Source organism: Molossus molossus, unplaced genomic scaffold, assembly GCF_014108415.1.
Source record: "Molossus molossus isolate mMolMol1 unplaced genomic scaffold, mMolMol1.p scaffold_m16_p_14, whole genome shotgun sequence".
Taxonomy (NCBI): domain Eukaryota; kingdom Metazoa; phylum Chordata; class Mammalia; order Chiroptera; family Molossidae; genus Molossus; species Molossus molossus.
The window spans coordinates 57109112-57231007 of record NW_023425349.1 but is presented as its reverse complement, the minus strand read 5'-3'; the positions used below and the strand labels follow the sequence as shown (position 1 = coordinate 57231007).

Below are 121896 nucleotides of genomic sequence, written 5' to 3'. Positions count from 1 at the left end.
TTTGGAAGTCTTCCTTCTTCTTGAATTTTTTGAAATAGTTTGAGGAGAATGGGTATTAGTTCTTCTTTCAATGTTCAGTAAAATTCCCCCATGAAGCCATCTGGGCCTGGGCTTTTGTTTGCTGGGAGAGTCTTGATTATATCTTCAATGTCTTTTGTTGTTATTGGTGTATGGGAGAGCATAATTGCCAATGATATATCACATAAGGGGTTAATTTCCAAAATATATAGAGTGCTCATACAACTCAACAAAAAGAAGACAAAGAACCCGATTGAAAAATGGGCAGAGTAACTAAATAGACCCTTCTCCAAACAGGACATACAAATGGCTAAAAGACATATAAAGAAATGCTCAACATCACTAATCATCAGAGAGATGCAAATTAAAACAACAATGAGGTATCACCTCACACCTGTCAGAATGGCCACCATCAACAAATCATCAAACAAGTATTGGCAAGGGTGAGGAGAAAAGGGGACTCTCGAATACTGCTGGTGGGAATGCAGACTGGTGCAACTACTATGGAAAACAATATGGTGTTACCTCAAAAAATTAAAAATTGAACTTCCATTTGACCCAGTGTTCCCACTTCTAGGAATATACCCTAAGAAGCCTGAAACACCAATCAGAAAGAATATATGTACCCCCATGTTCATAGCAGCACTATTTACAATAGCTAAGATCTGGAAACAGCCCAAATGCACATCAGTAGATGAATGGATAAAAAAGCAGTGGTACATATACACAATGGAGTATTATGCAGCTGTAAGAGAGAAAGATCTCTTGTTCGTTGAGACGACATGGAGGGACCTGGAAAGTATCATCCTAGGCAAAACAAGCCAAACAGAAAGACAAGTATCATATGATCTCACTTATTTGTAGAATATAATGAACATAATAGTCTAAGGAATGGGGTAGTCCCAGAGACATGGAAGTGGGGTACAGACTGACAACCCCCAGAAGAGGAGGTGGTGGGGGAGAGATAAACCACAGAACTTATATGCCTGTATGCATGAACAGTGGACATGGACAACAAAGCTGGGGACAGGGCGGAGAGGAAGAGGTAGGGGGAATCAGTGGTGTAAAAAGGAGAAACATCTGTAACAAAAATAAATTAATTAATTTTAAGAAAAAAGAAAATAAAATCGATAAAGAAAAAAATTTTAAAAAAAGAAATTACAGATATCCATATTCCCAATAACACTTATATTGCCAGGAGTACCATTGCTATAGTTCACATCACAGGGTTTTATTGATCCATAAGCTTTACAAAACTCTAGTTTCCACATATCAACATATTGTATATACTTCTAATATGGACTGGTTCATGAATTCACATTTCATCCTTGCACAGGGCCCATGCTAATCTCTGTATCGTTTCGATTTTAGTATATGCACTGCCAAAGCAAACACTTGAAATATTTTGCAAAAGAACTGTACATTACAAAAATTCTTATGAAATAGAAAAAAGGGGGAAGTTACACAAACCCACCACTTTAACAAAGTTATTAATATTTTAGTACAGTTCTTTCCAGGCTTTTGTCCCATTCTCACTTTTTTCTTATTTACTCACTTACTTATTTGGGCTTAACATTTCAATTGAAAGCAAACAATTATTATAAGACCACCCACATCATTGCCCAACTCTGATTCATTCTCTCTCTCTCTCTCTCTCTCTCTCTCATTCTTTCTATCTCCCCCCTTTGCTAATTATCCTCAGGGGTCTAGAACTTTTACAGCATGTTGGATACAGAGAAATAGCTTTGATACCAGTTAGCTTAGGTTTGTATCCTGGCTCTACTGTGTGGACTTAAGAAAATTACTAGGCAACTTTGTCTCAGTTTTCTCACCTGTACAGTTTTCTCATCCCTATCTGTTGGGTTCTATGAGCATGAAAAGAGATAATTTATGTAAATTGAGTGATACAGCAATAAGCTCAGAGTAAGTGCTCAATATATAGAAACTTTTTTTCCCACTTAAATCATAAAAATTATTTCATATTTATTTTATTTGTTTTTAATTTTTTTCTTTATTGATTTTAGAGAGATAAGAAAGGAGAAGAGAGAAAGAGAAAAAAGAAACATCGTATTGGAGATTTCGCCCACAACCTGGGCATGTGCCCTGACCTGGAATCGAACCGGCAATCTCTTGGTGCAAGGGTCGACACTCAACCACTGAGCCACACTGGCTGGGCTATTTCATATTTCTATTTAATCTTCCTGTCATTTTAATGGCCAGATAGTAGTGTAATGCAAATACAAATCATTAAGACTAATTCACTCTCATTTTGTTTGACAGGTTATTTCCAGTTTGGGGCCATCTAGATAATACTGTAATTAATGTATTATTTTTCATATAATACATGTTTCACCTTAGTCTATAAATTTTCTTTAGAAAATTCCTTGGAATTATAATTTGGGGTAAAAGTATGAACCTTGACATGGTCTTGTTACATACCCAACCATATTTTTTTGAACTCATTCTTTTTTAACTTAAAAAGTAATCTAAGTGAATATAGAATTTTATACCTTGTTTTTTTCATTCACTATTATAGCAAAGATTTTTTTTTTTTTTTATTCTCACCCAAGGACATTTTTCTATATTTTTTTCAGATAGAGTGGGAGGGAGAGAGAGAGAGAGAAACATCGACGTGAAAGGGAACCGAGGTACGTGCCCTTAGCGGGAACCGAACCTGGGTCTTTCTGGACCACACGTTGACACTCTAACTGCTGAACCAAATTGTCCAGGGCACTTTTTTTTTTAATCATATATTTATATTTACAATGGACTGCTCCATGTCTTTAGCTTTTTCTGTATTCTTGGATTATTTCCTTAGAGTAGAGATACACAGTATAATTACTTGAACAAATGGTATGACAAATCATATGGCCTCTTATCTATAAACACATTGCCCTCCAAAATAATTGTATATACTGATTTATGTGACTACTGATAATATATAAGTCTATCAGTGTAACAACACATTCTGGAGCATTGTGTGTTATAATTTTCTTTTAATTTAATTTCATTTTTTCATCCTCACCCGAGGACATTTTTTTAGAAACATCGACACAAAAGGGCCACATCAAGTGGCTGCCACCCACACAACCCAGTCAGGGCCGGGGACAAACTGCAACCGAGGTACGTGCCCTTATCGGAAACCGAACTCAGGTCTCTCCAGACTGCAGGCCAATGCTCTAACTGCTGAGCCAAAGCGGCCAGGGCTGTGTGTTATAATTTTAAAAGCTTTGTAAATGTAATGATTGAAAAGACCTATTTAAGTATGGGAGACTTTTTGCATGGCATGCATTTTGTTACAATCTGCTCTGCCATCTCCTGCCCCAAGGCAGGGTCTCTCTGCATACAATGTCTCTGCATTCCTCTAGATAATCATGTACTCTGCTAGCCATTCTTTGCTTATCATTTGTTCCACCTGGGGTATTTACCTGAATTTGCTTCAGGTGGGATACTCATTAACTGTTTCACCTGCTTTTTGCCCTATATATTGTGTGAACTCCCCCTGAATAAATGAGACTTGATCAGAACCCTGTCTTGTCTCCATTTCTCATGTCTCTTGTCCCTCCTCATCCTCACTCCCCCTCTAGAGTCCTCGTTGCTCGACCTGCTGGACGGGTCACTTAAGTTTGGTTTGATTTAAATGTTAAATCACCTATAATTTCAGCATTTCCCTTTTTGAAATTTAAAGCAAGGGTGGAACTGAAACAGTGGGAAGCTGCTTGATTTGACTAGTAGCCTGATTATATTTCTCCTCAATCTGTACTACTCAAAATTTCAGGCATTAGCTGCTTCCTCTGTACTTCTCACAGCTGTTCTGTTTTAACATGGAATTCTGCTTTTATAGAACAAACAGAACTAAGCAAAAAACATACTACTCTCTTTGAGTTTACTTTTCCTAAGAGGAGCCTGCTGTTGAGAATACAGTTATAGACAAGATGTTACAGGATTATAGGAGGCAGCTGATGACCACCATAAGCACCCATATAAGAAAACAGTTTTTTGTTGGCATCATCAAGGTCTTATCTTAAAAGTTTAGAAAATTGATTCTGTATACTCAGAATTAGACTTTAAAACTGGATTGTGCTAACCAGACCCCTAAAAGACTTCTTTATAATTAAAAAAAAAAAAAAAAAAAAAAAAAAGCCTTTAACATGTAGATCAGAACTTGCTTCAGAACATTCTATTCCCATATAAAAGTCTATATGAGAAATAATAATAATCAAGGTGGTATGTGTAGTGGGGACTGTGGCTGGAATGATTTCAATGAATGTTGTTATCATCCTATGTGAATTTGATGCATTCATCACCACTGGAGGGATACACCTGACAGGTAATAAGAATGCATGGGCCAGGGGCCACTCTCCATTGGACAGGCTGGGATTCACTAACACATTTTTCCATGTTGACCTCTTTCCCTAGACTTTATGCACACTGTTTTTAATTCAATTCCACATTTGTTAAGCATCTTCTATGTGCCAATCCTTGTGTTGGATGCTAATACTACATAAATAAATAAAAACCCAGTTCCTGCCCTGGCTGGTTTGGCTCAGCGGTTAGAGCATGGGCCTGCGGTCTAGAGAGACCCAGGTTCGGTTCCTGCTAAGGGCACGTACCTCGGTTGCAGTTTGTCCCTGGCCCTGGTTGGGCCCTGCGGGATGCAGCCACTTGATGTATCCCTTTCCATAGATGTTTCTCTCTCTCTCTCCTTCCCACTCCATCTGAAGAAAAAATGGAAAAATGTCCTCAGGTGAGGATAAAAAAAAAAAATTAAAAAAAATAAAAACCCAGTTCCTGCTTCCGGGTACCTCAGAGGCTTTTGGAGAAAACTGAGCATGTATATAACTTTAAAATACTGTATGATTGGCCCGGCCAGTGTGGCTCACTGTTTGAGCATTGACCCATTCACCCAGAGATCACTGATTCGATTCCCGGTAAGGGCACATGCCCAGGTTGTGGACCAAATTCCCAGTGGGGGGTATGCAGGAAGTGGCCAGTCAATGTTTTCTCTCATCCATGTTTCTTTCTCTCTCTCTCTCTCCTTTCTTCTCTCTCTAAAAATCAATAAAAAATATTAAAATACTATATGTAAGGTAGCCAGGCGCCGCCGGTGGGAGGTGGGAAGAAACCGAAGAGCCAAACAGCCGAATAAGCAGAAATCGGGCTTTATTGGGTACACTCCGGGCGGGTTCACAGACTCGGGGGGTCGAGTCCGAGAAGCCGCGCCGATGCTGGGGTTTGTGATTTTTATATCTGCGCCTGTGGCAGCGGGAACTTGTTGTTAGGGTTAGATCATGAGGGGCTATGCATGGGGGCCCCTGGAATGTGAGTCTATTGTCCCGGAGCAAACAGTTCCTGGACTAGGACAGGAGAATGGGACAGGAGTTGATCTATGAGTTCGGGGCAAACAGTTCCTGAAACAGGGAGGGAGTTTAGGTTGGGTAAGCGAGGTAAAGGCTGAGCAGTTTGCCTGGCGCCAGTTCCCAGGCTCTCGGACACTATATGAGCCCTGGCCAGTTTTGCTCAGTGGTTAGAGTGTCGGCCTGTGGTCCAGAGAGACCCGGGTTCGGTTCCCGCTAAGGGCACGTACCTCGGTTGCAGTTTGTCCCCAGCCCTGGTTGGGTCGTGTGGGTGGTAACCACTTGATGTCTCCCTTTCATGTCAATGTTTCTCTCTCTCTCTCTCTTTCTCTCCCCCTTCCACTCTATCTGAACAGTGTCAAAAAATGTCCTCGGGTGAGGATAAAAAACAAAACAAGCCCTGGCCAGTTTGGCTCAGTGGTTAGAGCGTCAGCCTGCGGTCCAGAGAGACCCGGGTTCGGTTCCCGCTGAGGGCATGTACCTCGGTTGCAGTTTGTCCCCGGCCCTGGTTGGTCGTGCAGGTGGCAGCCACTCGATGTGTCCCTTTCACATCGCTGTTTCTCTCTCTCTCTCTCTCTCTCCCTCCCTCCCACTCTATCTGAACCAAAAATGGAAAAATGTCCTCGGGTGAGGATTAAAAAAACAAAACAAAACTATATGACTGTGTTACAGATCTAGGATCTGATTTCTTGTCACATGGCTGGATTGCAGAAACTTAAATTTAGCTTTGCTATGTGACATGAGCAATTTCACTGGGTCTTAGTTTGCTTGTATGTAAAATGGAGACAATATTAACTCCTATTTCAGTGAATTGTGAAGTTTAAATTAAATAATACATGTAAAGTGATCAGAACAATGTCTGGCATGTGGTGTGAAAGTTAGCTATAATGTTAACCTTAATTAGCCTCATGATGGATACTGGCAATATGACATGGGCAATCTAATATTTCAAGCTCAACACAAGGAGGAACGTATAGTCTAAACCCTTCCCAGCACTTTGGCACATATATATGCCATGATAGTGGAAGTATATTATCAGGAAAGGTGGGATGATTAACTTCTTAAAATGGGGTATTTATCTCAAATTTGGAAGTATTTTTCCTTGGGGGTTTTGCACAATAGTGATATATATATCAATATGTTCCTGACATGTTGTGCTCTACATTCCAGGAAAGGTCCACAGTTACATTTGGGCACTTTCAACACCTCAACCCAAAGGATATCACTTTGATTCTTATTCATCTGTCCCAACCTCCAGCACACACCAGGGTTACATTCATTTTTGGTTTCCAAGGCTAGTTATGAACTCCTTGAAGATAAAGACCATGATGGGTCAATCTTGAATTCCTACCCTCAGACATAGAGCCTGTAAGTAGTAAAAGCTCATCAATTGTTGACTGATTAAATACATGACTTTGGTAGTGGACATTTGTGTCTGACTCTCCAGCATCCATTCCTACTTTGGGAACCTATTGGATATCCCACTTTAAGTTCAAATGTTCTGAATGGAGCTCCAGACTTAAGACTTTACTCACACATTTCTTCTTTTTGTTTCAGTGATTGTTTTAGGAGAGGGCACACGACATAACATTGTCCAGAGTTCATCTCTGGATTTTTTTGGAAAATGCTGGAAAAAATACTCAGAGATTTTTTATTTTTGGTGAATTTGAACATAGAGGGCTTCTTTATTTTTTAAACTTTTTTTTTCTTTATTGGTTTTAGAGAAAAGGGAATGGAAAAGGAGAGAGAGAGAGAAACATCGATGAGAGAGAACATCGACTGGCCATCTCCTGCATGCCCCTCACTGGGGATCGGACCCACAACCTGGGCATGTGCCCTGATGGGGAATTGAATTCATGACCTCTTGGTGCCTGGGTCGACACTCAACCACTGGGCCACACCGGCTGGGCAATGGAGGGTTTCTTAACTACTAATAGCTACCGTGTTATCATGAAGGCAGACATCATTTGAAAACAGTCAACAAAAAGGAAGCAGAGTGAAGAGCTGGTAGAGAGACCCTGGATCTTGAAGATACTGTTAGACCCCTGCACCAATCTGCATCTTTGATTGCTCAGTTACATACACCAATACAATCTCTCATTTTCTTTTTTTAAAATGGATTTTAATGATTGACAGAGTCTTTAATGGTGGGGCTAACATGAAAAATTGAATTTTGAAATTCAGCTTCTTTTTGAAGTTAAATTAGGTCAACCAACCAAAGAATGAGTGTGCACACGTGTGCTCTGTGACACTAGGAAACCAATTTACAAGCTGTTCAAGAGTCAGTCAAATATTTTGTACATTAAAGAAAACATGAAACAGAGAGTTACAGAAAATGATAAGACATGAATTTATCAAAATTGTCAATAAGAAGATGGCAGCAGGCAGGACTGGAAGGAGGGTGAGTGTGTGAGAGAGTGAGCGAGTGTGTGAGAGAGTGTGACTGGACGTGAAGGTGGACGACCAACCCCGAGCAGTGCAGAGCCTTGGAGCAGAAAGTTCCTGTGCTGTGGACGGGAGCAGCCAGCTACTGCAGTAAGTGGCCCTTCAGGGCGCTTCTCCCTGCGCCACCGAGAGGTCCTACCATTTTGGAAGATCCCAGGTCTTTCCTGGGAGGAGGGAGTGGGAGCAGCTAGGGCCCAGCAACCTGAGCCCACCAGCACACCTGGCACCATCGGATCAGTGTGTCAACACAGACCAGTGCACAGTAGTGGAGCTCCCAAGGTGTTGGTCACGGAAGCCACAGACAGCCTGGAGCCCAGCACCATCCCCCATAGTAGCAGCCCGATTAGAGTCCAGATATACCCCCAGCAACAGAGGCTGGGGAGCAGACATCCTTCCCCAAGCAACAGAAGCACAGACCAGAAGCTGAGACCCTTCCCCAAAAACTACAGCAAAAGCTGAGCAGGAGCTGAGCCCCACAGGGCAGCAGCACTCCCCAGCCGCCAGCGGCAGGACCTGGGGCTCCACAGAGGCCTGTGCGGTTCAGTAGCCCACAAGAGCAGTGGGAAACCAGAGCTCCAGAGAGACTGCTGCGATACAGCTGCCCGCCTGCAGGAACTACAGGGTGTGGGGGCAACATAGAGGCCCACGCGACCCAGCAGGGTTTACGCGATCCTGTTACCTGTGGGACCTGCGAGGTGCTGAAACACCAGAGAGGACTGTGCCACCCAGCAGGGACTGTGTGATCTAGTTACCCAAAGGGCCTGTGGGGTGCTGAAGCACCAGAGAGGCCTGTGCAACCCAGCAGCCCATAATATAGGCATAGAGCCGGGTCCCCAAAGGATCAGTGCGATCCAGTTACCCGCGGGACCTGCAGGGTATGGGGGCACAAGAAAGGCCTGTGTGACACAGCTGCACACAAGATAGGCTTAAGAGAATGTGAAAATGGAGGCGGAGTGAATAGAAGCTATGCAGACGATCTCCCAGGATCAGACGGGAATTACAACTAAAATAAAGACAAATGCTCAGAAAAAAGCAATAGAAAAGCAGCAAAACAGGACCATATAACCTGGGACACTGGTAGGATTGGCGAAGGTGCGAGAGGATGGTGGGCTGGGAGCCCATGGACAGCAGCGGTCTTAGCTGTGAGCAGTGTCCTTAGGGAATAAAGACCAAACCCACTCCACAGCCAAGAGAGCCAGAACAGAGTGCTAAAATAGCCACAGCCACTCACCTGGGGGCTACAGCAGAGGGAGGGCAGACAGGGCTGGAACTCTGTGGAGACACCCGGGATTTGGAGGGCACTCAGAGTTTTTGCTGAGCTGCTGCCACAAAAGACGGTGGACAGTGTGCTCCCTCTCCGAGATGTGGGGAAAAACAGCAGCCCCCCACCCCTCGAAGATTCAGTCTTTCCCAGGGGAGGCAAAGAAATGCAAATAGAGGCTCATTAACAACCAGCATTTATCCCACCGTCTGGAAATCCTCTTATGCAGAACACCAGGGCTACATTCCAAGGCACTGAAAAACTGAGACTACTAGCCACCAGGAAAAAACTAGAGGTTAACTGAATGTTTCCTGGGCTTGCAACTCTACCCAGGAAAGTAAGACTTGACAGTTGTGTTTAACGTGGGCCCACCCAGGCTAATCCAAACCCAGTAGAGGGAGCCACAAACAGCAGAACATCAACACCCACAGGGAAAATTTGGCAGGCTCCAAAACCCACTGAGATAGGCAAAATGGTGAAACAAAGAAACAAATCCCAAATGAAAGAACAAGAGAACTCTATCGAAGATGAGATCGATGAAATGCAGCTAACCAAATTATCAGAGGTAGAGTTGAGAGCCATGATCTTGAGAAAACTCAACATCATGAGTAAGGACATCAGCACCATGAGTAAAGATATAAAAACATTGAAAACCAACCAAGTGGAAACGAAGAATGACATAGCAGAAATTAAGAACACATTGGAAGGACTAACCTGCAGAGTAGAGGAAGCTGAGGACCAGATCAATGAATTAGAAGACAGGGTTGAAAAAATCAATTAATCAGAAAAAACAAAAGGAAAAAACAATTAAAAAACAGGAAGACAGCTTAAGAAAACTGTGGGACAACTGGAAACGTAATAACATTTGCATCATAGAACTCCCTGAAGAGGAAGAAAATGGGCAAGGGTTAGAGAATATATTTGAAGAAATAGTGACAAAAAACTTTCCTACCTTGGTGAAGGAAGAAGGCATTCAAGTTTAAGAAGCACAGGAAGCCCCAAGTAAGAAGAACCCAAACAGGCCCACACCAAGACACATAGTAATTAAAATGCCAAAAATTAAAGACAAAGAGAGAATCCTAAAGGCAGCAAGAGATAAGCAACAGGTTACCTACAAAGGAAACCACATAAGGCTCTCAGCTGACTTCTCAACAAAAACACTACAGGCCAGAAGGGAGTGGCATGAAGTAATCAAGGTCATGAAAAACAATGATCTGAATCCAAGACTACTCTATTCAGCAAGGCTATCATACAAAATAGAAGGTCAAATAAAGAGTTTTCCAGACATAAAAAGGTTAAGGGAATATATTAACACCAAACCAGCACTACAAGATATGCTAAAAGGACTGCTGTAATTAGTAGAAGAAATAGGAAGAAAAATAGAACTACACTAAACAAAAATGGCAATAAATAAGTAAATATCAATTATCATCTTAAATGTGAATGGTTTGAATGTTCCAAGAAAAAGACACAGAGTAGCAGACTGGATAAGAAAGCATGACTCATATATATGTTCTTTACAAGAGACCACCTCCCAACAAAAGACTCACGTAGGTTGAAAGTGAAGGGATGGAAAAAAATCTTTCAAGCAAACAGAAAGGAAAAAACAGCTTGGGTAGCAATACTCATATCTAATAAAATAGATTTCAAAATGAAGGCCGTACCTAGAGACAAAGAAGGTCACTACATAATATTGAAAGGATCTATCCAACAGGAAGATATAACCTTGGTAAACATATATGCACCCAGTTTAGGAGCACCAACATATATATATATATATTTTATCCTCACCCGAGGACATTTTTCCATTTTTTGTTCAGATAGTGTGGGAGGGAGAGAGAGGAACAGAGAGAGAGAGAGAAACATCGATGTGAAAGGAACACATCGAGTGGCTGCCACCCGCACAACCGACCAGGGCCGGGGACAAACTGCAGCCAAGTACGCGCCCTTAGCAGGAACCGAACCCGGGTCTCTCAGGAACGCAGGCCGACGCTCTAAACGCTGAGCCAAACCGGCCAGGGCAAGAGCACTAACATATATTAAAAATCTTCTGGAGGACTTCAAAGGAGAAATCAACAGCAATACAATCATAGCAGGGGACTTCAATATCCCAGTCACATCACTGGATACATCTTCTAGACAAAAAATTAACAAGAAAACACAGACTCTAAATGAAGCGCTAGATTAAATGGATTTCATAGATATCTACAGAGAATTACACCCCAAAACTTCAGAATTCACATTCTTCTCAAGTGCACATGGGACATTCTCAAAGATAGACCACATGTTAGGACACAAACTAAGTCTCTACAAGTTCAAAAAGATTGAAATCATATCAAGCATCTTCTCAGATCACAATGGCATGCAAATAGAAATCAATTGCAACAAGAACACGAAAGACATTTGAAAATATGGTGGCTAAATAGCATGTTATTGAACAATGAATGGGTTACCATGGAGATCAAGGAAGAAATTAAAAACTTCCTGGAAACCAATGAAAATGAACATACAACAGCACAAAATCTATGGGATGCATCGAAAGCAGTTCTGAGAGGGAAGTTCATAGCACTACAGGCCTACCTCAAGAAACAAGAAAAATTTCTAATAGACTATCTAACCTCACAACTTGAAGAACTAGAAAGCAAACAGAAAGAAAACCCCAGAGCAAGTAGAAGGAAGAAAATAATAAAGATAAGAGCAGAAATAAATGACATGGAGACCAAAAATACAATTTAGAGGAGCAATGAAACAAAGAGCTGGTTCTTTGAAAAGGTAAACAAGATTGATGGACCCTTAGCTAGACTCACCAAGAAACAAAGAGAGAGAACCCAAATACACAAAATCAGACATGAAAGAGGAGAAATAATAACTGACACCACAGAAAGGAATGTTAACAGATAATATGAACAATTATATGGCAACAAATTTGACAATCTAAGTGAAAAGGACAATTTTCTAGAAACACATAGTCTTCCAAAACTGGACCGGGAAGAGATAGGAAACTTGAACAGACCAATAACAACAGAAGAAATTGACGATGTAATCAAGACTCTCCCAGCAAACAAAAGCCCAGGCCCGGACGGCTTCTGGGGTAATTTTGTTGAACATTCAAAGAAGAACTAATACCCATTCTCCTCAAAGTATTTTAAAAAACTTAAGAAGGAAGACTTCCAAACTCATTTTACGAGGCCAGCATAATTGTAATTCCAAAACCAGAAAAAGACACTACAAAGAAAAAAAACTACAGGCCAATATCCCTGATGAACATAGAAGCCAAAATCCTGAACAAAATACTAGCAAATCGAATCCAGCAATACATCAAAAAAATTATTTACTATAACCAAGTGGGTTCATTCCAGGGATGCAAGGCTGGTACAATATTTGCAAATCAATAAATGTGATACACCACATAAACAAAATGAAAGATAAAAATCATATGATCATATCAATAGACGCTGAAAAGGCATTCAACAAAATCCAGCACCCATTTCTGATAAAAACATTCAGGAAACTGGGAATAGAGGGATCATATCTCGACATAATAAAGGCCATATATGAAAGACCTACAGCTAACATCATATCAATGGGTAAAAATTAAAAGCATTTCCCTTAAGAACAGGAACAAGACAGGGATGCCCACTTTCGCCACTCTTATTTAACATAGTCCTGGAAGTCTTAGCCACAGCAATCAGACAGAAAGAAAAAATAAAAGGGATCCAAATCGGAAAGGAGGAAGTGAAACTGTCATTATTCACACATCTGTATCACATGATACTATACGTAGAAAACCCCAAAGACCCCATCAAAACGACTTAGTAAATGAATTTGGCAAAGTAGCAGGATACACAATTAATATCAAGAAATTGATGGCATTCTTATACACCAGTGTTAAACTCACAGAAAGAGAAACTAAAAAAAAAATCCCATTTACCAATGTGCCAAAAAAATTAAGATACCTAGGAGTAAACTTAACCCAAGAAATAAAGAACCTATACCCAGCCCTGGCCGGTTTGGCTCAGCGGTTACAGCATCAGCCTGTGGTCCCAGAGACCTGGGTTCGGTTCCCGCTAAGGGCTGTACCTTGGTTGCGGTTGGTCCCCGGCCCTGGTCGGTCGTGTGGGTGGCAGCCACTCGATGTGTCCCTTTCACGTCGATGTCTCTCTCTCTCTCTCTCTCCCTCCCACTCTACCTGAACAAAAAATGTCCTCGGGTGAGGATAAAAAAAAAAAAAAAAAAAAAAAAGAACCTATACCCAAAAAAGTACAGGTCATTGAAAAAAGAAATGGAGGAAGATATAAAAAGTGGAAGAACATACCTTGTTCATGGATTGGAAGAATTAACATCATTAAAATGTCCATACTACAAAAAGCAATCTATAGATTCAATGCAATTCCCATCAAAATACCAATGACATACTTCACAGAACTAGAACAAATACTGCAAAAGTTCATATGAAACCAAAAAAGACCTTGAATAGCCACAGCAATCTTGAAAAAGAAGAACAAAGTAGGAGGGATCACATTACCAGATTTCAGGTTATACTACAAAACCACTGTAATCAAAACAGTCTGGTACTGGCACAAGAACAAGCATATAGACCAGTGGAACAGAGAACTTGGAAATGGACCCATGGCAATATGCTCAATTAATATTTGACAAAGGTGGCAAGAGCATACAGTGGAGTAAAGATAGCCTCTTTAATAAGTGGTTTTGGGAAAATTGGATAGCTACATGCAAAAAAATGAAACTAGACCATCAACTTACACCATACACAAGAATAAACTCAAAATGGATAAAAGACTTATGTTACTCATGAATCCATAAAAATTGTAGAAGAAAATATAGGCAACAAAATTTCAGACATCCTACTCAGCGAAATTTTCATTGATACATCACCTAAGGCAACAGAAACAAAGGAGAAAATGAACACATGGGGCTACATCAAACTCAAAAGCTTCTGCACAGCAAAAGATACAATCATCAAAATGAAAAGGCAACCCACTATATGGGAGAGCATCATTGCCAATGATACATCAGATAAGGGGTTAATTTTCAATATATATAGAGGCTCATACAATTCAACAAAAGGAAGACAAAGAACCCAATTAAAAAATGGGCAGAGGAACTAAATAGACACCTCTCCAAACAGGACATACAAATGGCTAAAAGACATATGAAGAAATACTCAATATCACTAATCATGAGAGAGCTGCAAATTAAAACAACAATGAGGTATCACCTCACACCTGTCAGAATGGCCGCCATCAACAAATCACCAAACAACAAGTGTTGGCGAGGGTGGGGAGAAAAGGAGACTCTAGTATACTGCTGGTGGGAATGCAGACTGGTGCAACCACTATGGAAAACAATATGGTGCTACCTCAAAAAATTAAAAATTGAACTTCCATTTGACCCAGTGATCCCACTTCTAGGAATATACCCTAAGAAGCCTGAAACACCAATCAGAAACAATATGCATACTCCCATGTTTGTAGCAGCACTATTTATAATAGCTAAGATCTGGAATCAGCCCAAATGTCCAGCAATAGATGAATGGATAAAAAAGCAGTGGTACATATACACAATGGAGTACTATGCAGCTGTAAGAAAGAAATATCTCTTATTCCTTGAGACGACATGGAGGGACCTGGAAAGTATTATCCTAAGTGAACCAAGCCAAATAGAGAAAGACAAGTATCATATGATCTCACTTATTTGCGGAATATAATGAACATAACAGTCAGAGGAATGGGGTGGTCTCAGAAACATGGAAGTGGGGTACAGACTGACAATCTGTAGAAGAGGGGATGGTGGGGGAGAGATAAACCACAGAATTTATATGCATGTATGCATGAACAGTGGACATGGACAACAAAGCTGGGGACAGGGCAGGGAGGGAAGGGGAGGGTGGAATTAGTGGTGTAAAAAGGAGAAACATCTGTAACAAAAATAAATAAATTAATAAATAAAAAAATAAAATAAGAGTAACCCTTATTTTACTTAATAATGGCCCCAAAGCATAAAGAGTAGTGATATTGGAAATTTGGATGTACCAAACAGAAGTTGTAAAATGCTTTCTTCAAGTGAAAAGTAGAGGCCAATGAGACATTTTGAAAGAGTTGTATAAATTTTATTAACATATATTGTTATAATTGTTCTATTATTGGTTGTAAATCTCCCTACCATGCCTACTTTATAAATTAAACTTTATTATAGTATGTATGTATGTAAAGGGAAAAAAAAACGTAGTATGGTATATATCGGCACTATCTGCAGTTTCAGGAGTGCACTGGGCATCTTGGAACATATCTCCCACAGATCAGACTGTAGTAATAGAGAGTGGCCAGGTGATAAGTAGAGTCTGGGCCCAATTCCATCTCATCATCATGGATGTGTACGTTCATTAGAGATGATAATTAGGAAGACCAGTTGCAACACAGGTATGTGCTTATGAGGAATAACAAATTAGAAAAAAAGGATAGAAAATTACATGTTGCAATTATCGCTGAAACCATGTACATGCCCGGATGAAGAGAAAATGGGGACAGCAAAACCGAAAATACTTTTACTTGGATGATGAGATCATAGGTGGTTTTTGTTTGTTTGTTCTTTCTCAATTCCTCAAACTCTCCCAAATGCCATTTTTGCTTCCTTTGTAAAAGGTACTTAAAAAAAAAAAAAAAGACTTAGAACTCATCTAACTCTTTTGTTTTAAAGATGGCCATTTATATCCTTTCAACCAATCATATTAAGGTCATAAAAAGTAAGAAGGTCAAGGGTAGCCATTCTCCTCAGTGTTATGATGAGTCTCATAGCCAATCACGCATGAGGTATCTATCACATACAAGGTGCTTCAGGAATGACAAAAATCCCACAATCTTCCTGCCCTCCAGGAACTTACAGTCCAAGGGGGAAGTACAACATGCTTAAATCCATATGATTCAAAACTAGAAAGACAGCTGCTTCAGAGAGGAACAAAGAAAATATTGCTGTGCCCAAAATAAGAGCTTATTCATTTGGAGAAAATCAGAAAATATCCACTGGCAGAACTGGCATCTGAAGGACGGATAGAATTTTGCCTGGGAGAAATGAAGTTTCAGAAAGGAACTGGGTGTTCTGGGTGGAGGAGAGCCTGTACATGGGATGCGAAACCCATGCCGATCTACCTGGGCTGGAAATTCCTTTAAAGTAGGATTTAGGAGAAATGTCCTGCAACTCTAATAGTGTCCGGGCACTGCCTGTTTAGCAAGGGGAAGTGGTTGATACATGGGGGGTTGCCAATGTACTTGATATTTATCAGGTATTTACTGCCTGTGACACCTTTCTTATACTATTCATTTTTTTTAAAAAATAAGGAATATGATGCTTAGAGAGATCAACTGATATATCCAAGTTGTATAACTCACACATAGTCGAGCTGGGGTTGGAATCTCTGATGACAGGGCCCGCAGTCCACCCATCCTCCCCTCTGGATAGTAAGAGTGAGATTTATTCTTGACCAGTAAAAGAGACCACAGGGCAAGTGTAATCAGTAGAGTTCCACATGGTAGAAAATCAGGGCACATTATGGAGTATAACAAATATGATTTTATTCCCCTCGCTCTATCCCTTCCAAACTAAACAGGCAGCCTTAATCACATTCCTTAACCTCTCTGTGCCTTAGTTTCCTTATCTTTAAAATGGAGACATAAGTAGTGTTTTTTTCAGAGGGTTTTGAGAGAATTCATTTCAATACATATAAAATGCTAAATAATATCGGGTATATAGTAAGTACTTGATAAATGTCAGGCAGTTTGATAGTATGCTGTAGTATAGAACATTTCTCATATTATGACCCACTGCCTTATGCTCTTCTTCCCTGAAGAAGCCTGAATTTTGGGATACTGGAGCTGGGGATCCCTCTCACTATTTGATATTCTAGAGAATAGCCCCAATCTAGGACCAAAGATGGTGGTATTTTGACCATTATGCCACTGGGTTCCTAGGTTAAACACCACCAGCCAAGGATTTAGCATGCTAACCACATATCTGAAGGCAGGTGAGGGTTCAGAATTGATGGGCTTGCTTCCCGGGGAGGCGGCCTTGACTGCCCGCCCTGATCTCCACAGCATTAGGATGTGCTACTCCTCAAGGAGGGAACGCAGATCAACACAGGGGAGCTGGGAAACAGCCCTGGGACCCACCCTTCTGAAGAGGGCATCCAAGTGAAAGGCTTTCAAACCTATGGGAGCCAACTGGCCGGATGGAATATGAAACTTACTGACCTGGATGGGCCCTGGATGGTCACTTAGCCAAAATTATAATATATAGAACAAACAATCCCTCTTTTGATTGTTTGTTGTTGTTTTTCATCTTCAAGGACATTGTTTGATTTGTAAAAACAGGGAATGGATGAATTGAGGTGTTATATGGTTTGTCTGTTACTCACTTTCATACCCCTTCATTCTCATTAACTCCAAATTCTCTTCAGTCTAAGCACCAGTTCAAGAGCCTGCTCTAGGCCCACTGACCTAAGACTGTTGATAATGTGTACATATACTTGCTAATATACACATTTGAATAGTTCATGGGTCAACTAATGCCCTGCGTTTCATGGCCCCAAATTTAACCCAGTGAAACTGTTGTTGGTGTGCTCAGTTAGCCTAGCCCTTAACATACACATAATAGGATCCACCAGGATTTCTTAGTGCCAACAATCAAAGGCCCTGACTAGTGGGTATCACCATATCTCAGATGTAGAAACTGAGCCACTGAAAGGTACATCAAAGCCATATAGAGGGCCAGCAAAAGTGCCTTAGTCTGGGGCTTTGACCACTGTGGCTACTCATCTGAAATCTTTGCAGGCACAGCGTATTAGCATGCCCAAACTTTTAAATGTATATCATTGGTTTCCAAGGTTAAAAAAAAATCCAACAGAATTTTTGGAAGGAAAGATGTAGTTAAAACAACGACGACAAAACTATCGTTCAACATGGTGTCATTACCGGGAAAATAAATGCTTTGTGATTTAGATGACACAAAAATACTTGCTTGCTTTTCTCCACAATTTGTGGTTGGCCACTCTGTGTACTTAAATGCTTCCTGTTAATTAGAACAACTCAAACGATTTCAAGATTTCAGTAAGTCATATTCCATGTCGGCTATGGCTTGACTTTGTAGAACAAAGTGAGCTGATAGTTTCAATAGGCTTTTCTTAAAGGCGAAAATAACTTCTGTTGGCAACCTGTCCATTTCTGTAACCAAAAATTCCCACTTATCTCTGCTCTGGAAATTACTTTGGAAACTTAAAAGGAAATAATTCCCTTTGTTTTCAGTCCTGAGGCAAGGAGCCTCAGGACAGTCGCTGGGGTCCAGGAACCAATATGGTGATTTCCTAAAGTGCAGCAGTGCTTTCTCCATCACAGGCTGCAGACCTGGGAGCCGGTAGATAGTGGAGGGGTGGGCTGCCCGCCCGCCTCCAGCACACCGTGACCAGGGGCTGCCTAGTCTCGCTGCCGTCTCCAGGTTAAAGTGCTGGGTCATACAAGGGAATTTGCAAAGTACACACACACTCTGGGCCCAGGGATTCTCTTTCAGAGTCCAGAAGCTTCTTGAAGATGTCCTGTCAAGTCACCTCAGCTCCAGAGACCACACGTTCAAATCTGAGGAGAAAAGTCCACAAACAGGAAAATCACTTTTATGATATAGAACTTCTCAAAAACAGATTAGGGTAAAAAACTACTTGAGGAAAAAAAGCTCATCTACCTGGAGGCAGCATGGTTCAAAACCTCTTCCCCCTCTAGCACTGCCCTAGTCCAAGTCTTCAGCCGCTCTCTCCAGACCTACTGCAAGGGCCTTCTCCCTCCATTCTCCGGGCTGCGGACAGCTCAGTACTACGAGAGCACAGTCCATAGGGCTCCCCTATTCAGAATCCTTTAGAGTTCCCCACTGTGCCAGATACTTGTTTGTTCCCAGGGCCTCAGTCTCCAGTCAGCTCTCTCCTGCTCGTGCCCCAGGGAGGAGGGCATAGTGGAACGTGTCACTGGGTTTTCTTCCCCCTGGCTTCCATACCATTCTTTCTCTCAGCCTAGGAGAGAAAGGAGACTGCAGTGGTTAGGAGAGTGAGGATGGGGTATGGATTCCTCAGCAACCCCCGAGACAGGCTGTAGGCGAACTTCATCCCTTTGTTAAAGGCCATAGCTCCCGTGGGTGGCCCTCTCCTCTTGCTGTCCTCACCAGGGCTCCAGTGACTGCTCCTTCCCTTTCCCCTTCAGGCCCAGGGATGGTTAACTGTTCCCTGCTTTTGCTCATTCCAGGTGCTCAGTATCCCTTGCAGATCTCCCCTAATCTTGCTCATGTCTTTGTAAATAGTAAAAACTTGTAAAATTGCTATCACCCCTTCAGCCATTTCCTGCTGAGACCTGAAGGAGGCACCTATGCCCAGTGAGTAAAGTCTGATCCCCTTTGCCTGGAACTTGTGGCTCGTAATATGGCCGCCAACAGTCTTCCCTCTTATCTCACACTGGGCTCTCTTCAACTAGCATCACATCCCTTTTCCTGCCGATGCCCCATGTCTCCCTGTCTCTCTGCTTTATCTCCTGTGTCCCCTCTGTATAGACAAGAAACTCATGCACAAATACGAAACAACATAGAGATTGGATCAATTTCGGGGAGGTATACAGAAAGCTGATCTCCTTTGTTTTAAGTTTAGCTTAAGCCAATAAGCAGTTTTCTGGTCCGGCTGGTGTAGCTCAGTGGTTGAGCATCCACCCATGCATTAATTCATTCATTCACTCACTAACTCACTCACTCACTCACTCACTCACTCACTCACTCAACACACTCACTCTCAAACATGTATTAAGTGTCTGCTGTTTTCAAGATCTTATGTCAGGTAGACTATGTGGGAATTGTGAAGTAAGTACAAGAGGTTGCTGGTTCAATTCCCAGTCAGGACACATGCCCAGGTTGTGAGCCAAATCCCTAGTGGAAATCATGCAGGAGGCAGCCAACTGATGATCTCTCTCATTGATGTTTCTATCTCTCTCTCTCTCTCTCACTTCCTCTCTCTCTAAAATCAATAAAGGAAAAAATTTTAAAAAAAAGAACAGTTTTCTGTTTATACTCTATTGTAAGAACCTTGGATAACTAATATTGTACTTACTTCACAATTCCCACATAGTCTACCTGACATAAGATCTTGAAAACAGCAGACACTTAATACATGTTTGAGAGTGAGCGTGTTGAGTGAGTGAGTGAGTGAGTGAGTTAGTGAGTGAATGAATGAATGAATGAATAGCACTATACTGGGAATAACAAGACGTTGTGTTTTTCTGTTATTATTTCATTCAAAGAAGTCACTTATTATCCCTTAGCCTCAATCTCACTACCTGTAAAATGAGAAAGTCAGGTCTGTAAGCTCTAACAAACCACAGCTTAATGACTAGAATAACATTTTTTTAAAGGAGGCTTGATATATACCTATAATATCAGAATCCACTATTACAGTTTACTGGTTGACAACTTGGTTGTTTGTAGAATAGCAAGAAGCTTTGGACCCAAATAGCAGCACAAGTGAGTAAGAGTAGCTGCAAGAAGAATTTACACAAATGGAAAGAACAGTGTGCCACAGATAAGGACTCAGCTGGCCTGGATTCTAGCTCCAGTTGTACCACTAATTTATAAAATAACCTTGTACAGTCACTTCATCTTTTACATCCTTGCAGTGTGTATCCATCCCTTTCAGGTTAACTGGGCTAGTAATCTCTGAAAGCAACGAAGACATTGGTAGATGTCATTGAAAGGGCATATAGAGTTTCCCCCCCTATGTAATGCATCTAACTACTGGGATATAGAGAAGTGGGGGTAGGGGGATAGATAAAAGGGCTTCAGAAAGTTTGTTCTTCATCTAGCAAGCGTCCCTGGGTAATTAAAAGTGATATATTGGGACAGTTAAAAATGTATAAAAGTAGAGAAAATTCAGGAAACACAGAAGAAGAAAACAATACAAGTTTCCATAACATAAAGATAATAATTATGGGCATTTTTATTTCATATTTTGGGAGAAAGGAGATGTGGTGGATTTATTAAAACCCAGTTTTTATTTTATTTTTATTTATTTATTTATTTATTTATTTATTTATTTATTTATTTATTTTTGGTACGTGCCCCTAGCAGCAACAGAACCCGGGACTCTCTGGTTTGCAGGCCGATGTTCCAGCTGCTGAGCCAAACAGGCCAGGGCAAAACCCAGTTTTTAAATAGAGTATTAATGGCATGGTAAGTACATTTTCATATCTTACTTTTTTCTTTTTCTTTTGTAGAAAGCATCTCCCCATATTATTATTCCTCAGAAACAGAATTTTAAATAGTAACATATGATCTATTGAGTAGAGGTTCCAGTTTTTCCCTGTTATATCAGTCAGGGTAGACTAGACTATGCTGCAAACAACTTCGATATAATAAACAAAGGTATGTTCTTGCTCATATTCCATGTCCATTGCAGGTCAGCAGGGGGCTCTGTTATTTGTAGTTACTCAGAGACCCAGGCTGATGTAGCAATCACTAGCTCAAATGTTGCTGGTTACCATGCCAGCTGCAAAAAGAAAATATGGCAAAGCACACACTTGCTTTTAGGTCTCCTACCCAGAAGTAATACCCATCACTTATGCTTACATTTACTTGACCAAAGCAAGTCACATGACCACACCTAGCTACCAAGTTAATTGCAGAGAAGTGCAAACCTATCATATACACAAAAACAAGACATCCAGGAAATATGTAAAATAACACTAATGCCTACCCCATCCATGACAGAAAAAGGTGGTTTGATTTGAGTCTTTTTATTTTGTATTATCAAAGTTAAGGTCTTGAAGGTCCATCTGGAAATATTGAGAAGTCTGGATTTCCACAAGAATAAGAACAGGTAACACCTTTCTCAGAGTTGCCCAGGAAGTTATGGACAGAGCTATGGAGTGGAAAACCAAGCCCTGAGCAGCTGTTGCTTGAGCTTCTGAGCCCTACTGGGCACTCCCACAACAATCACTTCTCACTTCAGTCTCTGGTCAGTGAAGCAAAACCAGAAAACCCTTCCCTGCTTAAGTAGAAAGGAAGAATATTTATCTCAATAAAGTCTTGTTAGTGGTGCAATGGACATGCTCAGGGAAAGTCCCAAGATTCCATCTCCCAAAGTGATGCTAAGAACCTGAGAGCCCAGGATGGCTCTTGAACAGTTGGAGCTCAACACCGTCTCAACATAGTGGTTTGGGGTGAGACAGAACTGTGATGGCAGAGGATAAGTATGGAAAGGTGAGAGCCCTGAGCTGTCTGGGCCCAAGTACTTCCTAGTGGGGCTTTGTCCTCAGATTTCATGAAGCTGAGGTAGGAGTGGGGGTGGCATTAGGTTATTCAGTACAAGTACATCGACTATAAGAGAAGGTACAAAGGCAGGGAGAACCTCTAGGTCAGGGGTCAACAAATGTTCTCTGTACAGGGCCAGACTACAAAAAATTTAGACTTTGTAGGCTATATATATATAGTCTCTATTGGAATTAATAAACTCTGCCATCAAAGGTAGGGGAAAAGGTGTAAATGCTGGGGGGTTGGTGTGGGGAGACAATATAGAGACAATAAGCATGGGTTTATTTCAGTAAGATTTTGTTTACAAAACTATTGGTCCCCTGGTCAGTTTGCCTAAACCTCTTTGGGTGATACGCATCAATGAATAGTAGAATGTTAACTCTGATTGATTCTCATTTAATAGATGTCTAATGAAAGCACAACACTTCCTAAGACGTATTGCGTTTTCAAAGGAAGAGGACAACTCTCACCTGCTTTCTAGAAATTTATAACTTAGTTCGTTGGGAACTGCTAATGTTACTCATCTAACCTTTTACCCAGCATAAATGCTATAGTTAATATACTTATTTTCTTTGAATAAATATGTAGCATACAGGACATTAATGTTCATAACCTGGTCTGTGAACCCAATTTTACTAAATTCAATACTTGTTTTTTCAGGATAAGAAAAAAAAAAAAATGACAGCCCTGGCCAGTGTGGCTCAGTTGGTCGGAGTGGTATCCTGTACACCAAAAGGTGTTGGGTTTGATTCCTGGCCAGGGCATATACCCAAGTTGTGGGTTTGATCCCCACTCAGGTTGCATGCAGGAGGCAACCAATCAATGTTTCTCTCTCACATTGATGTTTCTCTCTCTCCCTCTCTCAAACATTAGTCTAGATGTTGCTATGAAGGTATTTTGTAGATGTAATTAATATTTACCATCAGTTAACTTTCAATAAAACAGATTACCTTTTATAATGTGCATGGGCCTTGTTCAATCAGTTGAAGACTGTAAGAGCAACAACTGAGGTTTTCCAGAAAAGAAGAAATTCTGGTTGAAGACTGTAATATAGAGTTCCCAGACTGCTGGCCCACCCTACAGATTTTGGACACCAAATTGCACCTTCACCTTTTACCTGAATTGCCAGCCAGCCAGCCTGCCCTATAGATTTCATACTTGCCAGTCTCCTAGTGTTTGTTTCCCTGGAGAAGCCTGAGGTGCCTTTTACCCCCAACAGCAGGTGCCAGGTTTTCTTGGCTGTCTAAACACGGGGCCCCAGACCTATTCTCTTTCCATTCCCAAAGTCAATATCTCCATGTCCTGATCCCTCTTGTTCCCAGGGGATATAATACAAAATATTAAAGTAGTTCTCGATAAAGAGTTAATTGTTGGTTAACAGCTTTATAGAGCAGGAACTTAAAAAGCATCTACTGAGTGTCGGCCTGTGGTCCGGAGAGACCCGGGTTCGGTTCCCGCTGAGGGCACGTACTTCGGTTGCAGTTTGTCCCCGGCCCTGGATGGTCGTGCGGGTGGCAGCCACTCGATGTGTCCCTTCACGTCGATGTTTCTCTCTCTCTCCCTTCCTCTCTCTCCCTCCCACTCTATCTGTACAAAAAATGGAAAAATATCCTCGGGTGAGGATTAAAAAAAAAAAAGCATCTACTGAAATCTAGCGCATTGGTATTTGTCTTGGCAAAATTATAAAATATTATGCTAAGTAAAAAAGAACAATTTTTCCTTTAATACTCCATTGCCATTAATTATTAGTCAGTTTCTACATTTACAAAGCTTTAATCATGATTACAAAGACTTGGATCAATACAGAAATAATTTTGAATGCAACTAAAATATGTAGAACAAAAAATAATGTGTCAACATTGTGTAAGTGTTAAAATGTGTACGTACAAGACAAAGATGAATGGAAACAGATAAAGACATAACGTTTTTTGTTAAAGAGCATCTGTTTCACAAATGGCAAATATATGGCCAAGGTCCATGATTTCTCTCTATCTTGCACTCAAGTTAGACATTCTTCACCAATCAACACACTTCCCACCTAGACATGGTCTCCCAAACCATTCTCATGAGGCCTGTTTGTTCTTCTGGACTGGGTCCACCCTTCTTAATTTACAGATGACAAAACTGAAGCCCTGAGAGGAGGCGGAGCTTACTTATGGTGGTGTATCCAGCACACAGGAAAACTTGAATCTAAATCTCTTGAATTTTAGTTATGACCTCTTTTTTATAAAAATAAATATTTCAGGCCATGGTTGGGTGGCTTAGTTGGTTGGAGCATCATTCCATACACCACAAAAAAAGGTTGTGCTTGATCCCCAGTTGGGGCAAGTACAGGAGGCAACCGATTGATGTTTATCACATTGGTGTTTCTCTCCCTCTCCCTCCCTCCCTCCCTCCCTCCCTCCCTCCCCTTCTCTCTCTCTAAAATCAATAAAAATGTATCCTCAGGTGAGGATAAAAATATTAAAAAGTATACATTTCAGGGATAAAACAAAGTATAGGGAATAATACAATGGAACATCTGTATATCCACCATCTATTTTAAGGAGTTAAATGTGGTGTTTATAATTTTTATTTTATTTTTGTATTTTTATTTCACATAACTGTTTCCATAAACTCTGCTTAGAGGTTGTTTGCAAGTGTTTAAGCATCTCTATAATAGGTCATATGTTGGGTATATCTTTCTGTAATCTGTCTTTCCTCCCCAAATTATATTGTTCAGATTTTCCATCTCAAAATATATCTCATTTTGGTGCTTTCATTTTAATTATTGTATAGTCTTCTTATTCATCTATTTTCCTATTGATTCATATTTGATTATTTCTAATTTGTTGCTATTAAACATAACAGTACCAGGAATATTCCTATGTGTGATTTATATCTATATAAGTGCTCCTGACCTCTTGCCACACATTCTCAGGGAAGTGCCAGGGAGGGGTGAGGAAGAGAGGAGGAGCATCACTCTCTCACCTCCCGGACTCTCCCTTCTCCCTGTTAGAAGGTAGAGACGGTGACTGTAATTGGTTGGGGAGGTGGTGAGGGGAGAATTACTCCCATTTCTTTAATTTGACTTTTGACTACGATAGTTACTTTATTTTGAATTTTATTTTATTTATTTATTTTTATCCTCATCTGAGGACATTTTTCCATTTTTTGTTCAGATAGAGTGGGAGGGAAGGAGAGAGAGAGAAACACTGACGTGAAAGGGACACATTGAGTGGCTGCCACCCGCACCACCCAACCAGGGCTGGGGACAAACTGCAACCGAGGTACGTGCCCTTAGCGGGAACCGAACCCGGGTCTCTCTGGACCGCAGGCTGACGCTCTAACCGCTGAGCCAAACCTGCCAGGGCTATTTTGAATTTTAGTTACCATTAAAAGAGGGAGATTTTTCTGTTTATAAGGAGATGTACTGGTTAAAATGGTTATGCTACCCTGTTAATCCAAAGAAGCAATTCTATAATGGTGCAATATTCAGACCGTGTGGCAGGCCGCGGGGAGAAACGTTTAGCATGGCAGCAAGCCTTCGAGCACGTCTCAGTTCCCCAGACAGATGTTTCGCCTTCATTACTCAAATCCTGAGCTCTTTCCTGACGATATTTTCTCTCTAGGAAAGAGGTTGCAAACTGGTCATTGGCAGGCTCAATTAGTCCATGGGCATATTTTATTCGGTGTGTTGGTATTTGAAATACTTCCAGGCAGCATTTAACTACTAGGACATTTTATATAAAAATCTGGATAATCTGTCTTCTTCAGCCATGTAAGGCTAGTGCTAAACTGACAGGGAATATGCTCTCCAGTTTGTCGCATTCTCCACCACTCCCTATTTTATTATACTAGGCTTGTTCTACTCATTTCACCACTTGCCTGGCCTGGTGCACAACTGAGTTTACTGCCTGTGCTCTCAGCCTTCTCATTATTTTATTCTTATGCTGAGCAGCTGTAGAAGTCACTTTTATAAACACCCCAAACTCATGAAATTCAAACACTGGGCCCTCTCCCATGGAAACTCACTGTAGGTCAAGCAGACCAATTTACAGGAATGAAGGGTTTTTGTTTCTCAGGAAACGGATGTTTCAGTCAGCACTGCCCTTGTCGAAACTTCTCTGAGTCAAGAAAATCTTGTTGCTGATTCAGAGAAGCTCAGTGTAACAACCTCAAGTACAGGCCGTGCACAAGAAAGAGTGTACAGGGGCAGGATGGATTTTCGCAGACGGTGTTCAGGAAAGTGGTGAGACATAGAGAGGGTGCAGGGGCCAACTTCATTCCTTTGAGTCACAGTCTGTGCTTTTGTGCTGCCATAGCTTATGTATAAGCCAGACACAGATGCTGTTAGGGTTTTCTAGGGTTGTTTTCACAACTGGTTTCTCTGGAATTTGGTGAATATATTCAGCAGAATTTTAAAATGAACAGTTCTGAATATTCTGAGTAGTTGATACCAAGTTAATTAGAAATTTCTATGATTCGCCTATCATCATTTTGGTGAACTCATGTGTCACAACATGTGATTTTTAGATTACAAAAGGAAAGGCAACTTTCCCAAGAAATCTAAAAATACCCATTTTATAGCATGATCCAGGCCTGTCAGTTCCCAACGCACTGCTTTCCCAGGTCTAAGCTTTTCATCCAGACAGCCTGAATGATTTCAGCAACCTTATTTCTCCTGACCTCCAGATCACATTCTTTCTCTTCTATAAATTCCAGGTCCAAGCCTGTCAACCTCATGAAAAGACTTCTATTCCCCCAGTGTTATCCTCAGCCCACAGCTCTTGCCAAGTACTTAACAATTGTTGCAAAAACAACAGCTCTTGATTGCATCACAGCTGAATATCTTCCCCCTTGGTGTTAAATTTTAACTCTGTTTCTAAGTATGTGACCTCGCATGTCCTGTGCAGTGTTCCCTACATGTGCTTAGCCTTGTAGACAGACCAACGGCTACATCATTGTTCTGTAGCTGCACAGAACATACCATCTTTGTTCTCCAAGAAAGATAAGGAACAACACAAGTTTGGGAGAACAGCTAGCTGGAATGCCACTGAACAGGAAGATTCTGTACAGGCCTGAACTGTTCAGTTACCCTTTGTACATTAGAACAGTGGCTATTTCTTAACTCAAGCTAGGAGAGAAAAAGAGGAGAAAAAAGAAAATCATGACTACTCATAGCTCTGTTTGCTTCTCTCCTGTTTGTGGTGACGCATCGTTTTGCTGTGGCTGAAAAAGGAAAATCCCAGTGATGGAATAAAATCAATGAGAAAATTGTTCTCTTTGCAGGCTAAAAGACAGCAGAATGAAAAGTAAATTAAAAACAGACCAGTGGTCAATACGGTGGTGCAGGTAAATGTGGTATACTCACATCCTCCCACAGCCACATCAAAATTATAACTAAACTACAGAAAAACCATCACAGAGAACCACCTGAAATCTAACTGAATAGAAGTCCTATAACTAAGGATATAAAGAAGCCATGTCGACAATGGTGGGAGAGACAGAGATTCTGAATGAGCTGGTCCCATACTCATGTGTGGCGGATAAAAATCGGGAGGGATAGCTTGCTGCCAAGGTCCTCCCTGAGGAGTGAGGGGTCCTAGCCCCACATCAGGCCCCCCAGCCAAGGGTTCCAGTACTGGAAAGAGAAGTCCCCATAACTTCGGGCTGGAAAAACCAGCAGGGATTGAGGCTGAGGGGGATGGAGGTCCTCTGGAGTCCCAGGCAGTTCCTCTTAAAGGTCTGTGCACAGACTTCCTCGGACTCACTCGCTCTGAGCTCCAGCGCTGTGGCAGCAGCTCCAAAGGCACAGCAGGAACATACTGGGAAGAACTGAATTGTCTGCTTATCAGGGCGAGGGCTGGAGGGGCAGCTTCCTCCCAGAGAGAAGTGCTGGAAGAGGCCACTGTTTCTTTGCTAAGCCCTCCTCCCACAGAGCTGTCAGATGGGTACCATATCTGAGTCTCCATCAGCCTGGCTCATACTGTTCACCCTGCCCTGGTGATTCCCTGAGACCCCACCGCACCCAACTTGCAGGTCCACTGAAGCCATTTCCAGTGGCTTTTCCATACAAACAGCCTGTCTTGGCTCAGGCTTTGGACTTTCCTAAAATATCTCAAACAAGCAGCATCTGGCTTTGGCATGCCCTCTTCCTTTAAGTGGCCCTCGTCTCAGCACCAGCAATAGCCAGACTTGGTTCGCAGCTTGGCCTCTCCTGGGCACCTCTGAGCCCAGCATGAGTACTAACCATCTGCAGATTTCTCCATAGTTCATGGTAGGTGGCCCTGGGAAAGACACAAGTGGCGGCTGACCTTGGCCTGCACCTCCCAGGAGCCTCCAGAGCCAGCACACCTGATGGACAGCTTCAAGCCACACCCAAGCACCTCCATGAGTGACACACTCAAGAGGTAGACTCAGCCAGCACCAGAGCCCCGCTGAGGTAAGTCCCACTTGTGGGGTGGGCCTCTACACAGCAGATTCTCCACAATGGTCACGGCCAATCCTCGTAGCCAATTAGTCTAGGAGTAAATCCTAGGCCAATAGCAATCAAGGTTCAATTGCAATAGGAAGGTGCACACAGCCCACCCAGGGGGTGCACTTGGAGTTCTCAGCTTGGGTAATCAGGGAGGCTATACCACTGGGCCCCATAGGACACCTACTACATAAAGCCACTCTGCCCAAACTGGGAGACATAGCAGCTCTACCTAATACATAGAAACAAACACAGGGAGGCTTCCAAAGTGAGGAGACAAAAAATATGTCTCAGTGAAAGAATAGGACAAAACTCTATGAAAAGAACTAAACAAAATGGAGACAAGCAATCTACTAGCTGAAGAGTTCAAAACACTGATTATAAGGATGCTCAATGAATTTAGAGGAACAGTAGATAAATTCAGTGAGAACTTCAACAGACAGATGGGAAACATAAAATTTGAGATAGAAAACATAAAAAAAAGTCAGAAATGAAGAAAACACTAACTGAAATGAAGAATTTACAGGGAATCAACAGTAGAGTAGATAAAGAAGAAGAAGATCAATCAGTGATTTGGAAGATAAGGAAGTAGAAAACACCCAGTCAGAACAACAAAAAAGAAAAAAGAATAAAATAAGGATAGTGTAAGAAGCCTCTGGGACAACTTCAAGCATCATTGGGGTGCCAGAGAAGAAGAGAGAGAGCAAGAAATTGAAACCTGTTTGAAATAATAATGATGGAAAACTTCCCTAACCTGGAGAAGGAAACAGACATACAAGTCCAGGAAGCACAGAATGTCCCAAACAAGATAAACCCAAAGGGGCCTACCAGAATTAAAATGTCAAAATTTAAAGACAAAAAGAGATTCTTAAAAGTAGCAAGAGAAAAATCAGTTAGCTCCCTACAAGAAAGCTCCCATAAGACTGTCAGTTGATTTCTCAACAGAAACTTTGCAGGCCAGAGAATGTGGCACAAAATATTCAGAGTATGAAAAGCAAGGACTTATAGCCAAGTTCACTCCACCCAACAAAGCTATCATTTAGAGCCAAAGGACAGATAAAGAGCTTTCCAGACAAGAAAAAGCTAATGAAGTTTATTACCACTAAACCAGTATTACAAGAAATGTTAAAGGGTCTTTTTTAAGAAAAGAAGAAAAAAATATATAGAAATATGAATAATAAAATGGCAATAAATACATATCTAGCAACAATTACTTTAAATACAAATGGATTAAATACTTTAGTCAAAGGCCTGGTGGCTGAATGTATAACCAAACAAGACTCTTACATATGCTATCTACAAGAGACTGACTTCAGATCAAAAGATACACAGACTGAACGTAAAGGGACAGAAAAAGATATTTCATGAAAATGGAAATGAAAAAGAAAAGCTGGGATAGCAATGTTATATCAGAAAAAACAGATTTTAAAACAAAGGCTATAATGAGACAAAAAAGGACAGCAATTCCACTTCTGGGTATTTATCAGAAGAAACCCAAAATAGTAAATTGAAAAGACATACGCATCCATATGTTCATTGCAGTATTATTTACAATAGCCAAGATATGGAGACAACCTAAGTGTCCATCAATAGGTAAATGTGTAAAGAAGTGGTGTATGTATACAATAAAATATGACCCACACATTAAAAAAAGAAAAAAAAAAAAGAAATCTTGCCATCTGCAACAACATGAATAGACCTAGAGGATATTGTGCTGAGTGACATAAATCAGAGAGAGAAAGACAAATGCCATATAATTTTACTTATATGTGGAATCTAAAGAACAAAAGAAAGAATGAAACATACCAGAAACAGACTCATACACAGAGAACATTTTGACAGTTGCTAGATGGGAGGGGGGTTGGAGGATGGGTAAAAACAGAAAATGGATTAAGAAGCACAAATTGGCTGTTACATAGAATAATCATGGGGATGTAAAGTATAGCGTAGGGAATATAATCAATAATATTGTAATAACTATGTATGGTGTCAGATAGGTACTAGATTTGTCAGGGTGATCATTTCATAAATTATATAAATGTCTCATCACTGGGTTGTATACTTGAAACTAATATAATATTGCATGTCAACTATAATTGAAAAATAAAAAATTATTTTAAAAAGTAAATCCACATGTAAAGTCTAATGTTTGCCATGTCTTGAGACCTCAGCCTGAATAATGTATAATGTAAAAATCATACCCTTAGGCACAATTGTGACCTTTGTCTGTCCCTGACCCCCAGGCACTCAGAGGTTGAGGAACTGCTAATTTGGAATTCAGTTCAAGAAATGTCTGGCTCCTGAATTATCTCTTCCTCTTCTGCTTTAGTGTTTACCACCATTTCCTTCTCTCTGAAACAGTAGCAGCTTAAAACCGGGACCCACTGGTGAACTGACCTAGCTCCCCAATAGCCTTCTTGACCCGTGGGTTGTGTAAGCCTCCACACAGTTTGTAGGAGTTGGGTAAGTACATGCTGTAAGAGGGAGACACTGGACTTCTTGCTAAGATGGGCAGGTGAATTCTTGAGGAATTAATTGGAAAATTAAAAAAGATGCAATTGCTGCTCTGGCCGGTTTGTCTCAGCGGTTAGAGCATCGGCCTGTGGACCAGAGAGTCCCGGGTTTGATTCTTGCTAAGGGCATATACCTTGGTTACGGTTCGTGGCAACCAATCAATGTATCTCTCTCACACCGATGTTTCTCTCTCTCTTTTCTTCCCTCTCTCCCTCCCCATCTATCTGAAGGTAAATGCAAAAATGTCCTTGGGTGAGGATTAAAAAATAAAAAAGAGATGCAATTGCATTTTTAGCTCAAGCTATTAAAACAGGTCCTATGTAATTGTGCGCTGAGTATATTGAAAGGAGAAGTAGAGCTAGGCGAGCACCTGACAAGGGGATTTAATGCAATGGTTGTGGTGAGGGGGTAGATTCAGAGGAGGCTTGATGAAGTGACAGCTTAGCTGAGATTTAATAGATGACACCAACTCAGGTAGACAAGGAAAAAGAAAGTATTATTAAGAAGAGAAAATTCTATATGAGAAAACTCAGATTTGAAAGAGGGGGATGTCTCTGAAGACTAGAAAATCCTGTGTGGCTAAAGCTGGCGTACAAAGGTGACAGAGATGCAGTATACAGCTGGAGACATGAGTACACCTCCCAGTGAGCAATAGGAAGCCATGGAGGACATCTGAACTGAGGAGACATCATAGAGTTGAGAATTTAAAAGCCCATGCTAGCTAAAAGTGAAAATCGATCCTATTGGAAATGGGAGGAGTGGATGCAGGGAGAAGAGTTAGGAGGTAGTAGCAGTGAGATTGGGTTCATCAGCTGTAAAACGTTCATTCCCACGTCGCTTCCCATCTTACAGAGAGAAAAACCATATCAAAGAAGTAAGGTGATTTGTGCAAGACCACAGAACCAATAAATGACAGCACCAGGTGTGCACCTAACCTTCTGACCCTGGTTTGAAGCTCTATGCACAGTGCCAGCTGCTCTCAAACTTTTTCCGTGACGTGAGTTTGTGCGCATGGCCATCGTGTTTCCACATTTGTATCTGTTTCTCCTGTGTAGGAAAAGCAGATCCGAGTGCACGTGAGCTAGAGGGGGTTAGTGTACAGGCAACCATGCTGTCACTCTGCTTCATTCAAAACCAAAAAGGAATCGTTTGCAAATGTATTCCAGCTTTTATTAGTGACAAATCTCTCCACTGCAGTTGGTACCTGAGCCTTGCACCCAGGAGCTACTGACATCCTCACTGACCCTTGAGATGAGGAATGAGGGGAGAATTTTTTTTCTGCTCTACCTTTGAGTATAACTCCATTTATTCTTCCAAATGGAGTAGGGACAGAAGGCCCTGCAATTCTTTTCTAAGGTGACAAAAGGGTTCTTAGGCCCAAGGCCTGGAAATTTGGTGTAAAGCTGTTTCTGATAGGTATGCATGAGGGAGGTTAAAAAAAAGAACAGCAGCCCTGGCCGGTTTGGCTCAGCGGTTAGAGCGTCGGCCTGTGGTCCAGAGAGACCCGGGTTCGATTCCCGCTAAGGGCATGTACCTCGGTTGCAGTTTGTCCCCGGCCCTGGTCAGTCATGCGGGTGGCAGCCACTCGATGTGTTCCTTTCACGTCGATGTTTCTCTCTCTCTCTCTGTTCCTCTCTCTCCCTCCCACTCTACCTGAACAAAAAATGGAAAAAAAAAAAGAACAGCAGAAGATAAGATTCTAGTGGGTTGCATCTGCTGCAACTCTCTGAGGTCACAGGTTTGTGGAAGTGGTTCTGTTGAGCCCAAGCTCTGTCCGACAAAACCTTATGAGTCCTCCTTCATGGTGAGGTGTCTTCCCCTCCACTTCTATCAGCCTTATCTCTTTCTTTTTTCTTTCTCTCTTCTTCCTCCTTTCCTCCCTCCCTTTCCCCCTGCCTCTTTTGACAATAAATGTAGTTGCTTGGATTCTACAGTGGAGGCTTTTGTGGATATTACCCACGCTATTGCATACATTGGGCAATGGGCAAATACAGGGTATGAGAGTATTTTCTGGCAGATGAGAATATAGAAGTTAGACTGTAAATGCAGGAAAACAACTACCTCAAAGCCCTCCACTCCTCAAATAGTGACCACCCCAAATTCCTATTGAGTACTCCAAGATATTATTTCTTTTTCTTTTTGTTTAATTTTCCCCCTTTATTGATTTTAGAGAGAGAGAGATGACATCGATGAAAGAGAACATCTATTGGCTGCCTCCTGCATGCCCTTTACTGGGGATTTGGCCCATAACCCAGGCATGTGTGAACTGGCAACCACTTGGTGCGTGGGATGATGCTCAGCCACTGAGCCACACTGGCCGGGCTCATTTCTTTTTCTACAGACAGGCCGTGTGTAGATCTTGGGAGGAGCTCACTGGGTGCAGACAAAGGGTCAGTTTAGAAAAGCACCAGATGGGTCTGCAGATATATAGGCCAAGGCTCAAAGGCTGCAGGTGTGTTCTGTCCCAGCGGGCACAATAGGAGCGGAGAGCTGCTGAAAGACCTCGGGGCACCACCAAACAGGTGCTTTCCCCACTCCCAAATGGCCTCACACACTTTTCTCCTTTTCTTACCCAACCAGGAGATTCAGATGCCTGGGTGGAGGGGTAGGGCTCAGCCCAGCTCCTATCCAGAATGAGGAAAACAGAGATGAGAACTGAAGGAATCGTCAGAAAGGATCCTGGCAGCCTCCCACCAGTGAACTCTGACCACAAGCTGTCCACCGTTGCCAAAATAACACCAACTTCACAGGGCTGATGACACTTCTTGGCACAAAGAACAAAGCAAACAATCTCAGCCCCAGGAACAAAACATTCTGTAAAAATACTCAGTATAAGGGTTTTAGCTCACTCAAGACTAGAACCATTTTCTTTGGGGGGAAAAAATTATCAGGATGAACCCAATGCAATTCATAAGCCTTGAGTGGGTTTAGTGGGAAGCCAGGAAGTGGTTGGCCAGCCATGCAAAGCAGAGCCTCACATGGAGACACCCGTTCACATGGTTACTGTGAATAAAAGTCACTTACCTTTCCTTGAGTAAAGCTTTTGGCAGAATTGTTTTCTGAGGCTTATCATCACAACCATGACTAGTAAAGCAATGATGAAGAAAGGGATGATAATATGCAGCAGCAATGTTGGCGGGACCTTGGGTTCCATCTCACCTGGTGAAAGAAAAGCACCAGAATCGATCACATGGTAGCTTAGAGATAAACCAGCAAGCTGGCCTTCTGAGTGGGTATCGCCAACGTGGCCAACTTGCACTGAGCATTTACTTCATGCTGGGTTCTGTTCTATGTGTGCTGAGTGGATTAGCTCAATTACTGCTTCCAACCACCCTATGAGGCAGGCTCTACTATGACCCCCATTTTACTGGTAAAGAAAGTGAGGCCTAGGAAACTTTCTCCAAGTTATACTATAAGTAACAGAGTTGAGATATAATCCAGATTGCCTGGTTCCAGATTCCATGTTTTGCATCATTCTGACACATCTATCATTTCCTTCCTTCCTTCCTTCCTCCCTTCCTTCCTTCCTTCCTTCCTTCCTTCCTTCCTTCCTTCCTTCCTTCCTTCCTCCCTCCCTCCCTCTCTCTACCTACATATCATCATCATCATCTCTCTTTTTCTTTCCAATAGGGTAGTCTCTCTGCCCAAAACTGTCTCCCCACTCCTCTGTCAAGCACTCACAGTGCTTAGAATCTATATCATTAGTTATTCAATTTCAATGAGTCACAGGATCCTTTTGAAAAATAAAATATTGTAGGTGGTGTGAATATAAAAAATGCGGTCATTGTGAATTACAATAACTAGCCCTTTTCCTTGTCACAGCTAATCAAAGTCCTGGCACTGAGGAAAAGATGAGTTTAGTAGAGCAGTCGATAAGAAGAGTAATTTGGGAGGCTGGGGAAAACCTTGGAAAGGAGAGCTCTGGCTATGCCAAAGTCAGAGTGAAGGCCCAGACTGACACGGGGAGGTGGCAGGGGAGGCAGAGTAGGCCGTGCCTTTTCTATAAGCCTGAATTTTGCCTCATGGAGTAACTTATACAGAACCAATATAACAGGCTGGCCCTAGAAAAACCTGGCAAAACTGCTCGGGAGGAAAGGTTTAGTCCTGCCTGCCAACTGCCTTCCTTTGCCCCCAACCTAGTGTCTTCTGAGAACCACAGACCGTTTTAGCTGAGGAGGGAGTGGGCATCATTTAATCTGAGCCCTTCATTTTAAAGTCGAAAAAGTAGCTCAAGGTGCTAAATAATCTAAGGCCATCACTACTGCTAAGTAAGTGGCAAAACTAGGATTGCAAACCCAGATTTGTCTGATCCAGAGCTCAGGCCCAACAGAGATTTGTCTCTACCCAAAAGAGTGTGGTGAACACTAAGAGAAAAAGGAGTAAGAAGTCTGGCTCACCTACACATTGGATAAGCCATACTTTAAAAATTTGTTTTAAATTAAGGTATAATTGACATACAATATTATATTCATTTCAGGTGTACAACATAATGATTTGATATGTGTCTATATTGTGAAATGATCACCTCAGTAAGTCTAGTTACCATCCCTCAATGCAAAAGCCATATCAATTACAGTCTGCTCCTTCACTCCTAAAAGTGCTATGTAAGCATTTGCTGTATATAGTATCATGAGTCAAGGAGTCCTGGGAACTTCACTGTCTCCAAAATAGAAAAGTTCCCTATCTCAGTGACTTTATGCAAAACTTGTTCTGTCTAGGTTCCTCAGAGTCCTTTCCACATACAAGATTTTACTCATCCCTGAAGACGTTCTAATGTTGGACATCCAACAGGACAGCAGTCTGCTTAGATTGTAAGTATTTGAAGTGCAAAGACTTTAAGTCACATCTGAATCCCGTATAAAGCCAAGCATCAGCTACACAAATGGTGTCAGTAAGGATTTATTGGACTGAATTGACCATCTACCCACTCCACCTAACCCAAGTTTTCTTGGCATTAGTTACCTTGTGGCAGACTACATTTCTAAATCCCCCCTGTAGTTAGGTGTGGTCAGACAGGTAAATTAGCTTGAGGACAAGAGACTGGGTTTTCTGAGTTTGCACCTTAAAACGTTGAATATGGCCCTGGCCGGTTTGGCCCACAGACCAATGAGTCTCGGGTTCAATTCTGGTCAAGGGCACGTACCTCGGTTGCAGTTAGTTGCTGGCCCTGGTCAGAGTCGTGCAGGAGGCAACCAGTCAATGTGTCTCTTTCACATCGATGTGTCTGTCTGTCTCTTTCTCTCCCTCTCTCTCTCTCTCTCTCTCTCTGTTTCTCCCTCTCTTCTTCCCTCCCACTCTATCTGAAGATAAATAGAAAAATATCCTTGGTAAGGATTGATTGATTGATTGATTGATTTTTTTATCCTTACCTGAGGACTTTTATTTTTATTTTTATTTTTTTGCATTTATCTTCAGATAGAGGAGGAGGGAGAGAGGGAAAGAGAGAGAGAGAAACATTGACGTGAGAGAGACACATCGAGTGGCTGCCACCCACTCGACCCCAACCGGGACTGGGGACAAACTGCAACCGAGGTACATGTCCATACGGGAACCAAACCTGGGACTCTCTGGTTCGTAGGCCAATGCTCTAACCACTGATCCACGCCAGCCAGGGCTCCTTGGATAAGGATTTAAAAAAATATATTGAATATGGCCTGGCTGGTGTGGTTCAGTGGTTAAACATCAACCCATGTACCAAGAGGTTGCAGGTTCAATCCTGGTCAGGACACTTACCCAGGTTGTGGGCCAAATTCCCACTGGGGGGCATGCAGGAGGCAGCCAGTTGATGTTCTCTCTTATTGATGTTTCTATCTCTCTCTCCCTCTCTCTCTAAAATCAACAAAGAAAAAAAAAATAAAACAACATTCAATAAATATGTCTCTTTTTCCTTTCTGAAGGTTGAAACATGGATGTGGAGTGACCCAGCTTTGACAGTTCAACAGAGATAACACCCTGGAGAATGGCAGAACAAGATGGAAAGGACATGGATCACTGAATGACTTTACAGAATAAACTACTTACTTGCTCTGAACCACCTTCTATCTCAGAATATTATATGAGGGAGAAATACACTTTTGTCTTACTTGAGTTGCTATATTTTGAAGTCTCTTTGGCTAAATCCTAATACATATTCTTCTAAATTGTTTTCTAATATTTGTATGCTACTTAACAATAATATGATGCTGTATGGGAAAACTATTTGTTTTATCCTTACCCACAGTCCTATCCACTCGCAAGGAAGCCGTGCCTCTTGTTAAAGGTCCCATATTATTATTATTTTTTCTGTTTCCATCCTTTCTGAGTGCCAAGGACTTTACAAGTATATTTAATTTAATCTTCACAATAACCGTATAGGTAGCTACCATTATTTACCCTCATTGTACAAATGAGACAAGAGACAGTTCTAGGGTGGCTCAAGTTCTCAAAGCGAGTAGGTTGCAGATAGAATTTGAAACTCAAGTCCATCTGACTTCAGAGCCCATGCACTTGACCACTGCCAAAGTCACTGCCAGGCCTCCTAGAAGGGCTTCTCTGCCAGCCCTGTAAGAATCTGGGCTCTAGTCCCACTGTGTTTCCTAATAAAAATACAACTGACTGAGCAGAAGGAACTATTTCAAAAGGAAAATCGTCTCATTGTTCCTTAATTTCTGTCCATTCTAGAGTTGTGGGAGCACCTCCCACACCCAGAATTTCATTGCTGTGTTTGTTTGATTCACTGACTTCTGGATAAGCTTGTGGTAGGTCACAGACATCAGCAGTGAACAATTCAACTTATGAGTATTTCTACAGTCATATGACAACTTAAATGCCTTGAAGAAACAGATGCTAGGAACATGGGAGGATGTGTGACCAGTTATTTTGTTCCTAGTATTTGTACCACAAGCCAGGGCATCTTTTGACTGCTCTGATCTGACTGTCCACATGTCTGGAGGCTGGGGTGATAGGTCTAGGATCATAAAAGACTAAGCCTTCAACTCATTAATCTGACATTTATCTAACAAAGGACAGTTGAGTAAAAAACTGCAGAAAAAAATAAATTCCCCTGGGATTATTTATATTTAAGCCTCTAAAGCTCTAGTGTGAATTGGTTCTAACTCAATTTTCATGAGGTGACATCTGGTGGTCTTAACTGTAATGAAAACCAAGATAAGGATTGAGCACTTATAAGAGAGGAGCACTTTGCTTTTGCTTTATGAGAGCAATTAAAATGCATGGAAAATAAAATAACAATGGAAGAGAAAAAGATAAGTACAGGCACAGGCAAAGAAATGGTACAATTGGTCTCAGAAGGCAAGATGAAAGAAGGTTGCTTGTGTTCTGGAGTTATGAGCTCCCTGGAGAGAGGATGGGCTTGGAGCTGGTGAATAATGATATTGATATTTTATGTGGAAGAAAGTGTCTGAGCAAAGAGGTCATGGAGGTGGGAGAGGGTCAAGCAAGCTCAGAGAGTACGTGGTGAAGAAGGGGAGCTGACTGGACCTGGAGCAGAGGATAGTAGGGTGCATATAAAGCTAGGAAGGATGGGTAAAGCTAGGTTGAGAATTTCTAATTGCACAAAGATTTCTCCATCTCCCTGCTGGTTGCATTCACAACTGATATCCCAGGCTTTGATGCAGACCTATAGGCCCCTCCCACAACTGTTGACTATTCAGTCAGCTCTGTTAGCTCCTAGGGAGAGAGGGGCCACCTTACTTCATTCTTAACTTCTCAAAGCCTCAAAGCTTCCAGAGAAATGATCAGTCTGCCCTTCCACTTCTCTACTAGGAATAAAAAACACTGATGTAATCAATGGTGCAAAGGGCAGATTCCAGTTATTTCCAAATTCATCTTACCCAGGCCTGTATTTCTCTGTGGACATCCTTATATAAGTGTTCTTGTAGAAAAATCACATTTCACCTAAAGTCCTGGCCTACACTTAACCAAGCAGAAAGTCCCACATAACAAAGGACAGTTGAGTAAAAAACTGCAGAAAAAATAAATTCCCCCTGGGATTATTTATATTTAGGCCTCTAAAGCTCTGGTGTGAATTGGTTCTAACTCAATTTTCATGAGGTGACATCTGGTGGTCTTAACTGTAATGAAAACCAAGATAAACATTCTTGAAAAACCAGCTTGCCGAATTCACTATTCTCATCCAAAGTTGACCCTAAAAGTGATGTTTCTGAAGTCTTTATTTCTATCAAGATCCTTAGCATGACTCCTCTCTTTACTTCACTTTACCATAATAATTAGAGAGAAGCTGGGCTATCATTAGTGTTGGAATTGTGCAGTGAAGTGCAGACAGGTGGGGCAGTGGGGAGCTGGGGGCTTGCAAATAATCATGCAGCTGGCTGCCTCTAAGAACAACAGCAGGGAGTTTTGTTTTTCCCCAGAAAAAGAAGCTAGAAAATAATGTGCATCGAGTCACTTCAAAATTCTCAGTCTGGTCTGTTGATTGGTGCCAGTCCATGGTAAAATTTACTTTATTTGAGATGGAGCAGATAATTCTGATGCCCCAAGTCATATTCTCTCTGTCCCACCCGATATCAGCCATGGCTGAATGTGGCGAAATGATGGGTGGTTCTGTGCAGGTCCGGACTCTCTTCCCTCTGACCATCTCGTTTCAAGCATGTGCTGCTTCTGGGCCAGGGCTTTCCCAGTGCTGAAGGCAGGTCCCTTTCACCATTACTTCCAGCGACCCCTTGTAGAATTTTTGCTTCTCGTCTCCACAAATTTTGGGTTTACTGGATTAAAGGTCCAGCTCCCTAGTGGCAAATGCTTCTACCAAGGGATGTTGTACCAAGAAAAATGTTCTACTGTATCTAAAGTTATAGCTACTGCTGCATCAGCTTGAGCTCTACTCGACAATGGACCACAAGCAAAGAAAAGAATTATTATGTTGGTGGAGTAATCAATCTTAATTACCCTGAAGAACTTGAATGCTATTACATAATGGAGGCGAGGAAGACGATGTCTAGAACTCAGGGATCCACCTATTCTGATTCTTGTTACTCCCATGCCCAGTAATAACAATGAAAAGGCAACTGTAACAACCTCAGTCAGCTCAAGGTGAAGCAACTAAGGTTTGGAAGTCTCAATCCCCAGGCAAACAAACTATGGCATGTGAAGTGCTAAGTGATGGAAATGTAGACTGTATGGCGGATGAGATAGATGATAAAGATCAACTGGGATCAATTGCAACAGCAGGAACTGTAGTTTGTTCCACCAACGTTTGCATATGGTATCTTTTGCAGAGTAGCTGCTTCCTTGCTTGAAGTCTCAGAGACAGTGGACTTAATGTAGGGCATGAGTAGACTTGAGCCATGCAAATGTTCGACTGTTGTAGTCCTGCCTCACTTCCTCTCAGCTTCATGACTGATTTTGGACAGACTGGGTATAATCCTGGTTGGGCTTTGACTCATTTCATGGTCAGTGATTTGTGTCAAGTGGATGTTTGCCTTCTGTCCTGGAATGACTCTGCTGCAGATGCTGGGGGAGCTCACTCAGTTCACATGCATGTGTGCTCACAGAGGAAAGCAGTTTATACTCCTGGGACAACTGTCAACCACTGGGAGTAAATGCAGCCCTGAAGTCCTTGGAGTAAACATCTTAGGAGGCCCTCTGTATACTGCTCAGAGAGTCCTTGCATATTTGAGCTCCTGTTGCCCACGTCAACTTTGATAACGTATCCTTATACCTGCTTTTCCTTCTTTCTTCCCAAACCTCTCATTTCTACTCCCTGGGATCACCACCTAAATATTTGCATGCCAACAAGTCCTTATTATAGGTTCTGTTTTGTCTAACAAAGACAAAGTTCAAAAAGTGAAAGATAATGACAACATAGTGAATTTTCTGTAAAGTCAAATTAACCAGAACTAGGGACTGTCTTTTCTTCTGAGACAATATTCTTTATTTGTATGATAGCAGAATAATGGCTCCCCTCAAAGATGTCCATGTTCTGATCCCTAAAACCTTTGAATATGTTGTCCTGCATCGCAAAAGGGTTTTTGCAGATGTAATTATATTAAGGAACTTGAAATGGGAAAGATCCTGAATTACTGAGTTAAGGTAGGAGGGCAGCATCTACTGCAGTCACAAGGGTCCCTAGAAGGTAGAAAAGGGAGGCAAGAGAGTTAAAGAAAGATGTGATGGCAGAAGCAGAGGTCTAGAGAATGCAATTGCTGGCTTTGAAAGTAGAGGATGGGTCCTGCGCCAGGGAATGCAGGTGGCCACTAGGAGCCGGAAAACCCAAGAAAATGAATTCTCCCGTAGAGCCTCTGGTCTCCTCTTGACACTTTGATTCAAGCTTAGTGAAGCCTGTTTCAGACTTCTGACTCCCAGAAGTGTAAACTAATAGATTTGTGTTGTCCTAAGCCCACAACGTGTGTGGTAATTTGTTACAAGAACAACAGGAAACTTAGGCACTTGGTGATAAAATGACCTGTCTCTTATGAAATGATTGTGATACTAGATATTAGTTGCTCTTATTTGGCAAATAAATGTTCTTACTGGGCACATAAAAATGGTCAGGCTTCCAAAATCATTTGAAATTTTGCTAGTGTATGAAGTTCTAAAGTATGAGATTTGGCATAGCCAGCAAAAGCTCTGCGAGATTTTTCAAGGGGCCAGTTTTCCTGTAAAACCTCAAAACCATTTAATTGGTGGCAAAGCCGGCAAAGTGATGATATTCAGCCTACTGGATACTGTCTGTTTCCTTTTCGGATCCATTATCTACACTTCAACACTCTGTTCTGAGCTCTGAGAGGTTGATCTTCATGGACCAAATCAGTGGGCTGTCTCCTTTATTCTCTGACTTCCAGCTGGGTTCAGCCAATGGGAGGAGACCAGAGGTTGCGGTATTTATTCACCCTCTTCCACCCTTTGGCGTTGCTGCAGGTGGCAGCATCCTTCTACTGGAGGCCACGGCGCCCCTTTCCAGGTTTTAGTCACTGCTCCAGTAGTGCTCATTGCTCCCCCATTACTGAAGCCCCAGAGTCTTTCACTATCCTTAGTAGTCTCTCTAAATCCTGATCGCAACTTCATATATAGTCCCTTTGTTACACTCTCCTCAAACTACTCGTTCTGAGTGTGTCATCTATTTCTCGCCTGAAGGTGGGCAGCTCTTACCTTGAAGGTCGAAGATGGCTGAAGTAAGTTCCTTCTCATTAGCATTCCAGAACTCACAGCTGAAGTTTCTGCCAGGGAGTGGTTTTAGGCGCAGAACACTAGTGACCTGGAAGAGGCCGTCAGAGGTCTCCATGTGGCTTGTGTTGGCAGAAACATTGGTGTGTGGCCAGGATACTTCTGCCAGGGGGTAACCTTCAGCCTGGCAGGTGAGCTCTACTTCATCTGTCCCTGGAACCTGAAGGACGCGAGTGTTTATTTTCTTGTAGGGAGCTGGACAACAGAAGGAAAAAAATATATAAGTCTTTCTTTTCTGATTCCCATAGAGCTCTGTACTCAGTGCCATGTGAAGTAAATAAAACCACCAGTATCAGTATTAAATAATAATGGCTTTACTTTAAAAAATAGTTTCCTTTGTCCCAGATATGCTATTTTACACACATTGAATTATTTGGTTCTTACAACAAAAATGGCGTTATAGATATTCCCTGTTTTTGCTGGAGGTAACTAAAGCCAGAGAGGTTGAGTTATTTTGTCGAGAGTCACAGGGCTAATGACTGGTGGAGCCAAAGTTTGCAGGTTGGAAATTTGATTCCAAATCTCAACAGGACTTGATGCCACCATATTCTGTGGATTGCTGTATTACTGTAAATTATTTCACAATTGAGGACTTGAGAAGAGGATGCATGAATAAAATTTCTAGCTAAACCCATATCTTACTTTAGAGTGTTTTTCTAGCATCTTCAGGAGAAACATTTATTTTCACTTCCCCCTTTCTTCTGTTCTGATTAGGAGGAGGAGAAATAAAGACCTAGACTCTGTATAAATAGTAAAAACATGGGTGTATTTATTATTTACTTCTCTCCAACACACACACACACACTTCTGTGCAGTGTATGTTGAGTGAATTACTCAGATATGGCGTCCTGGCCTCTAGACAGGCACAGTGACACCAAGAGCAAGGTCACAGGACAATTGTCCAGTCATCCTGCAGTGGTTCTCAACCTTTCTAATGCCACGACCCTTTAATACAGTTCCTCATGTTGTGGTGACCTCCAACCATAAAATTATTTTTGTTGCTACTTCATAACTGCAATTTTGCTACTCTTATGTCTTAGGCGACCCCTGTGATAGGGTCGTTCGACCCCCAGGGGGAGAACCGCTGTAAGGATAGCTAAAGATAAATAGTGATTAACAACATATGCAGATACCAGGGAGTGTGGAAAGTAACATGCTGAGTTTTGGAGAAGGGAAGAGGAAATGAGCACTAGCTTTTATTAAGTAAAACATATTTCCTAAAGAAATAGAATTTCAATACAATCTTAGAAGTAAACATAGATATATGGCACAAGTGTGATGAAACGGGTTTTTTTCCTTAAAATTTGGGAGGAGTGTCAATGGGCACAGACTTTGAGAAGCAACAGCCATGTGGAAAAAATCAAATATGTATAATTTACTAAGTGTTTCCTAGGTGCTGAGCTTGATGCCCTGTGCTTTCACGTACCATGGAGGAGGGGGAAATGTTCTTGTCCCTCCCCAGTTTCTGTGCCTTGAGCACCTCCCATGTGTCCCTATATTATGAGTTGCTAATTTGACTCATTATAGCCAGACATTCACTGGGTCATGCACAGTTCACTGGAGAGCAGGGTGACTGCACCTTCAAGTGCTGTTGAAAACCTGTGGCCTCTGTTGAAGTTCTGGTGTCCACGCGGTGAAGCATGTTCCGCTGGGCCTGCCGGCCGGCCTGCTTAGCTCAATAAGCTCTGACCTCTTCCCAGTTCACAGTATCCAGCTCTGCTTGTGGCTGGGAAGGTGGGGCAGATTTTCTTATCCATAAGGCTGGATGGATGAGTGACCTTAGGGTCTGATCTGCAAACCTGGACTCTTAGGTTAAGCTCAAGGAACAAGATATAAAAGGTCCCTATTCTAAGTCATGCTCTCCAGTGTAAATTACCAGAGAAGCCCCAGAATTGGGAGAGGGGAACGGGAAAAGTATGTGCTAATTCAGTTATTAATTTGAACAATGGAGTTCATTTCCCATTTGGTGTTGATTCTTGTGTATATAGCTCATTTAGTCCAGAACTTGGAGAGGAGCAGGGGTGTGTGGTTCTAAAAGCTGGCTCCCTCCCCTTAACATACATCGTGCCATTTAAACGACATGAGAACCCTATGCAGAGTTAAAATGCCTATTCCTATTGTGTAAATAAGGAAAGAGCTGGAATCCGGGGTGGATGTGGGGGCTTGAGCTCATGCCCTTCATGGCTCCAGTGTTCTCAGTTCTGCATTGAAATCATCCTCAGAGGATGATTTTCTATGTAATTGCAACTGTCTGGGGATAGAATATAGAAGGGTACGTTTTCCAGGGGAATTTAGGACTACCCAGAGCTAGTACACGAGGAGAATCAGGTTCTGAACCAGTCTACTGGAGGACTTGAACCTGTTAGACTCAACAGTCTCCATGGAGTCAAATACCAGCAATCAGCCATGCATTCTGAATACTCACTTTAACTATCATTGTATGTTATCTACACATTTTTCCCCCTTGGTGGACTGTCCTCTTTTAATCATTTCATCCTACTATATTGTAGGTTATTATTTTTTAAAATCTTTATTGTTGAATGTATTACAGATGTTCCTCATTTTTCCCCCATTAACCCCTTCCTCCCCACTCCCGCCCTCCTCCTGCCTTTTCCCACACTATTGTCCGTGTCCATTGGTTATGCATAAAAGTTCTTTGGTTTATTTCTTCCCACCCCCCAACCCCTTTCCCTTTGAGGTTTGTCAGTCTAGCAATAAATCTGTACTTCTTAATCCCTTCACCTTTTTCACCCATTCCCCCAACCCCCCTCCCATCTGGCAACTAACAAAATGTTCTCTGTATCTATGGAATGTTTCTGTCCTGCCTGTTCATTTTGTTTGTACATTCCATTGTCGATAGATATGTATTCATTTCTGACTGGTCCTTTTTTATGCTCTTGAGGCCCTCACTAAGTTCACTGAGGTTCTCACTAAGTTCACTGAGCATCCTTATAAGCAATGTTTTGAACTCAGCATCTGTTAGGTTGCTTATCTCCATTTCGCTTAGTTCTTTTCTTGGAGTTTTGTTCTGTTCTTTCATTTGGAACCTGTTTCTTTGTCTCTTCATTTTGGCTGCCTCCCTGTGTTTGTTTCTGTGTAGTACTTAACCAGAGGTATGGGGCTATCTGAGACCAGATGCTGCTTGTTGGAAAGAATTTAAGAAAACCTGAAGCAGGATCCAAGACAGGCCAATCCTATGGTTAAACAACTGGCAACAGCTTGGGTGGGCCTGAAAGTTGGGTGGGGCGGGGCCTCAGGAAATCACCAGGGCGGGGCTACCAGTGTGAGCCAGGTTGCTGGAGTCCCAGATATGGCCACTCTCTGCTGCCCCAGGGAAGGGCTCACCAAAGGAACAAAGGCCTCTGACAGCACGTTTGTCCCAGAGAAAGCCCCCTTAGTGCCAATCAGCTCAGTTCTTTCCTGTATGTCTCTGGTGCCCCTCGAGCTGCCTCCCCTCCAAGCTCAGAGGGAGCGAGTCGAATAAGTCCATGCGCGGGCCCTTTAAGGAGCTGCCTGGGGCTCCAGCCACCTCAGCCTCCCTGAGCCTCAGTTCCCGCTGGTTTTTCCAGCCAGAAGTTATGGGGACTTCTCTTCCTGGCCCTGGAACCCTGAGTGGGGTGTCTGGTGTGGGATGGGGACCCCTCAGTCCTCAGGGAGGACCTTCCCATTCGAGGTATCCTCCTGATTTTTATCCGCCACACGTGGGTGTGGGATCAGCCCTCTGCCCCTCCGCCCCTCCTACCAGTCTCCATGTGGCTACTGCTTTAATTCCGTAGTTGTAGGACTTTCATTCAACTTGATTTCAGGTGGTTTTGAATGATGGTTATTCTGTAGTTTAGTTGTAACTTTGATGTGGTTGTGGGAGGACGCAATACCACATTTACCTATGCTGCCATCTTGACCGGAAGTCATATTGTAGGTTATTTCTGAAGTTCTGGGGTCTTCAGGGGAGATGGAGAATAAATAGATTCATAGGAGTAGTGTGTTGTAGGTGAAGGTCTGGCCTGCTCCCATAGGACAGCTTGGGATAAGAAGCTGACCTTCGCCCTGGCCAGTTTGGCTTAGCAGTTAGAATGTCAGTCCGCAGATCAGAGAGTCCCATGTTTGGTTCCCACTAAGGGCACATACCTTGGTTGCAGTTTGTCCCTGTCCCCGGCCCTGGTCGAGGTCGTGTGGGTGGTGGCCACTCGATGTCTGTCTCTCACATCGATGTTTCTCTCTCTCTCTTCCCCCCTCTTTCCCTCCTACTCTACCTGAAGATAAATGCAAAAATGTCCTCAAGTGAGGATATAAAAAAAAAAAAAAAAAAAGCTGAACTTCACGGCCAAGTTGAGATATGATTTCAGAGATAGGAGGGTGAGGAATTGGGAGCTGGGCTGTTAAAGACGTCTCCATAGCCTCTTCTATATTTGGGAAGTGGCAACACACAATGAGGAAGCTGGATTGAGGGCATTGTTCTTAGGAAAAGATGACTAAATTTTAGAATTTTGGAGTGGGAGTGGGCTTAAAATTCAACTATCCCAACTTCCTGCTCAATGAGAAATATCTTCTTTAGCAAATTTGCTAAATAAATACCTTGATGAATGTTTCACATGCACTTGTAAATAATGTATATTCTGTAGTCATCGGGTATAAGTTTTATGTATGTCAGTTAGGTCAAGGTGGCTGTGTTGTTCAACTCTTCTATTTTCTTTTTTGTTTGTTCTATCAGTTATAATAGAAATGAGTTGAAGTCTCCAAATATAATTGTGGATACTTTTATTTCCTTTTTTTTTTTGGTGCATGCCCCTAGTGGGAACTGAAGCCGGGACTCTCTGGTCCACAGGCCAATGCTCCAACCACTGAGCCAAACTGGTCAGGGCTGTGTATTTCTTTTTTAAGCCTGTCAACTTTTTTTATATATATTTTGAAGCTATGTTGTTATATGTACCCACATTTAGGATTGTTATGTCTTCCTGTCAAATTGACTTTTTAAATCATTATGAATTGTCCCTTTTTATTTTCAATAATACTTCTTTTCTAATATTAGTAACTTGCTACATAAATGACTTTTCATTAAGTCCATCTGTGAATGGACGCTCCTACTTCCAGAAGTAGTTATTGCCATAATAAATGATAAAAAGTTAAACTTTCATTGAATAAAATCATCCTTATGCCAAGTCAAATTTTGCCTTATGGTGGCTTCCACCACTAGTTTTTGTCTGGTTTAGTATAACAACACGTATTATAAGCATAGTAGTTAAGAACATAGGCTTTAGAGTCTGAAAGGTTTGACTAGGCTTGAGCCAAGGGCTGGTTACATGACCCATTGAGTCTTCAGGTTGTTCACTTATAAAATAGGTATGATAGCCTGGCCAGTGTGGCTCAGTGGTTGAGCATTGAACCATGAACCAATAGGTCACTGGTTCAATTCCCAGTCAGGGCACATGCCCAGGTTGTGGGCCTGATCCCCAGTGGAGGGCATGCAGGAGGCGGCCAATTGATGTTCTCTTTCATCAATGTTTCTATCTCTCTCTCTCTCTCTCCCTTCCTCTCTCTCTAAAATCAACAAAGAAAAAAAATAAAAAATAAAATAAAATAGGTACGATAATACTTATCCTTAACAGGAGTGTTAGAATGATTAAATGAGCTATGTGCCTAAAACATAATAAATACTCAATTAGTGTTAGTGACTATCATTAGCTCTTCCACGTGAGAAGGCAACCCTTCAGGTATTTGAAGACAATTGGTGAGACTCCTTATGGTCTTTTCACCTGTAGATAAAACATGTCTTCTTCTTTCAACCATTTCTCATAGGACACGGTTGTCAGACCCAGTTCTAGACACCAGTCTTTGGATTCACTTTATTTTTGCTAATGTAACATGAGTTATACCCCAGATATTATCAAACAGTACAAAGTACAGTATGACTAATTGTCTTCTATGTGCTGAGCATATTTAGGCCCAACGGCCCTAGGTCATAAGATCAATTTTGTTAAATGAATGAATGACTGCCCAGCATGGTTGGCTATAACAGATGCCTTGACACTTGAAGACTATCTCCAGGTTACCCAAGGGCATCAATCACCCTTTGCTAGACCTGACTCAACAACTACTAGTTGTTCAGCCTGTTATAGATAGATAGGTTACTATTATTTAACCCACATTTTACTATTTTATGCACACGGTGTGTGCTGTGTGGGTCTTGGGACTGTTTTTCCTCAGATTCATCCCTCAAATTTTCTTCTGTTTTTTGGTACAGGAAGACTGACTCCTGCAGTCTGTGTATTCCAGGTGCTTGACAGCCAACAGGAACATGGTGGGAAGATTGGCGGGCGCGAGAGAGGAAAAGTTAAGGTATTTCTCCCCCATGCTCCATGCTATAATGGCCTCTCTGGCAACAGCCACACCTCTTCCCTGGCTCCAGCTGCCACTGGACAGGCCCACTGGGCTGCATTACCCCTGCTTTCCTGTTTCCCTCCTGCCCACTGTGGATAGCAGCTTCTTGCTCTCGCTAATTGCTTATTTTGCCTCCGTTCCCAGGTTGGCTTCTCAGTCTGTTGCAGCAAAAAGAAAAATACGTGTGTGTGTGTGTGTGTGTGTGTGTGTGTGTGTGTGATTTCCTGACTTAAATTTCCACTGGTTTAAACATTTTCTGTTTTCTCTGACTATATGATTCATAAATTACTGGGAACTCTTGCATTTCTGAAATAAAGATAAGCTCTACATAGTATTATCTGCTTTATCATCATAATGACAGTAACTAAGGTTTTTAAAAATGTAGTTTTACATTCCCTTGCCTTACAGAATCCAGGCAGGCTTCTAATAATCACTGAAAAAAATATTTTAGGATTGCTCTCAATTTGTCTGTTAAAAGGCCTAGAGAGGAACATCAGGTTAAATAGGTTATAATTCCCAGAAGCATTCCCTCCCTTAGAAATTCATTGTGTTTTTAACTTCAACTTTCCTTATTTCCTTCTGTTTCCCTAGTGGAGAAAAGACACCAAGAGTGGAGCCCTATCAGTAAGTTATTTTAACAAATGCTTTCCCTGGGCTTGGAGTCTGAACGCACAGTCATCTCTCCACTTACCACATGGCTTCTCTTGGGCTCTTTCCTCCTTATGCCCTTGGTCTTCCCTTCTTAGGGTGAAGAGCATTTCTCTTGCAAGAAAGAATGGAAGCCATGCTGTAAGCCTCAGTTCATTCCAGATGTTGGCTCTCTACCATCCTCAACTTCATGCTTTGCCCGGGCCTGTAGGCTGGTTTGGCCCTTCTATTCTTAGTACTTGCTCTGTGTTTGTGGGGGATTCTTTGCACAGGCTAGTTCTCATCCTCCTATTACTGTCTCTTCCGGACTCTCCAGCCATTCTACCTACTATTTTTTCCACTATGCTTTTGAAATCAGTCAATCAGTTCTATTTTCACTATTTTTAAGATGAACTGTTGCCTAGACATTAAAGAAGGGGAAACACACACACACACACACACACACACACACACACACACACACAAACCACCTCTTTTCAAGGTTTATACCACAGAATAGGCATTTTAAGAAAAACACTCATTCTTCCTCTGGTCCTATTTCATTTAAGCAGATCCTAACTGGGGCCCCAAATCTCCCCTGCTTCCTTGAGAGATCCCTGATCAAGGTAAAATACTCTTAGGTGATGATCCTCAACTTTGTTTTGCCTTGCATGCCTCCTGAAAGAATTGTGATGCAGTGTGTACCCTCTCACATGTTAAGTTGAATCTTAAAGTTTTTCATATTTCTAGGTTGAAAAAATTTTGATGTTGAGCAGTTTAGAAACATTGCTATTTTTAGTAAAACAACTGTTTTACACATGTATCCAATGTCATCTAGATATCAAAGAAGGTGTCTTTCATACACACTACCATCTGTTGAAAAATACAAAAATTCTTCGCTAATGGCCAGAGCTTTGTTTCTTTTTATTCCTTGAACCTCAGTTCTCATTTCACTTTTTCTTCAGGATTTTATCCTAATGCAACATGTTTAAAAGCTCTTTTATTGATTATCCCATGTATGGCTAAACGATGTATTGCTATTGAAATTAAGTTTTTTTTCTTGTGACCATAAGGGTTTATGTTCAAAGCTTTCTTTTGCATTGAAATCTAAACTCCATTATTATTAGCACATGTAAAATCAAAGCATAAAATATGAATATTGATAATTATTAAAGATAAAAGATAAAGGTTTATTGAAAATGTATTTCTTAATGAGATGGATGGGTTTTTTCCCCCCATTTGTTCATGAATCTTAAGATGCATATAATTTATGGTTGAACTGAGACAGGATTCAGCATCAATTCTATTTCTACTTTTCATTTTCCGTAGCTATAAGGGCTAAGGAATTTTTCTCATAAGAATAAGTTGGTGGGTATGGAAGTTATGCATTTTATTCTTTGAAAGCCTTATGATTTATATGGCAAAAATGACTTCATCTTTTATTATCGGCTGCTCATCTGTTAGGGCTTCCTTCAGTTTTGTTGAAAACAGAGAATTTGATACCTCCTCATCTGCAAAAGGATTTGTTAGTTATTATATCTGGATAAGTTATCAATATTTCTAATTATTCTTTTGTTTAGGGTTATGGCGATTTTTACACAATGGGGCAATGCATTGTATTCGTGATGGGTACAGGTAGGCTTGCTATGAAGTGGGAGAAAGCAATAATAAAAGAGGAAGTATTCTAGGGGAACCCCAAGAACCTTGCCTGGAAGGCATGTTCTCAGGCACACTCAATTTGGGGAAGGAGTACTGGGGGAAGATGCAGATTGAGAAACTCGTTTCCTAAAACTGCCTGTGCCTATGTGTTCCTTAGAAAGTCTCTGTGAATCCCACATACCCTAGCTTGGAGACCCTTAACAAGTTAATTAATTAATTAATTAATTAACTAATATTTAAGGAATAAATCTGTTCCACACCCAAACCATCCTTGGTCTCAGTGAGGATGCAGGCAGAGTGCCTTCCTAAGAATGAGGACTAGCCTTTGTCCACAGAGAGAACATGGGGTGACTGCCCCCAAACTTCCCAAAGACACTAGATGCATTACAGCATTCAAATGGAGATCAACAAATGGGGGGGGGTGTGATTTAGAGGTGCATATACCAGAGTTCATTAGGGAATCATAAACTTGTACTGCCTTCTCTCTTCCTGTTAATTGAACTCAGACTAACTTCAGTGTTCTGTGAGTTCCTCCCAATTTAAGCCTGGATGTAGGAAATGCAATAAAGACAGAAGGCAGTTTCATCCAGGCTAAAGACTTTCCTGATGACTTATGGATAGTTGAGTATGAGGGGGTCACGGTCCCTGCAATAATGGAGGGCGTTTGAATTAAATCTCTGGGCACTCACCATATCACATGCTAGGTGCCATGCTTAGTTCTTTATGTCCATTATCTTTTAATTTTTACAATAATCCTATGTGGTAGATGCTACTGTTGTTATCCTTTTACAAATAAGAAAAATGCAAGATTATGAAATGTGAAATAACCTGCCCTAAATCACAGGTGAAAACGACATTCACCCTCATGTTTAATCCTTTTAGTTTGTCCTTCTTTGTACCAGATTATAAGATCATACCATTGCTGCCAAGGACACGGACTAGTGTTTAGGGACCAGAATCCACAGACACTTGCGAAGACAAAACAGAGGTCTAGTGGGAGAGCTGGAGGAAAGAGAGAACAATTGGCAATAGATGAACTCAGAACAGTCAGTGAAGGCTGAAAAACTACAAGCCAACGAACAGAGCCAAATCTATGCTTCTATAGTTGTAGGTCTTTCCCAAAATGACCTTTCCTAGAACAAACAAGAACTTGAAGATTCTTTTCAGATTTAGGTTCTTGGCTCATATTGTGATGGAGAGAGCCATGAACCCAGAGGGATGGGGACCTCACATGGCTCCCTCAGGTCACCTGCTTCACTTCTGTGAATTTCTGCTTCATCTGCAATTAATGAGTAGTGCTTTCCAAACTTTTTAGACTGAACCAGAGTGAGAAAAATATTTTATACCATGAGCCACCATACTCACACCTTCTGAAACAAGAGTTTCACAAAACAACACAGCCCTACTGTGCGATACCGTCTGATGTATTCTATTCTATTCATTTTGTTCATACATTCATTTTATTGGGGGTGGGGGGATCCACCTGGTTACTACTCACTAAACTGATATTTTAATCTATAAGTGGATGGCAAACCATGGTTTATATAATCCTGGACTAGAGGAATAAGCTGTTCTCAAAGAGTAGCTTAATAATCAAAAGTAGTGTTATTTCTAAAAAAAAAAAAAAAAAAAGCTGAATTAGGCACAGCCAATCTTTGGCACCCTCCTACCTTTCAAGGATTCGTGTCCTGGCTTCCTCTAGCCCCATTTATTCCTGCAACCCCTGCCCCTATTTACCTTTATCTTTATACTCGTATGCCAAAAATTAGTTTTGAACAGGTGCTTTTCTTTTCTTTGAGATAGCTCTATCCTCTGATGACCATCCTCCCAGCTTTAGCTTGAGCTCGCGTTAGGTGCTTGTTGGAGAGAGGCGTCCATGGATTCCAGTTCCTGAAACTACTCACCTTTGACTTTTAGAGTCAGGTACTTGTAGTCCCAGGCGCTCGAATAGATGACCACGCAGCGGTACTTCCCTGCATCGCTCACTCGGACTCGGGGGAAGTGGAATAAGGCCTTCCCCTGGGTCAGCTGCTCCTTCAGCAGAGTGGCAACATGTGACGATGTGTTGTGTTCCACCTTCTGCAAATTGGCTTCTACATTTTCAGCTTCCAGATAATATCCAGAGTAAAAATCACACTCCAGGGTCACATTGCTGCCGTGTTCTACTGTGTACAGTTCTTTAGGGACCGTCACTCTGAATAAAGCTAAACAGAAAACAAGACGTTCTCCCATTGTCTGCCTTCACATTTCAGTTCCGTACAGAGTGGGAGAGGAGAAGACTCGGGCCACCCCCCTCGTCGAGGAAATACCTGTCATTATCTGGGCACTGCTCGGGCCCTTTCCTCTCCTTTCCCCAGCCAGTCTGGGCAAGAGCGGAACTCTCAACCCACCGCTCTGAGGCGGTTCTCTCCTCCCCACCTGTATAGCTGATGGCCCTCCTACCACCTAGTATCCAGGCTCATGTTTTTCAGGTGAATCGAATTACATCATTCCCTGGAAAACATTACCCACCTTTCACCAATGATAGTAATAACAACGACCACATGTTGAGTTACTATATGTTAGCTGTCTGCTAACACGCAGTCTCAGTTAGCTTCCCAGGAAACCAGCGAGTTAGAACCCCTCTTCTCAGTTTCAGAAAAGGAAACTGAGACACAGAAGGGTTAGGCAATTTGCCTAAAATTGCACAGCTAAGATCAGACCCAGGTATTCCTAAATCCCAATCGCTCTTAACCACCATCACACAAGCCCACCAGAGAAGCTTATTTTCTATCAACAAGGAGAAAGAATGGAACTAACATGAAGTTATATTAAGGCACTATGCTAAGCTCTTTATAACTATACCATTTAATCCTGAAAATACAAGCATGAAATACGTATTTATAGTTGAGGAAACTGGCTCATGAGGTGTGCTCCAGGACACAGTTAGTCAAGCTAAAAGTCAGAGGTGTTTGACTTCTCAATCTGTAGTTTCCAATGAAGCAGTATTTCCCAAAGTGTGAGCACACACCACCAGAAGATTGCAAAATGATTTTAGATGGGGCAGAATTGGGGCCTGAAAGGAGCTGGATTATTCAGAGAGGATTTTGTTTCCTCTTCAATTTTATTTCAATCCTTCAAATTACATATAACTTGCAACCAGAGTCCCATATCTCTAACAATGGATATTTTTCTTTTTAATAAAACAGGAGCCCTGGCCGGTTTGGCTCAGCGGTTAGAGTGTCAGCCTGCAGACCAGATAGTCATGGGTTCGGTTACCAGCAGTGGTTCTCAACCTTCCTAATGCTGCGATCCTTTAATACAGTTCCTCATGTTGTACATGGGTGTATCTGCATGTGGGCGGACCGGCCTGGAGTCGAATAGAGGAGCGGTGTCTCAGTTCCTAAAACCATCGGAAATATGTGTTTTCCAATGGTCTTAGGCGACCCCTGTGAAAGGGTTGTTCGACCCCCCAAAGGGGTCGCGAACCACAGGTTGAGAACCACTAGGTGCACGTACCTCAGTTGCAGTTTGTCCCTGGCCCTGATTGGGGTTGTGTGGGTGGCAGCCACTCAATGTGTCTCTCTCACATTGATGTTTCTTTCTCTCTTCCTCCCTCTCTCCTTCCCACTCTATCTAAAGATAAATGCAAAAGTGTCCTTGGGTGGGGATGAAAACAAAAAAACAGGAAGCTCCCAGACAGATAGCAGTATCTGGTAGATTGGAACAACCCCACCTTATTTTCACTGCACTTATATTTGCTCTAATCCTCTGTTTACTAGCACCAGTGATGCTGGTTTTCCACTTGCCATTTTGTTCAAAAAATAAAAGTTGGGTTGATTTAAAGAATTTTACAAGAACAGTAACATAAAGCGTAGTCAAACATGGTAAAATAATGAGAGCAGTGCATGCACAGATAAAGTGTGAGAAACTACAAAATCCTCCTGCTTCCATCATGAATGAATGGATATTCATTAGGACTGCGGTGGAGCAAGGTCCCGAAGTAGCTTCTGAATCATGACCGAAGATTAGATCGTTACGTTCAGTAGAGCTTGCTTCATTCATTCCTTAATTTAATCAGTCAAACCAAACTCACAATAAATACTGGGGGAGGCTTCTGAGCATATGCTATTTGAGGAGTTGTTTCCATATAAAAAGTCGTTGGATTAGGGCATTTGATTTAGTAACAGACAAATCTGGGTTCAAATTCCAACTGTATTGAGATTATGAGCTCCTTGATCTTGATCATGTCATTTAACCTGTGTGAGTCTCAGCTTATTTATCTGTAAAGGTACAAGGTTAATATCTACCTCCCAGTATTGTAAAAACTAAGAGAAATGGCACATGTGAAGTACCTTATAGTAGGTGGTCAGCAAACATTGGTCCTGTTCTTGGGAAAGTGACAATCCATATATGGAATGCTTGGCCGTTTTTTATTAACCACAATATTTTATTAACCAGGAAAGCTCATTCCCTGACCATCCTAGGCAACAGATTTCACAGTGTAAGTCATTTTGGTTTTTTTTATAAGTTGCTTAAATGATTCACACTGCAATTCTCTGTTTACTCATGATTTTCTTCCTACTATCTTGCAAGTCCTTGAAGGCAATAGCCAGGTTGAGTTTGTTTTGATATCTCCAGCGCCTAGCACATACTAAATTCCAATTAAAGTTCGGCAAATAAAAGACAGAAAGAGGGAGAAGGAGAAAGACTGAACCTAACCATATTCACTTCTGTTTTCCTCTCATGAAAATGCAACTTGCATAAGATCACACAAATTGACATTCTTTTTTTTCCCGTTAATCCTCATCTGAGAAAATTTTTTCCATTGATTTTCAGAGAAAGTAGAAAGAAAGGAGGGGAAGAGAGAGAGAGAAACATCAACGTGAGAGACACATCACTTGGTTGCCTCCCAAATGACCCTGACCTGGCCAAGGATCAAACCTGCAACCCAGGTAAGTGCCCTTGACCGGAATCAGACTCTGAGACCCGTTGGTTCTGGAGCCAACGCTCTAACTGCTGAGCCAAACCAGCCAGGGTGCAAATCGTCATTCTTAATGATCACACAGCATATTGGATTGTAAGCGCTGCACACAAACTTGAGATTTATGAAAAATGACTGACAAATTTACATCTTACCTCTAACCCCTGTCTCAATCATGACTAGAACATTCATGTGCCTTTGTAACAGAGACCTATTACAGAAACTTACATCCGCCCAGCACTCCTTTGTGCAGGGTGGGGTGGGGGCAGAGCCGTATATCACGAGTGCTTCTGTGAAAAACAATGCTAATCACACCTGCACTTGCTTTGCCAGGTTGAGAACACTCTGGGACGATGTATGTGAACATAGATGTTGTGCTTCCAAATTTCTTACGTGGTTCTGTTTTCTGGGTTCCACTGAACACTTGTTACAATTCTTACCTGGTTCTCCCAAATAGAACCCTCTTTTTTAAAAAATTATTTTTATTAATTTGTTTTTGTTATAGATGTTTCCCCCATTGACACCCTCCTCCCCATCCCCCCCACCCCATCCCCAGTTTTGTTGTCTATGTCCACTGGTTATGCATACATGCATATAAGTTCTGTGGTTTATCTCTTTCCCCCCAACACCCCCTCTTCTGAGGTTTGTCAGTCTGTGCCCTACCTCTATGTTTCTGGGTCAACTTTGTTCATCAGTTTGTTTAGTTCGTTATATTCCACAAATAAGTTATATCATGTGATATTTGTCTTTCTCTGCTTGGCTTGTTTCACTTAGCATAATACTATCCAGGTCACTCCATGTCATCTCTACTGTGTATATGTACCACTGCTTTTTTATCCACTCATCTACTGATGGACACTTGGACTGTTTCCAGATCTTAGCTATTGTAAATAGTGCTGCTATGAACATAGGGATACATATATTCTTTCTGATTAGTGTTTCAGGCTTCTTAGGGTGTATTACTAGAAGTGGGATCATTGGGTTAAATGGCAGTTTAATTTTTAACTTTTTGAGGTAACACCATAGTGTTTTCCGTAGTAGCTACACCAGTCTGCATTCCCACCAGCAGTGTACTAGAGTCCTCTTTTCTCCACACCCTCGCCAGTACTTGTTTGATGATTTGTTGATGGCAGCTATTCTGACAGGTGTGAAGTGATACCTCAGAGCTGTTTTAATTTGCATCTTTCTGATAATTAGTGGCTTTGAGCATTTTTTATATATATCTCTTGGCCATTTGTATGTCCTATTTGGTGGGGTGTCTATTTAGGTCCTCTGCCCATTTTTTAACTGGGTTCTTTGTCTTCCTTCTGTTGAGTTGTATGAGTACTCTATATATTATGGAAATTAATTCCTTATCTGATGCATCATTGGCAGTTATGGTCTCCCATATAGTGGGTTCCCTTTACATTTTGATGATTGTTTCTTTTCATGTTCAGAAGCTTCTTCGTTTGATGTAGTCCCATGTGTTTATTTTTTCCTTTGACTCTCTTGCCTTAGGTGTTCTACCAGTGAAAATTCTACCATGTGTGTGATGTCTGAAATTTTGTTGCCTACATTTTCTTCTAGAATCTTTATGGATTCATGAGTTACATTTAAGTCTTTTATCCATTTTGAGTTTATTCTTGTGCATGGTATAAGTTGGTGGTTTAGCTTCATTTTTTTGCAAGTAGCTGTCCAATTTTCCCAACATCATTTATTGAAGAGACTGTCTTGACTTCACTGTATGCTCTTGTCACCTTTGTCAAATATTTTTTTTTTTTTTTTAATCCTCACCAGAGGATATTTTTCCATTTTTTGTACAGATAGAGTGGGAGGGAGAGAGAGGAAGGGAGAGAGAGAGAGAAACATCGACGTGAAGGGACACATCGAGTGGCTGCCACCCGCACGACCAACCAGGGCCGGGGACAAACTGCAACCGAAGTACGTGCCCTTAGCGGGAACCGAACCCGGGTCTCTCCGGACCGCAGGCCGATGCTCTAACCGCTGAGCCAAACTGGCCAGGGCAGCCTTTGTCAAATATTAATTGAACATATTGTCTTGGGTCCATTTCTGGGGTCTCTGTTCTGTTTCATTGATCTATCTGCCTGTTCTTGTGCCAATACCAGGCTGTTTTGATTACAGTGGCTTTGTAGTATAACCTGAAATCTGGTAATGTGATTTCCTCCTACTTTGTTCTTTTTTTTCAAGATTGCTGTTCGAGGTCCTTTTTGGTTCCATATAAACTTTTGTAGTGTTTGTCCTACTTCTTTGAAATATGTCATTGCTATTTTGATGGAGATTGTATTGAATCTATAGATTGATGTGGGTAATATGGACATTTTAATGATATTAATTCTTCCAATCCATAAACAAGGTATGTGTTTTCACTTTTTTTATCTTCCTCTTTTTTTTTTTTTCAATGACCTGTAGTTTTCTGTGAAGAGGTCCTTTACTTCTTTGGTTTAGTTTGTTCCTAGGTATCTTAATTTTTTTGCTGCGAGTATAAATGGGATTGTTTTTTCAGTTTCTATTTCTGTGAGTTCATCATTGGTGTATAAGAATGCTGTCGGGGCCCTGGCCAGTTTGGCTCAGCGGTTAGAGCGTCGGACTGCGGTCCGGAGAGACCCGGGTTCGGTTCCCGCTAAGGGCACATACTTCGGTTGCAGTTTGTCCACGGCCCTGGTTGGTCGTGCGGGTGGCAGCCACTCGATGTGTCCCTTCACGTCGATGTTTCTCACTCTCTCTCCCTTCCTCTCTCTCCCTCCCATTCTATCTGTACAAAAAATGGAAAAATATCCTCGGGTGAGGATAAAATAAATAAATAAATAAAAGAATGCTGTCGGGGAACCGAAAAATGGCGGCGGAGTGAACGGAGCTACACCGGCTCCCAGAACCAAATTGGAATTACAACGATAACACAGACAAATCGACGGAAAAAAAACAACAGAAAAGCAGCTTGCGAGGACCATACAACGAGGGACACTGACTCCATCCCGGTAGGCTTGCGAAGGGGCGAGACGGGGGCTGGGAGCCCACGGTCGGCAGCTCAGCAGCAGCCTCAGCTGTAAGCGGCGCCCGCGGGTTACACTCCCAGGCGGCTCCACAGCGCAGCCGGGACAGAGGCTGAAACAGCCACAGCCACTCACCTTGGGCTCCGGCAGAGGGAGGGCAGACTGGACTGGAACTGTGTCGGGACACTCGGGGTTTGGAGGGCGCTCAGAGCTTTGGCTGAGTGCAGCCACGCAGGACGGTGGCCACATTGCTCCTTCCCAGGGCTCTGAGGAGAGGCAGCAGCCCCTCCCTTGGAGATCCAACCCCACCCTGTGGGCCATTGAAGTGCTAATTGAGGCTCACTAACAACCAGCATCTGCCACACCCTCCTGAAAGCCCCTTCACTGAACACCAGAGGGAGTTTTTCAATCAACTGACAACCCAAAACTCATCAAGTAACCTAGACTGCTAGCCTCCAGGCAAAAAGCTAGAGGATAACAGTACCTTTCCTGGGCTGGCAACTTTAACCAGGAAAGTAAGACTTGAGAGTGGTGTTCAACGTGGGTCCTCCCTCGCTCATCTAAACCCAGGAGAGGGAGCCACAAACAGCAGAACACCAACACCCACAGAGAGAACTTGACAGGCTCCAAAGCCCACAGTGATAGCCAAAATGGTGAAACACAGAAACAGAAGCCAAATGAAAGAGCAAGAGACCTCCACCGAAGATGAGATCAATGTGGAGCAATTAGGCATGTTAACAGAGCTAGAATTCAGAGCCATGATCTTGAGGAAGCTGAACAGCACGAGTAAGGACATAGAGACACTGAAAATAAGCCAATTGGAAATTAAAAACCAACAAGAAGAGATAAAAAATGACATATCAGAAATGAAAAACACATTGGAAGGTTTAAAAAGCAGAGTCGAGGAAGCTGAGGACCGGATCAGTGAATTAGAAGACAGAGTAGAAAAAATCAACCAATCAGAAAAACAAAATGAAAAAACTATTAAAAAACAGGAAGACAGCTTAAGAGAACTATGGGACAACTGGAAACGTAATAATATTCGCATCATAGGAGTCCCCGAAGAAGAAGAAAATGAGCAAGGGATAGAGAATATATTCAAAAAAATAGTGACAGAAAACTTCCCTAATTTGGTGAAGGAAGAAGGCATTCAAGTTCAAGAAGCACATATAGAGAGTCCCAAGTAAGAAGAACCCAAACAGGCCCACACCAAGACACATAGTAATTAAAATGCCACAAATTAAACACAAAGAGAGAATCCTAAAAGCAGCAAGAGATAAGCAACAGGTTACCTACAAAGGGAACCCCATAAGGCTCTCAGCTGACTTCTCCCAAGAAATACTACAGGCCAGAAGAGAATGGCATGAAGTAATCAAAGTCATGAAAAACAAGAATCTGAATCCAAGACTACTCTACCCAGCAAGGCTATCATTCAAAATAGAAGATCAAATAAAGAGCTTCCCAGACAAAAAAAAAAAAAAAAGCTAAGGGAATACATTAGCACCAAACCAGCACTGCAAGAAATGTTAAAAGGACTGCTGTAATTAGCAGTAGAAATGGGAAGAAAAATAGAACCACACTAAACAAAAATGGCAATAAATAAGTACATATCAATAATCACCTTAAATGTAAATGGATTGAATGCTCCCATAAAAAGACACAGAGTAGCAGATTGGATAAGAAAGCAAGACTCATCTATATGTTGTTTACAAGAGACCCACCTCTCAACAAAAGACTCACATAGGTTGAAAGTGAAGGGATGGAACAAAATTTACCAAGCAAATGGAAAGCAAAAAAAAAACTGGGGTAGCAATTCTCATATCTGATAAAATAGATTTCAAAATGAAGACCATAACTAGAGACAAAGACGGCCACTACATAATATTGAAAGGATCTATCCAACAGGAAGATATAACCTTGATAAACATATAAGCACCCAATATAGGAGCACCAAAATATATTAAAAATCTTCTGGAGGACTTCCAAGGAGAAATCGACAGCAATACAATCATAGCAGGGGACTTCAACACCCCATTGACAGCACTGGATAGATCCTCTAGGCAAAAAATTAGCAAGGAAACAGAGACTCTAAATGAAGCACTAGACCAAATGGATTTAATAAATATTTACAGAGAATTACACCCCAAGGCTACAGAATACACATTCTTCTCAAGTGCACATAGGACATTCTCAAAGATAGACCACATGATAGGTCACAAACTAAATCTCTACAAGTTCAAGAAGATTGAAATCATATCAAGCATCTTCTCAGATCACAATGGCTTTAAACTAGAAATCAATTGCAACAAGAACATGCAAAGACATTTCAACACATGGAGGCTAAATAGCATGTTATTAAACAATGAATGGGTCACCGAGGAGATCAAGGAAGAAATTAAAAACTTCCTGGAAACCAATGAAAATGAACACACAACAACACAAAATCTATGGGATGCAGCGAAAGCAGTTCTGAGAGGGAAGTTCATAGCACTACAGGCCTACCTCAAAAAACAAGAAAAATTTCTAATTGACTGTCTATCTTCACAACTTAAAGAATTAGAAAGCAAACAAAAAGAAAACCCCAGAGCAAGTAGAAGGAAGGAAATAGTAAAGATCAGAGCAGAAATAAATGACATAGAGACCAAAAAAACAATTCAAAGGATCAATGAAACAAAGAGCTGGTTTTTCGAAAAGATAAACAAGATTGATGGACCCTTAGCTAGACTCACCAAGAAACAAAGAGAGAGAACCCAAATACACAAAATCAGAAATGAAAGAGGAGAAGTAACAACCAACACCACGGAAATACAAAAGATCGTTAACAACTACTACGAACAACTATATGGCAACAAATTCGACAATCTAAGCGAAATGGACAAATTTCTAGAAACACACAGTCTCCCAAAACTATTTCTGGAAGAGATAGAAAACTTGAACAGACCAATAACAACTAAGGAAATTGAAGAGGTAATCAAGACTCTCCCAGCAAACAAAAGCCCAGGTCCAGATGGCTTCACGGGGGAGTTTTACCGAACATTCAAAAAAGAACTAACACCCATTCTCCTCAAACTATTTCAAAAAATTCAAGAAGAAGGAAGGCTTCCAAACACGTTCTATGAGGCCAGCATTATTCTAATTCCAAAACCAGAAAAAGACACTACGAAAAAAGAAAACTACAGGCCAATATCCCTGATGAACAGAGACGCCAAAATCCTGAACAAAATATTAGCAAATCGGATCCAGAAATACATCAAAAAAATTATTCACCATGACCAAGTGGGATTCATTCCAGGGATGCAAGGCTGGTACAACATTCGTAAATCAATAAACGTGATACACCACATAAACAATATGAAAGATAAAAACCACATGATCATATCAATAGATGCTGAAAAAGCATTCGACAAAATCCAGCATCCATTTCTGATAAAAATGCTCAGCAATGTAGGAATAGAGGGATCATATCTCGACATAATAAAGGCCATATATGAAAGACCTACAGCCAACATCATACTCAATGGACAGAAACTAAAAACATTTCCATTAAGAACAGGAACAAGACAGGGATATCCACTTTCGCCACTCTTATTTAACATTGTACTGGAAGTCTTAGCCACAGCAATCAGACATGAAGAAAAAATAAAAGGGATCCAAATTGGAAAGGAGGAAGTGAAACTGTCATTATTTGCAGATGACATGATATTGTACATAGAAAACCCTAAAGACTCCATCAAAAATGTACTAGACTTAATAAATGAATTTGGCAAAGTAGCAGGATACAAAATTAACGTCAAGAAATCGACGGCATTCTTGTACACCAATGATGAACTCACAGAAAGAGAAACTGAAAAAACAATCCCATTTACCATCGCGCCAAAAAAATTACGATACCTAGGAATAAACTTAACCAATGAAGTAAAGGACCTATTTGCAGAAAACTACAGGTCATTGAAAAAAGAAATAGAGGAAGATATAAAAAAGTTGAAGCACATACCCTGCTCATGGATTGGAAGAATTAACATCATTAAAATGTCCATACTACCCAAAGCAATCTATAAATTCAATGCAATCCCCATCAAAATACCAACGACATATTTCATAGAACTAGAACAAATTCTTCAAAAGTTCATATGGAACCAAAAAAGACCCCGAATAGCCACAGCAATCTTGAAAAAGAAGAACAAAGTAGGTGGGATCACAATACCAGATATCAGGTTATACTACAAAGCGACTGTAACCAAAATAGCCTGGTACTGGCACAAGAACAGGCATATAGACCAGTGGAACAGAACTGAAAACCCAGAAATGGACCCAAGGCAATACGCTCAATTAATATTTGACAAAGGTGGCAAGAGCATACAGTGGAGTAAAGACAGCCTCTTTAATAAATGGTGTTGGGAAAATTGGACAGCTACATGCAAAAAATGAAACTAGACCATCAACTTACACCATACACAAAAATAAACTCAAAATGGATAAAAGACTTAAATGTGACCCGTGAATCCATAAAAATTCTAGAAGAAAATGTAGGCAACAAAATTTCGGACATCATACGGAGCAGAATTTTCACTGATACATCACCTAAGGCAACAGAAATAAAGGAGAAAATGAACACATGGGACTACATCAATCTAAAAGGCTTCTGCACAGCAAAAGAAACAATCATCAAAATGCAAAGGCAACCCACTGTATGGGAGAACATCATTGCCAATGATGTATCAGATAAGGGGTTAATTTCCAATATATATAGAGTGCTCATACAACTCCACAAAAGGAAGACAAAGAACCCAATTAAAAAATGGGCAGAGGAGCTGAATAGACACCTCTCCAAACAGGACATACAAATGGCCAAAAGACATATGAAGAAATGCTCAACATCACTAATCATCAGAGAGATGCAAATTAAAACAACAATGAGGTATCACCTCACACCTGTCAGAATGGCCGCCATCAACAAATCATCAAACAACAAGTGTTGGCGAGGGTGTGGAGAAAAGGGGACTCTAATACACTGCTGGTGGGAATGCAGACTGGTGCAGCCACCATGGAAAACAATACGGTGTTACCTCAAAAAATTAAAAATTGAACTTCCATTTGACCCAGTGATCCCACTGCTGGGAATATACCCTAAGAAGCCTGAAACACCAACCAGGAAGAATATATATACCCCCATGTTCATAGCAGCACTATTTACAATAGCTAAGATCTGGAAACAGCCCAAGTGTCCACCAGTAGACGAATGGATCAAAAAGCTGTGGTACATATACACAATGGAGTACTATGCAGCGGTAAGAAAGAAAGATCTCTTATCTTTTCAGATGACATGGAGGGACCTGGAAAGTATTATCCTAAGTGGAAGAAGCCAAGCAGAAAAAGATAAATACCACATGATCTCACTTATATACGGAATATAATGAACATAACAGTCTGAGGAATACAGTAGACCCAGACACATGGAAGTAGGGCACAGACTGACATCCCTCAGAAGAGGGGATGGGGGTTGGGGGGGTGGGAAGAGATAAACCACAGAATTTATATGCATGTATGCATGACCAATGGACATGGACAAGTAAGCCGGGGACAGGGTGGGGGTGGGGTGGGGTGGGGGGTGCCAATGGGGTAAAAAGGTAAAATATCTGTAACAAAAAAATAAATAAAAATTTATTTAAAAAAAAAAAAAAAAGAATGCTGTCAATTTCTTGTCATTAATTTTGTATCCTGCTACTTTGCCAAATTTATTTATTAAGTCTAGTAGATATTTGATGGAGTCTTAGGGTTTTCTGTGTACAATATCATGTCATCTGCAAATAATGACAGTTTCACTTCCTCCTTTCCAATTTTGATCCCTTTTATTTTTTCTTCATGTCTAATTGCTGTGGCTAAAATATCCAGTACTATGTTGAATAAGAGTGGCAAAAGTGGGCATCCCTGTCTTGTTCATGTTCCTAAGTGGAATGCTTTTAGTTTTTGCCCATTCAGTATGATGTTGGCTGTAGGTTTTTCATATATGGCTTTTATTATGTTGAGATATGAATCATCTATTCCCACATTGCTGAGCAATTTTATCAGAAATGGTTCTGGATTTTGTCAAATGCTTTTTTCAGCATCTATTGATATGATCATATGGTTTTTATCTTTCATTTTGTTTATGTGGTGTATCACATTTATTGATTTGCGAATATTGTACCAGCCTTGCATCCCTGGATGAATACCACTTGGTCATGGAGAATAATTTTTTTGATGTATTGCTGGATTCAATTTGCTTGTATTTTGTTCAGGATTTTGGCATCTGTGTTCATCAGGGATATTGGCCTGTAGTTTTCTTTCTTTGTAGTATCTGTTTCTGGTTTTGGAATTAGGATTATGCTGGCCTCATAAAATGAGTTTGGAAGTGTTTCATCTTCTTGGATTTTTTTGGAATAGTTTGAGGGGAATTGTTATTAGATCTTTGAATGTTCGGTAAAACTCCCCCGTGAAGCCATCCGGGCCTGGGCTTTTGTTTGCTGGGAGTTTATTAATTACATCCTCAATTTCCTTTGCTGTTATTGGTCTGTTCAAGTTTTCTATCTCTTCCAGGTTCAGTTTTGGGAGGCTGTGTGTTTCTAGAAATTTGTCCATTTCTCCTAGATTGTTCAATCGGTTGGCGTATAATTGTTCATAGTATGTTTCAATGATCCTTTGTATTTCTGTGGTGTCAGTTGTTACTTCTCCTCTTTTGTTTCTGATTTTGTTTATTTGGTTTTCTCTTTTTGTTTCTTGGTGAGTCTGGCTGAATGTCCATCAGTCTTGTTTATCTTTTCAAAGAACCAGCTTTTTGTTTCATTGATCTTTTGGATTGTTTTTGTTTGGGTTTCTGTGTTCTTTATTTCTGCTCTGACCTTTACTATTTCCTTCCTCCTACTAGCTCTGGGTTTTTCTTTTTGCTGACTTTCCAGTTCTTTAAGTTGTAGGGTTAGAAAGTCAATTAGAAATTTTTTTTGTTTGTTTCTTAAGGTAGGTCTATAGTGCTTTGAACTTCCCTCTCAGGAATGCTTTCACTGTGTCCCATAGATTTTGTGTTGTTGTGTGTTCATTTTCATTGGTTTCCAGGAAGTTTTTAATTTCTTCCTTGAAATTGTTAGTAATCCATTTGTTGTTTAATAACATGCTATTTAGCCTCCAAGTGTTTGAATATTTGTGTGTTTTTATTGTAATTGAGTTCTAGTTTCATGCCACTATGACCTGAGAAGATGCTTGATATGATCTCAATCTTCTTGAATTTGTAGACTTTCTTTGTGTCCTAACATGTGGTCTATCTTTGAGAATGTCCCATGTGCACTTGAGAAGAATGTATATTCTGCAGCTTTGGGGTGAAATGTTCTGTAAATATCAATGAAATATCAATTGAATCAGTTGAAATATCAACTGATCTAGTTTATCTTGTAAGGACTGCATGTCCTTGTTAATTTTTTGTCTAGAAGATCTATCCAATGGTGTCAGTGGTGTGTTAAAGTCACCCACTATGATTGTATTGCTATTGATCTCTCCCTTGAAGTCCTCCAGAAGTTTTTAATATATGTCAGTGCTCCCCGTATTTGGTGCGTATATGTTTACCAGGGTTATATCCTCTTGTTGGATTGATCCTTTTAACATTATGTAGTGACCTTCTCTGTCTCTTATTATGGCCTTCATTTTGAAGTCTATTTTGTCAAATATGAGTATTGCTACACCAGCTGATTTTTCATTCCCATTTGCTTGGAAAGTTTTTTTCCATTCTTTCACTTTCATTCCGTGTGAGTCTTTTGTTGAGAGGTGGGTCTCTTGTAGACAGCATATATATGGATCATGTTTTCTTATCCAATCAGCTACCCTATGTCTTTTGATTGGAGCATTTAAGCCATTTACATTTAAGGTAATTATTGATAGATAGTTATTAGTTGCCATTTTAATTTTATGCCTGTGTTCCCCCTCCCCCCATTCCTTCTGGCCTGCAGCATTTCTATTGAGAAATCAGCTGACGCCCTGGCCGGTTTGGCTCAGCAGTTAGAGCATCGGCCTGCGGTCCGGAGAGACCCGGGTTCAGTTCCCGCTAAAAGCACGTACCTCGTTTGCAGTTTGTCCCCGGCCCTGGTTGGGTTGTGCGGGTGGCAGCCACTCGATGTGTCCCTTTCAAGTTGATGTTTATCTCTCTCTCTCTCTCCCTCCCACTCTATCTGAACAAAAAAATGGAAGAGTGTCCCCTCGGGTGAGGATTTAAAAAAAAAAAAAAAAAAAAAAGGAAATCAGCTGACAGTCTAATGGGAGCTCCCTTGTAGGTAACTTTCTGTCTCTCTCTTGCTTTCTTTAAGATTCTTTCTTTGTCTTTAATGTTTGCCATTTTTATTATGATGTGTCTAGCTGTGGGTCTTCTGGGGTTCATCTTGCTTGAAACTCTGTGTTTCCTAGACTTATGTGACTTTTTCCTTCACCAGTTTAGGGAAGTTTTCTGTCATTATTTCTTCAAACAGGTTCTCTGTTCCTTTCTCTGATTCTTCTTCTTCTGGTACCCCTATAATGTGGATGTTGTTACATTTTGTATTATTCTGCAGTTCCCTTAAATTCTCCTGCTTTTTAAAACTTTTTTCCATTTGCTGCTCTATTTGGGTGTTTTTCTCTACTTTGTCTTTTAATTTGCTGATTCGGTCTTCAGCGTCTTCTAATCTGCTATTGAACCCTTCTAAGGTATTTTTCATAATAGCTGTGTCATTCTTTATTTCCTCTTGATTTTTATGCATAGCTTCTACCTCTTTTTTTAAGCTGAAGTAGTTCCCAGTGAACTCTTCATAATTCTTATTAAGTTGCTTGTAGTTCTCACCAAATTGTTTGAGCACCCTTAAAATCATTGCTTTGAATTATTTATCTGACAAGTTGATTTCTTCCATTTCCTGTAGTTCCTTTTCTAGTGATTCCTCTTTTTCTTTCCTTTGGGTGTTGCTTCTTTGTCTTTCTATTTTAGCTGTCTGGTGGTTCTAGACCTGGTGAGGAATGTTTGGATTTGTAGGCAGCTAACTGCATATCAAATAAGGGTACTGTGCCTCCCAGACTGTTCTGTTGTGTGTTGCCTCTTGCCTGCTGTGGATCCTGAAGGGTTGACTACTGGGGGCTTGTATTGGTGTTTCCTCCGGACCGCATGCGGACGCTCTAACCGCTGAGCCAAACCAGCCAGGGCTGGTGTTTCCTGATAGGTGCTGCTGCTGGATTGTGTGGACCCCTCTGAAGCTGTGCTCCCAGCTGGTTGCTGGCAACACCTGTAGCTGTATTGCTCAGGCCCTGCTGGAGCCACACTCCCTGCCCGCACCTTGGGCGGCTGGGTCACACAGGCCCCTCTTGAGCCCCAGCTCCCAGCTGGACCAATTGGCAGCTGTTTTGCATAGGTCTTACTGGAGCCCCTGCTTCCCGCTCATCCTGTGGGGAGCTGTATCGCACAGGCCCCTCTCAAGCCCCGGCTCCACACCGCTCTTGTGGGTTGTTGGGTCGCACAGGTCCCTCTGGATCCCTGGATTCCCACCGCTCTTGTGAGAAGCTGTGTTGCACAGGCCCCTGTAGAGCCCCAGGTCTTGCCACTGGTGGCTGGAGAGTGCTGCTGACCAATGGGGCTCAGCTCCTGCTCAGCCTTTGCTGTAGTTTTTTGGGGGTAGTTCTCTGCTGCTGGTCTGTGCTTCTGTTGCCTGGGGATGGATGTCTGCTCCCTAGCCTCTGTTCCTGGGGGTATATCTTGACTCTGATTGGACTGTTACTGCAGGGGGATGGTATTGGGATCCAGCCGTTTGTGGTTTCCACAACTGGCTCCTTGACAGCTCCACTACTGTGCACTGGTCTGTGTTGACACAGGGTGTCCACTGGTCTGATGGTGTCAGGTGCACTGGTGGGCTCAGGTTGCTGGGCCCTAGCCGTTCCCACTGCCTCCTCCCAGGGAAGACCTGGGATCTTCCAAAACGGTGGGACCTCCCCACAGCGCAGGGAGAAGCGCCCTGTAGAGCCACTTACTGCAGTAGCCGGCTGCTCCCGTCCACAGCACAGGAACCTTCTGCTCTGCGTCTCTGCACTGCTCGGGTTTGGTCGTCCACCCTCACGTCCACTCACATCCTCTCACACACTAGTTCACTCTCACACACTCACCCTTCCTCTGGTCCTGCCCACAGCCATCTTCATCCAAATAGGACCCTCTTAAAGATCCCTTTATGATGAGAATCCTCTTCAATTACTTGCATTATAAAGTCCCCTTATAACTAAGACAGAGCCTCTTGAAATCAAATCTGCTCTGCTCTGAAGAATAACATGTATTTAATCACTTGTCAAATATGCATGAACCATCTTCAATGCACCAGGCTCCGGAATTTCTACTACTTTCACTCTCCTCATAGTGCTTCCTTCTTTTATTTTATTACACATGATAAAATAGGAAACAGGGAAGAAAAATGGGGCTTGCAAGGAAGATTAGTTGCTGAGTCTGAAATACGACAAGAATTAAAGGACTTTGGGTGTAGTCTCTATTGAATTTATTTAACAAATTTATTTATCACACTTATGCTTTCTTTTCGTGAGAGGAAGGCCTGTAACTTCCTCTGGAATTCCCCACAGCATACAGCAGAACTCCCCTCTTTACTGTCTGGGCCTTTGACAAAAATCCATTTTCTGCTTGCTTTCCCCCTCTGCCTTGTACACGGGTTATAGGCATAAAGTATTACCTCTCAGACAGGTGACACTGTCCAGCTTATGTCCACAGGGGAAAAGAGCAATTAGCAAGCATGAATCATGTATCTGTGTAGCTCAGAATAACTAGATTAATTGTTCTTTGGGGAAGCTTTTAAAACATACTAATGCCCTGGCCCCACTTAGGATCTTTTAAAATTAAATTCTAATTCTTTTGTGAGGTCAGCATCAATTTTTTTTTTTTTTAATTTCCCTGGAAGCTTCTAATTTGCAAAGAACATTGAGAACCATTGGTTAGACAGATAAAACACCTGCACTTGCAAATGACTTTATCATCCTGCCATTCAAAGTGTTGTCCTCAGTTTTACCTGGGAGCCAGTTAGGCATGCAAAATGTCAGGCCCTGCCCTAGACCTAGAGAAGCAGAATTTGTATGTTAACATCTTTGGCACGATTCATGTACATGTTAACATCTGAGAAGCGGAGTTATAACACTGGTCTGCATTGGGACTTGTAACGGGAAACAGAGTAATAGTTAACATTTATTAAATACAATGAGCCAGACACTGGAGTAACCTTTACATTATCATTTCATTTGATGTTTCCTAAATCCTGCAAGGTAAGTTACTATCCCCATTTTACAGATGGGGGAACTGAGGCTTAAAGAAGTGGTACACTTGTCTGAGGTCAAAGAGTGTAGCTCATGGGGTTGGAATTCAAATTTGTAGCTCTGTGCCTTGAAAACCTATACTGCTAACAACTTTACAGAGATGATTATATATCCACTGGCATGTATATACTACATCCATGAATGAGATAGATATACTTTTCATCTTTATGCTAAGAAAAAGACTTTGTTTTCTATTTTATATGCCTCGTGGTTATTAAATTAAGCTTCAGCCTAGCACTGAACTCTTGAAGTTAACAAAGGAGAAAATTGGAAAGTTTCCATGACTACAAAATAAAGCAGACAAAATAGGTTTTCCTCATTCATCTGGGTCCCCTGACTAAATTAAAGGGTAAATTTATACATGCAGGTTCTTTAGACAATTTATTTTATTTTACTAGTATTATTTTTTTGTTAATTCTCACCCGAGGATATTTTTCCCATTGATTTCTAGAGAGACTGACAGGAAGGGAGGCAGACAAAGAGAAAGGGAGAGAGAAACTCAATGTGAGAGAGACACATCGATTGGTTGCCTCCCACACAGGGCCAAGAATTGATCCTGCAACCCAGGTACGTGCCCTTGACCAGAAATCAAACCTAAGACCTTTTGGTCCACAGCTGACGCTCTAACTGCTGAGCCAAACCGACCAGGGCAGGTTCTTTAGACAAATTAAAGCAACTACCTTGAGTAATGCTAGAGCCTTTAAAAATTTTATATAAGCCCTGGCCGGTTTGGCTCAGCAGCTGGAGTGTTGGCCCACAGAACAGGGTCTCGGGTTCATTTCCAGTCAAGGGCATGTACCTCAGTTGCGGTTCAGTCCCTGGCCCTGGTTGGAGTCGTGCGAGAGGCAACATAGTCTCACATCAATGTTTCTCTCTCTCTTTCCCTCCCTCCCTTCCACTCTATCTGAAGATAAATGGAAAAATATCCTCGGGTGAGAATTTAAAAATAAATAAATAAAAATGAAAGAGTCAAAAGATTTCCTGGTTAAAGAAAACTAAAAAAAAATTATTTAAAAAAATTTATGTGACATAAACATACTTTAATATTATAATGATCCACTGAATCTACATATTTCAACAAAAGATAAAAATCTATGTAATCCAGTTAAACATACATAAGATTAGGGTACACTTATAATGCTGGAGCCTTTTTGAAAGTTCTTAGGGTAACTTTGCATTTAATTTGCAATCAGGCATCATTGGGAGTCAGCACCTGTCACATCTCCAGGAAACACAAAATAAATCATTTGCATTGCCTCCCAAGATAACTTCTTCTTTAAACTAATTTTATACTTTTTTTTTCCATTTCACAACAGAGCCATAGGCTTGTTCACAGTTCCTACCTAACGTACTTGAGAGGTGGGGAACTGCTCTACACAGCCACCGTCTTCAGAGAACTCTAGTTTCTGGCTTAAGATTGAAGCCTGCTCTGGGCAGCTGACTCATGCACTCCTCTTTGCAGGAATTCTGCATGGAGACATCCTCTCCCCAACCCGATTCTTCTGCTTTGTACACCTCAGGGGTCAGCAGAAGCAGTTCTGGAGGCTGAAGATAAGGTATGTGGAGTGACCCAGGGTATAGGCAATGCCTTGGAGTGACCTCAAGCATCATGTGGTCATGTGACCCCCTGGTTTTTATCCATCATAGGAGGGTGGAGAAAGAAGGAAACACCAACGAAAGGAGTAAATTTGGGTTACTTTTTCCTCCAAGACATGACAAAGTGCAAAAATAAATATCTTCCCTTAAATGTATTACAGGATGGATTACAAGATGCTGTTAGGTTTTGAAATAAAACTATGAGAAACTACAAGAAAAAAAAAAAGAACCATAATGTTGTAATAATAAGAGTGTGATAAGGATAAAAGAGATGAGGAAGGATATACACATAGATCAGTAGAACAGATGGGGAGTCCAGAAATAGACAAACACAAATATGGCCCATTGATTTCTGACAAATGTACAGACAATTCAATGGAAAAAGGATAGTGTTGTCAACAAACAGGACTGGGCAACTCGAAGTCCATATGCAATAAATAAACAGCCTCAACCTCTACTTCACACCTTATATAAAGATTAACTCAAGATAGATTGTAAACCTAAATGTAAAATGTACCACTATAACATGTTTAGAAGAAAGTCTTTTGGACTTTCAGTAAAAAAAAAAAAAGTTCTTAGGTATGACACCAAAAGCACAATTCATAAAAAAAAAAAAAAAGATAAGCTTAACTACATCAAATTAAAATCTTTGCTCTGCAAAAGACATTGTGAAAAGGTGAAAAAAAATGAGCCACAAATTGGGGAAAATATTTGCATATCACATTGTTGACAAAGGACTTATATTCAAAATTATAAAGAACTTTCAAAGCTTAACAATAAGAAAATAAACAGCCCAGTTAAAAATGGTCAAATAATTTGAATACACACTTCACCAAAGATATATGAATGACCAATAAGCATGTAAAATATGCTTATCATCACTAGATATGAGGGAAATGCAAATTAAAACCAAGTGAGGTATTTCTTTTAGATTTACTTTAAAAAAGAAGACAACAATGTCAATACCAAGTGCTAACAAGGATGTGGAACAATTGAAACTCTCATAGTTTGCTGGTGGGAATGCAAAAATGGTATAAACACTATAGAAATGTTTGATGGTTTCCTATAAAGTAAACATATACTTACCATATAACCCACTCCTAGGTATTTACCAAGTGAAAGGAAAATCTATATTCCCATAAACACTTATATACAAATGTTTATATTGACAAAAATAGGAAACAACCCAAAAGTCCCTCAACTAGGGAATGAATAAACAAAATGTGGTACATACATACAGTGAAATGCTGCTCAACAACAAAAAGGAATGAACTATTAATACATATAATAATATGGGTAAATCTCAAGAGTATGATGCTAAGTGAAAGAAGCCAGACAAAAAGAATATCTAATGAATGATCCCATTTATATGACATTCTGGAAAAGTTAAAATTATAGAACAGAGAAGAGTCAGTGCCTGGGCTTAAGAGCTGGGGGAGGTTTTTCGTTTGTTTGTCAAGTAATGGAAATGTTCTGGTTCTTGATTGTGGTGGTGGTTATGTGATTATGCATTTGTCAAAACTCATAGACATTTTTATGAAAAAGAATAAACTTTACTGATTATTAAATCTTTTTTAAATTTTTTTATTTTTTTAGATTTTTAAATGTATTTTTAGAGGGAGAAGAGGGAGAGGGAGAGAGAAACATCAATGTGAGAGCCAAAGATCGATCAGCTGCCTCCTACACGCACTGGGATGGAGCCGGAAACCTGGGCATGTGGCCTGACCAGGAATCAAACCAGCAACTTTTCAGTGCACAAGACAACACTCAACCAACTGAGCCACGCCAGCCAGGGTTGTATATTAGTTTAAAAATAAATATTTAAAAGATAAAATGAAAATGTTTTCCACTAATTTTTACTTCAAACTTCAAGCTGTTTTATAGAAACCCCAATAAAACATCCTCAGAGCATAAAAGTAAAGACAGAGTTCATGATTAATGGTTAACTTGAGTTATACTGAGAATCAACTTCATCACAATTTTTAGGCGATATAAATTTCTTTCAAGAATTAATCCAACCCTGGCCAGTTTGGCTTAGTGGTTGGAGCACTGTCCCTCAGACCAAAGATTCTTGGGTTCAATTTCAGTCAAGGGCACATACTTCAGTTGTGGTTCAATCCCTGGCCCTTGTTGGGGTCATGCAGGAGGCAATCAGTCTGTGTGTGTCTCTCTCTCTCTCCCTCCCTCCCACACTATCTGAAAAACAATGGAAAAATGTCCTTGGGTGAGGATTAAAAAAAAAAGAAAAAAATAATTAATCCAGAGAAAAACTAAAATAACTGTAATGTCCAACAATAGCAGACTGGTTAAATAAATAATGGCATGTCCAGTGAAATATATAGAGCTCCTTAAAAATGAGGGATGTCTAGCCCTGGCCAGTTTGGCTCAGCGGTTAGAGCATCAGCCTGTGGTCCAGACAGACCCGGGTTTGGCTCCTGCTAAGGGCACGTACCTCGGTTGCAGTTTGTTCCCGGCCCTGGTTGGTCGTGCGGGTGGCAGCCACTCGATGTGTCCTGTTCACGTCGATGTTTCTCTCTCTCTCTCTCTCTCTCTCTCTCTCTCTCTCTCTCTCTCTCCCCCTCCCCCCCTCCCTCCCACTCTATCTGAACAAAAAATGGAAAAATGTCCTCGGGTGAGGATAAAAAATAAAAATAAAAAAATGAGGGATGTCTAGCCCTGGCCTGTTTGGATCAGTGGTTGGAGTGTTGGCCTGTAGACCAGAGAGTCCTGGGTTCGGTTCCCGCTAGGGGCACATACCAAAAAAAAAAAAAAAAATGAGGGATGTCTATATTTGCTTATATGAAAACCATAAGAAACATATACTTACCAACTGCTTACTAAAATTTTTTAAAATAATTTTTAGCAACTTATTTTTATGGGCTTAGAAGGGGGACAGATAGGATAGAGCTCTGGGGAGTTCCTTGGGGTTATGTTGAGGTGGGGCAGGTGAAGAATTTCTGGGGAGGCTGGCATAGTTCTATTTCTTAACCTAGGTAGTTACAAAAGTGTTTACCTTACAGTAACATGATGCTTTAACATTTGTTTTTATGTGGTTTTCTGTATGTGTAGCATAAAGGGTTAAATGAAAAATAATTTAAGACATTGAATTCAGTAAAATAAATATATATTTACCAGTGCTTACTAAAACCCAAGATATATAGTATTAATGACATATATCTACAGCCTCCACCAAAGGTAATCACCATTTTAAATACTGTGTTTATAATTCTCTTGCTTATTTTTTTTAGTCTTATCTTATATATATGTATGCCTAAGCAATATTTTGTTTATAAAAAGGACACTGTGATGATGTTATCTTCTGTACATATTTTTTTTGTTTTTCACTCAACATTATGCTACTAAAATTCTTAGATGCAGTTGCATATTTTCGTAATTAATTTATCTGTATGCTTTGTAATACTCCATTCTGCTAATACACTATAATGTATGCATTCTCCTATTAATGGGCATTTGGTTTTTTTATTTCTTTTTTAATGACTAGCAATGCTGCTATAAGTATTATTTTTAAAGTTTAAAAATAGAAATGTAAACAGAGAGGATAATAAGAAATTATTTTGATCCAATTCATACATCTGTTTTTTTCCTTTTCAGTGAAGAGTGCAGGTCTAGGGATGCACAAGGGCACTGAGGGAGGAGAGGTGTCGACCTGGCCACCTTGACAGCCATGGCTCTCCCTGGGCCCTGGTGCTGGGGCCTGATGTTCTCGCATGCTTTTTAAGGGATTCTTATATTTTATAAATTATATTTTAGTTCTACAAGTAATTCTCTTGTAGATTTCTTTTAATATGCAAGTAAATGCATACTTCTCATTAAAAAGCAACAACCACCACCTAGTAAACATACTAAATAAAATTTTCCTTTACCTTCATTCAAGACCTCATCTGCACTCCAGAAGTAAAGACTCTAATTGGTCCTCAGATCCTTTAGGGTCCCCCCCCCCTTTCTTTTCATGTAGTCATTATAAGAAACTCTTTAATTAGGAAGACATGCAATGTCAAGACTTAACAAAAAAACAAACAAAAAAACCATGAGGAGCAGGCATTCTAATTTAGTCAGTATTTCATGTTTGATTGACTTTACCCACTTCTGTCTTCCTCTCTTACCTCTGGGTGCTCACCCAAAATAATGTACTCCTGCTCCTGCCTGCACACAGAAATGGCCTGAACTACCTGGCCTAGGAGAGCAACAAACTCTGAAACTGCGTTCCTCCCTGCCCATCCACACCTGCTGGTAGAACTCTTCCCTTCAATATCCAGAGGCATCGACTTCAAGTTCACTATTCATTTAGACATTTGGAAGACTGATTTTCCATTCAAGTAACCCACCATTAGTGTGTGAATGACCAGCGGCTACTACAGTTACTTTTTAAAAGAGAAACTCAAATAAATATTTAATAATCACCAGAATGTCAGCAGAGACTTTTGAGAGTGACAGAGACCTTTGAGTGTCTCCTGACCTTGGCGTCCTCACTCATTCTCCCTGTCAGAAGAGAAGGGCGCAGCTGTTTGGCACCTCACCTATCAGGACAAACCAATGCCCTCTTGTATCAGTTCAAAAGCGCGTGGTCTGAGAGGTTCTGTCTTCTTGTCACCACCTTTATTGGAGAGTGAGACTACAAGGACCCATATTCTCAGTCCCTGTTTTTGTCAGACAGGAACATGGGCGTGCATGAGCCACCATTCTTTTTGCTGAGCTTGTAACAGCCAGTAATCATACTTCCCCTCAAGGAAAGCCAGCAGCCTGAGGACCGCATGCTCATGCGTTGGCTTCAGCTAGGGACCACAGGCTGCTCCTCTTTCTCAGGACCCTCCCTTTGTCCGTTCTTACCTGTTGTCTGAAGAAGCTGTATTCCCAGGCTCAAAAGTAGCAGGAAGAACATGTTCTATACCGGATCTGAAACAGACAATTGAAAGTCTGAGGGAACTTCTGAAGTTTTGCTGTTTTCATGACTTGGTGATTTGCTCACTCCTGAAAACAAGGGAATGACTTGTAAATGAAGCTTTAAAAAAAAAAAGATATAGATAGATATATATATTTTGTTGACTAGAGAGAGAGGAGGGGAGGGAGAAAAAAAACATTGATGTGAGAGTGAAACATTGACTGGCTGCCTCTTACAAGACCCCACCGGACTGAACCCAAAACCCTGACATGTGCCCTGATTTGGAATCGAATTCACAACCCCTTGGTGCACTGGATGACGCCCAAGCAACTGAGCCACACCCGCCAGGGCTTGTAAACAAATCTATAGGGGAGGCCCTGGGCCATGGCAGAGTGAAGCTTGGAAGGGAAGTTATGGGCCTGGAAGAGAGGGAAGACAGGGTAAGAGAATGTGAGGGCCTCCTTATCAATCCAAATTAAAAGCTCTTCCTTCTTTTCTAAAATCCTTTTCTGAATATGAAGCAATCCTGACTTACCCACACTGGTGGTTATCTCATTGTCTCTCCCACAAAACCTTCCATAGTTTCAGTTGTAGGCCCTTGGCAGGCGAGAATTCTACCACTGAACCACCAGTGCACCCCTAGTGTAGGCCCTTGAAAACCAGTCTTGCTTGTCAAATAAATAATGCACACGATCTATCCCAGCTGGACCAGAACTCTGGGCGTCAGTCACTCGGTTTAGTGCTCAGTAGCACAGAGTTAGATTCTCAATAAATATTTGATAGCTGACTGAGCAGATAAAGTAGTCAAGCTCCTTTGAGTGCTGTGAACAGGTTTGCCCATCATTTGACCTGCCTGTTACTAAGAGGTTTAGACAGGGAGGGCAGAGAACCGGCTCTGTTGAGTGGTGCCCGACCTTGGTCCTGTTTCACCTCCTACATGGCCACCTTGGCTCACAGGTGTTTTTTCCCACCCAAGGACTTTTCATAATTGAAGGCAAAAAGAGATACACATGACTGTCAGCTATTATGTCCTCTCAGAGGCTTTCGAAATTGTATTAGCCGTGGAACCGTCTCCTCAAGGGAAGTAAGTTGGAGCAATACATGTAAATTAGGTCAAAGCAGAGCTGCTCTGAGTAGACTGGAGAAAGCCAGTGGAGAATCTGGATCCGAATGATGCGATCTCATTTACATTTTAAAGAGAGGACTCAGCTTCCGTGTACTGTAGATAATATACTATTGTTTAGAAGGAGAGTGGGTGGGCAAGACTAGAAGCAGGATGATCAGCAAAAAATATTTTTGCAGAGGTGATGATAGTTTGAATTAGTTGTGGGGCCAATGGAGGTGAGAAGTGGTTCTTGTTGATGGTTTTCTAATTTGTCCTTTAAGTTTATTACATTTTTCAATGTCTTTAGTGAAGTATAATTGACATATAATAGAGAAGTATGTGTGTCTGTGTGTGTGTGTATTTAAAACATAGATGATTCAATGGTACAAGTCAGTGGTTTTTAGTATATTTTGTGCAATCCACACCACAATCTAATTTTAAATTATTTTAATTACCTCAAAAGGAAATCCCATACTCATTAGCAGAAACGCCCCAATTTCCCTTCTCTCTCCCTCCAGCCCTTAGCAACCTACTTTCTGTCTTTATGGATTTTCTTATTCTGGATATTTCATATAAATGTAATCTTACAATATATGACCTTTTGTGTCTAGTTTTTTCTACTGGGCATAATATTTTCAAGATTCACTTATGTTGCAGCACATATCAGTACTTCATTCCTTTCTATAATTGAATAATATTTCATTGTATGACTATACCACATCTTGTTTATCCATTCATTGGTTGATGGACATTTGGGTTGTTTCCACTTGTTGGCTATTTGGAATAATTCTATGAATATTTATGTACAAGTTTTAGTGTAGACATGTTTTCAGTTCTCTCGGGTATATATGTAGGAGTTGCTTGGTTAAATGGTAACTCTGTGTTTAACTTTTTGAGAAGCTGCCAAGCTGTTTATCAAATACAAGGTGAGCAAATACTTTCTTCCAGTCTGCAGACTGTCCTTCCAGCTTCCCAGTAGGTCCTTTGAAACCCAAATGTTTTCATGTAATTTGTCTTTAAAGTACAATTAATTTTGATGAAGTCGATTTGTATTTTATTGCTTGTGCTTTAGGTCTTATATATAAGAAACCACTGCCTAATCTAAGGTTCAAAAAAAGTTTTGTTTTTTGTTTTTTTTTTATCCTCACCCAAGGACATTTTTCCATTTTTTGTTCAGATAGAGTGGGAGGGAGAGAGAGGAACAGAGAGAGAGAGAAACATCGACGTGAAGGGACACATCGAGTGGCTGCCACCCGCACGACCAACCAGGGCTGGGGACAAACTGCAACCGAGGTACGTGCCCCTGGCGGGAACCGAACCCGGGTCTCTCTGTACCGCAGGCCGACGCTCCAACCGCTGAGCCAAACCGGCCAGGGCTAAGGTTCAAAAAAAGATTTACATCTATATTTTCTCCTAAGAATTTTATAGCTTTTGTTTTTATATTTAGGTCTTTGATGAATTTTGAGTTAATTTTTGTATATGGTATGAGGCAAGGCTCCAGATTTGTCCTTTACATGTGGATGTCCAATTGCCCCTGTACAGTTTGTTTAAGAGATTATTCCTTTACCCTGTCCAGTTTGGCTCAGCGGTAGAGCATCGGCCCATGGACCAATGAGTCCTGTGTTCGATTCCAGCCAAGGGCACGTACCTTGGTTGCGGTTTGTCCCCGGCCCTGGTCAGGATCATGCGGGAGGCAACCAGTTGATGTGTCTCTCTCACATCGATGTTTCTCTCTCCCATTGATGTTTCTCTCTCTGTCCCTGTCTCTTCCTCTCTCTCTACCAGAAGATAAATAGAAAAATATCCTCGGATGAGGATTATTAAAAAAAAAGATTATTCTTTCTCCATTTAATTGTTTTGGCACCCTTACCAAAACTCAATGAACTGTAAGTGTTTGGATTTATTTCTGGACTCTGAATTCTATTCCATTGAACTATATGTCTATTTTATGTCAGTACCACAGACTTGATTACAGTACCTTTGTGGTGAGTTTTGAAATAAAAAAATGTGAGTTCTCCAACTTTTTTTTTTTTCAAGATATTTGCATGTGTGTGAGTCTGTGTCCATGTATGTGGTATGAGTGTATGAGTGTGTGTGTGTGTGCGTGTGGCTATTCTGGCTCTCTTGCATTTCCATATGACTTTTAGAATCTGCTTATTCATTTCCACACTCATACATAAAAGAAAGGCAGCTGGACTGTTGATAGGAACTGCACTGTATTTGTATGTCCATTGGAGAATATAGCCATCTAATAATGTTTAGTTTTCCAATCCATGAACACATAATATCTTTCCATTTGTTTGCCATCTGTATTTTCAAAGGAGATCTGGTGGGAATTTCTCACAGGTTAGATATGTAGTTTGACAAAAAGAAAAACCTAGTAAAGTTCCTAGGTTTAGGGCTTGAGTCACTAGGGAAAATGCAGGTGCTATTTATGAAACGGAGAAGACGGAGAGAAGCAGATTAGGGAGCAGAAATCAAGGACAATGTTTGGAATATGTTTGGCTTGAGATGCCTCTTAGACATCCAAGTGAAGATGTTTAGTAGGGAATTGGATAATAGGTGGTCTATTGTTTGAGGGCAGAGATATAAATTTGGGAGTCATCAAAGTATAAATGTCACTCGAAGCCATGGGGATGCATGGCCTCACCTAAGGAGAGATTGAGAAGAGAGAGGTCGTGGACGGCCTGATCAGTGTGGCATCAGTGGATCTGGGGGAAATCTCTGTGGATTCAAAAGAAAATGGCAGGTAAAGATATGGAGACAACAGAATATAGGCCCCTCTTTAGAGAAGAGTCATGAGGCAGTAGCCAGACAGGAATATAATGTGAGGTCCACAGTAGACTGTATCTTTGCTTTTATCTTAGGGAAGGATATAGTATAGCAGGGACAGGAACAGAACCAAGTGCTTTCCATATGGAAATGCTCAAGGTACACCTGAGCTAAATCTGGAGATCCTTTCCCTTACTGAAAATGCAAATATATCCACAAAAAAAGATCATCTTAAGCTGTACCTATAGGCCTGGGATTTGCCCAGCATTCTTATTTCTAGAGCACAAAAGGATAGCACATAACTTGTAGTTCTGGCAACAGAAAGGACTCCGAGCTCAATCACCACTGTGCTTAACTTCTCCTTCGTCCTTGCCCATCCAAGGGGACTTCCCTTGGACACTGCCTACTTGAACTACTTACTGCTAACTGAGAGACAGACACTGTTGTAAAGGTACTTTCCAACCAGCAGCCTTCTTTCTTCTAGTGATAATATGCCCCATGCAATGGTTAAGAGCTCAGGTTCTAAAGTCAGACACATCTGTGTCCAAACCTCGGTTCTAGAAATTCTTAGCCTCTAAAACTTGGGCAGTTTATAAAAACTCTTTATGCCCCATTTTCCTATAATTCTAATAATAAGAACACCTACTTCAAGCCAGAATCTTGGATGTCATCTTAAATCTACTTATCTCTCATCTTGGAAATCCAGTCCATCCCTCAATTCTGTTAATTCTACTTCCTGGATACTTCTTGGATGATGCCTCCTCTTTCCACCACCCACTGATGTTGCCTTAATTCAGCTCCTCATCATTTTCTTTTACACTGACATTTTTGCCTTCTGGTTTTGCTTTCCCCTGCTCCATCTCCCACTTGTCGAGGTGGAGGACACCAACCTTGGCATCATACTCCGCTTCTTTCTTTTCTCACCTGCATCCAATTCATTGACAAATCCTACAGGCCCCTCTTCAACTGTATCTAGAATCACACTGCTTCCATATCAGCTGGAGCCATTTTTATCTCTGATTCTGACCTTGTCTTCCTACAGTTGATTCTCAACACAGCAGCCAGGAAAATTCTTTAAATATAAATCAGGTGTGCTCAAAAACTTTTGTTAGCTCAATATTTCACTGACAGTAAAATCCTAAATCCTTCCTAAAGCCTGGATAAGAGGGGACTGTTTTGAGCCCCCTGCTTCGGAGTACCCACTGTGGACATCCTCTCCCTGCAGTGTGAGGTGTTTGCAGGGCTGAGAGGTGTCATCTGGAGCCCCTGCCCTTTCCTCAAAACCCCTCACGATCTGGGTCCTTAGGATGCTGGAATTTCCCACCCAGTTGGCCCTAATCCCACTCTAGGCCTGTGCAGCTTCTTCCCTAGATCCATCTCCCCAAGAGCAAACCTTTCTGCCTCTGCGCACATCCCTATAACCAGGCACTTTATTTGTTCTCTCTGCCTGAGGCTACCTTATGTAAAATCCAATAGCACCAGCTCTGCAGCATTCCCAGTTCTCCTTATCTGTCCCTTTCCCAAAGCTTTCATTACCATCAAACACACCAGATAATGTACTTGTTTATTATATGATTGCCTGCCATCTTTTGTAAGACGACGATCACTTGAATCAAGGATCTTTGCCTGTTTTGCTTCCTATTATGCCTTCAGTCCTTAGAACATTTCCTGGCAGTAAGTAAACACTCTGTTAATATTGGTTGAATAAATTATTCCTTTACTTAGCAGGCAGAATAATCTCCTAAGGCATTGATACGGAGTGATCAAATCTGACTATGTCACCCCTGCTTAAAAGACTTCGATAGCTCCCATTATTTACAAGCCAAGTTCTCCTGGGTGTGGCCTGCAAAACGTTCCCTGATCTGTGCCCTCTTGCCCAAGCCACAGAAAAACACATGCACAGGTATTTTGAGAATTCTCATCTCTCACGTCTGACCTCATTTTTAAAAATCTTTTCTCCTATCTCAGTTTCTTCATGTGCTTAAAAAAAAAAAGTATTGCATCTTAAATATCTTCTTAAATAGCCTCACATTCTTATGCATTTAACACAAGTGAATAAGCCTCTCTTCAGTGTCTTAAGCTGTTCCTTCTGCCTCAGGTGTGCATGCTACTTACCTCTAGTGTTGAGCATGAAACTCATTACTGGTACTTACTGATACATTAAGTGGGTACACTTCTGTGTCCCTGCCAAAACAAGAGCTCTTTGTACTTTATTAGGTCCTTATAACTGTTTGCTAAACTTTTGATAATTTAGGCACTTTGTTACTAGTAACACAAAACAATGTGGGGATTTGCATAACCTTTGTTGCGTAGGTTCTGGCAGAGCCCATGGCCAGAAATGTGACGTTGTGCGAGATCTGCTCTCGGAAATGGGACCACTGACAAAACAACTGATAAGTGGTCAGTCACACAGGAAGAAAAGAGAAGCGACAAGCCAACTGTAGTTTTGAGGCCAGACTATCAAGACAATATTGATGCCATTGGGAGAGAGAGAGGGAGAAAAAACAAAAACAAAACAAAACCAAGATATAAGATCAAGAAAGCTGATTTTTAGAAGAAAGACATGAGTTGGGTTTGAGTCATGAAGTCATGCAAGGCATTTAAGAAAAATGTAAGTGTAGAGTTTGGGACATAATTCAGGGCTAGAAATAAAGATAAAGCAGTTATTTCAAATATGCAGATGTTAGTTGATATTGGGGAAGGAGTTAACTCTGTGGGGGAGAGTGTAGAAAGTGAGACAAGAAGAGGTCTGAACCCTGAGGAGCCCCCACATTTGGGGAGCAGGAGTAGGAGACCAGAGAAGGTGGAGAAGAAATGGTTCTAAGAGTATGACAAGCTCCCCCTTCCTACTATCTCAGACCCAGGAGAGGAAAATCCCAAGAATCTAATAGAGAGATCTGGAGAATAAGACGTGATAAAGCCTCTGGGGGTGGTAGAGACAGCTGGAAGGCATTGAGGTGACTGGGGCTAGATAACCTTTTAGATTCCTTTATCTATCCTGCAATTCTGTGAATTATTTCAAGATTACGGGAACACAAATAACCTAAAGGAGTCCTACTGCAGCAGGAGGTCAGGCTGTAGTTGCCTCATTACCTGGTAACTCAGGTGTGAAGCAATTAAGCCATGTGGTGTATTTGGACATTGCCATGTGGAACAAAAATGACGCACAACAATCTGTGGATCCCCGCCCATGCATTGTAAAGCAAGTCAACTCTGAAGCATGACCCATTATACCCGCTCTGCAGACATTAGCACCATCTCCTTCTCAAATCAACCCCAAATTGCCTTTTGTATAGTACATACATAACTCACATCTGGTGAGTCTCCTGCCATTTCATCAAACTGTGGACCTACGGGGGCCACATGCTAACCTGACAAGCTCAGGGAAGGCCTGTGTGGCAGCCTTGCAAAGTCAAAGACCTAAAGTAACCCACAAAGAATGGTCTGAAATAAAAACTTTTTAACCAAAAGCAGTTTATGGCAGGTAGTCATGTCCTAGGCCGGCATCTTCTCCGACAAAGGTCAATCTTTATCTTAACTGAGCCTGTCTATTGTTTTTTTGCACCTACGATAATGTCTCTTTGGAAAGTCAAAGTTATTTCCCTTTTTTTCTGGACCTCTCAAAGCACAGGCACCATCTGTGGAGACCACAGATCCCCTCATTATTATGGAGTTAATAGTTGACTGTTTAACTATCCTGTACCCACCTATGTAAAAGATGTATGTGTCTATCATTTTACTTTTCATCCAATCCCAGAGGTTTCCACGCTTTGCTTTCTTCCACCTCCCTAATCTACCACCAGCGGATTTCACGTAACTCATTGGGGTCTTCTCTTTGATTGTAATGTATAAAATAAGGCGCAAAACTGCCCTTCTCTGGAACATTATCTCAATCTGTTGAGGTTTGCTTCCCAGCGATTGTCGACAGTTTGGGCTCAAATAAAGTCACAAAAATTCTTCACAGGTTTGAACGTTTCTTACATTGACTAAATCAATTAGTTAAGCAACTCAACAAGCACCCAATGAGCACCTGTGTGTGTTGTGAGGCATTGTGCTAGGCACTTGGGATTCAGAGAACCTACAAGGTTGCACCAGTTTCATGGAAAGGCTCCCAGACAGAAGAAATCCAGGGAGAAGACACCTGGAAGCACTAGACAAGGACGATCCTGCTAATAGGGAGAGGTTAGGTAATGGAGGTGAACAGACCAGTTTTGAGTGGCAAAGGCGATATGAATGGTTCATCATCCACAGAATCCTAGGCTTGGGAGGGAGGTTGGAGAACACCTCTGTCGAGTAGCATTTGAATCCTGATGCCACTGTGTGATTACTGCTCACACTGAATATTCTTACTGTGCACTTTGTCAATTTATGGCTATCATTCCCTTCCACCAAACCAGAGAATTCCGGGGTCAGAAGACCTCCACAAGCAATTTCACTCCGACTTGAGCTCCTCACTTCAATCCTCTCTACATGGGTCCCTTGTCATCTCTTTCCTACTCTGCGCACCTACGTGGTGAGCAGCCAATAGTTGCAATTTTCTTTAATTTTACTAATCTTTCTCTCATCACTTCACACAGAAAAATAAGCCTTTTAGTAGGCTCCAAATCACTTTTGTTAAATAATGGTTGTCTGTAGTATGTTCATGTAACCATCATTTTGTTTCTGCTTTGACTTTAAGCAGCTTACTTGCAGAGCATAGCTTGTAAACACAGGCCAGCTGAGATGATTCAGAGGGATGTCAGATGCAGGAAGACCAATTTTTAAGTTCCATTAACCCTTCAACATTCCTCAGCTGGGAGATAATCTCAAGAATAGTTAAATTCTTTTCAGTGTACCTTTGTGCATAAAAATATCTCACCTTATAAAACTGCCCAACAATAATAGCAAGTGTAGGCACAAGCAAGAGAAATCCTAGTATTTTGGGGACAGGAGGAAATTAACTTGTTTGTGCCCGAGTACAGTGCCTGGGGCAGAATTTCTCCTGACCCCGATGATGTGCACAGCAAGTGTACCCACTCCAAGCCAGCCTCACCATGTTCCACACCACCAGCTGAAAGTTCCAGAAAATCCCAACCCCCGGTACTCACATCAGGACTTGGCACTTGCTCCTCAGGCAAAGAAACAAAAGAAAAACAAAACTTGCTCTTTGCATCAGATTCCTTCATAGAAGCCAACTAATCAAGCAGCCAAAGGGAAAGGAAACAAAACAAAACCTAGGTTGCTGCCTAGACCACTGCAGCCAGGATTCCTTCTAGCAGGAGAGTGGATAATGATGGTGGGAATCAGGACGAACATTTAACAGGGAAAAACAGCAACGTCATTGCCATGTAGCCCAGAGTCATTTAAACCAGAACTGTTTCTCAGGAAATGACTGAAGCCCAACCTACTGAGGTTTTGGTTTTACTTTCAGGGTCGCTTCACAGCAAGCAAACCTCAGTCCTGTGTCCCTGGGGAAGAGAGGGTCAGGGAAAGAACACGTGCATGTTCTAGGTGTGTGCGAAGAACTTTACACAGGTATGTTGAGTAGCTTCCTACGGCTGCTGTAGCAAAGTCATAACCTGGGTGGTTTGAAACAACAGACTCCACTCTCCCACTTCCCTCAGAATCCTCTCACAGTTCTGGGGGCTGGAAATCCGGAACCAGAGTGTCACAGGTCGCACTCTGAAGGCTCCAGGGAACACTGCTTCCTTGCCTCTCTCTGGCTCCCGAGGGCTCCCTGACGCCTTGGGTTCCTTGGTTTGTAACTGCACCACTCCGACCCCTTCCCCAGCTTCACAGGGCCTTCCTCCCTGTGTGTCTTCAGTGTCCTATCCCCTTATAAGGGCACCAGCCATTAGATTAGTGCCCGCCCCAATCCAGTATGACCTTATTCTCACTAATGACATCTGCAGACACTCTACTTCTAAATAATTTCACATTCCAAGGCTCCAGGTGGACATGAATTTTGAGGGAATGCTACTGAACCTGCTACAGGATTTCATTGCATTTATGGAGCAACTGGTGACCTAGATCCTGTCAGACCCATTTTACGTATGAAGTAAAGAGTTGCCGTCGAGCCACTCTTCCTGGGCGGCACCGACAGCCCCCTGCAGGCAGCCACTCCCAATGGCAGCCACTCCAGCTGTTTCTCCTTGGAGGGGTGGAGTCGAGAGAACCAGGAGGAGGAAAGGAGAACACTGCTTTTCCAGAAGAAAGACAATAGGCAGAGGTGACTTCAAGGTGAGACATGGAGAGAAGACAAGACAACATTAGAGAAATGTGGCGAAGAAAACATACCCTGTCTGAGCATCAGAGTCCCACCTCTGCTGGCCCCAAGGCACCAGCACGGTGATGTTACCTGCAGTGTTGGCTGCAAAACAGCACCAGTTGTTACCAGCGAAGTTGGAGGGAGGGAGAGAGAAAGTGAGAGAGAGAGAGAGAGAGAGAGAGAGAGATTGATGTGAGAGAGACACATGGACTGGCAGCCTCCTGTGTGATCCTGACCAGGGCTGGGACGAACTGCAACCGAGGTACATGCTCTTGACCGGAATCAAACCCGCAACTGTTTGGTCCATGGGCTGACACTCTAACCGCTGAGCCACACTGGCCAGGGCAAGAGAAAGCTTATTTAGAAAGTTACAGAGGGAAGAGAAGTGAGCCAGCTGGGCTCAGGAAAGAAGTTATGGTGATTTAAGCTATTTACCCTCTGGCTGGGGAGAGGTGTAAACCAGCTACTCCTAAGGGTCCTCGGTTAGGGAAGGTAGGGTTCTGGGATTTACTAGATAGTTGTAAACTACTTGACTATTTACCTGTCTCAGTTTCCCTCATCCATTTGTCCTGCCTTATTGGGAATGGGGTTGGTCATCCAGGTCTATACTCAAGTTGGCTTTTTCTTGCCATCTTGCTTTTGGTCTCACCACTGAAGAGCCCCAGTATGGTGGGACCACAGAGGCCGGAGGAATGGACATATGTCCCCTGCATGGCTCCGAGAGCTTAGTGTCTACACAGGATCCACACACCACACACCAGAGCGCCTGGCCCTCCTTAGGAGGGAGGTGCGCTAGCCACCGTTTTCCTTCTCTCTTTCATTCAAGTTCCCTCCCACTCCACCCATCTCTTTCCTCTGGGCTCTCTCTCCAAACCATAGGTTTGGAAAAATAGACACATCTCAGCACAAGGGCGTCTTCACAACACCCTAGGTGTTTTCACAACAGGGCTCAAATAAACCTCAAACTAATATCTCAGCATGTTTTCCTGCCTCATAAATCTACAATGCCTTGAAAAGATACTGGAGGGGGAGTTGCCAAAATGTTAACAGAGGCATCTAGGAAGAGGACTTGGAGGTAATTTTTTTGGTTTCTTCTTTTTGCTTATATTTTATTTTCTAAATAACTTGCCATGAACACAAATTACTTTTGTAAAGACATGGAAATAATTTTAAAAAATCAGTGATGGAAAGTAGTTACATTGCTAAACAACAACAACAAGAAAGCATTTCAAGAACTTTGCAAAGGGCTTATATTTGCTTCTAATTGATTTAGCCTCATCCCCTTTATACTAGAAGACCCCTGAGAGGCCTAGCTCCAGTGTGTGCGTGCTCCTAAAAACAAGACAGACAGCAGGTTCAAAACGGAGTCAGATACACTGTCACCAAACCAAGAATTAATTACAGTTTGGGCTCTTGCTGAATGGAATCTTAAACCAGCCAACCGGGAATGCCTAAGCAGGGCAGGTGGGAGGTAGCGGTGGCGTGATGGTTGGTTAGGTCGCTGACCTTTTCCAGCACTCAGGTGGTCGGGTCACTGAAGCTTCTGGATGTGGGTTTTGCCGCTGCTCCTGTTCTGGCCTCTGAGCCTGCCAGCCTCCCCAGCCCTCAGCTCTGGACACCCCTGCCAGTGGGGTCAGTCCACTGTCCTCTGCACTTTCCGAGAACACCACCGATGCCTCCCCTCCTCATGTGTACCTGGCCCTACACGAGGGATGTGGGAGGCAGTTAGACAGACATGAGTAGAGCAAGGACAATGGGCCAGATACAGAAAGTCACCGTGGCGGAAAGTCCCGGGTGCCTAGCAAAGGACAACTGTAGGGCAGGTCCTTGACCCCAGGATGACTTTTTTCTCCCTAGCATATCTCAGGTAATGCAGTTTGAACCCCCTGACCTTCCCTCCCTAGAGATAACATCTAGGCCTCAATTGTATTTCAGCTCAGAAAAGCAGCAAAACCAGACCGGCAACCCCATGGATGACCTCAGGACCAACTGCATTGGATAATGACCCCCCTGCCCTGGCGCCAACCAATCAGTGGAAACCTAGACCCTAAAAGGACACACCTGGAAAACCACTGAATATTCTATGAAGATCTCCCTTGGGACCTCCCCCCCAATCTCTACCCTTACAACCCTCAGGAGGGAGGAGCCAGCACTCTCTCCCTCCTGGAGCATGCCCACACCTCTCCCTCCCTCCTCCCCCTTCCCTCGGGCACATCACCTTTACCTTCCTCACTTCTAAGCTCCAAGGGCCCTTTCTGTAACTTCTTTCCTCAGTCCATTTCTTCTATGAATCACTTCTTCTACCTCTGATGTTCTACATAAATGTCCTCTTCTAGATGGAGTCTTGGCTCTGAATTCTTTCCTAGCCAGAACTCAAGTACTTAGTTCTGGTCTGACCCCACTGGTCTAATACTGGTGCCATTCCTGCTGCCTACAACAGTTACATGGATTGTGTCATTTAATCCCCTCTGCGACTGAGACAGTGGCACAGAGAGGTTAAGGAACTTGCTTAGAGTCATAGATCCAAAATGCGCTAGAGCTTGAAGTTGAGTGCACATCACCAAAACGGAATGCCTAGCCAAGGGCCATATGCTTTCCCTAAGTTTCCACTATTTCTTAAATCCTGGGGGAATAGTATTATTTCGACAGCTGAGAATTCTAAGTGAGTTGCCCAATAACAGCAGCCCAGCTTTGTCTGATGGCAAAACCGGGAAAATTTACATTATCACACATGGCCTCTATGTTTCTCTATACCCTCCCCCCCTTTTTTAACAGCTTTATTGATGTGAACCCTGAGAAGAAATATGTTTGCCACAGAGGACTCCTCGTGGTTAACTGGGCCCAAATTCATAACCAGAGTCTGCGGCTGCTGCTAACTGAGGCCTCTCGTGCACTTTGCATTTCAGGAAAGGTCACACGCTGAGCAGTCTTCACTGCTGTGCTGTCCAACCCCACCCTCTTTAGGGAGGTCCTGGTTTCATCTTTCCACCAGTGCACTGAGACCTCCTATACTGTCAAAACTGGACAACGATATCCTGCTTTGCACCTACATAGACCAACCAGAGCTGCTCCGTAAGGATCAATCAGAACACACAATGCCAACCAATCAAGACTGTGCAGATTTGGATCCTTCGTTTTCACATCAAAATGCATCAGTCGGGGAGCAGGGTGGGACCCTTCTCCAAAAAAGACGCCCTTCCCCTAGTCTCAGTAGAGCACACACTGTTTTCAACTGAGGCTGCATTTCCCCACTTTGCAAACTGTTCACTTGAATAAAATTCTTTCCACACACCTCAGGTGGGGAATTTTTGTTGACATTGATATGATATACAAAAACCTACACATGTTTACAATGTATTATTTGGTCTTTACATACATAAAAAATCAAATATGCCCCTGAAATCATCAGTACAATAGAGACAGTGAACATATCCATCACCTCCAAAACTTCCCTTCTACCCATTTGTAATTCCTCCTCCCAGTCACAGTATACCATAACTAATCCTCAGATAGCCATAGATCTGCTTTTGGTCACTGTAGATTAGTTTGCATTTTACAGAATTGAATATAAATGAAATAATATGTGCTTTTGTGGGAGAGAAGAATCAGACTTAATTATTTTGAGATCCATCCATATTGCTGAGTGTACAATAGTTTATTTATTTTTATCACTGAGTAGTAGTCCATTTTATGGACAATTTATTTATTCACACATTGTTGGACTTCTAGGTTGTTCCCAGTTTCTGACTATTACAAACAAAGCGCTCAACACCAATGTATAAGTCTGTGTGTGCACATATCTTTTATTTAGATTAATACCCAGAAGTGAAATGGCTATCTTATGGTAGGTGTAACTTAACTTTTTAAGAAACTGCCAAACTAATTCTTAAATTAGTTGTTCCATTTTACATTCCTACCAGTAATGAATGAGAGTTCTAGATTCTCCATATTCTCACCCATACTTGCTAGACAATCTAAAAGGTGTGTAGTAGTATCTCATTGTAGGTTTAATTTGCATTTGTAGAATGACTAATGATGTTAAGCATCCTTTCATGAGCTTATTTGCTATCCATATATCTTTTGTAGGGAAGAGACAATTCAAATCTTTTGCCCATTTTTTCTTCATTTATTTATTTTTGTTAATCCTCACCCAAGGATATTTTTCCATTGATTTTTAGATAAAGTGGAAAGGAGGGAGGGAGGGGGAGAGAAAGAGAGAGAGAGAGAGAGAGAGAGAAACACTGATGTGAGGGAGACATATTGATTGGTTGCCTCCCATACAACTCCAACTGGGGCTGGGGATCAAAATTGCAACCCAGGTATGTGCCCTTGACCAGAATAGAACCTGTGACCCTTCAGTCCTCAGGCCGACATTCCAACTGCTGAGCCAAACCTGCCAGGGCAAAACTTTCTTCTTTTTTACAGCAGCATAGCATTCCATTGTGTAAATGTACCACAGTTTTTTTATCTACTCATCTGCTGATGGGCACTTGGGCTGTTTCCAAATCTTGGCTATTGTAAATAGTGCTGCTATGAACATAGGGGTGCATATATTCTTTCTGATTTCTGTTTCAGGATTCTTAGGTTATATTCCCAGAAGTGGGATCGCTGGGTCAAAGAGAAGTTCCATTTTTAATTGCTATCATCAATAAATCAACGAACAAGTGCTGGCGAGGATGTGGAGAAAAGGGAACCCTTGTGCACTGTTGGTGGAAAGGTAGACTGGTGCAGCCACTATGGAAAACTTATGGAGTTCCCGTTTATGTTTTTATGGAGGCTTCATCAATAGGTGTCACTGATTAAATCACTGGCCACTGGGGTTGATTCATCCTCCAGCCCCTTTCCTCTCCCAGGTGGTCAGGGGGTGGGACTGAAAGTTTCAACCCTCTAGTCTCATCTGTGTGCAGAGATGGTTCTCCTGGCAACCAGCCCCCAACCTTAGATGTGTCCAACTGTTATCTCAATAAAATAACAAAAGACACCTTTGTAGCTCTCAATACTTAGGAAATTCCAAGGGTTTTAGGAGTTCTGAGCCAGAAAAGGACAAAGAACCAAATATATATTTCTTATTATAAATCACAATATCACAATAGCTATTTCACCAGGGACTCCCTAACCAGGGCTGATCAGGACAACAACATGTTCCCAGGACTAAACGAAAGTGGGACTCTATCTCCTGAAGCTAAGACCAATGTCCTTTGGCCTTAAGATTTGGGGAAGCAGATGCATTGCTTGGTCCAAGTGGAGGAAACATCTGAACTCAACATCAGGCAAAGGAGATTAGTTCTTACTTGGACTCAAATGATGACTCATCTTCTCAAATAGTCATGGCAGGAGGAAATTGCTGACTCATGTTTGTGGTCAGATCAGTGGTTCCCAAATTTGTCTGCCCCTCAGAATCCCCTGGGGAACTTCAAAAACATAGAAACGTCTGGGCCCTACCCCAGACATCCTCATATAAAATCTCCAGGGATGGGGACCAGAAGTCTTCATTTTCAAAACTCTGATGAGGTGGTTCTGAATTAACATGCCCTAATTGGTGGCTCAGCCTTAGGGAATCCCTGGGTCTGTTGACATTGGTTGCATTAATCCTTATACAGAAAAGTGAGTAAAAGGGAGAAAAGGAAGGAGAGAACCTAAAGATAAATAGTGGCCATTTCAATATGTGGTTGCTTTGGTGGTAAAATACCTGAACTAAGAGAGGAAGTTTGATATTTTATAATATATATAGATAGAATGTCTAGAATTTCTTGAATTAAGCAAAATAAAATCAGGCTTCCTGGTTCCTTTAGCTTGAATGGCATGTGTGACCAAAAAAGGGGTCACATATTAACCCTGAAAGCCCAGGGGTGTACTGCTTAACAGGCCTCAAAAAGTCAGAGACTAAAAGTAACTAAATAAGGTGGTCTGAGCATAAAAATTTCTAACTACAAGTGGATTGTGGTGACAGCCACGTCCTAGGCAAGGAAATGTGGCAATACCTGACAAATACGCAGGCTCCGGCCTTCGGCGCCGCAATCCCACTTCTGGAAATCCACCCCGAAGATATACCTCCTGTTAGCTCTCAACTTCCACATTACTGCCCTAAACTTCTCATTCCAAGAAATCAAAACCCACCACTCTCATCGTTTAACCTTTCCCTAAGCCTGTCATTCCAGAAAACCAAAACCCATCACCCAGTCAGAGGAACGGAATGATGGAACCACCCTAACCCATCCAAAACTGCAAACTTCGCTGGACAAGAAAAACAAGTTCCAGGAGACCCAAGGCCCAAACAATCAAGAACTCGGGAGACCCCAGGCCCCACCAATCAAAGATGACCCTGTCTCTTCAGCGGAACGACCACCCCTCCAGCCCTGAGTTTAAAATTCCCTAGTCTGTACAAGCCGGTTGCTACTCTCTCCTTGGAGGTAGTCCGGCAGGCTATTCCCAATAAACCCACACTTCTGGGGACCCTGCACCGCCTCGTTCTGCCTCATTCTTACACCTCCAACAGGGAAAAAATGCAAAAGCACAAGGTTATTTACTGTAGCACTGTTTCTAACATAAGTATTGAAATAGTAAGTACCTGTGGTAGGCAGAATAATGTCGCTCCCCCCAAAAAACCCATGTCCTAAAACAAACAAACTGAACCAACAAGCAAAATAGAGAGACTCGGAGAGCAGGCAGACAGCTCTGGGGGTGTGGAGGGTGCTTTGTGGGGGCATGGAGGAATTGAGCAAAAAATAATAATAAAAAAAAAAAGAGAGAGAAAGAACTCATGGACACAGACAACAGTGTGGTGATTGTAGGGAGGGGGGGTGTGGGTGGAGGAGGAAGAGGGGATGGGAGGATAAATGGTGAAGTAAATAATAAAATAAAAAATCCATGTCTTGCCCTGGCTGTTAGGCTCAGTGGTTAGAGCGTCAGCCCAGGGACCAACGGGTCCAAGTTCAATTCCCAGTCAAGGGCACCTACCTGGGTTGCAGCTTCTATTTCCGGCACTGGTGTGGGTTGTTTGAAAGGCAACCAACTGATGTGTCTCTCTCCAAATCAATGTTTTTCTCTCTTCTCCCTTCTCTTTCTCTCCCCCTCCCCTCAGTCCCTCGCTCCCTCCTTTCCACTTTATCTAAAAATCAACAGGAAAATATCCTCAGGTGAAGATTTAAAAAAAGAAAGAAGAAACAAATCCACCTCCCGAACTTGTGGATATATTACCTTACATGGCAAGAAAAGGACTTTGCAGCTGTGATTAGCTAAGGCATTTTGAGAGGAGGAGTTTATCTGGGATTATTCAGATGGGCCCAATGTAATCACAAAGGTTCTTATAAGTGAAAGATGCAGACAAGAGAGTCAGCGTTAGGAATTCAGGTGGCCTTGAGAAAATGCTTCTCACTGAGAAAGAACTTGCAAATAAAGAAAGGGGAAAGGCTCGAATGAAATGTCATTCTGGATTGGAATCAGAGGCGTCCGTATGAACTCATGGTTTAGAATACAGGTGGGGCAAAAATAGATTTACAGCTATAAGTACATGAACCGCAGTTTATTCCTTTATTATTATTTATTAATTATTGTTTTATTTTCCATATGAACAACTGTAAACCTACTTTAATCCACCCTGTACATATACATGCAGGTGGATGTAGAAACAGGTATGAGTATATGCATACACAGGGGCTGGTACGTGTACACGTCCTTGCTGAGAGGATCGAGGAACAATGGCCATAGCAATAAGCACTCCTAGAGCCCTGATCTCAATTTCTAAATACCATTCTGCAACAAAAGGAACCAGACCTCCTTGAATAAGTGGTTAAGTCCAGGTTTGGGGAAGGGGCAATAGATGTGGAATATTGTGGGAGACTTTTTGCATGGCATCAATTTTGCTAAAATCTGCTCTGCCATCTCCTGCCCCAAGGCAGGATATCTCTGCATTCTGCATTTCTTTATCTCTACATTTTGCATTTCTTTAAGTAACCATTTACTCAACAAGCCAGTCTTTGCTGACCTTTTGTTCCTTTTGTGGTATTTCCTGGAATTGCTTCGGGCAAGCTTGGTGCTTGGCAAAAGGTGCTTCTTGCCCTATATATTGTGTGAATTACCCCTGAATAAACGAGACTTGATCAGAACCCTGTCTTGTCTCCATTTCTCGTGTCTCTTGTCCCTTCTCATCCTCACTCCCCTTCTAGAGTCCTCGTTGCTCGACCTGCGGGATGGGTCAGAATATCTTATGACCCCCCAAAATAACCAAGCATTCAGTAAAAGATGGGATGTATCAAAAGGACATGGGAGCCAACTGGGAGTTCCCAGTAGGGAAAACAACTTAAGCCATAAAATAAATAATGATGGTACTAGATTATAACTCATAGAATAAATGTCCATGAGACCATATTTATATAACTAATCTAATAAATAATAAGAGAAGATGCAGCTTTTCCAATGAACAAAATAGATGAAATGAAGGATATTAAAAAAGATCACAATTAGGCAAACACCACAGTAATATCTGTTGCATGTAAGATCCCATCAATGAATGCTAAGATGAGTGGGCAAAAGATTGAGAAGCAAGATATTGACAGTCTCAGAGTATCTATCCAAAGATATTTATCAATTAGAAAGGAAAAAAAGAGTAACTTTAAAGTGGAGAGATCTGGTGGACACCACTTTAACCAAGAAATCAAGATTAACATAATCAGAAATATGACATAAGATCAGATGTCCTCTGGTATGATATAATGACAAAGACACAATAACATTTTGTGGTTTAAGAAAAATAGGTATAAAAAGAAGAAAAACACAAACAAAAAACCCAGAACCAGAACCTCAATCTAATCATGAGAAAACATTGGGAAAACCCCATATGATAGAACTTCTAATTAAGTGACCAGTGCTTATCAAAACTACTTTTCATGAAAGCTAAGGAAAGGAAGAACATCACAGACTGGAAGAGAGTAATGAAACATAACAATTAAGTGCAATATAAGATCTTGGATTGGGTCCTGGAACATAAAAGGGACATTATGAGAACAATTGGTGACATTTCAAAAAGATCAGTAATTTAGTTAATAGTATATACACAGATGCTAATTTTTTAAATCATTGCAAACTGTTAACTTCAGCTAGACAAGGGTACATGTAAACTTTCTGTACTAGTTTTGCAACTTTTCTACAAATCTAAAATTACTTCAACTAAAATAATTCTTAAAATGTGGATTCATTATTATTCTGCATTTGGTAAATGTATTCAAGAATAAATACACTTGGGATTTCCCCCCTTATGTTACAGATTAAGGATGTTTATAGAGGCTACTCTTGTTCTCTCAAATCCTCCTCTTCCTGCTGCCTTACATTGTTAATTATCTCAGGGAAGAAAATGAAGTAGAAACAAAAACACATGCGAGAAGCCTAAAGATTTTAACAGCAGCCTACCTGAGATTCTTTTAGGAATAAGGTGGGGTATGTGTGCATGTGTACATATTATGAAGACTTATAGAGAAAACAGAAATAATTGTTACAGCTATAGGATCATTTATAATTCATAGTTTTGTGCCCCAACTCTCTATATACTAGGCATTCAGTAAATGCTTTACTGAGTTAATAAGTGATACTTGCTCAAGCAATGAAGAACTAAAAATGAATGAAAATTCACTCTGATTATTTTTATGAAAATAGAATTATAGTTGAGGGAGGAAAAGAAAAAGAAAATCTTTCTGCCAGTCTATAACTGGATTTACTGGTCTCATTGAAGTCTGTGAACAAACTTAACACCAGTGTGTCCCCCTTGGAGAACTGAGTGTAGAAAGGGTCATGTAAGGACTAGGGAGCAAAAAAATCAACATGGTGGCTTGACCTTTCTTTGTCATTCGTTTACCTTTGCAGAAGTAGTGCCTGTGGTACCAATGGCCTTTATTCATTATTTCACTTTCATTTCCTCCAATGCCTGAACGTAGGGAGTACCCAGAAAATTAAGTCTTGAGAGTATTTTCATTACCTCTTCTGTGTGATTCCGGACATGTTGATACTTTGCCCCAACTTTAAAGAGACTTGCTGAATATTTTTAGCAACCTCTTTAAAATTCAAGTAACTCATTATATTCTTTGCATTTAGACCCACTCCTTCATGGTGCAGCTCAATTAACTCATTTCCATCTGTTCCAATGTGGTAGAGAAAGACACCAGCAGGCTGGCAGTATTTTAAACATTTTGGTAGTCCTTAATAAGTCCAACATAAAATTATTATATGATCTTGTAATTCCACCCCTAGGTATGTACTCAAAAGAACTGAAAAGCGAGTGTTTAAATAAAAGTAGGTACATTTCCATAGCAGTACTATTCGCAATAGTCAAAAGGTGAAAAGAACCATAACTTCTATAAACCAATGAATGGTAATACAAGTTGGCATATCCACACAATGCAATGTTATTTAGCCACAAATAGGAATGGAATGCTGATACATGCTACAATATAGATGAACCTTGGAAAGATTATGCTATGTGAAAGAAGTCAGACAGGAAAGACCTTATGTTATATAAATCCATGTATATGAAATATCCAGAATAGGCAAATCCATAGAGACAGAAAACAGACTAGTGATTGCCAGGGTCTGGGGAAAGAGGAGGATGGGAGGTGACTGCTTGATGGGTATGGAGTTTCCCCTTGGGGTGATGTAAATGTTATGGGATTTTATAGTGATGATGGTTGCACAACAGTGTAAATGTACTGTTTTGGTAACAAAGCTGAGATGCTGATAGAACATGGCATTCTGAAAATGAGGACAAGAGCCCTCATGGTTGGGTTATCAGATGTGAGAAGACTGGTAGGAAATGCCCTCACCTAGGTGGTGGTGAAGGTGGAAGGGTAGAGTAAGGGTCTCTCACTGTCCTGTGTGTTAGATGAGGCTGGACAACAAAAGGTCGGGTCAAAACAGGTCACCCAGATGGTTCTTTGGTTGTGGCACATTCTCCTGTGGGTGGGAGAAGGAAGGATGTTATCGTGAACAATGGGGCATCAAGCCCACACCTCAGCCCAAAGGTATGCAGCGTGGCTGTGGCTGATGGGTCAAAGGGTCCCCAAAGCTGAAATAATGTGTAAGCATTGAGGTTACAGACTGTGGGTAGACTACAGGCATTAGAAACCTGTTTGTCGAGCCTAGTGGTGGGCGGCCTGTGGACTGAGTGAATGCAAAGGCCTGCTTACTGCACCGAGCTGCTCTCTCCCTGTCTCTCTGCCAACTTCAGCTGCTTCAGGGAAGAAGGCAGAGTGTTCTGGGGAACTTCAGGGTGGAGAGAGAGGGACTCAAATGTTTATGGTTCTGTTGGATGGAGGTACCCAAGTCTACTTATTCCAATGCAGATGGGTTAAGCACCAGGTTGGCCCAAAGTGCTGAGGACACAGGTGTGGCTGAAAAAGAGGCCACATACTAAATCTGACAAGCTCAGGGGAGGCCTGCATGGCGGGCCTTACAAACTCAGAAACTGAAAATGACCACATAGGATTGTCTGAACATAAGAATTTCTAACTATAAAACAACTATGAGGTATCACCTCACACTTGCCAGAATGGCCGCCATCAACCAATCATCGAACAACAAGTGTGGGCGAGGGTGTGGAGAAAAGGGGACTCTAATACACTGCTGGTGGGAATGCAGACTGGTGCAACCACTATGGAAAGCAGTATGGTGTTCCCTCAAAAAATTAAAAATTGATCTGCCATTTGACCCAGTGATTCCACTTCTAGGACTATATCCTAAGAAGCCTGAAACACCAATCAGAAAGAATATATGTACCCCTATGTTCATAACTGCACTATTTATAATCACTAAGATCTGGAAACAGCTCAAGTGTCCATCAATAGACGAATGGATAAAAAAGCTGTGGTACATATACACAATGGAGTACTATGCAGCTGTAAGAAAGAAAGATCTCTTATCCTTTTAGATGACATGGAGGGACCTGGAGAGTATTATCCTAAGCGAAACAAGCCAAGCAGAGAAAGACAAATACCACACGATCTCACTTATTTTTGGAATATAATGAACAAGGTGGGCTGATGAACGAAATGGACCCAACGACATAGAACGGAGTATGGTTCAGACTGACAAACCTCAGAGGAGGGGAGTTGGGGGGCTGGATGAGATGAACCAAAGAACTTATATGCATGTGTGCATAACCAATGGACATAGACAATGCTGGGGGAGTGGGGAGGGGGTGTTTAGGGGGAAAAAAGGAGAAACATCTGTAACAAAAATAAATTAATAAACATTGGGACAAAAAATTTCTAACTAAAAGCGGGTGATTATGGTAGTCATGTCCTAAGCCAGTATCTTCCTTGGCAGAGGTCAGTCTTTACCTTAATGGAGCCTGTCTATTGTCTTTTTGCATCTGAGATAACATACCCTTGTGCATAACCAATGGACACAGACTAAAGTGCAGTAAAGGTCTGGGTGGAGGGTGGGAGCTGGGTCAATGGGGATAAAAGAGGGACATCTGTAATACTCTCAATAATAAAGATACTTTTAAAAAAAAAGTTGTTACACACTAACACTGTTAAAATCATACTCCCATTATTATTTCACTTAGTAGTCACAGTGTTACAACTCACAATGAATTAGTTTGCACTAATGTGGATTTCTTGTGTCCCTCCCTGGGTATGTCATTGTGCATCAGGCTTAATAAAACTAACAGAACAACACCAAAAAACATTACACCTTTGAAATGTCACAGTATTTGTCTTATCTCTCAGGGCACAACTGCTGTACTACAGCACAGACCACAGGATCTCTCACTGTTACCTAGTTCCCCAAATACCATCTCTACGTGCTGTAAAGGTTAATTACTAACAATCCTGTACCCACCAATGTAAAACAAGTGTGCCTCTGCACTTTGCCTTTTATCCAATACCCAGATTTCGCCACTTTGCTTCTCCTGCCCCCCGAATCTACCAATGGATTTCATGTAACCCTACTTACATCTCCTCCTTTTATTCTAAATGTATAAAGTAAGCTGCAAAACTGCCATTCTCCAGTGTTTTCTCAATCTGTTGACATTTTGCTTCTTGGCAATTGCCCTCAGTTTGAATAAGCTCATTAAAACTCTCTACTGGTTTGGATATTTCTTATGTAGCCATATGTAAAAATTGTGACTTCTTTATTTAATGGCAAATCTTACTCTGAACTTGTTTCCAAAAAAACCAGAAAAATGAAAAATAATAAATACACGGGCATTGCTTTCCTTAACTCTTACTCCGGAATCATAAGGCCACGTGGCTTTAATTTTCAGTTCTCACTCCACAGAGGATGTTCATGAACTGAACAAGTTATTTTCCAGGCACGGGGATGCAGAGGTGCACAAGATACTGTCTCTGCCTTGAGGGGCTCGTGTCCAGTGTGGGCAGATGGCAGATGAACTATTGTACAAAGGGGTAAATTATTGTACAAGGGGGTGAATGCAGCCACAGAGAATGCCCACCTTCTTCCAGTCTGCTCGGAGGACAATCTCCCTGGGTGAAGCTGGGTCCTGTCTCTCAGCCGAAGAGGATGTTGGTAATAAAACAAGTAGTTACTAGGTCCATGTATGGTCTAGAGAGGACACTAATTAGCACTAAGTTGGGTGGCCTGAGAAGGCTTCCCTCTTTGACAAAAGAGGAAACTGCAGCTTAGAGGAATTAAGTAAACAGGTGCCAGTGGTAGGCCGAAGAGCCTTCAGGAACAGCAGGGAGAGGAGGAGGAGCCCTGCTCCCATCACCCCCTGCTCCTCACACGCAGCCCCTTCTCAGCTCCCTGAAGATAAGGGGTGGGTGGGCTGTATGTGGAGCAGCACAGAGGTCATGGTCAGAGATCTCTGTCCAAATCTGTTTTATCTTTTACCAGCCCTGAGACCTTGAACGAATGGCTTCCTCTTTTGATGCCTGTTTCATTATCTGTAACATAGGGACCGTGAAGATCTGCCTCGTAACACTGATTTGAGACACAGAAAGTGCTTCGAACAGGGTCTGTTGGTACATAGTAAGTGCTCAATAAATACCAGTCATATTATTTGCATGCTATCACCTGGTTGGTGTGGCCCATACAAGATCACATTCCCAAAACATGATTAAAACCTTGCTCAGAGATGGTAAAGGGGGGACCAATGGTGATAGAAGAAGACTCGACTTGGAGTGGTGAACACACAATACAATATACAAATGATGTATTATAGAGTTGTACATATGAAACCTATATAATTTTACTAACCAATGGTGCCCCAACAAATTCAATAAAAAAGTAAAATAAAAACCTAGCTCATTTTTTACTCAGAATTAAAATGTAAAAAGCTTAGTTTCCTTCAGATTATAAAATGACACATTACATTATTGTTAAATAATTTTTAAATGAGAAAAAGAAAATTACCCAAATACCTAACCCTAGAGATAACTGTTGTCAGCATTCTGGTGACTATAATTCTCTATAGCTCTCTGGATACATCTATATGAATACAACTTTAATTTAAAGTATCAGTATATCAGAATGCTGCTCAGTGAATTTGCTCACTCATCAGAGATACTGTGGGCATCTTTCCATGTCAATAATTATAGATCCCATGATTATTTGTCAATACTAAGTAGTATGTCACTGTATGGCTATATCATAATTTACTTAAGCCATCCCCTAGTGATGGCCACTTAGGTTATTTTCAATATTATTGATATTATAAAACAATGACACCATGAATGGCCCTGTACAGTTGGCTCTGAGCCCTTGTCTCATTGCTACAAATGGAATCTCTGTATCAAAGGTTGTGTACCTGAAGAGACATGTCCCAGCAGAGGAACTCATGGAAAAACAGACTGGCTGGGCAGCCTGCTTGACAGGACTTACATAAAGGAAGCAACTCAGGACCTAGTTGTGGGAAGGCATTGATGCCAGTGATCAGTTTGTAAGCAGGCAAATAACGGGAGGCTCTCCCTGCCAACAGGCTTAAACATGTTCCCTCGCTGGCAGGTAATTTTTCAGGCCAGGGAAGGGACTCTGTGGGAGAATTACTGATCTCACTGTTAGATCACCAATGCCCTACAACTTCTCTGAATATCTGGCTTTTCTAGGAAATCAGGTTAAGGAAGTTGAATTAAATGAAAAATGTAACTTAACTTTTGAGGAACCTTCTAAGGTTATAATGTACAAGGGAATTTTGCTCCCATCAGGCTTGGGGAAGATTTTCCCTAGCCTCCAAATTTTCTCGTCAGTTAGCCAGTGATTCTGAGCATTTTCCTTAGCAAATAAAGCTGGAATGGGAGGCAACAAATAAGAGAGGTGGCCATGACACCAGAACCTTCTACTGGCTAGAGAGTAGTGGCAGAGGAATGCAAAGGAAATGGCCAAAGGCTGGATGCATCAAGGCATGGCCAGTTCTGACTGGCTCACCTCGTAGGTGGAGGAAGGTCAGGAAACGCCTGGGTCCCCATCCTAAACTAGAGGTCACCTATGCTCCACATGTCACTCCAGCCTCCCTTCCGGAGGCTGTTCTAGGGTGGAGCATTGCACCACACAAGCTTGGAGTGGAAGAAGAGTGACCAGGCGGGATTAGCAGAAGGTGCAGTCTATTCCTACTTTTAGCAATTTTTAACTGAAGAGGAAAACAACAATACAGGTTAACATTTACAACGGTCTAAATATTGTCAGAGAAGTTCTAAGTGTTTTATGTGTATTAACCCCTTTAACTCTCATAACAATCCTAGGGGGTCTCATTTTATAGATAGGGAAACTGAGGCACAAAAAGTGTAGACAATTTGTTGGTGATTACACATAAAGTAAATAAGAGAACTGACACTGAATTCCCATTCCCTTGCTCTGGGTTTTCTTTTCTATTGCTTCTCTTCGTTTCTGTAATAATGGAATCTGTGATTTATCTTCAACCAGATACTCCTGAAATAATCATAAAAAATAAGTGTGTGTGTGTGTGTGTGTGTGTGTCAGGGGTAGCCTTAGAGAAACTAACGGGAGTTTCTGAGCCTGTTGTAAGAAGTGAAACCTCTTAAGAGTGAACAAAAGCTGATGAGAAGATTTGAATGAATCCTCTCCAGACTTGGGGAGAGAGAAAGAAAACAAGCTCGTTAGTGGCAGAGCTCTGGGGATTCTAGTTGGGGGATTTGTGTCATTATCTGACAGTGGCATGCTTTTCATTGAAAGTAGAAGGTATGTGGGCATCCTTGCTTTTACTCTTTGTCAACTCTAGTTCCTTTACTTTTCCCTCTCTGTTTCTTCTGTCCCTTCCTCACAGGCTGCAACTGCTTTGTATCCACACTAGTCATACACACTATTGATCTCTCTTGCATGCATATGTTCTGTGTGTGTATATATGTATATCCACCTACATGTACATGCACATATATTTTATACATATACAATTTGTCTCTAAAAGTGGTTAATTTTTTAAAAATGCTATTAGGTAATCAGATTTAATAAACATTTTACTTCATGCACTGTATGTCTAAGTTTGTGAAATTATGACCTGACTGTTCGAAAAAACAGGAAAATAGTTGGGTCAGATGAGATACTAAGACTGTCAGAGGTCCAGCCAGAAGGCCCAGTCTTAATATGCTGAGAATGGCTAGAAAAAGTGACCCGAGTGTGAAGAGGCCACCGTGCAGTGGATGGGAGGGAAGGAAACAGGAAGGGTTGGGAGGCTAGTGTGCAGAGGGGGAGCAGCACATTGCCATTATGGATATAGCCAGGACATTCACTCCCAGTCCCTGCCTGCATCTGGCAGGCAATACCCTTCTGTCCCAGCAGGAGATTTTAAGGATAATCATGGTGATTTAACTTGCCACAAGTTTACTTGCAAAAGACATTTGTTATGTTTCTTATTTTTAGTGATGTGTGTGCATGCATGCGTGTATGTGTGAAATTATTCGTTTCCAGTAACTTCTTCAAGTTCAAACCAGAGAATTTTCATAACAATCCTCTTTTTGAGTAAATAGTCTCCTGGCTTACTTTACCCTCTCCATGTTCACCTCCTGACTCTGAGTTGTAACTTTTCTTCATAGCAACCAAACTCAAGGCTTCCCTTACTGTCCACAAAATTTCCCAGTGTCACCTTCCACATAATTCAGGAGAAATGTCAAAAAGAAACTTCTTTCTGAGCTCCATGACCTATGTTCATAAATTGTTCTTAGTAGCAATTTGGTTTCTCTGGATCTACTTTCTCTAAAAGTCCTATCTTCACAACCTAATCCTCTTAAATAATCTACCCAGAACCACCAACCATCCTGAAAAACAATAAGAAATAATATTTCTTCTTTCTATGCAATTTAATAAAATCATTTTTGGAATGAAGAGGAATCTATATCCTTGGATTCAATGACTATCCAGAATATCTAAAAAGGATTTAAGGTCGTCAAAAGTAGTATAGATGAAGCAGAGGATCAAATTAGCAATTTGTAAGATAAGGTAGAAGATAACACCCAATCAGAATAGTAAAATAAAGAAGAAGAAAAAATAAGGATAATTTAAGAGACCTTTGGGACAACATCAAGTGTAAGAACATTCAAAGCATAGGGGTACAAGGAGAAGAGAGAGAGCAAGGAATTGAAAACCTACTACTCAATCATAAAAAGGAAGAAAATCTTACCTTTTGAGACAGCATAGATGGACCTTGAGAGTGTTATGCTAAGTAAAATAAGCCAGTCAGAGACAAACAAATACCATAAGATTGCACTTATATATGGAATCGAATGAACAACAAACAAAATAGAAACAGATGCATAGATACAGAGAACAGACTGACAGCTGTCAGAGGGGAGCTGGGTGAAATAGGTAAAGTAATTAAACAACAACAACAAAATAACTAATTCATAGACACAGACAACAGTATGGTGATTGCCAGAAGGAAAGGGGGGTGGGGGAAAGTAGAAGAGAACAGAGTGGGAATAAATGGTGACGGAAGGAGATTAGACTTTGGATGGTGAACACACAATACAATATACAGATGATGTATTATAGAATTGTACACTTGAAACCTATATGAGTTTATTTACCAATGTAACCCCAATAGATTAAACGAATATATAAAAAATAAAAGAATGCTACTTTTCAAAAAAACCCAAAACAAAACAAATAAAAGAAATAATGATGAAAAACTTCCTTAACCTGGCAAAGGAAATAGACATACAAGTCCAGGAAGCACAGAGATTTCCAACAAAATGAACCCAAAGGGGCCCACACCAAGACACATTATAATGAAAATGCCAAAGGTTAAAGACAAAGAGAAATTCTTAAAAGCAGCAAGAGAAAAGCAGTTAGTTACCTCCAAGGGAGTTCCCATAAGACTGTCAGCTGATTTCTCAACAGAAACTTTGCAGGCTAGAAGGGATTGGCAAGCAATATTCAAAGTGATGAAAAGCATGGACCTACAACCAAGATTGCTCTACCCAGCAAGGCTATCCTTTAGAACTGAAGGGCATATATATACAGAGGATCCAAGATGGCAGTGGAGTAGGTGGAAGCTACACTCACCTCCTCTGCGGACCAAACTGAAATTAAAATTAAATTATAGAACAATCATTCTGGGTGACCAACTGAAGACTAGCTGAAGGACAGCCTTGTAGCCAAGTATTTACACAGGAAGAAAATGCAGAGACATGAAAAGTCATGCTCTCGTGGGCAGTGACTGAGGTTCCAGAGAGCTATCTCAGCTGTGGGGGTTCCCCTTGGGAAGCATGTGGTCTAAACCCCAAGCAGAGCTCCCCAGAGCACCAGAGCCGGGAAAAAGCACCCACAGAACATCTGGCTGTGAAAAGTGGTAGGGTTTCTGTTGGCCAGGAAGAGACAGGAGACCAGTGAAGAGACAGGCACCCTCTTAAAGACCCGACTCACAAAATTTTATTTGTAGCCACTCACCCTGGGCTCCAGTAGAGGGAGGGAGGAGCAGACTAGAGTCACATGAGGAGAGTCTGGGGTTTGTGCCTCCGGGGAGAGAGCTGGAGGGTCAACTACCAGGAATCCTGTAATGAATCATTTTCCCATACTAAAGACACCATCTTTCTTGGATGGAGCACTCCCTTCTGTATGGCATCAACCTGGGGGAAAGCAATAGCCCCATACTCTAGACTCCCTGTTGACCCACCCTGTGGAGCTTATGCCCTGCTGAGGAGTACAGCCAGAGGGTCTTTTAGTGACTAAGCCTAATAGGCAGCAGACAGGTAAAGGCAGGTAGAGGCAGATCTCAGGGTGCCTTAGGACTTTTGCTGACTTGCCCCTGAGCCCTGTGCTGATAAAAGCCGGCCTTGGGCCCTGACCAATTGGTTCAGTGGTTGGAGTGTCTGCCCGTGAATCAGAGTCATGGGTTCAATTCTGGTCAAGGGCACATACCTCGGTGTGGATAGGTCCCTTGGTTGGGGCTGTGTGGGAGGCAAGAAGTTGATGTGTCCCTTTCGCATTGATGTTTCGCTCTCTCTCTCTCTCTTTCTCTCTCTCTCTCCCTCATACTCTATTTGAAAATAAATGGGAAAAAAATATCCTTGGGTGAGGATAAAAAATAGACAGCTTTGTTGTGCAGCTTGGTCCTTCCTGTGTACACCCAGGCCCAGCAGAGGCAGTCAAAAACTGGATCGCTTGTAGCTCCAAACAGGTTGCCCACGACCAGTCACATGCAGCATCTGACATTGTCCTGTACCAGAGTCCCTCCAAGAGGCCCAGAAGCAACACACCCAGTAGCCAACATCAGACAAAAAAAGAGCAGGATTCAGTAAGCTTCACAAACAGCATATCCAAAGGGAGATCTTGGCAGGCATCAAACCCTGCTGAGGTAAATTCTGTTTTGTGTGGTCAGCACTTGCACAACAGCTCACATGCTGTGGTCGGGTCAAGCCTCACAGGGAACCAGCCTAAGAGTCGATCCCACGCACAAACACGCCAACGGCAAACAAGACTCAATTACAACAGGGGGGCCCACAGTACCCACACAGGGGCATTCCTGGACCACCCAGCTCAGGTGATCATGGAGACTGTACCACTGGACCCCACAGGACACCACCACTACTTAAAGGCACCCCACAAAGACTGGGAGCCATAGCAGATCTATCTAATACATAGAAAGTAACACAAAGAGGCAGCCAAATGGGGAAACAATAAAACAGGTCCCAAATGAAAGAAGAGAAATCTCAACAAGAGGAGGAGGAGGAAGAGGAGAGGAAGAAGATTAAGAAGAAAAATAGAGGAACATATTTAAAAGAATAAAATGGCAATAAATATGTATCTATCAATAATCACTTTAAATGTAAATGGCTTAAATGTGCCAATCAAAAGACAAAGGGTAGTTGAATAGATAAGAAAACAAGACCTATATGTATGCTGTCTCCAAGAGACCCACCCCAGAATGAAAGATACACACAGATTAAAAGTAAAGGGATGGAAAAAGATGTTTCATACAAATAAAAATTTTAAACAGGCTGGGGTAGCAATACTTATATCTGATAAAACAGAGTTTAAAACAAAGGCTATAGTAGAATCAAAGGACAGATAAAAGGCTTTCCAGACAAGAAAAAGCTAAAGGAGTTCATCACCACCCAACATTTTACGAGAAATGTTAAAGGGTCTTCTTGAAGAAGAAGAAAAGAAGGTAAATATATGAGTAATAAAATGGCAATAACTACATATCTATTGACAATTACTTTAAATGTAAATAGATTAAAAGTTCTGATAAAAACAGGGTGACTGAACAGATGAGAAAACATGACCCTTACATATGTTGTCTACAATAGACTCACTTCAGATCAAAATGAAAGTAAAGGGATGAAAAATAATATTTCATAAAAATAGAAACAAACAAACTCTTGGGTAACAATACTTGTATGGACAAAATAGACTTTAAAACAAAGGCTGTAACAAGAAACAAAGAAAGACCCAGCAATTCCACTTCTGGGTATTTATCCAAAGTTGAAACCCATAACACCAACTCAAAAAGACATGCATCCAGCCCAACCAATGAAGCTCAGTGTTTGAGCATCAACGCATGCACCGAGATCACCAGTTTGATTCCTGGTCAGGGCATATGCCCAGGTTATAGGCCAAATCCCCAGTGGGGGGCATGTAGGAGGTGGCCAATTGATGTTCTCTCTCACTGATGTTTCTATCTCTCTCCCTCTCCTTTCCTCTCTCTCTAAAACCAATAAAGAAAAAAAAAAGACATGCATCTATATGTTCATTGCAGCATTATTTATAATAGCCAGATGATTTCACTTATATGTGGAATCTAGAAAACAAAATAAATGAACAAACAAAACAGAAACAAACTCATAGAGAACATTTTGATGGTTGCCAGATAGAAAGGGGGTTGGTAGGATGGGTGAAAAAAGGGGAAGTAATTAAGAAGTATATCTTGGTAGTTACAAAATAGTCATGGGGATATAAAGTACAGCATAGGGAATACAGTCAGTAATATTGCAATAACTATGCATAGTGTCAGATGGGTACTAGATTAATTGGGGGTTGTTCACTTTATAAGTCATATAAATGTCTAAACTCTATGTTGTATACCTGAAACTAATATAATGTTATATGTCAACTGTAATAGAAAAATAAAAAATTATTAAATCAATCAATCCATAAATAAAATTTTTTAAAAAACAAAGTTTAAGGTTGAAAAAAAAAATTCCATGCAAATAGTAACCAAAAGAGAACAGGGATGGCTATACTAATATTAAATAAAACTAAATATCCTCACCTGAGAACATTTTTTTTCCATTTTTTGTTCAGATAGAGTGGGAGGGAGAGAGAGAGAGAAACATCGATGTGAAAGGGACACATCAAGTGGTTGCCACCTGCATGACCCAACAAAGGGCCGGGGACAAACTGCAACCGAGGTACGTGCCCTTAGCGGGAATCGAACCCAGGTCTCTCTGGACCACAGGCCGACGCTCTAACCACTGAGCCAAACCGGCCAGGGCAGAACATTATGTAGTAATAAAAGATTCAATACAGCAAGAAGATATAACAATTATAAATGTTTACACATCTAATGACAGACCATATGTGAAGCTAAAACTGAAAGAATTGAAGGGAGAAATAGACATTTCTGTAAGAATAGCTGGATACTATACTACTCTGTTCTAAATAATGGATAGAACAACCATAGAGGACATAAATAAGGAAATAGAGGACTTGAACCACACAACAAATCAACTAGATATAGCAGACATATGTGGAATACTATACCCAACCATGCACATGGGACATTTTCCAGGATAGGTATATGATATGATAGGTATATTTATATGATCAATATACAAAGTATCTTCTCAGACCACCATGAATGAAGATAGAAATCAATAACAAAAATAAAACTGGGCCCTGGCCAGTTTGGCTGAGCAGTTAGCATGTCAGCCTATGGACCAATGGGTCCTGGGTTTGATTCCAGTCAAGGGCATGTACCTCAGTTGCGGTTCATTCCCAGCTCTGGTCAGGGTCATGTGGGAGGCAACCAGTTGATGTGTCTTTCTCACATCAGTGTTTCTCTCTCTCTCGCTCTCTCCCTTTCACTCTTTCTGATGATAAATGGAAAAATATCCTCTGGTGAGGATAAAAAATAAATAAATAAAATAAAAATAAATAAATAGCCCTGGCCGGTTTGGCTCAGCAGTTAGAGTGTCTGCCCACGGACTGGAGAGTCCCAGGTTCGGTTTCCGCTAAGGGCACATACCTCGGTTGCAGTTTGTTCCTGGCCCCGGTGGGATCATGTGGGTGGCAACCAGTTGCTGTCTCTCTCTCACATTAATGTTTCTCTCTCTCTCACTCTTTCCTTTCTGCTCTATATGAAGATAAATGCAAAAAAAAACCCAAAAACAAAATAAAAATAAATAAAATTGAAAAATCCACAAGTTTATGGAAATTGAATAGTACATTCTTAACTAATGGATCAAAGAAGAAATTACAAGGGGTATTAGAAAATACTTAGAGATGAATGAAAACAAAAACACAACATACTAAAACTTGTGAGAGACAGTAAAAACGGTGGTAAGAGAGAATTTATAGCTATAAACACATATTAACAAACAATAAATATCTCAAATCAACAACCCAACTATACAACTTAAGGAACTAGGAAAAGAAGAACAAACTAAGCCCAAAGCTAGCAGAAAAAAGGAAATAATAAAAATTAGAACAGAGATAAACAAAATACAGAATAGGAAGTAATAGAGAAAATCAAACCAAAATTTCATTTTTTGAAAGGATAGACAAAATTGACAACCTTGGTTAGATGGACTAAGACAAAAGAGAGGACTCAAGTTACTAAAATCAGAAATCAAAGTGAAGACATTGTTACCAATTCTACAGGAAAAAAAGGATTATAGGAAAGTAGTATGAACAACTGTGTGCCAATAAGTTGGATAAATTGGATGAAATGAACAAATGACTAGAAACATAAAACCTTCCAAGATTACATGAAATATACATAGAAAATCTGAATAGACCTATAACTAATAAGAGGATTAAATCAGTAATAAAAAAAATGTCCAACAAAGAAAAGCTCTGGAACTGATGTCTTCACTGGTGAATTCCACCAAACATTTAAATAAAAACTAATAACAATCTTTCTTAGACTTTTGAAAAATATTGAAGTGGAGGGAACACCTTCTAACTCATTCTAGGAGGCCAGTATTACTCTGATACCAAAGTCAAACCAAGATACTACAAGAAAAGAAAGCTACAGACCAATATTTCTTATGAACATTGATGCAAAAATCTTCAACAAAATACTAGCAAACTGAGTTCAACAGCATATTGAAAGGATTTTACATCATGACCAAGTGGGATTTATTCCTGGAATGCAGGAATGGTCCAGCATATGAAAATCAATCAATGTAATACACCACATTTATAAATTGAAAAGAAAAAAAACTACATGATCATTTAAGTCATGCAGAAAAAGTATTTGACAACATTCAATAATATCCTTTCATGACAAAAACACTCAACAAACTAGAAATAGACAGAAACTTCCTAAGCATAATAAAAGTCATATGTGAAAGACCCACAGCAAACATCGTACACAATGGCAAAAGACTTGAAGTTCTAAACAGAGAAATTAGGAAAGAAAAGAAATAAAAAGTACCAAAACAGGAAAGGAAGAAGTAAAATTATCTCTGTTCACAGATGATATAATCTTATATGTAGAAAACCCTAAAGATTTTACACACACACACACACACACAAAAAACCCTATTAAAACTAATAAATGGTGCTTGATTTTGCAGCATGTATACTAAAATCTAATAAGTAACTCAGCACAGTAGTAGAATGCAAATTCAACACACAATAATTACTTGCATTTGTATATACTAACAATGTACAATCTTAAAAGAAAAATTTTAATCCCATTTACAATAGCTTCTAAAAGAATAATATATTTAGAAATTAGTCAAAGAATTGAAAGACTTGTACAATAAAAACTACAAAACATTGCAGAAAGAAATTAAAGAAGGCATAAATAAATGAAAACATGTACCGCATTCATGGATTGATAGGCTTAATATTTTGTTAAAATGTTAATACTGGCTAGAGAAAAAATGGTGGTGGAGTGAATGGAAGCTACATAGACGATCTCCCAGGACCAAACAGGAATTACAACTAAAATAAAGACAAGTCATCAGAAAAAAGCAACAGAAAAGCAGCAGGACATGACCACAACCAGGGACACTGGTAGGATCTGCAGAGGTGTGAGAGGGTGGTGGGCTGAAAGCCCACAACAGTAGCTGTCATAGCTGTGAGCAGTGCCCTTGGGGATAAAATACCAAGCCTGCTCCACAGAGCAAAAGGCCGGAACAGAGCACTAAATTGGCTATAGCCACTCACCTGGGGCTCTGGCAGAGGGAGGGCAAACTGGACTGGAACCCTGTGGGGACACCCAGGATTTGGAGGGCGCTCAGATTTTTTGCTGAGTCGTGGCCAGAAAGGACAATGGCCAGTGTGCTCTTTCCCAGAGCTGTGGGGAAAATCAGCAGCCCCTCCCTCAGGGAGTCAGCCCCTTACAGGTGAGGCAAAGGAATGCAAATTGAGGCTCATTAACAACCAGCATCTATCCTACCCTCCGGTAATCCTCTTACACAGAACACCAGAGCTACATTCCAAGGTCCTGAGTAACTGAGACTAATAACCTTCAGGCAAAAAGCTAGAGGATAACTGAACCCTTCCTGGACTTGCAACTCTACCTAGGAAAGTAATACTTGACAGTGGTGTTTAACGTGGGCCCTCCCATGCTCATCCAAACCCAGGAGAGGGAGCCACAAACAGCAGAACACCAACACCCACAGGGAAAACTTGGAAGGCTCCAAAACTCACTGAGATAGCCAAAATGGTGAAAAAAAAAAAATCCCAAATGAAAGAACAAGAGAACTCTATTAAAGATGAGATAAATGAAATGCAGTTAAGCAAGTTATCAGAGGTAGAGTTCAGAGCCATGATATTGAAGAAGCTCAACAGCATGAGTAAGGACATCGACACAATAAGTAAAGATATAGAAACATTGAAAACCAACCAAGTGGAAATGAAGAATGACATAACAGAAATAAAGAACACATTGGGCCCTGACTGGTTTGGTTCAGCGGTTAGAGCATCAGCCTGCAGTCCTGAGAGACCCAAGTTTGGTTCCTGCTAAGGGCACGTACTTCGGTTGCAGTTTGTCCCCGGCCCTGGTTGGAATGTGCGGGTGACAACTACTCAAAGTGTCCCTTTCATGTCGATGTTTCTCTCTCTCTCTTCTTCCCACTCTATCTGAAAAAACTATCAAAAAATGTCCTCGGGTGAGGGAAAAAAAAACAACAAAACATTGGAAGAACTAACCAGCAGAATAGAAGAAGCTGAGGACCAGATCAGTGAATTAGAAGACAGGGTAGAGCCCAGACCAATTTGGCTCAGCGGTTGGAGCATCAGACTGTGGACCAGAGAGTCCTGAGTTTGGTTCCCAGTAGGGGCACATACCGAAAAAAAAGAAGACAGGGTAGAAAAAAAAATCAACCAATCAGAAAACCAAAATAAAAAAAACAATTAAAAAACAGGAAGACAGCTTAAGAGAACTGTGGGAAAACTGGAAACGTAATAATATTTCCATCACAGGAGTCCCTGAAGAATAAGAAAATGAGCAAAGGTTACAGAATATATTTAAAGAACTAGTGACAGAAAACTTTCCTAACTTGGTGAAGGAAGAAGGTATTCAAGTTCAAGAAGCACAGAGAGCCCCAAGTAAGAAGAACACAAACAGGCCCACACCAAGTCACATAGTAATTAAAATGCCAAAAATTAAGGACAAAGAAAGAATCCTAAAGGCAGCAAGAGATAAGCAACAGGTTACCTACAAAGGAAACCCCATAAGGCTCTCAGCTGACTTCTCAACAGAAACACTACAGGCCAGAAGGGAGTGGCATGAAGTAATCAAGGTCATGAAAAACAATGATCTGAATCCAAGACTACTCTATCCAGCAAGGCTATTATTCAAAATAGAAGGTCAAATAAAACGCTTTCCAGACAAAGAAAGGCTAAGGGAATATATTAACACCAAACCAACACAGCAAGACATGTTAAAAGGACTGCTGTAATTAGTAGAAGAAATAGGAAGAAAAATATAACCACACTAAACAAAAATTGCAATAAATAAGTACACATCAATTATCACCTTAAATGTGAATGGTTTGAATGCTCCGATAAAAAGACACGGAGTAGCTGCCTGGATAAGAAATCATGACTCACATATATGTCGTTTACAAGAGACCTACCTCACAACAAAAGACTCACATAGGTTGAAAGTGAAGGGATAAAAAAAAAATCTTTCAAGCATACGGAAAGGAAAAAAAGCTGGGGTAGCAATACTCATATCTAATAAGTAGATTTCAAAATGAAGTCCATAACTAGAGACAAAGAAGGCCACTACATAATATTGAAATGATCTATCCAACAGGAAGATATAACCTTGGTAAACATATATGCACCCAATTTAGGAGCACCAAAATGTATTAAAAGTCTTTTGGAGGACTTCAAAGGAGAAATCAACAACAATACAATCAAGTAGAGGACTTCAATACCCCGCTGACATCACTGGATAGATCTTCTAGACAAAAAATTAACAAGGAAACACAGACTCTAAATGAAGCGCTAGATCAAATGGATTTCATAGATATCTACAGAGAATTACACCCCAAAACTGCAGAATTTACATTCTTCTCAAGTGCACATGGGGCATTCTCAAAGATAGACCACATGTTAGGGCACAAACTAAGTCTCTACAAGTTCAAGAAGATTGAAATCATATCAAGCATCTTCTCAGATCACAATGGCATGCAACTAGAAATCAATTGCAACAAAAACATGCAAAGACATTTGAACACATGGAAGCTAAATAGCATGTTATTAAACAATGAATGGGTTACTGAGGAGATCAAGGAAAAAGTTAAAAACTTCCTGGAAACCAATGAAAATGAACACACATCAACACATCAACAAAAAATCTATGGGATTTTATGGGATGCAGTGAAAGCAGTTCTGAGAGGGAAGTCCATAGCACTACAGGCCTACCTAAAAAAAACAAGAAAAATCTCTAATAGACTATCTAACCTCACAACTTAAAGAACTAGAGAGCAAACAAAAAGAAAACCCCAGAGCAAGTAGAAGGAAGGAAATAGTAAAGATCAGAGCAGAAATAAATGACATAGAGACCAAAAAAACAATTCAAAGGGTCAATGAAACAAAGAGCTGGTTTTACAAAACAACAACAACAACAACAACAACAACAAGATTGATGGACCCTTAGCTAGACTCACCAAGAAACCAAGAGAGAGAACCCATATACACAAAATGGAAATGAAAGAGGCTGAGTAACAACTGACACCACAGAAATACAAAAGATCATTAACAACTACTATGAACAATTATATGGCAACAAATTCGAAAATCTAAGCAAAATGGACAAATTTCTAGAAACACACAGTCTCCCAAAACTGAACCTGGAAGAGATAGAAAACTTGAACAGACCAATAACAGCTAAGGAAATTGAAGATGTAATCAAGACTCTCCCAGCAAACAAAAGCCTAGGCCCGGATGGCTTCACGGGGGAATCTACTGAACATTCAAAAAAGAAATAGCACCCATTCTCCTCAAACTATTTAAAAAAATTCAAGAAGAAGGAAGACTTCCAAACTTGTTTTAAAAAGCAAGCATAATTCTAATTCCAAAACCAGAAACAGACATTACAAAGAAAGAAACTACAGGTCAATATCCCTGATGAATATAGACATCAAAATCCTGAACAAAATACTAACAAATTGGATCCAGTAATACATCAAAAAAAATTTTCACCATGACCAAGTGGGATTCATCCCAGGGATGCAGAGCTGGTACAATGTTTGTAAATCAATAAACGTGATACACCAGATAAATAAAATGAAGAATAAAGACCACATGTTCATATCAATAGATGCCGAAAAAGCCTTCGACAAAATCCAGCATCCATTTCTGATAAAAACGCTCAGCAATGTGGGGATAGAGGGATCATATCTCGACATAATAAAGGCTGTATATGAAAGACCTACAGCCAACATCATACTCAATGGGCAAAAACTAATAGCATTTCTCTTAAGAACAGGAACAAGACAAGGATGCCCACTTTCACCACTCTTATTTAACATAGTAGTGAAAGTCTAAGCCACAGCAATCGGATAGGAAGAAAAAATAAAAGGCATCCAAATTGGAAAGGAGGAAGTAAAACTGTCATTATTTGCAGATGACATGATACTATATGTAGAAAACCCCAAAGACCCCATCAAAAATTTACTAGACTTAATAAATGAATTTGGCAAAGTAGCCGGATACAAAATTAATGTCAAGAAATCCACGGCAGTCTTATACACCAATGATGAACTCACAGAAAGAGAAACTAAGAAAACAATCTCATCTACCATTGGAGCAAAAAAAATTAAGATACCTAGGAATAAACTTAACCAAAGAAATAAAGGACCAATTCGCAGAAAACTACAGGTCATTGAAAAAAAGAAATAGAGGAAGATATAAAAAAGTGGAAGCACATACCCTGTTCATGGATTGGAAGAATTAACATAATTAAAATGTCCATACTACCCAAAGCAATCTATAGATTCAATGCAATCCCCATACAAATACCAATGACATACTTCACAGACTAGAACAAATACTTCAAAAGTTCATATGGAATCAAAAAAGACCTCGAATAGCCAGAGCAATCTTGAAAGAGAAGAACAAAGTAGGAGGGATCACATTACCAGATTTCAGGTTATACTACAAAGTGACTGTAACCAAAACAGCCTGGTACTGGCACAAGAGCAGGCATATAGACCAGTGGAACAGAACAGAGAACCCCGAAATGGACCCAAGGCAATATGCTGAATTAATATTTGACAAAGGTGGCAAGAGCACACAATGGAGTAAAGGCAGCCTCTTTAATAAATGGTGTTGGAAAAATTGGACAGCTACATGCAAAAAAATGAAACTAGACCATCAACTTACACCCTACACACGAATGAACTCAAAATGGATAAAAGACTTAAAATGTGCCACATGAATCCATAAAAATCCTAGAAGAGACTGTAGGCAACAAAATTTCAGATATCATACACAGCAGCATTTTCACTGATACATCACCTAAGGCAACAGAAACAACGGAGAAAATGAACACATGGGACTACATCAAACTCAAAAGCTTCTGTACAGCAAAAGATACAATCATCAAAATGGAAAGGTAACCCACTGTATGAAAGAGTATAATTGCCAATGATGTATCAGATAAGGGGTTAATTTTCAATATATATAGAGTGCTCATACAATTCAACAAAAGGAAGACAAAGAACCCAATTAAAAAATGGGCAGAGGAACTAAATAGACACCTCTCCAAACAGGACATACAAATGGCCAAGAGACATATTAAGAAATGCTCAACATCACTAATCATCAGAGAGATGCAAATTAAAACAACAATGAGGTATCACCTCACACCTGTCAGAATGGCCGCCATCAACAAATCATCAAACAACTTGTGTTGGGGAGGGTGTGGAAAAAGGGGGACTCTAGTCCACTGGTGGTGGGAATGCAGACTGGTGCAGCCACTATGGAAAACAATATGGTGTTACCTCAAAAAATTAAAAATTGAACTTCCATTTGACCCAGGGATCCCACTTCTAGGAATATACCCTAAGAAGCCTGAAACACCAATCAGAAAGAATATATGTACCCCCATGTTCATAGCAGCACTATTTACAATAGCTAAGATCTGGAAACAGCCCAAATGTCCATCAGTAGACGAATGAATAAATAAAGCTGTGGTACATATACACAATGGAGTACTATCCAGCTGTAAGAAAGAAAGATCTCTTATCCTTTGAGACGACATGGAGGGACCTGGAAAGTGTTATCCTAAGTGAACAAGCCAAACAAAGAAAGACAAGTATCATATGTTCTCACTTATTTGTGGAATATACTGAACATAACAGTCTGAGGAATGGAGTAGTCCCAGAGACGTGGAAGTAGTGTACAGACTGATAATCCCCAGAAGAGGCGGTTGTGGTGGGGAGAGATAAACCACAGATCTTATATGCATATATGTATGAACAATGGACATGGACAACAAAGCTGGGGACAGGGCGGGGAGGGAGAGGAAGCAGGGCATCAGTGGGGGAAAAAGGAGTAACATCTGTAACAAAAATAAATAAATTAATAAAATAAAATAAAATAAAATAAATAAATTTGGACCCTTAACTAATACCTTACACAAAAATTAACTCAAAATGGATCAAAAACTTGAATATAAGAGCTAAAACTATAAAACTTCGCAATATTGAATTTGGCTGTGATTTCTTGAATATAATACCAAAGGCACAGGCAACAAATTCAATTTCATAAAAAGTTAAAAATTTTTGCATCAGAAGATAGTGTCAACATAATAACAAGGCAACACACAGAATGGGAGAAAATATTTGCAAGTTATATATCTGATTAGAAATTAACATCTAGAACTTCTAATACTCAACAACAACAAAACCAACCTGTTTAAATCTGGGCAAAGTACTTGAATGGACAATTCTCCAAAGAAGAACGAAATGGGGATATCTTTTGGAATTGCATAAATATCCACAGGATGGAGTCCTTGGTAGGTGTCATGGCATGGCTTGGGCCACAGATGAAAAACATCACAATCTCAAATATTGTCTTAGCCGTAAGTGGGAACTTTCAAAATCTTTGATACTGCTTTAACAAAATTTTCTAAATGTAAAAACAAATGAACTGATCCATGCAATAGAACAGAGTCCAGAGAGAGAGAGAGATGCATATAAATACAGTCACCCAGTTTATGATAAAGTTGATACAGTTGTCCAGTGATGGAAAGAATAGTCTTTTCAATAAATGGTGTAGAAATAATTGGTTATCTATATGCAAAAAAACAAAACAAAAAACTTTGACCCCAAATTTACATGACATACAAAAAAATTAATTCCAGGAGGATTGCAGATCTAAATGTGAAAGATAAAACAATAGAAATTTTAGAAAATATTATGGAAGAAGTTTTTGTGACGTTGGAGTAGGCAAAGTGTGCTCAAATGGGACACAAAAAAGTATACTAATCATACAGGAAATAAATTGACAAATCAGACTTTAAAATTAAGAAGTTTTGTTCATCAAAAATAAATAAATAGCCCTGGCCGGTTTTGCTCAGCGGTTAGAGCATCGGCCTGCGGTCCTGAGAGACCAGGGTTCGGTTCCCGCTAAGGGCGCGTACCTCGGTTGCAGTTTGTCCCCGGTCCTGGTCGGTCGTGGGGGTGGCAGCCAGTCGATGTGTTCCTTTCACATCGATGTTTCTCTCTCTGTTCCTCTCTCCCTCCCACTCTATCTGAAGAAAAAATGGAAAAACGTCCTCAGGTGAGGATAAAAAAAAAAAAAAGAATAAATAAATAAATAAATAAAAAATTCCGTCCAGTCAGTGTGGCTCAGTGGATTGGACATCGTCCCATGGACTGAGAGGTCCAGGTTAGATTCTCGATCAGGGCACATGCCCAGGTTGTAGAGGCTCAATCACCAGTAGGGGGAGTGCAGAAGGCAGCCAATTGATGTTTCTCTCTCACATCGATGTTTCTCTCTCTCTCTCTCTAAAAATCAATAAAAACATATTAAAAAAAAACATTAAAGAGGAAATAGAGAATCCACAGAGTAGAAGATATTTTCAATTCATTTATCTGACAAAGGACTTATATCTAGAATCTGTAAAGACTTCCTAAAGAATCAATAAGATAGATAACCTTATAGAAAAATGGACAAAACTTGAAAAGACATTTTATAGCCCTGGCCAGTTTGGCTCAGCGGTTAGAGCGTCGGCCTGCAGTCTGGAGAGACCCGGGTTCGGTTCCCGCTAAGGGCACGTACTTCGGTTGCAGTTTGTCCCCGGCCCTGGTTGGTTGTGCGGGTGGCAGCCACTCGATGTGTCCCTTCACGTCGATGTTTCTCTCTCTCTCTCCCTTCCTGTCTCTCCCTCCCACTCTGTCTGTACAAAAAATGGAAAAAAAAAAAAATCCTCGGGTGAGGATAAAAAAAAAAAAAAAAAAAAAGAAAAGACATTTTATAGAATTGCCAATGACTGATAAACATATGAAAAGGAGCTCAACTCCATCAATCATTAGGATGATGCATATTAAAAGCATAATGTGCTAACTCTACAGATCCACCAGAATACCTAAAATAAAAAAAACCAAAATACCAAATTTTGGTGATAAGGTGGAACAACTGGAATTCCCATACATTGATGGTGGGAATGCAGATTGGTACATTTTCCAAGAATTCCACACTATGCCCCAGAAATTCCACTCTTTTGTATATATTAATGATTCAGCAATTGAACTACCAGGTATACACTTAACAGAAATGAGCTCAAAAATGTGTTAAAGATATACTAGTAGAGCTAGTCATATTAGCCCTCACTGCCTGAAAAAAATGAAAATATACAGGCAAACAAATGAGTGATTCAGTGGTTTGTGCCTATATTTCTATCAAATCCTGTTATTTGTATACTTTGTTTTGTTTTGGAAGGAGAAGGAGTTATGCCCATAACTAATGATAATATGTTTCAAACTTCATGTTTTTGCTTTGTTTTGTTTTTTTATCCTCACCCGAGGACATTTTTTCCATTTTTTGTTCAGATAGAATGGGAGGGAGAGAGAAAGAAACATCAATGTGAAAGGGACACATCGAGTGGCTGCCACCCGCATGACCCAACCAGGGCCAGGGACAAACTGCAACCGAGGCACATGCCCTTAGCGGGAACCAAACCCAGGTCTCTCTGGACTGCAGGCCAACGTTCTAACCGCTGAGCCAAATTGGCCAGGGCCAAACTTCGTGTTTTTAAGGACAGTGTGGATGTCTGGGTCATCTCTGCATTCTACATAATGCCTAGAGGATACAGGAGGTGTTCAATGAAAGTTCAATAAAAAGGATAAGTTCTCATTTATGGTATGCTCATTTCTGTGTAGTCAGAGACCAAGCTGAATCATTGTCTTATTTGTTTTTGTTTTCATTTTGACTAAACAATAGACAGAAATTGAACTTGAGGTGTAAAAAGAGAAATTACTTTCCACTAGAGAACTGTTCTGAAATTATTAAACAATGAAGCACCTTTGTTTTAAAAAAAACACAGTTTATAAAAAAAAAAAAATTACTAAATTACCCCTAAAAAAGTTATGTTATACCAAGTAACTTTTTTTTCAGTAGCTCAACATTAACTGACATGAGGGGCACCAGCTGAATCGAAAAGAATTAATGCCAGAATTTTAAATGTGCAAATTGAAAAAGAAAAGAAATTCTAGTTAAACATTATGAAAAATTCCAAAATTATTAAGACTATCAACTTGAACCATCAACCCAGCAAAACTGTAATTCACAGTTATTCTAACTTTAAAGATAGAAAGGACAATTAAATATTTTAACTTAAGTGATTTTAATTTTTTAAAAAATATGTTGTTATTGAGTTTTTAGAGAGAGAGGTAGGGAGAGAGATAGAAACATCGATGTGAAAGAGAAACATCAATTGGCTGCCTCCTGCATGCTCCTACTGGGGATAGAGCCCTCAACCCAGGCATGTACCCTGACTGGGAATCAAACCAGGACCTCTCAGTCCATGGGATGATGCTCAGTCCATTGAGCCACACCGGCTGGGCTAAATACAATTTTAATAATAAATACAAAATTAAATTTAATTAAAAATAGTTTTTAATTCAGTCATTAAATAACAGTCTGGCTGGATTCATAACTCTTAGATCTTAAAATAATTTAATAAACCATTTCTTGGCATCAATAATATCAATAAACAAATTGATTACACCAGGCATTGTTCTAAGCAATTTAGATATGCTGCTTCATATAGTCCTTACTCTATTTTACCAGTTAAAAAAAAAAGGCTTAGTGAAGTTAAGTCACATACCCAGTCATAGAGTTAATAAAATTTGGAACTTGGGTCTGAGCAACTGTAGGTCTTTAAAGCAAATTCCCACTCTTCCCAAATATATGTACATTTCTCAATACAGTTAGATTTTGTCCGCTTTCATTGTCCCCTAGAATTTAATTGTCCTTTCTATCTTTAAAGTTAGAATAACTGTGAATTACAGTTTTGCTGGGTTGATGGTTCAAGTCAATAGTCTTAATAATTTTGGAATTTTTCATAATGTTTAACTAGAATTTCTTTTCTTTTTCAATTTGCACTTTTATAGCAGTGTTTTGTGTGTGTGTGTTTTCAGTTTTCTGTTAGA

The 121896-nt window shown here is 41.0% G+C and overlaps 1 protein-coding gene and 1 non-coding gene across 3 annotated transcripts; both read right to left on the bottom strand.

Annotated features, from left to right (window-relative positions):
* Positions 1 to 1309: 1309 nt before the first annotated feature.
* Positions 1310 to 1413, bottom strand: LOC118630315. The gene has a single exon (XR_004959563.1). It is a non-coding gene; the product is annotated as a U6 spliceosomal RNA (small nuclear RNA).
* Positions 1414 to 16374: 14961 nt separating this feature from the next.
* Positions 16375 to 86221, bottom strand: PDCD1LG2 (programmed cell death 1 ligand 2). Of its 2 annotated transcripts, none has more exons than XM_036261914.1 (6): positions 85989 to 86221; positions 76973 to 77113; positions 53140 to 53439; positions 42497 to 42766; positions 34415 to 34549; positions 16375 to 18722 (listed from the first exon to the last, which is right to left on the bottom strand). In XM_036261914.1, the coding sequence occupies exons 2-6, from the start codon at positions 77022 to 77024 to the stop codon at positions 18691 to 18693; spliced, it is 789 nt and encodes a 262-aa protein (XP_036117807.1). In that variant the 5' UTR covers positions 77025 to 77113; positions 85989 to 86221; the 3' UTR covers positions 16375 to 18690. The 2 variants fall into 2 exon arrangements, with proteins under 2 accessions (XP_036117807.1, XP_036117806.1); XM_036261913.1 differs by having other exon boundaries at positions 16376 to 18722; positions 76973 to 77038.
* Between the last annotated feature and the right edge of the window lie 35675 nt (positions 86222 to 121896).

Coding starts and splice junctions, on each gene's coding strand:
- PDCD1LG2 (XM_036261914.1), bottom strand. CDS start 77,024: ATGTTCTTCCTGCTACTTTTGAGCCTGGGAATACAGCTTCTTCAGACA. Junction 34,550..42,496: donor AGCCATCTTCGACCTTCAAG/GTAAGAGCTGCC, acceptor TTCTTTCACCAG/GTGAGATGGAACCCAAGGTC. Junction 18,723..34,414: donor AAAGCTTTACTCAAGGAAAG/GTAAGTGACTTT, acceptor TTTTCTCCTCAG/ATTTGAACGTGTGGTCTCTG.